The sequence below is a fragment of the Hyla sarda genome, chromosome 3 (genome assembly GCF_029499605.1).
Source record: "Hyla sarda isolate aHylSar1 chromosome 3, aHylSar1.hap1, whole genome shotgun sequence".
NCBI lineage: Eukaryota > Metazoa > Chordata > Amphibia > Anura > Hylidae > Hyla > Hyla sarda.
The window spans coordinates 137,522,950-137,667,128 of NC_079191.1; the positions used below are offsets into that span (position 1 = coordinate 137,522,950).

The window sequence follows — 144,179 nt, forward strand, 5'->3', positions numbered from 1 at the left end:
TGGAATGCTTGGAAAGAGCCATGCTGTCTTCTTCACTTGCCAAACTCAAAAACTGTTGCTACTCCCAAAAGGGATCATTATTGAAACACTTGAAAAAATCCATGCCTCCTTCACTTGCAAGACTCTAAACAGGTTGCTACTGCCAAAAAAAAGGTATACTTTTGGCAAAACTTGGAAAAAGCCATACCATCTTCTTCACTTTTGAGACTTCACTGTTGCTCGTCACAAAAAGGGATACCTTTTGGAACGCTTGAAAAAACCACTGTGTTTTTTTTAACACCGGCAGGAATCTATCAACAACCATGGATTCTTTATGCAGCTTTATTTAGTGTTAACAATCCTAAAAAAATCTGCTACCTCATTTAAGAAGCTGTTAGTTACCATGGGTTTCCACATGTCACCATGACTGAGCCTTGAAACCACTTTAAAAATACCTGAATAAATTCCTAGCAGTGTTGTACAGGGCTTTAGATCTCTTAGGCAGTATTATATACCTATTTAAGTTCTTTTTTTTTATTGCCAGTTCGCAACTAACTAGTTCATCCAGAACAGGACATTTAGCGACAGTTCAGAGAGCCTGGCAAATCTAATTTTCAAAAGTTTGCTTATCTCTAATGGTTATATTCTTAGACATCATATAAATATTAAATAATACATCATCTTAATAATGCTTTTGTTACGATGCTGGATGTGGATCCACTGACCTAAGTGGCTGATGACACAGGCCGTATCGGAGAGCGGAGTCTAAGGTGCCGCTGGTCTTCACCAGAGCCCCCTGCAAGGCAGGATCGATTTGCTGCAGCAGGCGACACCCAGGTCACTACCCCTGATACAGCTCGACCACACAGGTAGCTGGGCGAGGCGAAGTACAGTACGATGAGGCAGAGGCATAGTCTGATTAAGAAGGTCAAGGCAGGTGGCAAAGGTGCGTAGTCAAATAATGTAGCGGAAGGGTCAGAACACAGGCACGGCAAACAGACAGTATGGAACGCTTAATCTTAGGCAAAAGGCACTGAAGATCCGGCAGGAAAGAGTGGGAGGTGCAGGGACTTATAGAATAGTGTCAGGTGTTTCACATAATTATGGGCGTACTGGCCCTTTAAATTTCAGAGCTCTGGGGGCGCACGTGCCCTAGGAGATGGGGACTCGCATGCCGGAGCTGAGAGGCAGAGGAGCGTGGTAAGTGACGGGCTGGGATTTGCATGCGGGCGCGTCCCGCAATGCAAATCCTAGCCCCGCCGGCAGCAGGGGAGGAGGGGACAGTGTGCTCACGGCCAGGGGAAGTGGCCGGAGCAGCTTTACTTTTAGGAGAAAATTATATTCCACTGTTCACACTTACATGTGCATGGTATACTTGTGCATATAGGAGAAAGGGGAAATAATATGTACAGACAAAGTCAGTCACTCCAGGCCAGCTCTATTACTTACCACTTAGGAAATTATATATATTTTAATAAAGATGTTTCAGATGTTCAGCAGAGTTACAGTGTGTCGTTCCACTGCATGAAACATGATGTGTGAAAGAAACTGTCCATATATATATATATATATATATATATATATATATATATATATACAGCAACAGAAGAATGCAGCAGCACACTGCCAGCAGCATGAATATGCAGTTAAAACATGGAGAGCTATACAGCTATGGTGTAATAGATGCAAATGTGAAACTATGAAATAGTGAGGCACTTAGCTCGCAAATTTGTCTCCGCCGGCGGTCAAATAGGTTGGACCGTCCCACCACGATAAGGTGGCCTTCTTGGGACGGACCCTACACTGTGAATATGCCTCTGTGTGAACAGTTCAGTAAGCATGGCAGGGTCTGGAACATCCAAGACACCTTATATACACACCTGATAGAGGTGGGTGGGGTGCAAGGCCAACATGGAGGTAGCCACTCCCCCGTATGTGCAATACAGACAAAGAATAAGTCAGCCAGCACTTTAGTTGACACCAAACTATTATATGGACCTGACCTACAGGTGCACGCTACTAGGCTAGATATACAGCAACAGAAGAATGCAGCAGCACACTGCCAGCACAAAGATATAGGTGCAACATGAATATGCAGTTAAAACATGGAGAGCTATACAGCTATGGTGTAATAGATGCAAATGTGAAACTATGAAATAGTGAGGCACTTAGCTCGCAAATTTGTCTCCGCCGGCGGTCAAATAGCTTGGACCGTCCCACCGCGATAAGGTGGCCTCCTTGGGACGGACCCTATACTGTGAATATGCCTCTGTGTGAACAGTTCAGTAAGCATGGCAGGGTCTGGAACATCCAAGACACCTTATATACACACCTGATAGAGGTGGGTGGGGTGCAAGGCCAACATGGAGGCAGCCACTCCCCCGTATGTGCAATACAAACAAAGAATAAGTCAGCCAGCACTCTAGTTGATACCAAACTATTATATGGACCTGGCCTACAGGTGCACGCTACTAGGCTAGATATACAGCAACAGAAGAATGCAGCATGCATGCACCTGTAGCGTGCACCTGTAGGCCAGGTCCATATAATAGTTTGGTATCAACTAAAGTGCTGGCTGACTTATTCTTTGTCTGTATTGCACATACGGGGGAGTGGCTACCTCCATGTTGGCCTTGCACCCCACCCACCTCTATCAGGTGTGTATATAAGGTGTCTTGGATGTTCCAGATATATATATATATATATATATATATATATATATATGGTACAGACCAAAAGTTTGGAAACACCTTCTCATTCAGGGTTTTCTTTATTTTCATGACTATGAAAATTGTAGATTCACACTGAAGGCATCAAAACTATGAATTAACACATGTGGAATTATATGCATAACAAAAAAGTGTGAAACAACTGAAAATATGTCATATTCTAGGTTCTTCAAAGTAGCCACCTTTTGATTTGATTACTGCTTTGCACACTCATTCTCTTGATGAGCTTCACAAGGTAGTCACCTGAAATGGTCTTCCAACAGTCTTGAAGGAGTTCCTAGAGATGCTTAGCACTTGTTGGCCCTTTGGCCTTCACTCTGCGGTCCAGCTCACCCCAAACCATCTCGATTGGGTTCAGGTCTGGTGACTGTGGAGGCCAGGTCATCTGGCACAGCACCCCATCACTCTCCTTCTTGGTCAAATAGCCCTTACATAGCCTGGAGGTGTGTTTGGGGTCATTGTCCTGTTGAAAAATAAATGATGGTCCAACTAAACGCAAACCGGATGGAATAGCATGCCGCTGCAAGATGCTGTGGTAGACATGCTGGTTCAGTATGCCTTCAATTTTGTATAAATCCCCAACAGTGTCACCAGAAAAGCACCCCCACACCATCACATCTCCTCCTCCACACCAGCACACCTGTGAAGTGAAAACCATTTCAGGTGACTACCTCTTGAAGCTCAACAAGAGAATGCCAAGAGTGTGCAAAGCAGTAATCAAAGCAGGTGGCTACTTTGAAAAACCTAGAATGACATATTTTCAGTTGTTTCACACTTTTTTGTTCTGTATATAATTCCACATGTGTTAATTCATAGTTTTGATGCCTTCAGTGTGAATCTACAATTTTCATAGACATGAAAATAAAGGAAACTCTGAATGAGAAGGTGTGTCCAAACTTTTGGTCTGTACTATATATATATATATATATATATGTTACGCCGAGCGCTCCGGGTCCCCGTTCCTCCCCGGAGCGCTCGCCTCATCTTCGTTGTTGCAGCGCCCCGGTCAGATCCACTGACCGGGTGCGCTGCGGTCCCGCCTTCAGCCGGGGTGCGATTCGCGATGCGGATAGCGCCCGCTCGCGATGCGCACCCCGGTCCCCGTACCTGACTCGCTCTCCCTCGGTCCTGTCCCGGCGCGCGCGGCCCCGCTCCCTAGGGCGCGCGCGCGCCGGGTCTCTGCGATTTAAAGGGCCAGTGCACCAATGATGGTGCCTGGCCCAATCTTCCCAATTAGCTTAATTAGTTTCCACCTGTGCACTCCCTACTTATACCTCACTTCCCCTGCACTCCCTGGCCGGATCTTGTTGCACTTGTGCCTAGTGAAAGCATTCCTTGTCTGTTCCTAGTCCGTGTTCCTGACCTCCTGCCGTTGCCCCTGACTACGATCCTTGCCGCCTGCCCCCGACCTTCTGCTACGTCCGACCTTGCTTCTGCCTACTCCATTGTACCGCGCCTATCTTCAGCATCTTCAGCAGCCAGAGAGGTGAGCCGTTGCTAGTGGATACGACCTGGTCACTACCGCCGCAGCAAGACCATCCCGCTTTGCGGCGGGCTCTGGTGAAAACCTGTAGTGGCTTAGAACCGGTCCACTAGCGCGGTCCTCCCCATCCCTCTCTGGCACAGAGGATCCACTACCTGCCAGCCGGCATCGTGACAGTAGATCCGGCCATGGATCCCGCTGAGGTTCCCCTGCCAGTTGTCTCTGATATCGCCCGACAGATCGCCCATCTAACCCACCAGCTGTCGGAAGTGTCCACCATTTTGCACCAACATCCCCTGCCAGTTGCCTCTGATATCGCCCGACAGGTCGCCCTTCTAACCCACCAGCTGTCGGAAGTGCGCCAACATTCGCAACTTCTTCAGCAATCATCTCCTCCGCCAGCTCCTGCACCTCCTCCGCAGCGAGTGGCCACTCCTAGCCTCTGCCTGTCCTTGCCGGACAAATTTGATGGGGACTCTAAGTATTGCCGTGGCTTTCTTTCGCAATGTTCCCAGCACTTGGAGATGATGTCGGACCAGTTTCCTACTGAAAGGTCTAAGGTGGCTTTCGTGTTCTGCCTTCTGTCTGGAAAAGCCCTGTCATGGGCCGCACCGCTCTGGGACCGCAATGACCCCGTCACTGCCTCTGTACACTCCTTCTTCTCGGAAATTCGAAGTGTCTTTGAGGAACCTGCCCGAGCTTCTTCAGCCGAGATTGCCCTGCTGAACCTGGCCCAGGGTGTTTCTTCCGTTGGCGAGTACGCCATTCAGTTCCGTGCTCTTGCTTACGAGTTGTCCTGGAATAGTGAGGTTCTCTGCGCGACCTTTAAAAAAGGCCTATCCAGCAACATTAAAGATGTTCTGGCCGCACGAGAGACTCCTGCTGACCTACATGAACTCATTCATCTAGCCACTCGCATTGACATGCGTTCTTCCGGATGGCGTCTGGAGCTCCGCCTGGATATGGACTTTGTTCGCACGAGGCGTTTTTTCTCTCCGGCTCCTCTCTCCTCTGGTCCTCTGCAATCTGTTCCTGTGCTTCCCGCCGCGGAGGCTATGCAAGTTGACCGGTCTTGCTTGACACCTCAAGAGAGGACACGACGCCGCATGGAGAATCTTTGCCTGTACTATGCCGGTACCGAACACTTCCTGAAGGATTGTCCTATCCGTCCTCCCTGCCTGGAAAGACGCACGCTGACTCCGCACAAAGGTGACACAGTTCTTGATGTCAACTCTGCTTCTCCACGCCTTACTGTGCCTGTGCGGATATCTGCCTCTACCTTCTCCTTTTCTACTATGCTCTTCTTGGATTCCGGATCTGCAGGAAAATTTTTTTTGGCCTCTCTCATCAACAGGTTCTACGTTCCTGTGACCAGTCTCGCCAGACCCCTCTACATCTATTGTTTTTTCAATAAAAGATTGGACTGTCTCGTACATTTCCACACAGAACCCCTCCTAATTTGCATTGGACCTAATCTCGGAAAAATTGAGTTTTTTTTCTTCAGGTTCTTTGGCCCCAAGAAGAGGGGGAGACCCAAGGGGGGGGTACTGTTACGCCGAGCGCTCCGGGTCCCCGTTCCTCCCCGGAGCGCTCGCCTCATCTTCGTTGTTGCAGCGCCCCGGTCAGATCCACTGACCGGGTGCGCTGCGGTCCCGCCTTCAGCCGGGGTGCGATTCGCGATGCGGATAGCGCCCGCTCGCGATGCGCACCCCGGTCCCCGTACCTGACTCGCTCTCCCTCGGTCCTGTCCCGGCGCGCGCGGCCCCGCTCCCTAGGGCGCGCGCGCGCCGGGTCTCTGCGATTTAAAGGGCCAGTGCACCAATGATGGTGCCTGGCCCAATCTTCCCAATTAGCTTAATTAGTTTCCACCTGTGCACTCCCTACTTATACCTCACTTCCCCTGCACTCCCTGGCCGGATCTTGTTGCACTTGTGCCTAGTGAAAGCATTCCTTGTCTGTTCCTAGTCCGTGTTCCTGACCTCCTGCCGTTGCCCCTGACTACGATCCTTGCCGCCTGCCCCCGACCTTCTGCTACGTCCGACCTTGCTTCTGCCTACTCCATTGTACCGCGCCTATCTTCAGCATCTTCAGCAGCCAGAGAGGTGAGCCGTTGCTAGTGGATACGACCTGGTCACTACCGCCGCAGCAAGACCATCCCGCTTTGCGGCGGGCTCTGGTGAAAACCTGTAGTGGCTTAGAACCGGTCCACTAGCGCGGTCCTCCCCATCCCTCTCTGGCACAGAGGATCCACTACCTGCCAGCCGGCATCGTGACAATATATATATATATATATATATATATATTACATCCAGTCCAACCATTTGACATCACAGAATTACATCACTTGTTTTTGTCATCAAAAAGTGCAAAGGTAGGCCAGGAGTATTTATCCAAGCGCCCCAAATATCTTTATAATCAGCATCATCCTTACTGTTTTTTCATACATTACATTTTTTCCTTATTTTAAAAACCCGGTGTTAAACACTTTGGGGGAGATTCATCCAAACGTGTGCATAGAAAAAGTCGACTAGCAACCAATCAGATCGCTTCTTTCATTTTTTAAAAGGTCTCTGAAAAATAAAAGAAACTACTACTATTACTATTAGTAGCATCTATAGATGTTACAGCACTGTAAGCAAGTAGCTGTTGAACATAGACAAAAAAATAAGATGAGGGTAAAAGGGAAGAAAAACAAAACAACGTAGTCTCAAGGTGATAACAGGTGCTCAACCCCAAGTGCAATTGTGCACTCATACAATGGGGTAGAGGACCCGCACCTATGGACAAAAGTGGGGTTTCAATCCTGTGGTAAATATATACAATGATATTAGCTAATCCTCAAAACTGATGTAAAAATGAGACATTAGCCAGTATATCCTTATATGAAGGACACCTGAGCCCGCACACTACGCCAAGGTTTCTCATGTGATGCGGGACCTAACCACTAACCTTTTTTGCCTGGCCAGATGCATAGAACCAGGAACCAGATATACAGCAGCCTAAGGTCCAACTTGCAGACTGCTCCCCAGTCGCCTCCAGTGTGAACTCAGCACACATACAATGAGAGGGGGGAGACAGGTTACAAGCCCCACCCTTGCTGGTTTATATATAGCAGGCCTCACATGTGAAACCCCCAACGCTACCCAATAAGATAAAAGGGTGCATTGGTAAAAGCCTTAAAAGACGCTTGCCGGCTTATATTTGCATGGACATGGCTATAGCAGGAAACTCAACCCCAAGTGCAATTGTGCACCTTCGCTGGGGTGGAGGCCCTGCACTTGTCAACCGTTGCTAAGGGCGATGTCCCCAGCGAAAATTGCATACAATGGAGAATGCCTGCAGACGGTCACAAGTACCACAATCACATCCTGACACCTGATAAACGTGTATATGGATGCAAACAACATGACTAACTTTAAACAGAAAAACAAAACAACATAGTCTCAAGGTGATAACAGGTGCTCAACCCCAAGTGCAATTGTGCACTCATACAATGGGGAAGAAAGAATAAGGCCTTAGATTGGTCTTAGTATTTCAGAAACTGCTGATCAACTGGGGTTTTCTTGCATAACCATCTCTAGGTAAAAACTGTGAATATGGCCCAAAAAAAGAGAAGAAAATCCAGTGAGTGGAAGTTGTGTGGATGAAAATGCCTTGCTGATGTCAGAGAAGAATGAGAAACCAGGTTAAAGATGACAAAAAAGCAACAGTAACAGACATAACCACTCATTACAACCAAGGTATGCAGAATAACATCTCTGAATCCACAACATATCAAACCTTAAAGCATATGACTAGAGATAAGCGAACTTTAGAAAAATTTGATTCGGCCGATTTGCCGAATTTTTTGAAAAAATCTGGTTCGATCAGAATTTATTTGCGGCGAATCTATATTAAAAATGGCTATTTCTAGCCTACATACAGCCTCTATAGGGGTATAGAACACTCTGCTTTGTTCAAACACGCATATGGAGTGTGCTGGGGTAGTGAAATAATACTGTTATTCAGAATAACATGCAGATTACAGGCAACACTTTTAGAATCACTGCCGCAGAGCGGCACAATATAGAGCCTGGAGGTGGCATCAGTATGAGAAGACCATATAGTGGCTGAATGACACAGCATGGAGGTGTTGGCAGCATGAGGAGACCATATAGCGGCTGAATGGCACAGTTTGGATGTGGCTGAAGCATGAGGAGACCATATAGTGGCTGAATGACACAGCGTGGAGGTGTTGGCAGCATGAGGAGACCATATAGTTGCTGAATGACACAGACTGGGGCTGGCAGCTAGTAGTGATGGTAGCTAGTAGTGATAAACGGCATTGCCCTTATTCAAATTTGCGATATTTCACGAATATATAGATGAATATTCGTCCTATATTCGCAAATTTCGCTTATTCGTTATATTCGCATATTCGCGTATTCAAGGAAAAAACAGTGAGGGGTGGGCAACTTTACTATTGGTTGCTATGGATGTTGTTGATAACCTCTGACAAGTGTATTTGAATCATTCTAATTGGCCCACAAGTGAAAAGAAGGAATATGCGAATATTCACATATGCGAATATGCGCATATGCGAAAAAAAGTGAATATTCGTAATTTCGAATATATAGCGAATATATTCGCAATATTCACGAATATGCAATATTTACAATTAAAATTTGAAATGCGAATATTTGCGCCCAACACTAGTAAACAATGAAGGAGATGAGGCTCTTAATCATTCAGCTATGCGGTAAGGGTGGTTAAAGTTGGTACGATCAGATATTGGTGGCCTGTCCTGATGACAGACTATCAATATTACATTGCCAGAAAACAAACCAAGGCGATCAGCACAGCCTTCCTCCAGAATCTGTGTAACCAAAATTATCTTGGTGCACGTGAAAATCCCCTCCAGATCCTAAGGTGTTCACATATGATAGGCAACACAACACAAATTCTCCAGCTCCTTGAATAAGATGACAAGTTTTATTCTCTTCCACCTAAAAAGGTCAGCACACCAATGCGTTTCTAACAATACACTGTCTGTATTTATGGACAATAGTTTTTTTGTACAAAGTTGTTTGAAAACCAAAAAGGACATACCCTATTAGACCCTTATTTATATTGGACGATACCTATCCCCAGAGGTCTTGTAACGCACCATAGAGGTTATACCAGTATATTGCATATCGAATGCAATATGGTCCTGGAAATATATTGGTAACATCTATGGTGCGTTCAAGACGTGTAGGAATAGGTATTGTCCAATAGAATTACAGTTCTTATGCGGTCCGAGTTTTTTGGCCTTAAAACAAATTTGATTGTTTTTGCCCATGAATAAGGACAGTGTATAGACCGAAACACGTCTGTGTACTGAATTTTTTAAGGAAATTTGAAGAAAGTTTAGCATCTTATTGTAGAAGGAGCTGGAGGGTTTTTATTTTGTTTTATTCCTTTAACACAATCTAAGGAAGATTCTAATATGTATATATATATATATATATATATATATATATATATATATATATATATATGTGTGTGTGTGTGTGTGTGTGTGTGTGTGTGTGTGTGTGTGTGCTTTTTTAAAATATCAACTTCTATATTAATCTCCTGCTTTGGAGTTATACAAGGGAAAAGCACCAGGCCAATATATCTATTTTTAACATCCCTTGGGATGTAAGTCCTGTTCAAAAGTTCCTTTAAAGGGGTACTCCGGCGCTAAAACATTTTATCCCCTATCCAAAGGATAAGATGCCTGATCGTGGGGGTCCCGCCACTGGGGACCCCCGTTATCTTGCACGCAGCACCCCGTTTTAGTCAGTCCCCAGTCGCTCCGGGTCTGAATACTGGCGATCACGGGGGCCGGAGCATTGTGACAGCTGTGGGACAGCTGTCATGCCCCCTCCCATAGGCTTGCATTGAGGGGGCTGAGCGTGACATCACACAGGGGAGGGGGCTTGCAATCACAATGCCTTGGCCCCCGTGATCGCCAGTAATCAGACCCGGAGCGAACATGCTCCGGGGACTGATTATAACAGGGTGCTGTATGCAAGATCACGGGGGTCCCCAGCGGAGGTAATGCCATGATCAGGCATCTTATCCTTTGGTTAGGGGATAAGATGTCTTAGTGCCGGAGTACCCCTTTAAGACATAAATTAGTATTATTAGTATAGAGCATTAAACACCGCAGCCCTCCAATCAGTGAGTTACCAACATCAGCCATCTCCGCCCCCATCTAATGTCTATGGTCTTTTAAAAACTGATAAATAATGAAAAAAAATTATAATAAAAATAAATAATGCTTCTATGTGTTACTCACTAGGTCATGCAGATGCTTGACATGTCTTTTTTATGTGTCTAGCTTTGTATTTGGCTCACAATTCCCTCTGTTCTGCTGCTTATTCATTCTGACATCCACTGCTCAGGAAGGGGCATGTGTGTCCAAGGCAAGCACTGAGCTCGTCCTCACTCTCCATGCATCGACTTCCACCCGGAGTCAGCTGTGCTGTACTGGGTCTCCTTCTCCAATCATTGCAGGCTGCTCTGTAACCCTCTCCTCTCTGTTTTCATGCTGCAGTCTACCTAGTTAGTGACCTAACTACCTAATGGGGGGGGAATCTATCTTACCTTACCCAACCCACATATCTACCCACTCTACTGTGTGAGACACAAGGGGGTTATTACTGTTTGTAGTGCTATAGGTCAATGGTTCTCAACCTTTTTCGCGAAGAGGTGGCAGCAGGCAAGCCTGCAAGTCGTGGCGGTGTCACCAACTCCTCTGCAGAGCCACGCATTCCATGCTTGGCAGCCGTCAGCAGGTTTACCCAATGCGCAGTGTAACTGATATACCTGCCCTGACCATGCTTTGCAGACCAGGTATCAGTGGTCAGATGGACCCTTGCCCCAACACTGGGGGGGCGGACTCATGGGAGGTGATCACGGTCGTCCTCCTGTGGTTCTGGCCACTCCAGGAGTAGCAGAACTGCTGGGTCCTCCCGGAGGCGACGGAAATATCGCCGGGATTCTAGGAGCAGGGAGTGATCCTACAGATCCCGCTCATCCCGCTGGTGATCGCCCTCTTCCTCCCGGGACAGTTCTAGTGGCTCCAGGGGTTCTAGTGGCTCCAGTTGGTATGGGGCTTGCTGAGTGACATTTGATGCCCCTGATTGAGTGATCCGTGGCGGCTGCCACATGGGCTGGACACGGTAAGGCATGGGCTGAGTGGTGTGCTTTGATAGCTGGAAGGGAGGTGGCAGTGGACTATTTGGCAGGTGGCAATGGACTATTTGCTTTCTTTAAAAGGGTCTCAGGTTTCTTCCATAGTTTACCGACGGCTTTTGTCCGGCGTTAGCTTTTATTTTAAGCTTTTTGGTTGGAAAGATGTTACTAAGCGCTTCTTGATCCAGCAGGCTTTGAAAGGCTGGCAGTGCACTCATGTGCAGCGGGAAACTCATCGGCCAGTTTCTTTTTCCCTGTTAGGCCTGCATTTAGATGCAACGGAACGGGGCTGTTCTTCTGTTTTTGAATTGCGTTTGTATTCTGCCGCTTTTTGTGTTATGTTTTTTGGCGCTTTGAGAATTGGGGAGTTAGTTCATGCCTCTAAGAGCAGGATGGGTAGTTTGTTGTGGGAGGATGTGGCGTGCTCCAACGGTGTTCTGCAGCTGCGTGTTAGGCGTTCTAAGACGGACCAGGTGGGGCATGGGTGCGTGTTTTAGGGGTTGGTGGGGTTACCTGCCCTGTGCGGACAGTTTTGGAATTTTTGGCAGTTAGGAAGTCTGGTGCACATTTTTTTGCGCATGCTGATGGGTTGCCCCTAACCCATTTTCAATATCAAGTTGTGTTTAACCCCTTAAGGACCCGGGGTTTTTCCGTTTTTGCATTTTCGTTTTTTCCTCCTTACCTTTAAAAAATCATAACTCTTTCAATTTTGCACCTAAAAATCCATATGATGGCTTTTTTTATGCCAATTCCACTTTGTAATGATATCAGTCATTTTACCCAAAAATCAACGGCGAAACCAAAAAAAATAATCATTGTGAGACAATTTTTTTTTTTTAAAAAGCAATTTTTTGTAAATTTGCGGGGCTTCCATTTCTACGCAGTACATTTTTCAATAAAAATGACAGCTTCTCTTTATTATGTAGGTTCATACGATTAAAATGATACCCTACTTATATAGGTTGGATTTTGTCGTACTTCTGGAAAAAATCATAACTACATGCAGGAAAATGTATACGTTTAAAATTGTCATCTTCTGACCCCTATAACTTTTAAATTTTTTCGCGTATGGGGCGGTATGAGGGCTCATTTTTTGCGCCATGATCTGAAGTTTTTAGCGTTACCATTGTTGCATTGATAGGACTTATTAATCGTTTGATCATTTTTTCATGATATAAAAAGTGACCAAAAATGCACTATTTTGGACTTTGGAATTTTTTTGCGCGTAGGCCATTGACCGTGCGGTTTAACTAACAATATATTTTTATAATTCGGACATTTTTACATGCGGCGATACCACATATGTTTATTTTTATTTTTATTTACACTTTTTTCTATGGGAAAAGGGGGGTGATTCAAACTTTTATTAGGGGAGGTGTTAAATGATCTTTTTTCACTTTTTCTTTGCACTGTTATAGCTCCCATAGGGGGCTATAACACTGCATACACTGATCTTTTTTTTTAACCCCTTAAGGACACAGGGCATATCCATATGCCCCCGTTTCCAAGTCCTTAAGGACACAGGGCGTATGGATACGCCCTGCGCATTTCCGGCCCCAGCCGCTAGCTGGAGGGGAGCCGGTGCCGGATGCCTGCTGAAATCATTCAGCAGGCATCCCGGCATATTGCCCAGGGGGGTCATTATGTCCCCCCATGTCGGCGATGGCTGCAGATCGCTGGACAATTCAGTCCAGCGATCTGCAGCGGATTCCGGGTCAATCGGGTCTCCAGTGACCCGGTGACCCGGAATTACTGGCTGATCGGGGCCATCAGAGACAGCCATAACCAGCAGGGGTGAGGTGGCACTGGTGCCACCTCACGATCGCCCTGATTCGTCGGCCGGATTCCCGGCCGGCCAATCAGGGCGCCTGCTGCGGGTGTCACTCCCGCAACCCGCTCTGCCCCTCTTCCTGAGGACATGAGCGGGAAGAAGACCCCGGGAGCTGGGGACCCCGATCCCCGGCGTCCCTGTTGGGATCGGGGCCCCAGGAGCAGTGGTGGCGGCGAGGGACTGACCTGCACGGCGGCGGCGTGGATCTGCAGTTGGAGGTGAGTGACAGCCTCCTGCTGTTGCTTAGCAACAGCTCCCAGCATGCAAAAAGGGCGTGCTGGGAGCTGTAGCTATGCAACAGCAGGAGGCAGACCACCACAACTCCCAGCATTCCCTTATGGGCATGCTGGGACTTATAGTTTTGCAACAGCTGGAGGAACATTTTTTCTATGGAAAAGTGTACCTTCAGCTGTTGTATAACTACAACTCCCAGCTTGCACAATAAGCTAAAGTGCATGCTGGGAGTTGTAGTGGTGCATCTGCTGGTTGCATAACTACAACTCCCAGCATGCCCGTTGGCTGTCGGTGACTGCTGAGAGTTATAGTTTTGCAACAGCTGAAGGCACACTGAGTTAAGTAGCAAACCAGTGTGTCTCCAGCTGTTGCATAACTACAATCCCCAGCATCCCCAGCCAAAGTAATATGCCTCCGGCTGTTGCATAGCTACAAGACCCAGCATGCCCTTCCGCTGTTACCAAACTCAGTGTTTCACAACCAGTGTGCCTCCAGCTGTTGCAAAACTACAACTCCCAGCATGCACTGATAGACCGTACATGCTGGGAGTTGTAGTTTTGCAACAGCTGGATGTTTCTCCCCCCCCCCCCCAATGTGAATGTACAGGGTACACTCACATGGGCGTAGGTTTACAGTAAGTATCCGGCTGCAAGTTTGAGCTGCAGCAAATTTTCTGCCGCAGCTCAAACTGCCAGCGAGAAACTACTGTGAACCCCCGCCCGTGCGACTGTACCCTAAAAACACTACACTACACTAACAAAAAATAAAATAAAAAGTAAAAAACACTACATATACACATACCCCTACACAGCCCCCCTCCCCAATAAAAATGAAAAATGTCTGGTACGCCACTGTTTCCAAAACGGAGCCTCCAGCGGTTGCAAAACTACAACTCCCAGCATGCACTGATAGACCGTACATGCTGGGAGTTGTAGTTTTGCAACAGCTGGATGTTTCTCCCCCCCCCCCCCCCCCCCAATGTGAATGTACAGGGTACACTCACATGGGCGGAGGTTTACAGTAAGTATCCGGCTGCAAGTTTGAGCTGCAGCAAATTTTCTGCCGCAGCTCAAGCTGCCAGAGAGAAACTACTTTGAACCCCCGTCCGTGCGACTGTACGCTAAAAACACTACACTACACTACACTATACTAACACAAAATAAAATAAAAGTAAAAAACACTACATATACACATACCCCTACACAGCCCCCCTCCCCAATAAAAATGAAAAACATCTGGTACGCCACTGTTTCCAAAACGGAGCCTCCAACTGTTGCAAAACAACTACTCCCAGTATTGCCAGATAGCCACTAACTGTCTAGGCATGCTGGGAGTTTTACAACAGCTGGAGGCACCCTGTTTGGGAATCACTGGCGTAGAATACCCCTATGTCCACCCCTATGCAAGTCCCTAATTTAGGCCTCAAATGCGCATGGCGCTCTCACTTTGGAGCCCTGCCGTATTTCAAGGCAACAGTTTACGGCCACATATGGGGTATCGCCGTACTCGGGAGAAATTGTGTTACAAATTTTGGGGGGTATTTTCTGCTATTACCCTTTTAAAAAATGTTAATTTTAGCGAAAACAAGCATTTTAGGTAAAAATATATATATATATATATATTTTTACATATACAAAAGTCGTGAAACACCTGTGGGGTATAAAGGTTCACATTACCCCTTGTTACGTTCCCTGAGGGGTCTAGTTTCCGAAATAGTATGCTATGTGTTGTTTTTTTTTTTTTTTTTGCTGTTCTGGCACCATAGGGGCTTCCTAAATGCGGCATGTGCCCAGAGCAAAATTTGCTTTAAAAAAGCCAAATGTGACTCCTTCTCTTCTGAGACATGTAGTGCCCCAGCAGAGCAATTTTCACCCCCATACGGAGTGTTTTCTGAATCGGGAGAAATTGAGCTTCAAATTTTGGGGGGTATTTTCTGCTATTACCCTTTTTAAAAATGTAAAGTTTTTGGGAAACCAAAAAAGGGCTTCCTAAAGGTGACATGCCCCCCAAAAACCATTTGTCGCTCCTTCCCTTCTGAGCCCTCTACTGCGCCCGCTGAAAAATTAACATAGACATATGAGGTATGTGCTTACTCGAGAGAAATTGGGTTTCAAATGCAAGTAAAAATTTTCTCCTTTTTACCCCTTGCAAAAATCCAAAAAGATTTTAAATTTTCTCCTTCACTTTGCTGCTATTCCTGTGAAACACCTGAAGGGTTAATACACTTACTGAATGTCATTTTGAATACTTTGGGGGGTGTAGTTTTTATAATGGGGTCTTTTATGGGGTATTTCTAATATGAAGACCCTTCAAATCCACTTCAAAACTGAACTGGTCCCTGAAAAATAGTGAGTTTGAAAATTTTGTGAAAAATGTCAAAATTGCTGCTGAACTTTGAAGCCCTCTGGTGTCTTCCAAAAGTAAAAACTCATAAATGTTATGATGCAAACTTAAAGCAGACATATTGTATATGTGAACCCCCAAAAAATGTATTTTGAATATCCATTTTCCTTACAAGCAGAGAGCTTCAAAGTTAGAAAAATGCAAAATTTTCATTTTTTTCATCATATTTGGGGATTTTTCACCAAGAAAGGATGCAAGTTACCATAAAATGTTACCACTAAGTTAAAGTAGAATATGTCACGAAAAAACAATCTCGGAATCAGAATGATATCTAAAAGCATTCCAGAGTTATTCATGTTTAAAGTGACAGTGGTCAGATTTGCAAAAAACGCTCTGGTCCTTAAGGTGTAAAATGGCCTGGTTCTTCAGGGGTTAATGTAAGCTATTGTGACACCAGATGTGAGTGGTGGCACTGGGCAAGTGGGCACAGTATACGCTGTGAGCCTGACACACGCTGGCAGGCAGACAACTGCAATTAGATTACACAGGGGGGGAAAATATATTAAATCAGCAGTACCTACACTGTCCCTCCTCTCACTAAGAATGCAGCTTCAGAATGAAGCTAAAATAGAGTCTGTCCAGGAGGTGGGAGGGTCTGGGAGGGAGGGTCTGCTGCCGATTAGCTGGAATGTGTCTGCTGACTGTGAGGTACAGGGTTAAAGTTTACTCAATTATGACGAATAGGGGGTGGATCGAGCATTGCATATGTTCGCCCGCCGTGGCGAACACGAACAAGCTATATGTTCGCCGGCAAAATGTTCGGGGCATCTCTACACCCCAGTAGAAAGGACATTACATGAGGAGGTTTGTTACAATGTGTCACCCCAGTAGTAAGGTGATTTCATGAGGTGGAGGTTTGTTACAGTGTGTCACCGAAGTAGTAAGGAGATTATATGAGGAGGGGGTTTGTTACAGCGTGTCACCCCAGTAATAAGGATATTACATTAAGAGGAGGTTTGTTACAGTGTGTCACCCCAGTAGTAAGGAGATTACATGAAGGGGAGGTTTGTTACAGTGTGTTGTGGTGTCCCAGTACAGGTACATTGTGTCAAGGTATTTTAGGCCCTGTCAGATTGAGACCTCCAGTGTCCTGGGGGCTCCCCTGCAGGGACTCAACCATTTCTAATGTGTATTTGCACTGTTATAACTTAGCAATCCGTTATTAGGTGTCTGTAGCTTTAAGTAGGTTACCTAGCAACCTCACGCTTAGTCAGGGTATGTGAGAGTGGAGGACTGAGGGCTAGACTAAACTTTTGTGTAAGGTATTATATTATGTTATTACTTGTATGTAACTTTATTGTAAATCCTAAAGGGGATACAGACAACTCTATGATCCACAGCTGCCTGGCCAATGGGCTTTAGTTTAGCCTTTCCTTATAAGGGGTGGCAATTCTTGTGTGTAAGAGAGTAGGAGAGGAGAGGAGGAGAGGAGTTGAGAAGAGTGGTGTGGAGTTTAGAGTACAGAGTGGAGGTCTGAGCAAGTTCAGAGGAGGTGAAGCTCCAGAATAGCAGAGAGAATCCGGAGAGGAGTGAGAGCAAAGATGAGAGAGAGATAAGAAAAGCATGAAGTAACCCCAACTAATATCAAGCCTTTACTTCAGCCTTGATCAGAGAATTCCTAAAGGACAATTCATTATTTTCCAGCGAAAAGCCACAAATCTACCGACACTTCAGTGAGTGACTTTAATCTCAAGCCTAATATAGCGCAGACCTAAAACTCCTAGTTCGGCCGTAAGAGCCAAGCATATATGCAATATCAAGTCCAGGCACTGCAAGCTGTGTGGTCCTCTAGAGACTGTCTGTTAAACTTTGGGAGACTTTGGTTGAGCGCTGTGGAGATTGTACCACCTATCTTCAAGTTAGTAAAGCCTCCGTTAAACTGCAACCTAGTGTGGAGTCAATTCTTTCCTTGCTAGCCTGTGGGGAGACGGAGTTCTCCGGACCTGTAGTAACCCGGGAGATACCAAGACTACAGTGGCATCACGTGACATTAAGGGTTAATACCATCCGACCCTGGGTTCATAACCACCCCAAGAACCAAGTAGCTAACCCCAGCGTAGTGGTGGTCGCGGGTTTCACTCGTGGTTACCACAGTGTCACCCCAGTAGTAAGGAGATTACATGAGGAGGAGGTTTGTTACAGTGTGTCACCCAGGTAGTAAGGTGATTACGTGAGGAGGAGGTTTGTTATAGTGTGTCACCCCAGTAGTAAGGAGATTACATGAGGAGGGGGTTTGTTACAGCGTGTCACCACAGTAGTAAGGAGATTATATGAGGAGGGGTTTGTTACAGTGTGTCAACACAGTAGTAAGGTGATTACATGAGGAGGGATTTGTTACAGTGTGTCACCACAGTAGTAAGGAGATTACATGAGGAGGAGGTTTTTACTGTGTCATCCCAGTAGTAAGGAGATTACATGAGGAGGAGGTTTGTTACAGAGTGTCAGCCCAGTAGTAAGGAGATTACACGAGGAGTAGGTTTGCTACAGCGTGTCACCCCAGTAGTAAGGAGATTACATGAGGAGGAGGTTTGTTACAGCGTGTCCCCCTGTAGTAAGGAGATTACATGAGGAGGATGTTTGTTACAGCGTGTCACCCCAGTAGTAAGGAGATTACATGATGAGAAGGTTTGTTACAGTGTGTCACCCCAGTAGTAAGGAGATTACATAAGGAGGAGGTTTGTTACAGTGTGTCACCCCAGTAGTAAGGAGATTACATAAGGAGGAGGTTTGTTACAGTGTGTCACCCCAGTAGTAAGGAGATTACATGAGGAGGAGGTTTGTTAAAGCGGTGCTGTTGACCATAGCAACCAGTCAGATTGCTTCTTTCTTTTTCAATGGCCTTTTTATTTTTAAATGAAAGAAACGATCTGATTGGTTGCTATGGGCAACTGCTCCACTACTCCTCTACACAGGTTTTGATAAATCTCCTCTGGTGTTTTTTTCATAAAATCTTGGCATTTTTCTTCCCAATTTTTCACAAAAAAATCCTTGAATCACATGATAAAAGGATCACATGACTTGTATTGAGAAAAAAAAAAAAAACAAGCCCCAAAGAAACAAAATGCCTTTAAAACGCCTGTGTCTCTAGGGGGTCATTTATGAACACATGCAACTTTGGGTTCTTTTTATTTTTTTCGTCTGTGTGGCACACTAGTGTACGCCAGGCGCGGCTGATCCTCCTTTATCAGGGGGTCTGAGCTTTTTGATAAACATAGGGGAAAAAAGAAAATGCCAAAGAAGCAAAAGGCCTATAAAAGTACACAATGGGGAGATTTATGAAGACCTGTGCTGAAGAAAAGTTGGCCAGTTGCCCATAGCAACCAATTAGATTGCCACAAAAAAAAATTTGCCACAAAGAGAGAATCTTAAGAGAAAAAAAAGGAGGGGCAGCTCCAAAAAGCTCCAAAAAAAGCTTGAATCAAAAATTGCATCTGTTCCTAGGCTAAGGCTAGGATTCAACACAAGTTATGTGTGGCGTTTTTTCGAAATCCACATTGCTTTATTTTTGGCTTTATTTCTGTCCAGCAAAACTACAACTCCCAGCATGCCCTGACAGCCTTCGACTGTCCAGGCATGCTGGGAGTTGTAGTTTTGCAGCAGCTGGAGAGCCATTGGGATCCCTGATACCGCATGAACAATCTTGGCCCGTGCTGCTGATCCTTAAAAGAGTAGTCTAGTGAAAAATAACTTATCCCCTATCCTAGGGGATAAGTTATAGATCGTAGGGTGTCCGAGCGGTAGGACCCCCCGTGATCTCCGGCACGGGGCCCCGGCAGTTTGCTGGAAGCTGACATCCAACCCCCACAGGAGGCTGCTGCAGGCACACCCCCTCCATTTATCTTTAAGGGGTACATGGAGGGGCGTGTCGGCCGGAACTGGTGGTAGGCACGCCCCCTTCCGGCAGACTGCCGGGGCCCAGTTCAAGAGATTGCAGGAGGTCCCAGTGCTCGGACCCCCAGTGATCTATAACTTATCCCCTATCCTTTGGATAGGGGATAAGTTATTTTTCACCAGACAACTCCTTTAACCTCTTCAGGACACAGGGCGTATGGATACGCCCTGCATACCGAGTCCTTAAAGACACAGGGTGTATCCATAAGCCCTTGGGAAATCCGGTCCCCACCGCTAGCTGGTTGGGGACCGGAGCCGGATGCCTGCTGAAATCGTTCAGCAGGCATCGCGGCATATCGCCCAGGGGGGTCATTATGTCCCCCCATGTCGGCGATGGCAGCAGATCACTGGACAATTCAGCCCAGCGATCTGCGGCGGATTTTGTGACCCGGTATTACAGGCTGTTCGGGGCTGTCTCTGATGACCCCGAACATCCATAGCCAGCAGGGGTGAGGTGTCACTGGTGCCACCTCACGATCTCCCTGATTCGTTGGCCGGTTTACCGGCCGACCAATCAGGGCACCTGCTGCGGGTGTCACCCCCGCAACCCGCTTCGCCCTTCTTCCGGAGGACATGAGAGGGTGCGGGAAGAGGACCCCGGCAACTGGGAACCCCGATCCCCGGCGTCCCTGTTGGGATCGGGGCCCCAGGAGCGGCTACGGCAGCGAGGGACTGACCTGAAGCGACGTGGATCAGCAGTTGAAGCTGAGTGACAGCCTGCTGTTGCTTAGCAGCAGCTCCCAGCATGCAAAAAGGCCATGTTGGGAGCTGTAGTTATGCAACAGCAGGAGGCAGACCACCAAAACTCCCAGCATTCCCTTATGGGCATGCGGGGATGCGGGGAATAGTTTTGCAACAGCTGGAGGCACATTTTTTCTTTGGATATAACTACAACTCCCAGCTTGCACAAACAGCTAAAGTGCATGCTGTGAGTTGTAGTAGTGCATCTGCTGGTTGCATAACTACAACTCCCAGCATGTCAGTTGTCTGTCGGTGACTGCTGAGAGTTGTAGTTTTGAAACAGCTGAAGGCACACTGGTTGTGAAACCCAGAGTTTTTTTTTTTTACCTAACTCAGTGTTTCACGACCGGTGTGCCTCCAGCTGTTGCAAACTACAACTCTCAGCATGCACCGTACATGCTGGGAGTTGTAGTTTTGCAACAGCTGGATGATCCCCCCCCCCCAATGTGAATGTAAAGGGTACACTCACATGGGCGGAGGTTTACAGTAAGTATCCGGCTGCAAGTTTGAGCTGCGGCAAATTTTCTGCCGCAGCTCAAACTGCCAGCGAGAAACTACTGTGAACCCCAGCCCGTGCAACTGTACCCTAAAAACACTACACTAACACAAAATAAAATAAAAAGTAAAAAACGCTACATACACACATACCCCCTACAAAGCTCCCCTCCCCAATAAAAATGAAAAACGTCTGGTATGCCACTGTTTCCAAAATGGAGCCTCCAGCTGTTGCAAAACAACTACTCCCAGTATTACCAGACAGTCACTGACTGACCAGGCATGCTGGGAGTTTTACAACAGCTGGAGGCACCCTGTTTGGGAATCACTGGCGTAGAATGCCCCTATGTCTACCCCTATGCAAGTCCCTAATTTAGGCCTCAAATGGGCATGGCGCTCTCACTTTGGAGCCCTGTCATATTTCAAGGCAACAGTTAAGGGCCACATATGGGGTATCGCCGTACTCAGGAGAAATTGTGTTACAAATTTTTGGGCTATTTTCTGCTTTTACCCTTTTTAAAAATGTAAAATTTTTGGGAAAACAAGCATTTTAGGTATAAAAAACATTTTTTTTTATTTTTTTTACATATGCAAAAGTCGTGAAACACCTGTGGGGTATAAAGGTTCACTTAAACCCTTGTTACGTTCCCCGAGGGGTCTAGTTTTCAAAATGGTATGCCATATGTTTTTTTTTTTTTTTCTGTTCTGGCACCATAGGGGCTTCCTAAATGTGGCATGCCCCCAGAGCAAAATTTGCTTCCAAAAAGCCAAATGTGACTACTCCTCTTCTAAGACCTGTAGTGCGCTAGCAGAGCACTTTTCACCCTCATATGGGGTGTTTTCTGAATCGGGAGAAATTGGGCTTCAATTTTTTGGGGGTATTTTCTGCTATTACCCTTTTTAGAAATGTGAAATTTTTGGGAAAAAAAGCATTTTAGGTAATTTTTTTTTCTTTTTACATTTGCAAAAGTCATGAAACACCTGTGGGGTATTAAGGCTCACTTTTTCCCATGTTACATTCCCCGAGGGGTCTAGTTTCCAAAATGGTATGCCATGTGTTTTTTTTTTTTTTTTGCTGTTTTGACACACTAGGGGCTTCCTAAAGGTGACATGCCCCCCAAAAACCATTTCAGAAAAATGTTCTCTCCAAAATCCCCTTGTCGCTCCTTCCCTTCTGAGCCCTCTACTGCGCCCGCCGAACACTTTACATATGACATATGAGGTATATGACATATGAGGTATGTGCTTACTCGAGAGAAATTGGGCTACAAATTCAAGTAAAATTTTTCTCCTTTTACCACTTGCAAAAATTCTAAAATAGAGTCTACAAGAACATGTGAGTGTAATAATGGGGTCATTTATGGGGTATTTCTAATATGAAGACCCTTCAAATCCACTTCAAAACTGAACTGGTCCCTGAAAAATATTGAGTTTGAAAATTTTGTGAAAAATTGGAAAATTGCTGCTGAACTTTGAAGCCCTCTGATGTCTTCCAAAAGTAAAAACTCATCAATTTTATGATGCAAACATAAAGTAGACATATTGTATATGTGAATTAAAAAAATGTATTTGTAATATACATTTTCCTTACAAGCAGAAAACTTCCAAAGTTAGGAAAATGCAAAATTTTCAAATTTTTCATAAAATTTTGCGATTTTTCACCAAGAAAGGATGCAAGTTACCACAAAAATGTACTACTATGTTAAAGTAAAATATGTCGCGAAAAAAACAACCTTGGAATCAGAATGATAACTAAAAGCATTCCAGAGTTATTAATGTTTAAAGTGACAGTGGTCAGATGTGCAAAAAACGCTCTGGTCCTTAAGGCCAAAATGGGCTTGGTCCTTAAGGGGTTAACTATCAGCAGGAGCCACAGCCACGTTAAATCAATGAGCAGCGCTGGCTGTCAGGACGTATGACAAGTGACATCATTCCTCTCCGCGGGGCACTGTCAGGGGTGTCCCTCGTCAGACGTCCCGGCAGCCAGTGCTGCTCATTGAACCTGCTAGAGGCACACTGATCTGTGTAAGAAACCTATGGGCCCAGGCTGCTGAGGACCCAAAATGACATTACATATACTGAGTGTCTGGTTAGGAGAAACAAATACATTGCACCCCATAGAGAGTAGCACCATTTTACAAAAAAATTGCAGAAACAGTCATGCACAATATGTTAAAAAGCTTTCTGGATTTCAGCCAATCAGAGAGCAGCACTGCCCAAATAGAACTCCCAGGAGCAGCAGCGTGTCACACATGTGATGTCATAACCACTGTCCACCAGAGAGCAGCACTGAGCAGAAATAACACAGCTCCTGCTCATTCTCCATCAGTGAGGGGCCGATGTTGGACACTGTAGGAACCCGGGAATGCATATTCATACACAGGATTGGTTAGTGTTGTTCCATGTACATTTCTATAATAAACATGTAAATAATCTTTCTTTTCTTTTGTTTTTCTCTCTTAGATGCAGTATTTCCAGGATGGGGAGTCCCATTTCCAGACTTACAGCAAGAAGTTGGATGAAGACATAACCCCTGGAATCACGCACATACACAGACACATTTGCCCAAATTATAGAGGTAACCTCCTTTAGTATGCCCAGAGGAAGGGCAATACAGTAGCCATGGATTCCCTACAGGTTTCCTCCCCTCTGGAGGTTTTTCCTGTCCTGAGTATTAGTTACTGTACGCTCTTTGTGAGTGATGAGAGGTTACAAAAAACCTTACACAAACATTGTAATAAATAATAAATAAAGTTTCCCCTTTTTTAACCTACCTTTGATTTGTTCGACTCATTTATTTTATTTCTGTGTGTGAGAAATAGTGTTAGCAAAATGTGGATGACATGAGTTTTCTTTTTTTTTTTTTCCTATTGTCCTGTGCGATCTGCATAGTTTGTTGTCGAGAGAGAGAGAGGCAGTTGATGCTGGGTGGTAAAGTTGCCAAGGCAACGAGGGCGGACTGGCCATCGGGGACACTGGGCATTTGCCTGGTGGGCCAGACCATCAGTGTCAGGATTGGGGATAAATGGTTGATTCCAGGGGGTTTGACCGCTGGGACCCAGCAATGTCGCGAGGCAATGTCGGCTAGTACTTGTGTCGTCGACCTCACTGAGAGAGATACATGGAGGGGGGCTGTCGGGCATGGCGTCATGCTGCAGCCAACATGCCTCCTGCACGGGAAGAGACACGGCAGAGCCGAGGCCCCATACAGGAGATTGTGGGGTTAAATATATATATACCCCTGCAGATCTCCTTTAGGAGCTCTTAAAGCAGCAACTGCTGGTCGAAGCCTACAACCGCTGCCCACAGATCTTAAAGCGGCAACTGGCAGCCGCAGGTCATAAAGCAGCAATCACTGGTCGTCATTAAGAAGGACGCCAGGGGTACTTTACAGACTACTGTATACCGTAAGGCCACTGCGACCAACTCTTTGTTGGAATGGCGTAGTTTTCACCCGGTACCATTAAAACGAGGCATCCCTAAAGGGCAATATTTGAGGATGAAGAGGAATTGTTCATCCCAAGCTGAGTTCATGAGCCAAGCTGCTGATTTGAGGCAGCGCTTTCAGGCCAGAGGTTACCCGGATTGGGTTCTACGAAAAGCATACCAAGAAACAAGGGAGGTAGACAGAGCTAGTCTGCTTGTACCCAAACCCCGGGATTTGAACTCAGATAATCTCATTAGATTGGTGGCTACCTATGATGGGGGAGCACAAGATGTTAGATGTATTCTCAGCAAACACTGGGAGATTTTGAGGATGGACCCTGACCTGAAGGACGTTTTTGGATTTTATCCTCAGATTTCTTTCAGAAAGGGCCGTAGTCTGAGAGACAGGCTTGTGAAAAGCCACTATGTGCCACCTCAGGCACAAGGTACTTGGTTGAATAGGCAGATTAAAGGGTGCTTCCGTTGCAGTGGATGCATTTCTTGTAAACATATTCAAGTGACTAAAACATTCTCTAGCACCAATACTGGGCAGATTTATTCCATACGTGACTTTATCAACTGCCGGAGTAAGGGCATTGTTTACAAAGCCACCTGTAGCTGTGGTATGGAATATGTTGGCAAGACAATCAGGGAGTTTAGGAGAAGAGTTGGCGAGCACTTGAGAGACATCATTAATTTGGCCGACAAGCCACTAGCTCGGCACATCAATGGCCAACATGGCGGGGACGCCCAAAACCTGAGATTTGTGGGGATAGAACTTGTTAGACCTCCCACCAGAGGAGGAGACTGGGATAGGTTTATCCTCCAAAAGGAAACCCGGTGGATTTTCTCCCTACAAACACAGTCTCCTGGTGGATTAAATGAGGCCTTGAGTTATGCCTGCTTTTTGGAGTAATCTCACTAGTAGCGCCCCCCTCCCCCCCCCCCTCTCTGTGAGGTCTATACCTCAGTTACATCTCTCCAACATGTTTTCACTTTTATTGATTTATTATTTTTTATTCTAAATTATCTGCTCTTTTCATACCCCCCCCCCCCCCTGTCATCATATGTAGCAACCATCCTTTCCCCTCCTAATTATGCGGTTGTCCCAGTGACACTCTGCACATACATATGGAGGTACTGAGGTCCTCTAACTAAGTTACTTATTCGCGATTCTATTCGCGATATGAGTTATCCGTTACTCCGCACCTTCTATATAAGGTCCACTTGTCCGTTATTCCCGGCTTAATACTTTGTTTCTACTAGTTGCTGACAGCGCTGCGCTCTCATCCTGAGCGCTGCCTAGCAACGAGCGACGCTCAGCGCCGAGAGACGCGTCACCGGAAGTTAGACGTCATGACCGGAAGTGACGCGCGGCGGCTAGTGTGCGCGCGTGATTTTCGCTTCAGACACACATAAATACAGCATGGGTGTCCGCGGCAGGTAAGCCAGGACACCGATCGGCTGAAGGCACTGCCCACCACTGTGGCAGTGCACCTAGGGATACCGCCACTGCGGCAGCGTTGGTAACCGTGAGTAGCCACCTGTGGGCAACATTGTCACCAGATTAATATAAGCATAAGTGTTAGCACCATTATTGCATAAACCGCATAGGTGCTCCAGCTACATGTGCGCTCACGGTTCCGCTTTTTCCCTACTATTTACAACTTTCTATTTTTGTAATTAGTTTAATTATTGATAATATTTATCCTTGTACTGTATCTTGCCTGGTTAACCCCTGATAAACCCACCGATGTGGTTGAAACGCGTCGGGTACACCGGAACAAGGGCTATTTTTTACTACTAGGGATTTCTAGGGTGTAGTCCAAGGGGTAGATCGGGGCAGGGGTCGCCCTTTCTAGGGCGAGTGCTCCGACGGTCCCTGTGGGAGCAGGGGTAGACCTCACCACATCTCCCTGACAGGGATTACTAGGGTGAACAATTATTTGTGTACCCTGCTCTTCTAGACCCTATCCCTCTATACAATACACACCTCATCTATATACGGTCTGTATTGCATATCACAGATCTGGTGTCCAATTACCATACTGGCTTAATTTTGTTGTGGGGCCTATGCTTTTAGAACATGTCTGATTAAAAGTTATATTTTAAGTGTGTACCCCCTGTGATTTCTTCTTCCGCCACCAGGGGCAGACAACAGAGGTGGTCTGCGGCTGCCATCATCCCATTTTTTTACACACTTAAGTCGGGCCAGATAGCCTGCCCCCACCGCCAGTGACAGATTAGTAGGCTGGTGACCACTGTCACTTTAAGAGGAGCAAAAGTTCAGCACGCAGGTACGTCTGCTCAAATGCTCCCTGACATCGGCTGATTGGAAGAGCGGAGCAGTAGAGGTGCTTGTTTCCTCAATGGCCTGCTTTTAGAAAGTAATATCTGCTGCTTGACCAAAGATGACCGAAACGCCCTCCCAGTGCCAGTGACTCTGAGCCGTCATGAGATGAGCCGGAAGATCACCAACAAGTTTGAGTAAATAGAGTAATATGAAACGCCAGATGCATGTGGTTTTTTTTTTCAACCTTTTATGGCATTTTTAGGCTCCTTAAAATAAATTGTTTACCACCAGCGTACCTCTTTAACACTAGTTATGATGGCTTATGCTTAGGCCATCAATATCAGTGAGTTGCAATACCAGGCACAGCCACTACTTAAAATACGGAGCTGTGTCTGGTAAACAATGAGCGGCATTGCCCATATTCGAATTTGCGATATTTCGCTAATATATAGACGAATTTTCGTCCTATATTCGCGAATTTCGCATATACGAATATTCGCATATGTGAATATTCGCATATTCGCGTATTCGAGGAATAAAACAGTGAGGGGGGCCAACTTCATTATTGGTTGCTAGGGATGTTGTTGATAGCCTCTGACAAGTGAATTTACATCACTCTAATTGGCCCACAAGTAAAAAGAATGAATATGCGAATATTTACATATGCGAATATGCGCATATTCGAATATGCGCATATGCGGAAAAAAGTGAATATTCATAATTTCGAATGTATAGCGAATATATTCGTAATATTCGGGAATTCGCGAATTAGCGATATTTGCGATAAAAATGTGAAATGAGAAAATTTGCAACCAACACTAGTAGCTAGTGCTACCATAAAAATGTTTAGGCCCAGGCCCAGCAACCATATATTGGCTGAATTACACAGCATGGAGGTGGCTGAAGAATGAGGAGACCGTATAGTGGCTGAATGACACAGCCTGGAGTTGACTGAAGCATGAGGAGACCATATAGTGTCTGAATGGCACAGTCTGGAGTTGGCAGAAGCATGAGGAGACCAGATAGTAACTGAATGACACAGCTTGGAGTTGGCTGAAGCATGAGGAGACCATATAGTGTCTGAATTGCACAGCTTGGAGTTGGCAGAAGCATGAGGAGGCCATTGAAATTTAAGAATTTGAAATTTAAATTGAGGATTTTGAAATTAAAATGATAACTCCCAAGTTTTAGTTTCCCAGGCCCCGGTGTATGGGTACAAGGGACCAAATATAAAAAGGAGCCACATGTCACATGGTGACACAATGACAGAGCCTGAATATGGCATCAGTATGAGGAGACCATATACTGTAGTGGCTGAATGACTGCCTGGAGTTTGTGGCAACATGAGGAGACCATATAGTGGCTGAATGACACAGCCTGAAGGTGGCTGAATCATGAGAACATATGGTGGCTGAATTGCACAGCTTGGAGGTGGCTGAAGCATGAGGAGACCATTGAAATTTAAGATTTTGAAATTGAAATTTAAGATTTTGAAATTGAAATTGAGGATTTTTAACTCCCAAGTTTTAATGTCCCAGGCCCCGGCGTGTGGGTACAAAGGACAAAATTTAACATGGAGTAACAAGGAGGCCATGCCAACTAAGGTTTAGTCTGAGGATGTCGGATGCCACTTGGGATGAAGTGGATGACCGAGTGAACCGATCAATCACAGCTGCTGGGTTTCTGGTCGAGACATGACTGCTAGCTGACATCGGGAGCTCAGACCTCTCGCTACGCTATGACTCCAGCTGCCACACGCCCCTACTCTGCTGTAATCTCTGCCTTTGCCTGATGAATTTAGGCCTCTGCCACTCCACTGTGCACGTCCTGGCACTACTCTGTCTGAAATACTTATTGCGTATATGAGGGGAGTACAATTATGCTCACTACACTTAAAACAGTATTTGTCTAGAGCAGCAGCATGTGTGTACTATTGGTTGTCATTTCACAGTATATAGGCCCTAGACAGATTAACAGGTACAAAATAGTACACTACTTAGACATTGGTATGTGGTATGCACTTATGAGGGCAGAAAAATGTGCTACAGTACACTTAAAAATACTTATTTTTACCTGTGTCCGCTGCCACCTTTTATATATTTTTCCATTTTTTTATACAAGAGTTTTCCTCAAGGCACTTGCTTAAAGTATCTATAACTATTTTATACATTTGTTTGTTAGGAGTCGCAATATATGATTGTGTTGTTTTGTAATTGTTATTAATATTTGAAAGAATTTGTGATTTAAATAATTATGTGTTTGCTGTCTTGTATTAGAAAACCGAATTGACACTTTTCATCTCTTAAGTGAAAAAGTAAGTCAGCACCCTTATCATCTGTTGAGCAGCGATTTAAAAAGTGAAATAGTTTAAAAAAAAAAACATTCCTTTTAAAAAAGTTTGGGGGGTTTGGTGTTCCCCAACAAAGGAGAAAAAAAAACGTATTTTTGTAAATCACCAGCAGTACACTGTCACTGTGTAATAAACCCAAAATTGCACTCTCTCACAGACTATCAGGAATGGACTGCTGGGTATGTATTACACTGTCTACGGACTAGTATAACCAGCAGACCATTTGTTGTGGAACAACGAGGGCAGAAAAATGCACTTCAGTACGCTTAAAAAGCGCATTGGAGTAAAACACCACCCAGTGATTATTTTTGCCTGGACTTTCACAGTATCTAGGCCCTTGACAGATTTACAGGTATAAAATAGTACACTACTTAGATGTATGTATGTGGTATGCACTTATGAGGGCAAAAAAAAATGCACTACAGTACGCTTAATAAACGTAATGGAGTAAAACACCAACCGGTGATTACTTTTGGCTGTCCTTTCACAGGATGTAGGCCCTTGACAGATTAACAGGTACAAAATAGTACACTACTTAGATGTAGGTATGTGGTATGCACTTATGAGGGCAGAAAAATGCACTACAGTACACTTAAAAAAGTATCTGAGTAAAAACACCAGCCGGTGAGTACTTTTGCCTGGACTTTCACAGTATCTAGGTCCTTGACAGATTAACAGATACAACATAGTACACTACTTAGATGTACCTATGTGACATGCACTTATGAGGGCAGAAAAATGCACTACAGTACGCTTACAAACTCTGTATTTTTGTAAAACACCAGCCGGTGATTTTTTTTGCCTGAACTTTCACAGTATCTAAGCCCTTAACAGATTAAGAGGTACAAAATAGTACACTACTTAGATGTACGAAGGTGGTATGCACTTATGAGGGCAGAAAAATGCGACACAGTACGTTTAAAAAAAAAAACATAATTTAGTATAACTTCAGCTGATGATTACTTTTGTCTGGACTTTCACAGTATCTAGGCCCTTGACAGATTAACAGGTACAAAATAGTACACTACTTAGATGTAGGTATGTGGTATGCACTTATAAGGGCAGAAAAATGTGGTACAGTACACTTAAAATGTTTTATATTTGCACAACACCAGGAGTACACAACAGTGCTGCAGCACAAAAAAGCTGTGTACTAAATACAAAATTGCACTCTGTCAAAGACTATTAGGAATGGACTGCTGGGTATTATACCGTCTACAGACTAGTATAACCAGCAGATGATTTGTTGTGGAACAAAGACACAGAATTACGTTGAAAAATGATCCCTGCCTCCTCTGCTAAGGTTTATGAAGTTGAGACAGCTTGTTGAAATGTATGAGGCAACACAGCTATCTGCCCCTCTCTGTAATACAGTGCTGAAGAAAGTAACTGGGAGGTTAACGGCTGCAGTAAAAATCACTGCTCTCTGTCCACCAGAACGCTGATGTGACTAAAATGTGAAACGCTCCCGGAATGAGCTTTTCGGTGTAACTCACACACACAGCGATGTCCATCCTATCTCTATGCAGTGTAATGAATGAGATGACACAATATACAAATAGAAATATATCCTTCTGACTTTATCCGAGAATCATCCTGCCCTATGAAAAGACTGTTATTAAGTGCAACTTTGTAGTTTCTATAAAAAATGCTGATCAATAAAATAATTCTCCTTTCCTGTGGTTCTATGGGAGTCTTGGGAATATATATATATATATATATATATATATATATATATATATAGCAACAGAAGAATGCAGCAGCACACTGCCAGCACAAGGATATAGGTGAAACATGAAAATGCAGTTAAAACATGGAAAGCAATACAGCTATGGTGTAATAGATGCAAATGTGAAACTATGAAATAGTGAGGCACTTAGCTCGCAAATTTGTCTCCGCCGGCGGTCAAATAGCTTGGACCGTCCCACCGCGATAAGGTGGCCTCATTGGGACGGACCCTACACTGTGAATATGCCTCTGTGTGAACAATTCAGTAAGCATGGCAGGGTCTGGAACATCCAAGACAACTTATATACACACCTGATAGAGGTGGGTGGGGTGCAAGGCCAACATGGAGGTAGCCACTCCCCCATATGTGCAATACAGACAAAGAATAAGTCAGCCAGCACTTTAGTTGATACCAAACTATTATATGGACCTGGCCTACAGGTGCACGCTACTAGGCTAGATATACAGCAACAGAAGAATGCAGCAGCACTGTATGTATAAATCTTATTATTTAGTTCAGAGTAACCATACTAATCCTTATATTTGAGGGGGAAAAAAATAACTAGAATATTTATTTTCATAGAGAGCTAAGCTAGTGGAAAAAGGTAATGGCATTACTTGTCTCTTCTTAGTGAACTAATTGGTAGCACTCTGAGGCTTTCTATCTATGGAATATTATGGTATTTTAATTCCCCTGCACTAGCCTATTGACAAATTGCAGTATAGTGTATATGCTAAAGAAAATGTATCATTCATTGTAGCTTGAAAGAGATTTCATGGTCAAGTAACTATTATAGAAAAGCTATCATTATTAATTTTAAGTGTACAATACATGTTTTTTCTCTAATGATAGTTTGATGATTATTTGTATTGGTGTAATAAATCACTAACACAAAGCAATATTAAGCATTGTTTTCCACCAGGGGTTATGTCTTTGGCAAGAGCATTGTAATTGATTCATTAATGCGACACGCGGCAAATCATAAAAAGTGTAACTGTCCTATGTAATCCACTTAATTATAATTCAGAGATAAAAGTTTGTATCATTGTACTGAAGGAGTTAAGTTCTGCCAACAAAGTACATTTCTTCAGTCTTGTTAAAGGGGTACTCTGCTAAAACATCTTATCCCCTATCTAAAGGTTGGGGGATATGGCTGATTTCACACTATAAGTTGCTCCGTTTTAAAGACCCGTTATAATGTCCCGTTAAGAAAACCCTTAAAAACTGCCTTTAAATGGCCATTGCAAAATCCTATTAAAGTCTATGGGATTTTTCGATTATCCGTTATCACGCGTTAAAGCCCATTTATCCCGTCATAAATAACGTCCGTTAAACATAATGGGCTATAGCGGCTGATAACGGAGAAGCATAAAATCCCATAGACTTTAATGGGATTTTGAAATGGCCGTTTAACGGCTGTTTTTAAGGGTTTTTAACAGGTTATTATAATGGGTCTTGAAAACGGAGCAACTTATGGTGTGAAAGCAGGCTAAGATGTTAGATTGCAGGGGTCTCGCCGCTGGGGACCCCCACAACCTCCGTTGCGGCACCCCTGTAATTCAGTGCTTGGAGCGAACTCTGCTCCGTGCCCGATGACTGGCCATGCCAACTGCCACGCCCCCTCCATTCACGTTTATGGGTGGAGGCGTGACAGCTATGTACTAGCTGTCATGTCCCTTCCCATAGACATGAATGGAGGAGCGTGACATCATAAATGAGGAAGCTGCAAGCTTCCGTGCTCTGGACGCCACCGCTGCTGCCCCGGAGATTGGGGGTGTCCCCAGCGACGGGACCTCCGCGATCTAACATTTTATCCCCTATCCTTTGGATAGGGGATAGGATGTTTAGGGCAGAGTACCCCTTTAATGCCACATGATGTATTATTCTTCCAAGGGTATATTTTAATTGTTAATTGGACCAAGGTTGGCATTATATTCCTTAAAATTCACCATTTGTATAGTGGAGGCAGAGGGTAAAGGGTTCTCTTCTCTACAGATTGTAACTTTTAAACTAAGTACTTTATTTTCATATTACAGTGGACTAAATACTTAAAGTATTGCACAGAAAACTTATCCTATATCCAAAGGATTGGGGATAAGTTTTATATCGCGAGAAGTCGGACTACTGGAACCCCATGATCTCCTGCATTGGAACCTGGCTCTTCCTGGGAACGGAGCATGTTCACCCCGGCCGACATGCCCCCTCCATGTATTTCTATGAGGGAGCCAGAGGTAGAAATAAGCAGAGATACATGGAGGGGGGGGGGGGGGTGGCCACTGTTTCATGCATAGGTTGACACGCTTCCCATGAAGAGCTGTGGTCCCGTGCTGAGATTGTGGGGGTTTCCAGAGGTTGCACCTCAGCGATCTAAAACTTATCCCCTATCCTTTGGGTACAAAGAAACTGCTTGAGGAACCATTGACTACCTTTATTTTTGGGGGGACAGGTTGAGCTAAAGTTTAGGGATTATTTAAAGACTTTTCATAGAGTGTTTGTTCTCCAGACTTTTTGTTACAAATTGGACCTCCTGCTTCCAGATAATATGAGCAGGGAAATTATAAAAAGGGAATATCTCTTTGAAGAATTTCTGCAACAATTGAGGGAAAAACTGACAAAGAAAAATCCCTCAACAAAAAATCCGGAACCAGGAGGTAAATCAGTGATAATATCCATTAATATCAAGGCTTAGATGGAAAGGATGTCACTGTAGGAGACCGTCTAGATGGTTTGAACGGAACACATAGTGCAAGAGGAGAGAAATTATTTGATATTTAGTTTTTAACCCTTACATACACCTACACATACATACACAATGTAAATAAGACCATACATACACCTTTAGGCACAGGAACAGGCACAGGAACAGATTGCAGTGGACTTGAGAAGAGAGGAGCCGGGGAGAGAAATCACCTGGTGCGAACAAGATCCTTCTCCTGTCGGAGCTCCTGGCGTCTTTCAGAGAAATGCATGTCAATGCGGGTGGCCAAATGGATAAGTTCAGACAGGTTAGCAGGAATTTCTCGTGCGGCCAGTACATCCTTGATGTTGCTGGATAAGCTTTTCTTGAAGGTCGCGCAGAGGGCCTCATTGTTCCAGGATAATTCAGAGGCGAGGGTACGAAACTGGATAGCCTATTCGCCTACGGAAGAACTTCCTTGGACTAGGTTCAGCAAGACAGTCTCGGCAGAGGAGGCCCGGGCTGGTTCCTCGAAGACACTACGAACTTCAGCGAAGAAGGACTGGACAGTGGCAGTGACAGGATCATTGCAGTCCCAGAGCGGTGTGGCCCATAACAAGGCCTTTCCAGACAGGAGACTAACCACGAAAGCCACCTTAGACCGTTCTGTGGGGAATTGGTCCGACATCATCTCCAAGTGTAGGGAACATTGAGACAGGAAACCACGGCATAGTTTAGAGTCCCCATCAAATTTGTCCGGCAGGGACAGGCGGAGGCTGGGAGCTGGCGGAGGAAATGGTTGCTGAAACTGTGGCAGAAGTTGTTGCAGCATGACGATCAGTTGGGTCAGCTGGCTGTTGTCCTTGTTGCGCTATCTGTTGAGATTGCTGGGCGACCACCGTGGTAAGGTCAGCGACAACTGGCAGCGGGACCTCAGCGGGATCCATGGCCGGATCTACTGTCAGGATCCGGATGGGTATACTGTGAGGATACTGGTGGTGGATCCTCTGTGTCAGTGGGGTGATGACGTGGGCCATACTAGGGAAGTCTAAGGGGTTGCTGGTTTTCACCAGAGCCCGCCGCAAAGCGGGATGGACTTGCAGCGGCAGGTAACCCCCAGGTCGTACCACCCGATAGCGACTCAACCCCAACTTATGGCTGAGACAGGCGCAGTACAAGGGATTAGGCAAGAGCAAGGTCGGACGTAGCAGAAGGTCAGGGCAGGCAGCACGGATCGTAGTCAGGGGCAACGGCAGAGGGTCTGGAACACTGGCTTGGAACATACACAAGAAACGCTTTCACTGGCACTGAGGCAACAAGATCCGGCAATGCTAGGAAGGGGAAGTGGGTTTTTATAACGAGGGCACAGGTGTGAGTACTGATTGGGCCAGGCGCCAATCAACTGGCCCTTTAAATCTCAGTGAGCTGGTACGCGCGCGCCCTAGGGGGCGGGGCCGCGGGCGCCGGGACTGAGCCGACGGAGGACGGGACAGGTGAGGGGATTGGGATGCGAGCCGCTAGCGGGCGCGTCCCGCTACGCGGGTCGCATCCCCGCCGGTGAGACTAATGCAGCGCTCCCGGTCAGTGGGTCTGACCGGGGCGCTGCATGGAGGTGAACGCCGGGAGCGCTCCAGGGAGGAGCAGGGACCCGAAGCGCTCGGCGCAACAGTCCTCCTATCCCGGCCTCCTATCCCGACATCCTATCTTGACCTCCTATCTCGACCTCCTTTCCCGTCCTCATATCTCGACCTCCTATCTCGACTTCCTATCTCGACCTCCTATCCCGTCCTCCTATCCCATCCTACTATCCCTTCCTCCTATCCCGACCTCCTATCCCGACCTCCTATCCTGACCTCCTATCCCGACCTCATATCCCGACCTCCTATCCCGACCTCCTATCCTGTCCTCATATCCTGTCCTCATATCCCATCCTCTTATCTCGACCTCCTATCTCGACCTCCTATTCCATCCTCCTATCCAGTCCATCTATCCCAACCTGCTATCCAGACCTCCTATCAGGACCTCCTATTCAGACCTCCTTACCTCATCCTCCTGTCCCCGTCCTTCTATTCCATCCTCCTATCTCGTCCTCCTATCCTGACCTCCTATCTTGACCTCCTATCCCGTCCTCATATACCGACCTCCTATCCCAACCTCCTATCCCGGCCCGCGGTACGGAAGTTATGTGGAAACATATATTTCCCATTGATTTGCATGGGACTTTAAACAAAAACCCCGACCCTCACAAATGGGAGTAGTTAAGGGTTAAATTAACTATCCTATATTTTAAGTGGACATATAAGTAACATGTGACCAAGTATTATCAAAATATCTCCAGCCGTTTGGAAGTTATGCGGTTACATATATTTCCCATTGACTTGTATTGAACTTTAAACATAAACCCCGCCCCTGGCAAATGGGGGTGAGTAAGGGTTGAATCCCCTATCCTATGTTTGTTGTTGACATATAAGTAACATGTTTGCCTAGTTTCATGTTGATATCTTTAGCCGTTTGGACGTGATGCTGTAAGATACACACATACATACATACACACGTTGAGTTTTATATATATATATATATATATATATATATATATATATATATATATATATATTCATATTTTTTTGTCTATACAAAGAAACATTATACACTTATTCCACAGTATTCTGTAACAATGTGCTCTAATTTTTCTCCATTATGTTTGCTCTGTTCTAACTCAACATTATACTTTGCATACACAGCTGGTCTGCATATAGAGAATTACCATTTTGGAAATTCTATGGGGTACATTTTATGAGAAACTAAATATTGCGACATAATAGAAATATTTTTGATTGATTTAACACAATTAATGTTTTCAATTGAAAATGTGTTACCATATTAAATTTGTAAGCCAAGAGTTTCTAATTTTGTAAATAACTGTAGAGATTAAGTTTATTGAAGTAATACAGAACCTCTTATTGCCCTATGTTGGTATAAAGACTACAGATTTAATGGTGCAAATGAGATTGTTTACATTTTAAAATGGATACAAAACATTATCTCTTATTTAAAGGGGTACTCTGCCCCTAGACATCTTATCCCCTATCCATACAGGGACTGTGGTATCATGACATCACGGCCCAGCTCTCTTGTTATGTCACGCCCCCTCCCATAGACTTGCAATGTGGGGGCGGGGCAATGAGGCCACAATACCCCGGCCCCTGTATCGCCCGTCATCAGCCACAGAGCAAATATAACTCCATGCTGCTGATCAGGAAAAAAAGAGCAAGTCCAGCTCACTACAAGAACCGCCTTGTCTCGGACACGTGTGGACCAACACGTAGAAAATAAGCAAAGGAGAAATAGGCGTACAGCACTCGGCATGCGGTAAAAACGACAGCTTTATTCTTCTTTAATAGGACACAAACACTGCGGCATGAACAATGGTGACGCGTTTCAGCGGAACATGTCAGCCTTAGTCATACAACGATACAACTGCTTCACTTCATTCCTATACCCGTTCAAGGCCACAGCCACACAGGTGAAAGAAATTCCACCAGTGGGCGCGGCCTCCCAGGTAAGAGAAGAGGAGTCAAGCATAGATGTAAATTCACATTGGTACAATGCACATTACACAAAATGTTGAAATAAAACATATATGTGAAAGGACTACAATACACGCATGTGCTTTTCACGCACAGGTAGGTTAGCGTTAGGTCCCGTGCCACTTGAGAAACCTTGGCGTTGGTGTGCGGGCTCTGGTGTGTCCTTCATATAAGGATACACTGGCAAATGTCTCAATTTTAACATCAGTGTTGAGGGATAGCCAATGTCATTGTATACATCTACCACAGTAGTGCACCTAAATTTCTGTATTGTAGTATTCTAATTGTTACATATCCACACCGTTTATCTGGTGTAGGATTCTATTGTGGCACTTGTAGTCCGCTGCAGGCATCCTCCATTGTATGCATTTTTATGCTGGGGATCGCCCCTAGCAACGGACTGCAAGGGCAGGATCTGCTCCCCCAGTATAAATGCACAACTGCATTTGGGGTTGAGCACCTCCAGTCATTTGAGACCATGTTTTTTGTTGTTGTTTATATATGTGAAAGGACCATTAAATATATATAGTGCATAAAAACATATGCGAAAAACTGTTATCAAGGGTGCGTGGTGTGCAGCAGCGACATAATAAAAATGTAAATTAATTAGTTTAAAAAATTGTCACTGCTGCACACCACGCAACCTTGATAACAGTTTTTTGCATATGTTTTTATGCACTATATTTATTTAATGGTCCTTTCACATATATGTTTTATTTCAACATTATGTGTAATGTGCATTGTACCAATGTGAATTTACATATATGCTTGACTCCTCTTCTCTGGCCTGGGAGACGGCGGCCACCGGTGGAATTTCTTTCACCTGTGTGGGTGTGGCCTTGAACGGGTATAAGAATGAAGGGAAGCAGTTGTATCGTTGTATGACTAAGGTGGACATGTTCTGCTGAAATGCGTCACCATTGTTCATGCCGCAGTGTTTGTGTCCTATTAAAGAAGAATAAAGCTGTCGTTTTTACTGCATGCCGAGTGCTGGATGCCTATTTCTCCTTTGTCCATGCTGCTGATATACTGGGGTGCTGCAGGAGAGATTGTGGGGGTCCCCAGCGGCAGGACCCCCCGCGATCAGACATCTTATCCCCTATCCTTTGGATAGGGGATAAGATGTCTAGGGGCGGAGTACCCCTTAAGCTTTTCTAGAATATAAAAGGGTACACAGAGACTCCCTGGACTCAATAGAGCTGTACTGGCCTTCCACAATCTGAAAGTATTTTTCAAAGCATTAGGATTTAACACATTTGTAACTACTCTACATATAACAAATTAACATTCATGTATGTACTAATAAATACATTCCCTATAGATAAAAAAAATATTATTAAAATAAATAAACTAACATTGCCTAGCTAAAATTTTTTATGTGTCTAGCACCTTTATTTATTTTTTTATTACACTTTTAATTTAGCTCACTAGTCTGAATTCCTCTCAAAGAGATGGGGCGTGGCCTCACTGTACAGGTCTCCGCCCCCTCCCTCAGTATGCTGTCTGCTCACATCTCCCCTAGCATTAGCAAAACTACAACTCCCAGCTTGTCCTCACTGACAGTAGCGGGACACAAGCTGACGGCGGGAGGATGTTTCCTCCAGCTGTGAGCCCTGCGCTCACAGCTGTCAATCAAGTAAGTGTGTCCATGACATAGGTGATGACGCATGGACACAGCATGACTAGTATGTGTACAAGCAGGCAGAGGGGGCAGTTGTTTGGTTTTGCATGCTTTACAACATATCACAAGTTTTTGTATCTGACGGTGTCCATTTAAGTGTATAACTTTTTATATGAGTTATTATGTGAGCATGGTATATCATTTTTATTTGAACACTGTATACCATTACCTTGTTATAGCATTATCCTTTGGGCCTTTGGGTCCTTGATATCAAGTTTTTACTCTACTTGTTCATCAGAAATAATGCACCAAACTCTGGAAGGCAGATTTTTTAGTTAAATTATGTACTCTTCAAAAAATTGGGGGCCAACTGCTGAGGGAGATGACTTTTAGGTTTTCATTGAAGTGGGAACTTCACAACTTCACATTTATGACTTCTATACATGAAACAAATGTATCAAAGTTACAGTATCATATATATATATATATATATATATATAAGTGGCTGAATGATATATAATCAATTTTAATCTGAAGTAATTATCTAATGTGTACAGTATTTGCTTTAGATGGTTTGCAGATATGTTTGCTTTTAGGTATGCTGGAGCCAACTTAGGAAACAATATGCAGCTTGGCAGGGTTCACACATCGAAAAATTTGCAGATGTATTTTATGATAACTTTTTTGTCTCTTTTCTGCCAATAACAAATGGAAATCTATGAGCAAAATAAAATAGTATATAGCAGCTGATAAGTACCAGGAGGCTTAAGATTTCTTTAAATAGAAATAATTTACAAACCTGTATAACTTTCTGACACCAGTTGATTTGAAACATTTTTTTTTCTCAAGAGTTCCTCTTTAATGTAGTCTTAGCATGCTTTGGACTACAGTGTTTTCATTTTAGCACTAGCATTTTTAATCACTTGTTTTTAGCATGGCGATGCTAAAAAAATAGTTCCCCTCTGATAATGTGTATAATACACATGTATACCATAGAGTACACGCTTGCTATATATTTTGTTTATTAAAGGGTTACTCCAGTTAAGAAACATAAAAATGCCCCAAAGCCACCACAATACCTGTTCTGTGTCCTCTGTTATCCATGTGGTTTTTGCAACTCCTTTGGCCCCTGATGTCTCCTAAATACTTTTTCCTTGTTTGCAGCACAGACTACAACTCCCAGAAGTCAGTGCAGCTCTGTGTAATGGCTGCCAACCAACTGCTTTCACTGTCTGTGTGCATGTTCACACTGCAACTCACACACTGTACATGTCTTTTCTTTAAGATTAAAATTCCCCCAGCAATAAATCATGCTTTGCTCTGAATAGCAGAAGTCAGTGATTAGATTTTCAGCTGAAAAACCGAAGCTATGTGCTCAGTTGTGACTGAGAATTTTCACCTCTCTTCTCTCACAGCTCACAATGTAGGGGAGGGGAAAGGGACGTGTGGTTGTACAGCCAGAGCTCTAGACCAAATAGAAATCAGACAGAAATCAGATGGTATTGTTTTGAAGGAAGGGAGCTAGGTTTAGTTCCCCGGAGTACCCCTTTAAAATCTCCTTACCACTTGTTTTCCAGAAAATGTTTAGCGCAGTACTGTCATTGAGTCCCTCATTTCCTCATAACAGTAAACATTGTCATAGCTATTCATTTAATTTGTTTTGTCCATATTGTTAAGCAGGGACATTTTCAAGGAGACATGCTTATTATTTCTTTGTTGTAAAAATCTTTTTGAATAACATAAAATAACCTCAACTTGAATGTTTTTGCTTTTGATCTGTGTAAGGACAGATGCAATTTCATAGTACACAGAGAGAGTTATTGCTGTCATAATTACTATCCTTTAAGGTAGACTTTCTACAGACTATTTTATCTCACTTCATTCACTAGTTTATTATCTGTCAGGCAAGCTGAAGGAAAGTTCAAGCCCCAACGAATCATTGTTCTTTCTGCTTTTCTTTGAAAATGTTTTTTTTAAAGATAATGTTATATCGTCTAAATGTAATGATATGATATTTCTTTGAATTGTGATTATTCCATCTGTGTTTTACTTGATTTTCTGTAGGGGTGAGTGTTCAGCAGAAAGTGACCAAATGTCAACATTCCACTTTGTAAAAAAAATGATCTGATTTTTTTCTTTCGTTCTGCTCTTGGTTTGTAGGTTGTTTTATTTATTTTTTATTCCTCTTGTAAACACAGTGGGGAAGTTTGTGCCTATTTTGCACATTTCTGGCACTGGGATCCACACAAAAGTTACATAATTTTAGCTAATTTCTAAGTTAAAGCTACTCTTTGATGTAAATTGTGACTCTAAATCTGTCAAAATATACTTCACTACAGTTGACCTTCAAACTGGCTTTTTGCATCCTGTTAAAAAAAAGTACTGTTTTTGTTAGGCATATTTACCATTCAAACAAGATACAAAAGGACGAAGACACAAAGTATGTTGGTTCCTTTTTCTTGTCCTGTTTAGGAGTGCGATCCAGATGGTAACACCACAGTTATGGCAACAAAAAGAAACAGGATCCACTTTTTTCTATGCGAGAACCTGTGGGGAGAAGAGATAAAAATAAATGTATGCAATTTTTTATTCATAAATGTGCCTAAATCCTTGTCCACCAGCAAGCCACATGACTTTCCTAAACTTCCTTAGATGGTTCAAATGCCTCAAATTTCAAAGGCAAATTGTTGATAAACTTTCTATAAGTAAAATCAATGAAACAATAAATTGCAAACACATTAGTAATAGCCCCAAATATCATAGTTTTGATACAGTTAGTGTTACTGTCACTTATATAAACTTTTGACATGTCATCCTGACCTATTTTTAATGGCCATTTTCCCCCTTATGTCAACCTCAAAAGCGTGTGTAAAATGTAATATCCTGTAAAATGTTATGCTGTATGAACCTGGTCTAAGGTAAAGCTCCAACATTATAACATGAAAACAAAAATACTGCAGTAAGATGTATAAATATAAAATGTGGCAGATCTAATTATGTGTTCCATTAAAGTGTATGGAAAAGTGGTTGTTGGTGCACACATTGTTAAAAATGGGCACTGTCTTTTAATTGTATGGTTTGATGTTTTGGTGCATTAGTTAAAATAAAAAAAATAAAAATTGGCACTGTCGTATTAAAAAAACTTTTATATGTTGTACATTGTGGCAATCCGTTAACCTTTCTAATATATGTCATATATTTGTATAGAAATCAGGAGGGGATTACAGAGCAGCCTGCAGTGATTGGATAAAGAGATCCAGCACAGCAGTCATGCAGAGTTAGGACATGCCCCCTCCAAAGTACAGGATGAAAAACTAACTGAGCAACAGAAAGAAGGTATTTGTGTGAGAAATATGGGTGCTATACACATATGAATTATATGTACATGAGCCGGATTATGCACTGAGTACAATATGCAGGTACTCTTTAAAAATTGGAAGTGATTCCATTGTTTGAATTTTTGCCTTTTTTTATACAATGTGTGTACTGACAGCAACTTAAACTTTATAAACTTTAATGAAACACATTAATACACAAAAATATAGCCATTTTTTTCCTTTTTCACTGCTATTTTTTATTTTGCAAAGTATGAACCCAGTATTATGGTGAAAACATGTCCATTAAATATTTAAATAAATTAGGGCTGCATTTTATACTGTGAGTGAACATACCCTAAGGGTGCATACACACACACACACACCGAATCTAACCATAAAAAGTTCCAAAATCTATGCATCTATCTAAACCTTATGAACTATGCACAGAAGACATGAAATTGAAGGAGTATTCCGGCATTTGAAAAATTCTTAGACATTGCTGAGGCTGTAGAAAAAAAAAAGTTATACTTAATTAACCTGGTCTACTGCAGCTCCCTTTTGGGGTCATTTGGTCCTCTAATGCTTCTGTCTTCTTCTTGATTCCCATACAAGAGTTAAGAGTAGGACTTGCCTGCTCAGCCAATCACTGGTTGCAGCTGTGGCCTTTATTGGTCAGTGATTGGCTAAGTGGGCAGGTCCTGCTCTAAACTGTAATGGCAGAAGCAGGAAGAAGAGAGAAGTATCAGGGGACTGTAATGAGCAAAACAGAGGCTATGGAGGATCAGCAGAGGATCATAGGTAAGTAAGAATAATTTTTCATTTCAAATTTTCTACAGCCATATGAATACCTGATTTTATTTAAATGTTGGAATACCCGTTTAAGTTCCCCCTATGCTGCAGAACTAGATGCTGATGTGTCATCAGTGTATTTTCTTTTTCTTATGCACTGTAAAATATTATTTGAACACTTTGCTTTCCACCTTATTTTGTGCCATGTTTAGGCCGTCAATGAACTATTAAGTCATTCAGTCAATAAACCTACCAATGTTAAAATTTTGCTTGAAGAGAACACACATTAAATAACATTTCTTTTAGTACATTGCCGAAGAGTTCAAACATTGATGTCCAATAATGGTTAAATGTGAGTGTATTTTAACACTTATGTATAAGAGTATAATAATACTCTGAACTATCAACTGTAGTAATATTTACAAGATCCTGGTCTTGTTTCTTGCACAGGCTCAAAGACCGTGGGGTTTACCAGAAGAAAACTTAAATTATGTATGGTCATTAGAGATTCAGACTAGTGTCAGGAATCAAAGTATAAGATATCAAAGACTTGCAATAAATCAGACCTATATCAAGGTTTTCTGTTGGAATCAATAACTTGCATGCATTTATGCTGGCCTTTGGATCTGTTGAAGCACGGTATACACTAGGAAAGTCAGTTATGGACTAGACTGGTATACTTAATTACATAAACAAGTATTCTGCTTAGAAGAACCACAGATCTTCATTATTCCTAATAAATAGTGTGAAAGTAATTTTGTGTTCTTGGTATTAAAAACAATGATTAGAGAAATATCACAGGATACAATTAAAGGAAAACTGGCATCAGTGTTACCCACACTAACTTGTTGGTACAGGTGTGTAGTGCGAGTTGACACTGATAACAACCATACTTACTTGATACTATCTTCTTCCAAATTTTCTATTCCAGAGCTGGCTTGGGCCATGGGTGGAGTCTCAGGACCTGCTGCTGGTCCCGCTGCAAGCAGGCCTGAGGAAAGAGCAGTAGTGACAGGAAGCTTCATCTATGCCCCAAGCCGACACCAAAATGGAAGCTATCGGGACAAAGGGACTATGGAACAGGATGAGGTAAGTATGGTTTTCGTCAGTGTCACCAGTACTACACACCTGTACCAACAAAGGGAGTAGGCTTAAATACATTAAAAATAACTCTGAAGTCAAAGAAAAAATGTAGCCAGCTCACTGCTGGTAGTGGATCAGTCCCCGGGCACTCGTTGTTACTTGTTAGGAAGCCAGGATAATGCCGAGCCGTTTCCTCGGTGTCGATAAATAATAAAAGGAAGGGTATCCATCTCCCATAGAAAAAATATTTGAAAAAATTAAAAGTCCAAAATGTATTGATCCATATTAACCCCTTAAGGACAGAGCCCATTTTCACCTCTTGGACGAAGCATTTTTTTGCATACCTGACCACTGTCACATGAAACATTAGTAACTCTGGAATGCTTTTACTTATCATTCTGATTCTGAGATAGTTTTTTCGTGACATAATCTACTTCAACATAGTGGTAAATTTTTGTGGTAACTTGCATCCTTTCTTGGTGAAAAATCCCCAAATTTGATGAAAAAATTAAAAATTTAGCATTCTTTTAACTTTGAAGCTCTCTGCTTGTAAGGAAAATGGATATTCCAAAGAATTTTTTGTCTATTTTATGTTTGCATCATAAAATTGACGAGTTTTTAACTTTTGGAAGACACCAGAGGGCTTCAAAGTTCAGCAGCAATTTTCCAAATTTGCACAAAATTTTCAAACTCACTATTTTTCAGGGACCAGTTCAGGTTTGAAGTGGATTTGAAGGGTCTTCATATTAGAAATACCCCATAAATGACCCCATTATAAAAACTGCACCCCCCAAAGTATTCAAAATGGCATTCAGTAAATGTTTTAACCCTTTAGGTGTTTCACAGGAAAAGCAGCAAAGTGAAGGAGAAAATTCAAAATCTTAATTTTTTACACTCGCATTTTCTTGTAGACCCAATTTTTGAATTTTTACAAGGGGTAAAAGGAGAAAATGTATACTTGTATGTGTAACCCAATTTCTCTCGAGTAAGCACATACCTCATATGTCTATGTAAACTGTTCGGCGGGTGCAGTAGAGGGCTCAGAAGCGAAGGAGCGACAAGGAGATTTTGGAGAGTACGTTTTTCTGAAATGGTTTTTGGGGGGCATGTCGCATTTAGGAAGCCCCTATGGTGCCAGAACAGCAAAAAAAACAAACACATGGCATACCATTTTGGAAACTAGACCCCTTGAGGAACATAACAAGGAATAAAGTGAGCCTTAATACCCCACAGGTGTTTCACGACTTTTGCATATATAAAAAAATAATAATAATTTTCACTAAAATGTTGGTTTTCACCCAAATTTCAAATTTTTTAAAGGGTTAATAGCAGAAAAGACCCCCCAAAATTTGGTACCCCATAAGAGGACCTGAAGTGCACTATGGGCGAACTACAATGCTGAGAAGAGAAGGAGTCATATTTGGCTTTTTGAGAGCAAATTTGGCTCGGGGGGCATGTTGCATTTAGGTAGCCCCTATGGTGCCAGGACATCAAAAAAAAAAAAACACATGGCATACCATTTTGGAAACTAGATCCCTCACAGAATGTAATGAGGGGTACACTGAGCATTTACCCCCCACTGGTGTCTGACAGATCTTTGGAACAGTGGGCTGTGCAAAATTTTTCATTTTCACGGACCACTGTTCCAAAGATCCATCAGACACCTGTGGGGTGTAAATTCTCACTGCACCCCTAATTACATTCCGTGAGGGGTGTAGTTTCCAAAATGGGGTCACATGTGGGTGTGTTTTTTTTTTTTGCGTTTGTCAGAACCGCTGTAACAGTCAGCCACCCCTGTGCAAATCACCTCAAATGTACATGGCGCACTCTCCCTTCTGGGCCTTGTTGTGCGCCCCCAGAGCACTTTGTGCCCACATCTCTGTACTCGTGAGAAATTGCGTTACAAATTTTGGGGGCATTTTTCCCTTTTACCTCTTGTGAAAATGAAAAGTATAGGGCAACACCAGCATGTTAGTGTAAAAATGTTTATTTTTTGACACTAACATGCTGGTGTAGACCCCAACTGTTCCTTTTCATAAGGGGTAAAAGGAGGGGGCGTAAAATTTGCGGGAGCGGAAAATTTGCCGCAGCTCAAATTTGAAGCGGGGAACTCACTGTAATCTGCCGCCAGTGTGAATGTAGCCTGTACATTCACATGGGAGGGGGGTCAAAACTAGAACTCCCAGCATGCACTGACAGACCATGCATGCCGGGAGTCGTAGTTTTGCAACAGCTGGAGGCACACTGGTTGGAAAACCTTGAGTTAGGTTCTATGACCTAATTCAGTATTTTCCATCCAGTGTGCCTCCAGCTGTGGCAAAACTACAACTCCCAGCATGTACTGATTGCGGAAGGGCATGCTGGGAGATGTAGTTATGCAATGGCTGGAGGCACAGAAGTACAACTCCCAGCATGCCAAGACAGCCTTATGCTGTTCCTGAATGCTGGGAGTTGTAGTTTTGCAAGATATAGAGGGGTTCAGGTTGTAAATCACTGTCCAGTGGTCTCAAAACTGTGGCCCTCCAGATGTTGCAAAACTACAACTTGCAGCATGCCCAGACAGCAAACTGCTGTCTGGGCCTGCTGAGAGTTGTAGTTTTGCAACATCTGGAGGGCTACAGTTTGAGATCACTTAGTGATCTACAACCTGAACCCCTCTAAATATTGCAAAACTACAAGTCCCAGCATGCCCACACATCAAACAGCTGTCTGGGCATGCTTGGAGTTGTAGTTTTGCAACATCTGGAGGGCCACGGTTTAGAGACCACTGTAAACTGTGGCCCTCCGGATGTTGCTAGGCAACAACTCACCTAGCAGGACCCGGATATATTGCTGCCGCCACCGCCGCACGTGGGGGAGGATCGCGCTCGGGGATCCGGGATCCAGGTAAGGGACCTTCGGCGCTGACCTTCCCTGGACAGTTCCCCCATTTTGCTCGGACACCGATAGGTGGGCAAAGCGGGGGAACCGAACTTTAACCCCCCCATCCCCGGTCTGCTATCGGTCGGTCGCTCGGCCGACCAATAGCAGGGATAGAAGGGGTGGCACCCCTGCCACCAAACTCCTAACCCTTCATGGGGATCGAGGGTCTCTTATTTTCCGGGTCACCGGGTCACCAGTGACCCGTATGACCCGGAATCGCGCAGATCACAGGTCAGAATTGATCTGCGATTTGCACCCATCGCGGTCATGGGGGGGGTCTCAGGACCCCCCTCGGCGATGTGCCGGGATGCCTACTGTTAGATAACAGCAGTCATCCCGGCCCGATCACCGCTACCGGTGATGCGGTGCTCCCGGGAACCCCGCGACATACATGTACGTCGCCGCGCGCCAAGTGACACTTCGCAGCGCCGTACATGTACATCGCTCATCGTGAAGGGGTTAAAATCATTAAAGAAAAACACCCAGTGAAGGTAAAACCCCTACGCCGACGCATTACGGACCAGTGGGTCTAACTAAGGACTTTTGGACTTTTAATTTTTTTCAAATATTTTTTCTTTGGGAGCTGGATACTCTTTCTTTAATTATAAAAAAGCACTACTTGTGGCTTAAAGTAAGTCAATTCAAAAGTAGTCCAACAAATTGGAAATCATATTAAACAGATTGCATACAAAAGATATCAGGTGAATAGGTGTGGAACCCTTTTTTTTTTTATACCTCCTGAAACCCTTTCAAAAGAATTTATTAAGGTCTGTGCTAGGGTGATGATTTAGCACCCCAGATTTACAAACATTTACACTTGCTTGCTAGGGGCAGCCTCAAATACATCTGGATTAATCTAGAGGCATGCACCTAAATCCAGTGTGACTATACACTGGAAGGGATTTATTTACGCCTGCCGTGTGAAACACCAATCTAAATAAATTATTTTCTTTGTGAAACCATTTAGTTCAAAGCCCTGATAGAAGACTTGAAATAAACCAGAGCACAGGATTTCTTCCTTAGCCTTGGGGAGGGGACATAAGTATCGGCCCCTGGCCCTTGTAGTGCCTTCTTAATCAGAGGGTTAATGAATGTTGGCAGTCGTAGTCTTTCTGATGTGTTCTTTTTGTGTGATTTAGTTCATTCAACTGGCTTATATACAAAAAAAAAAAAAAATCTGCAAGCAGCCTTTCTCCTCAACAGCAGGCACTATATCAAGAGAACAGCTCTGCCATTGATCCTAGTGCTAGTCAAGACAGTATAATGAACTTTCTTGCGAAACATAGTTCTATACACTGTTCCTCTCTACCTATTCTGCATTCTTCTGTAGAATATGACAGTACCTAGTCTTAGGTTGCGATTAATATGCTCCTATAGAAGCTGAGGAGAATTCATACAGAAATACATGCTGTATTGATTGAACCTGAAAACTTTATATTGAAAAAAGTGTGAATTTCTATATATTAACCAGATAGTGATATTGTGGGCTTCACATTACAAAATGATTTACCTGGTGCAAGCTTTACAGATATCTATTAGATCATGAAAAGCAGAAAACCAGTGGTAAGCAAAGCAATACAAAATGCACACCAAATATACTTTCATTGTTAAAAAAAAGCATGTTAAAAAGACCTCGTAAAAAAGTGTTGAGAGAGGCAAAATGTGTAATTTTTTACATGGGTACCAACTTTTCAGGGATATATTTGTTTGTTTTATATCTGATGTTACAGTGTACTTATAAATACACATTGGTATATGATTTGTACTTATTCCCAGTATTTAGAACATTGGGCAGACTAGGTGGGCTAAATGGTTCCTATTTGCTGACACATTCTATGGTTCTATGAGTCCTTTTGTCAAATTGCGTATTTGCTAAGGCAGGATTCAAGAAAACTTTGCCTTATCATGAATTGCCCTTTTGTGTGTGTAAGCAAATGGGTTATTCAGGCCTTTAAAATTCATGGCTAAAGATGAGCAAATTTTTTTAGAAAAATTTGATTCGACCGATTCGCCAAATTTTCCGAAAATTTTGGTTTGGTCTGAATTTATTTGTGTCAAATCGCTATTAAAAATGGCTATTTCTGGCCTACAGAGAGCCTCAATAGGGGTGTAGAACACTTTGCCTTGCTGTAACACGCATGAGGTGTGTCCTGGGTTAGTGAAATAATACTGTTATTCAGTATGATATGCAGATCAGAGGTGTCACTAATAGAATCACTGTCGCAGAGCAGCACAATGACAGAGCCTGGAGGTGGCATCAGTATGGAGAGACCATATAGTGGTCGAATGACAGTGTGGAGGTGGCGGTAGCATGAGAAGACCACATAGTGGCTGAATGTTACAGCATGGAGTAGGTGGCAGCATATAGTTGCTGAATGACACAGCCTGGAGTTTGCAGCAGCATGAGGAGAACATATAGTGGCTGAATGACACAGCACGGAGGTGGCGAAAGCATGAGGAGAACATATGGTGTCAAAATTGAAGAGAAGATTTTTTATGTAATTTTTTTTAAATTTAATTTTGAGTACCCATTTTGGTGAGCATCGAGCTGGCGGTCCTCCGCCATGGCAGATACCACCTGTTCCAGACCCTTCCTCACAGCACCCCTGACTGTGATAATGCGAATGTTTCATTTAATCAGTTATGGTTTATTGTTATCGCTCCAAGCTGTTTCAGGGGATTCTTGTGTTAATTCCACAGGTAATATATATCAAGGAGTGACTGGAAGTGCAGGAACAGTGTTGGCGCTTGGATGATAAATTGCAGGAGAGCCACAGGTAAAATAACCAGGTAGGTTTATTCGGTAGTGATGCAACGCATTTCGCTGCACATGCGCAGCTTCATCAGGCATGTCAGGTAGGGCCATCACAAAGGTTAAATAGCCATAGTGATTAACCCTTCACAACACTCAAAATACAATAAAAAAAAATTTTACAAAGACATATATTATATAATACAAAAAAATAAGATAAAAAAGATCAAAAAATCAAATATGTTCAGAAAAATAAATATGGAATTGAAAAATGCTCTGTTAACAGACAAATCCGCATTAATGTGAATAGACCATACAAACTGAATTGTAAGAATGCAAACAAAGGCAAACCCACAATCAGCCAAATGAATGGTCAAATATTATTGAATAAAGCCTTATTCACATTGTGTGAGTGCACGAGAATGGTACTATATTTTGTTTTCGGACAAAGCTCCATGTATCGCATCAATGTAGATACATATCAATAAATAAATATTTTCCTTTCATGATAGAGTATTTTCTATAGGTCAGGATTAGACATGAGCGAATCGAAGTTAACGAACCCGAATTCGTTACGAATTTCATGAAAAATTCGATTTGCAACAAATACGAATATCGCCGCGATTCTATCGCACGAATTGCTTCATTAAACTCCATTTTAAAGCGTTCCAGGCTATTGGAGACCTAAGATGGCAGACCCACATGTGAGTACATGGGGCAGGGGATTATGGGAGGGCGGGAAACAGCGGCGGGAATGAAGGTAGGCGGGCTGACCCTGAATCACATGTGAGATGCAGCCTATCAGTGTTCACTGACCCCTGTGATGTAACAGCCCTATATAATCAGCGGCCATCTTCCCTCTGGTAATTTCTCCTATGCACGAGATAGGGAAAGGAAGTGACTGCACGCCTGTGAGCTGATCGCATACAACGGCGTTATATAGCATATATGCAGCGTTGACATCAGCATTAGGGAAAGACACAGGGCACAGTGTTGCTGCAGTTCTGACCGAGAATGATTCTAGCAAAACCTCGTATTCTCCTTACTCAATATAGTAGGCATAGAGGTGCTGCATAGCAGTCACCTGCATCATAGATCTCACTGCTGTTTTACCTGTATGGAGCATTTAATCTACTCTTTTTTCAGCCCAGTTGAGTTTTTTCTGTTGCTCCACAAATCTCATTCTCACAATTGTGTGACAAAGTGCAATTTAGGGTTTAATCCCTGTAAAAAAAAAAATTCTGTGGTGCTGCCCAGTTGGGTCCTGCTGCTGTTCAGAAATAAGTCATATTAGTGTGGACTTTAGTGCCTTTTTACCATTCTTCACCTGTTACTCTGTCTCTGTACTAAATTCAGTGTTATATCACACGTTATACACCTGCCGGTGTATTAAAGAAAAAAAAACTTTTTCCTGCGTACAAATACGCTTTTTCAGTGGCCTTATCATTGCAAAGGGCAAACATGCAAGCAAATAGCGTACCATATACTACCTTTTTTTCTGTCTCTGTGCTAAATTCAGTGTTATACCTCACGTTATACACCTGCCGGTGTATGAAAGAAAAAAAAAGTTTTGCCTGCGTGCAAATACACTTAACAGTGGCCTTATCATTGCAAAGGGCCTACATACAAGCAAATAGCGTACCATATACCACCTTTTTTTCTGTCTCTGTGCTAAATTCAGTGTTATATCACATGTTATACGCCTGCCGGTGTATTAAAGAAAAAGAAAAGTTTTTCCTGCATACAAATACGCTTAACAGTGGCCTTATCATTGCAAAGGGCCTAAATACAAGCAAGTAGCGTACCATATACTACCTTTTTTCCTGTCTCTGTGCTAAATTCAGTGTTATACCACACGTTATACACCTGCCGGTGTATGAAAGAAAAAAAAAAGTTTTTCCAGAGTACAAATATGCTTTTTCAGTGGCCTTATCATTGCAAAGGGCCTACATACAAGCAAATAGCATACCATATACTACCTTTTTTTCTTTCTCTGTGCTAAATTCAATGTTATACCACACATTATACACCTGCCGGTGTATTAAAGAAAAAACTTTTTTTTCCTGCATACAAATACGCTTAACAGTGCTCTCATCATTGCAAAGGGCATACATGCAACAAAGGAGTGTACTATTTAGTAACTGTTATTCTGTCTAGGGCCTATAAACTTTGAAAGGACAGCCGAGAGTAATTGCATGCTGCTGTTCTATACCCTCATAAATGCACTAAATATGTCAGGCAGGGAAGTGCCAGGACGTGCATAGAGAAGGGGCAGAGGCCTACATACGTCAGGCAGAGTTGGCAGCAGACTTGGGGCGAGTGGCAGCAGGAGTTGTAGCAATAGGCCTGAGCTCCCGTTAACACCCAGCGGTCGTGTCGTTGACCCATCTCTCTTCGTCAATTGGTTTGCACACTCATCCCCATCATCACAAGCGACATCTGACAACCCCAGTAAAGAGTCGGTGGGTTCCTCAGACACAACCCTCAGTTGGCATGGCCCGGGAGCAGTCCCCATAATCCCATTGCCTTTGTCCTATGCTGTTCCCTCTCCCAAAGAAGTATCTCATGCTTTGGGTTCAGCTCCACTATTTAGTGAGGACGATGTAATAGAGGACAGTCAGTAGCTAAGAATGTGAGGAGACATGCGTTGCTTGCTCCGCAAGGTGGGCAAGTAGTGATGCGGAGAGTGACGTGGGAGGCGGTGTTTCAATTGTTCAGGGTCCTGAGGCACACACTGTTGTGCAACACGAGGAGGACATCAGTGACGTGCACACATCTTTTGATGACGATGAAGCCGATCGCAATTGGAAGGCAGGTGCAGAAACCGGGGCTTCATCATCATCAGGAGAAGAGATTTGCTCTTTGTCTATGAGACAGCAAAGCGGTAGCACGATTGGCAATCAGCGTGGTGGTGGCAGTAGTGGAAATTCAGGAGCCAAACGTGCCAGGGGGAGACCACCTGCTTCGCGGCAAGCTACCATTCAGGGAGGAAGTGGAACAGGGGTTCCTGGAGACGGCGCCAATAAAAGTGAAATAGTGCAGACTGCGGCTGGGAAAATCAGCTACTCTGCGGTGTGGTTGTTCTTCATAAAGGACATTAGCGTAGTCACATGCAAAATCTGTGGGCAGAAAGTGAAGCGTGGCCAGGGTCCCAATCTCCGCACCACGGCCCTGCGTCAACACATGATTCGCCACCATAAAGCGGCCTGGGATAACCGTGGCTCCGATGTAGTGGTCCAGCCTGCCGCATCACCCAGTGTCATCCAGCCAAGGCTCCACCACCTCATCTGAAGGGAGCATTGTGTCAAACCCTCCTTCTTGCGCTCCTGCTTCTTCCGCTCGTAGTCAGCCATTCCGCCAACAATCGATCGGCGAAGCCATGTCCAAGAGACAACAGTATGCGCCCACTCATCCAATGGCGCAGAAGTTGAATGTGCTCCTGTCCAAGTTGCTGGTGTTGCAGTCCCTCCCTTTCCAACTGGTGGACTCTACAGCTTTCAGGGAATTGATGGCTTGTGCCAAGCCGAGGTGGAGAGTCCCAAGCCGTCATTTCTTTGTGAAGAAGGCAGTACCAGCCCTGCATAAGTTTGTACAAGAGAAGGTGGGCCAGTCCTTGAGCCTGTCGGTGTGTTCAAAAGTGCACGGCAGCACCGACGTGTGGAGCTGTAACTACGGACAGGGACAGTACATGTCTTTTACGGCCCACTGGGTAAATGTTGTTCCTGCACAGCCACAACAGCAACTTGGACAGGTCACACCGCTTCCTCCTCCACGCTCTCGGTCCCAGGCAGTTGGTTCTTTTACAGTGTGCGCCTCCTCCTCCCCGTGTCCTCGGCCTCCACTGCACGTCCAAATCTTGGTGGCCCTTCATCGTACCACGTATATAGGGCACAGCGGTGTCAAGCCGTCCTTCACATGGTTTGCCTTGGCGAACGGAGTCACACAGGGGAGGAACTGCTAAAGTTCATTAGAGAAGAAATCCGAGTATGGCTTACTCCACGAAATCTGGAAATGGGAACCATGGTGACCGACAATAGGAAGAACATTGTGGCCGCGCTGCGACAAGGAAGTGTGAACCATTCGCCCTGCATGGCACACGTGTTGAATCTGGTTGTCAAGAAGTTCATCAAGTCTTCACCCCATTTGCAAGACGTCCTTACAATGGCAAGGAAACTGTGCATGCACTTCAGCCACTCGTACACCGCCAAGCACACTTTGCTTGAGCTGCAGCGTCAGAACGGTATCCCACAACATAGTCTCATTTGTGACGTTGCCACACGTTGGAATTCCACCCTCCATATATGCGAACAAAGAAAAGCCATCACAGATTTTTTGATGATACAAGCAGATAGGAGTACTCCCCTGTGTAACTTCAATGTGAATGAGTGCAGTTCTTACGTTACACCTGTCGTTTGCTGAGGCCCTTTGAGGAAGCCACATTTTTTGTTAGTCGCTCGAATTACGCCATGAACGACGTAATTCCACTCCTACATTTACTCCAAAAATGATTGAAAACATGGCTGGTCAAGGCAATGGAGACGTCGCGCCTACATCAGAAGGCTACATGAGTCCTGTGGGGGATGAACTGGAGGAGGATGATGAGGGGCAGAGCGGAGCACAGTTTATGGTGGATGAGATGGCCAGTGTTTCTGGTCATTGGTCAGGAGAGGAGGAGCAGGAGCAGCCAGAGGAGCTGGAGGGTTATTACGAGGGAGGCGAGACAGAGGACCCAGACACACCGTAGCAGTATGCAGTGGAGATGGAGGCAGGTAGTCCCAGCGAGTCACTGTCACAAATGGCACGATCCATGCTGAGTTGCTTGCGTAGTGACCCCCGAATTGTCAAAATTTGTCATTGCGATGACTTCTGGATCTCCACCTTATTAGACCCTCGCTACCGGCCCAGAACGGGGGCCTTTTTTACACCCACTGAGAGGGAGGACAAACTGACCTACTTCAGGGAGCTTCTACGTAGTCGGTTGGCCGATGCCTATCGGCCACATGGTCCATCCACTCGTAGGTCTGACTCGGGGGGCCCTCTGCGCTCACCTTCCACTGCCACGGCTGCTGGGGAGGGGAGGGGTGGCAGGAGCAGTACCGGCTCAATCAGCAGCAGCCAGAGTCTACAGTCACTGATGAGTAGCTTCCTTCAGCCGCATTGTGAAGCTATTCATCAGCAGCAGGTGGACATGGAGCAGGACCTGAACCAGCAGGTGGTGGCTTATCTCGACATGACCCTGCCAACAACCGTTGAAGATCCGCTGAACTTCTGGGCAGCCAAACTCGATTTATGGCCGCAACTAGCGGAGTTTGCCCTGGAAAAGCTGTCCTGCCCGGCCAGTAGTGTGCCATCAGAGCGGGTGTTTAGTGCGGCCGGGGCCATAGTCACCCCAAGGCGAACTCGTCTGTCCACTAAAAATGTGGAGAGACTGACGTTTGTCAAGATGAATCAGGGATATATCAGCCAGGATTTCCAGCCACCAATGACAGGTCTGAGTAGATTGACCATGCTCCTACAACAAAATTTTCTCTATTGTGGTTGGTTATGAAACCCTTTGGGGCAGACCGGGGCATTGTACGGCCCGCTTTCCACATACGGTCCTTTGATTGGCTCTGACCGGCCCGCGCTGATTGGGGGACAACTATGCTGCCTAATCTGGGGGACAACTATGCTCCTAATCTGGGGGACATCTATGCTGCCTAATCTGGGGGACATCTATGCTGCCTAATCTGGGTGACATCTATGATGCCTAATCTGGGGGACAACTATGCTCCTTATCTAGGGGACAACTATGCTCCTAATCTGGGGGACAACTATGCTCCTAATCTGGGGGACAACTAAACTCCTAATCTGGTGGACATCTATGCTGCTTAATCTGGGGGACATCTATGCTGCCTAATCTGGGGGACAAGTATGCTCCTAATCTGGGGGACAACTATGCTCCTAAACTGGGGGACAAATATGCTCCTAATCTGGCGGACATCTATGCTGCCTCCTTTGGGGGACAAGTATGCTCCTAATCTGGGGGACAGCTATGCTGCCTAATCTGGGGGACATCTATGCTGCCTAATCTGGGTGACATATATGCTACCTAATCTGGGGGACAACAGTCTGTTCCATGCTGGGAGTAGTAGTACTACATAAAATTTAAAAAAAATGTATTTTAAAAAAAAGTGAAACACACACTTTATTAAAAAATAATAAAAATTGGGTTATAAAATATATACATTGCGTTTAATAAAAAAATTTCCATCACTGCTGCATCCTTTTTTTTTTGGTACCCAAGAAATTTTGGGTACCAAAAAAAATACGCCAAGGTGCAATTTCCACACAAATAAAAAAAAATGCCGGAAAAAAACGCAAGAAAAAACACAAGAAAAAACGCATGATGACGTAACTTGCACTGGCGATTTTTCAGGCGTTTTTTTAATCCCTCAAAACGCAGTGCAAAAAAACAAGTGGAGACTTAGCCTTACGCTGATACTCATGTCATCAGATAGATTGTTTGATGTTCCATCCCGGAAGCCTCATTCAAGTCTGTATGACTTATATATTTATGCACATGATGTGGTATTGATCAGATTGACTAATTCAAATTTCAATAAACGTTTGTAAAAGAGCGTTTGTGAAAAATAATTAATTTAGATACTTGTTGTGCGTACATTAAAGTTTAAACAAAAGAAGAAAAACCAAATGCTTACATGCAAATCATTCACAGCAGACACTGTATACATCTCCATGCTTTTCGACTGTTAGAGATTAGAGAATATTTAAAGGGGTACTCTGGTGGAAAACTTTTTTTTTTTTTTTTAAATCAACTGGTCCCAGAAAGTTAAAGAGATTTGTAAATGACTTCTATTAAAGAGAGCACTGTGGACAAGACAAACAAAGAAATTCAAAATGTATAGAATTTTCTCTGTAGCATACAGGGGCTAAAAGTACTGGAAGGGTAAAGATTTCTTAATAGAAGTCATTTACAAATCTGTTTAACTTTCTGATACCAGTTGATTTAATTAAAAAAAAGTTTTCCACTGGAGTACCCCTTTAACACTACAAATATGTATATTTTTTTGTCTACATAAAGTTAAACTTCTTTTCAAGTCAAATCTGAGCATTATCTAAAATGCTTGAAAGTGAATTACTACCTTTTTGTGCTATTTCTTAACCCAGCCAATTTAGGACCCAGCCAATTTACACTGTAGGACCCGGCCATTTTTTGCACATCTGACCACTTTCACTTTAAAGGGGTACTCCGGCACTTAGACACCTTATCCCCTATCCAAAGCTGTCACGTCCCCTCCCATAGGCTTGCATTGAGGGGGCGGAGCGTGACATCACACAGGGCGGAGCCTTGACATCACAACGCTCCAGTCCCGTGATCGACAGTAATCAGACCCGGTGCGAAAACGCTTCGGGGACTGATTATAAACGGGATGCGGCGTTCAAGATCATGGGGGTCAGCAGCGGCTGGACCCCCGCGATCAGGCATCTTATCCCCTATCCTTTGGATAGGGGATAAGATGTCTAATCACCGGAGTACCCCTTTAAGCATTAATAACTCTGGGATGCTTTCACCTTTCATTCGGATTCTAAGATTGTTTTTTCGTGACATATTCTACTTTATGTTAGTGGTAAAATTTTGTCGATACTTAAAATTTTCAAATTTTATGAAAAAATTGAAAATTTTGCATTTTTTTTTACTTTGAAGCTCTCTGCTTATAAGGAAAATTTATATTCCAAATAAATTATATATTGATTCACATATACAATATGTCTACTTTATGTTTGCATCATAAAGTTGACATGTTTTTACTTTTAATATGTAGGGGAGATAAAAGACAGACAGATGCGGCGCTGATGGTAGGTAGATAGGTAGATAAGAGCCTGCTCACCTTTGTTGGTTGCACTAATGTCAGGCGCAATGCTGATTGAGAGCCTTGAGCAGGTATTTTTCTGTAGGTGCACCGGGAGCAGCTGGCCGTCGGTCCCGTCAGAGACGGTTGGTGCAATCCTGTAGTGTGTATAGGATGTAGGGATCCCGGCAAGGGTCTCGTATTCTTTCCGTGGGTGACAATTTTGGCGCTGCAGCGCTACACCAGCGGAGTGAAATTAGCAGTCGGAGATAGTGCAGAGGATGGTGATCACTTTTCATTAAATAGTCATAAAAAGGATCAGTTTCGGATGGACAACGCTTTTCGGAGAGGCTCCCTCCTTCGTCAGGTCCGCATTACCCTGTGGACCTGACGAAGGAGGGAGCCCCTTCGAAACGCTCTGTCCATTAGAAAACGATCCTTTTTATGACTTTTTAATAAAAAGTGATAACCATCCTCTGCACTATCTCCGACTGCTAATTTCACTCCGCCGGTGTAGCGCTGCAGCGCCGAAATTGTCACCCACGGGAAGAATATGAGACCCTTGCCGGATCTTCAAAGTAAAGCAGCAATTTTCCAATTTTTCACAACATTTTCAAAATCGAAATTTTTCCTGGACCAGTTCAGTTTTGAATATTTGAAGGGCCTTCATATTAGAAATACCCCATAAATGACCCCATTATAAAAAATTGCACCCCTCAAAATATTCAAAATGACATTCAGAAGGTTTGTTAACCCTTTAGGTGTTTCACAGGAATAGCAGAAAATTGAAGGAGAAAATTCAAAATCTAAATTTTTTCTTGTAGACCCAGTTTTTTTATTTTTACAAGGGGTAAAAAGAGAGAAATCTTCCTAAAATGTGTAACCCAATTTCTCTCGAGTAAGGAAATACCTCATATGTGTATGTCAAGTGTTTGGCGAGTGCGCTAGAGGGCTCAGAATGGAAGGAGCGACAGTGGGATTTTGGAGAGTGAGTTTTTCTGAAATGGTTCTTGGGGGCATGTCACATTTAAGAAGCCCCTATAGAACCAGAACCCCAAAGAAAAAGCCCATGGCATACTATTTTGGAAACGTAACAAGGCGTACAGTGAGGCTTAACACCTCACAGGTGTTTGACGACTTTTCATTAAAGTTGGATGTGTAAATATTTTTTTTTTCACTAAAATGCTAGGTTTCCCCCAAATTTTAAATTTTTACAAGGGGTATTAGGAGAAAATGACCCCCAAAATTTGTAACCCCATTTCTGCTGAGTATTGAAATACCTCATGTGTGGACGTCAAGTGCTCTGCTGGCATACTACAATGCTCAGAAGAGGAGCACCATTGAGCTTTTGGAAAGAAATTTTTTTGGAATGGAAGTCAGGGGCCATGTGCGTTTACAAAGCCCCCCGTGGTGCCAGAACAGTGGACCCCCCCCCCACATGTGACCGCATTTTGGAAACTACACCCCTCACAGAATTTAATAAGGGGTGCAGTGAGTATTTACACCCCACTGGCATTTTACAAATCTTTGGAACAGTAGACTGTGCAAATGAAAAATTTAATTTTTCATTTTCACGGACAACTTTTCCAAAAATCTGTCAGACACCTCTGGGGCATAAATGCTCACTGTACCCCTTATTACATTACGCGAGGGTTATAGTTTCCAAAATAGGGTCACATGTGGGGGGTCCATTGTTCTGGCACTATTGGGGCATTGTAAACACACGTGACCTTCAATTACGGATGAATTTTCTCTTCAAAAGCCCAATGGCGCTCCCTCTCTGCTGAGCATTGTAGTGCACCTGCAGAGCACTTTACATCCACATATGGGGTATGTTCTTACTCTGAAGAAATGGGGTTACAAATTTTGGGGGGCTTTTTTCCTATTTTCCCTTGTGAAAATGAAAAATTTTGGGTAACACCAGCATTTTAGTGAAAATTTTTATTTTTTTTATTTTTTATCCAACTTTTCACTAAACACCTGTGGGGTGTTAAGGCTCACTATACCTCTTGTTATATTCCAAAAGGGGTGTAGCTTCCAAAATGGGGTCGCATGGGGGTATACATTTTTTGGCATTTATGTCAGAACCGCTGTAATATCGGCCACCCCTGTGCAAATCACCAATTTAGGCCTCAAATATACATGGTGCGCTCTCACTCCTGAGCCTTGTTGTGCGTCCGCAGAGCATTTTACGCCCACATATGGGGTATTTCTGTACTCAGGAGAAATTGTGTTACAAATTTTTGGGGTCTTTTTTTCCTTTTACCGTTTGTGAAAATAAAAAGTAAGGGGCAACAACAGCATGTTAGTGCAATTCTTTTTTTTTTTTTTACACTAACAGGCTGGTGTAGCCCCCAACTTTTCTTTTTCATAAAAGGAGAAAAAGCCCCCCAAAATTTCTACATCAGTTATTCCCAAACAGGGTGCCTCCAGTTGTTGCCAAACTCCCAGCATGCCTGGACAGTCAGTGGCTGTCCGGAAATGCTGGGAGTTGTTGTTTTGCAACAGCTGGAGGCTCCGTTTTGAAAACACTACCGTACAATACTTTTTCATCTTTATTGGGGGGGGGGGGCAGTGTAAGGGGGTGTATATGTAGTGTTTTACCCTTTATTATGTGTTAGTGTAGTGTTGTGTTTTTAGGGTACATTCCCACTGGTGGGTTTACAGTGAGTTTCCCGCTAGGAGTTTGCGCTGCGGCAAAAAATTTGCAGCAGCTCAAACTTCAAGCAGGAAACATACTGTTAACTTGCCCGTGTGAATGTACCCTGTACTTTCACATGGGGAAGGGGTAAACCTCCAGCTGTTTCAAAACTACAACTCCCATGCTGGGAGTTGTACTTTTGCAACAGCTGGAGGCACACTGGTTGGAAAACCTTCAGTTAGGTTCTGTTACTGTTCTGTATTTTCCAATCAGTGTGCCTCCAGCTGTTGCAAAACTACAACTCCCAGCAAGTACTGATCGCCGAAGGGCATGCTGGGAGATGTAGTTATGCAACAGCTAGAGGTTGGCAACTACAACTCCCAGCATGCCGAGACAGCTGTTTGCTGTTTGGACATGCTGGGATTTGCAGTTTTGCAACATCTGGAGGGCTACAGTTTAGAGACCACTGCACAGTGATCTCCAAACTGTGACCCTCCAGATGTTGCAAAACTACAAATCCCAGCATGCCCAGACAGCAAACTGCTGTGTGGGCATGCTAGGAGTTGTAGTTTTGCAAGATCTAGAGGGCCACAGTTTAGAGACCACTGCACAGTGATCTCCAAACTGTAGCCCTCCAGCTGTTGCAAAACTACAAATCCCAGCATGCTCAAACAGCTGTCTGGGCATGCTGGAAGTTGTACTTTTGCAACATCTGGAGGGCTACAGTTTAGAGACCACTGTATATTGGTCTCAAACTGTAGCCCTCCAGATGTTGCTAGGCCACTCACCGGCTTCTGTAGGATCCAGGGAGCCGCATCGCCGTCCTCTGCTGCTGCCGATCTCCGCTCCGATCATCGCTTCCGCCATCGCCGATGGGTAAGTGGTTCTCCGGCGTCGGTCCCTGTCGGTTTCCCCATTCTGCCCCGCCTATTGTTGGTGGACAGAAAGGGGGAAACCGAAAGTTAACCCCCCCCCCCCCGCCCTTGATCTTGTTACGCCGAGCGCTCCGGGTCCCTGCTCCTCCCCGGAGCGCTCACGGCGTCTCTCTCCCTGCAGCGCCCCGGTCAGTCCCGCTGACCGGGAGCGCTGCACTGACATGGCCGTCGGGGATGCGATTCGCACAGCGGGACGCGCCCGCTCGCGAATCGCATCCCAAGTCACTTACCCGTCCCGGTCCCCTGCTGTCATGTGCTGGCGCGCGCGGCTCCGCTCTCTAGGGCGCGCGCGCGCCAGCTCTCTGAGACTTACAGGGACAGTGCACCAATGATTGGTGCCTGGCCCAATTAGCTTAATTGGCTTCCACCTGCTCCCTGGCTATATCACATCACTTCCCCTGCACTCCCTTGCCGGATCTTGTTGCCTTGTGCCAGTGAAAGCGTTTAGTGTTGTCCTAAGCCTGTGTTACCTGAACTCTTGCTGTCCATCTTGACTACGAACCTTGCCGCCTGCCCCGACCTTCTGCTACGTCTGACCTGGCCTCTGCCTAGTCCTTCTGTCCCACGCCTTCTCAGCAGTCAGCGAGGTTGAGCCGTTGCTAGTGGATACGACCTGGTTGCTACTGCCGCAGCAAGACCATCCCGCTTTGCGGCGGGCTCTGGTGAACACCAGTAGCCTCTTAGAACCGGTCCACCAGCACGGTCCACGCCAATCCCTCGCTGACACAGAGGATCCACAACCTGTAAGCCGAATCGTGACAGATCTGCTATTGGTCGTCGCATCTAGACAACCAATAGCAGGGATAGGAGGGATGGCACCCCTGCCACCTCACTCCTATCCCTTCAGGGGGATCGTGGGTGTCTTTGACAACCCCAATCCCCCTTGTTTTCTTGGTTACCGGGTCACCATAGACCCGTATGACCTGGAATAGCCGCAAATCGCCAGTGTGAATTCTGATGACCCCCCTGCGGGGTGCCTGCTTATCGATATCAAGGACGTATGGGTGCATCAAGGGTCCTTAAGACCCATGGTGTTGTGGCGTAGCGGTACCTCATGGGTCCTGTAGGGGTTAATAGTTTGGCTATTTTACGGCCAAACTATTTAGACACAAGGCCATCACACCCATATGGACATCATATTCCAAACCTTGGAATTGTGTGTAGTAGGGTAGTACTTTGTTCACTGGGCCACAGTCATGCTGGAACAGGAATGGGCCAAACCAAAACTGTTGTCACAAAGATGGAAACATACAACTGTCCAGTTGCAGCATTACCTATCATTCATTTTAACATAATATCTAATTCAAAACCAAAATATATATATTTGTGTGTTGAAACTGAACAAAAAATGCAATTCTGCAAATTTGTAGAGTTTTATTACATTTCTAATGCTGTTAAACTGACGTGTTTTTTCTGTAGTTCTGTTTATTCTGAAATAGTGTTCCTCAACCAGCTACAATAGCCAGTAAGGTGCATTGATCTGTTCCACCCACAAAGCATATTTAAGTGGCACCTATATATGCCTATAGGGCCTGTGAAAACAGTATTGAATATAACAGCTTTCCACAAACACCTTCAGTGCTCATTGTGCTGTCATATACACCTTCAGTGCTCAAAAAGCATGCTGATTAGTTACACGTATTTAGCCTATAGTGTTAATACAAGTCTGTTGCATTGTGCTGTCAGTACTCATTGTGCTGTCATCTCTGGCATGCAAAAGAATGTTCCTCTGACACATATATGGCCTGTTAACACAGTTTTGTTGAATTTCATATTTTTACGTAAACACACTTTATATATTTCTAGTTGTGTACATGCAAATACATGACTGTATTTTTTTAATTTTGGTTTTATTCAACTTGCCTTATATGTACCTTGTTGTAAGATATACGCAGTTCAAAGCATTAAAACTTAAGGTTGACATGTAGGTTGGTGAAAAATCACCCAACAGAGATAAAACAATCCTTTAAAAAAATATCTGGTAAAGCAATTGTCCATTCTAGAAGGTCTGTTTTCTCATCTCAGTCTTTGCTTCCCTCCCCCTACTGCTACGCAGAAGGATAGCACTAGCCACGAGTAGGAGTTGGGTCACTGTCAGCCTTTGGAGCGTGTTGTTGAAATGGGGAAAAGGGCTGCAATGGCCGAGCATTGGACTTTTGGCACGCTTGGAAAAATCCATGCTGTCTTCTTCACTTGCTGGACTAACTACCTGTTATTCCCAAAAAAGGGAAAATTTTTGGCATGCTCGGAGAAAAACACGTTTTTTCCCCATGCCTCTGTGTGCATATTAACACTGACAGGCACATACCAACAATCATGTGATTTTCAGTGGTTGTCTTGGACAACGGGAGAGACCAATAAATATTAAAACGTGATAATGTGAGTTTTTTTTCAACTTGAGAGACCACACTACCCAAAAAAGTGGCATATTTTTAACCCCTTAATGCATATGGACGTTTATGAACATCCATAAGCGTCTCCTGAGGTATGACGCCCGCTCAGCAGGTGAGCACGCATCATACCCGGTGGGTCCCAGTTGCTATAAGCAACCAGGACCCTTGGCTAATGCCGGACAACGCCGATCGGGCTGATGTCCGGCATTAACTCCTTAGACGCGGCCATCAAAGTTGATCACAGAGTCTAAAGTGAAAGCAAAAGCTTCCCAGCAGCTCCCGGGCTGATCTGGACCATCGCGATCAGCTAGGACGCAGCAGAAGGGTGCCTTACCTGCCTCCTGTGCGTCCAAACGGCGATTTATTGCTCCAAGCCTGAAATCCAGGCTTGAGCAATCAACCACCGATAACACTGATCCCTGCCATTGAATGCAATGGAAGTGATCAGTGCATTGAATCAATGGGGGCTATAAAATTGCAAAAAAAAGTGAAAAAACGTTAATAAAGATCATTTAACCCTTTCACTAATAAAAGTTTGAATCACCCCCTTTCCCCAATAAAAAAAACTGTGTAAATAAAAAAAAAAAACATATGTGGTATCACCACGTGCGTAAATATCCAAACTATAAAAATAAATCTTTAATTAAACCGCACGGTCAATCGCGTACATGCAAACAAAATTCCAAAGTCCAAAATAGTGTATTTTTGGTCACTTTTTATGCCATAAAAAAAGGAATAATAAGTGATAAAAAGTCCGATCAAAACAAAAATGGTACTGATAAAAACTTCAGATCACGGCGCAAAAAATTAGCCCTCATACCGGCCCATACATGGAGAAATAAAAAAGTTATAGGGATCAGAATAGAGCAATTTTAAACGTATAAATTTTCCTGTATGTAGTTATGATTTTTTTCAGAAGTAATACAAAATCAAACCTATATAAGTAGGGTATCATTTTAACCATATGGACCTACAGAATAAAGATAATGTGTAATTTTTACCGAAAAATTTACTGCGTAGAAATGGAAGCCCCCAATTTGTCGCACAATTATTATTTTTTCCATTTCACCGTAGATTTTGGGGTAAAATGACTGATGTCATTACAAAGTAGAATTAGTGGCGCACAAAATAAGCCCTCATATGGATTTTTAGGTGCAAAATTGAAAGTGTTATTATTTTTGGAAGGCGATGAGGAAAAAACAAAAATGCAAAAATTTAAAAACCCTCCGTCCTTAAGGGGTTAATGAAACTTTTGTTACATACATTTCGGTAAGTGCTTTGAGTCACGGTTTTTAATCGATTTAGATTTCCCTGTGACAAATATATATATATATTTATCCATATGCGCAAACAATTTGAGTAGGAAAAATAGCAGTTATACTAAACTGGGGTAAAATATTAGTTCTCCGAGAAAATAATGAATTCACTGGAGAGCTTTTAATATAATTTCAGAGTAACGTCGATAAAATCTGATTGCTTTAATGTAGTAATAACAGCAACATTTCTGTTCTTCTTACAACCAGGCATTTTTTTTCTGCTGGTATTTCTCCTCATGTTTACAGATTTAACAGCATTTTTAGACAATAGTAGGCTGCTCTTTGAATGTTTTGCTTTGTTATTAAGTAAATTGCAGAAATAATCCTTAGCAAATGTTCACTGTTAACCTGTTTTCTACAGTTTTCTGTTTCTTTGGTTCCTTGTTGGTCACGAAAAAAGAATATTGCGGGTATATAGACAGACAGATCCCGGCACCCTAATTGTCAGCAAGAGGAGGTGCTGTACTGTAACAATTGGGGGAGCAGATGCTAATAGCAGATGTGTACCATATAAACATGCAGATAGAAAATGATGCCAGCTCTCACCCGTCTGTGATGAAAAATCGTGGTGTCTTTTATTAAGAAGTTCACGCAGTACAGTCCGGTTTGCAGGGAGAGGGAAAAATATAGCTCAGTCGAGCTTGTGTGCCATTTCACGGGTTCTCCCGCTTGGTCATGCCTTACAAAAATAGAATATAATTGCTTTGGATTGCTCCTCTTGTGATCTCGGGAGGCTCAAAATGTGGGAGCAATGGTTGTCAGGTATACAATACCTAGTATGACTAAGATATCATTAATACTCTTAAAGAGGATCTGAAACTTAATGGGACACCTTCTAACATCATATCCTTACCATCCCTGAAGGCAGAAACGTCTCCCGGGGATAGTAAGGAAGAAGATTTTACTATATATAATGCCTTGGCACACATTATATATACAATCTACTAACAGGTTCCCTTTAATATGAATCTATCTTCTTCAATTTTCATCTATGTGACAAACTACTTTATTTCTGGACATGGTTATAGCAAGGTTCCTTGTAACAAGGCCATTTTGGGTCTTATACATTTGGGTCTTAACAAGCTATCTCGATGAACCTATAGTAACTTGACAGGGCGAATGCATTGGAACGAATCTCGCTACCGATTTAGCCAGTCAGGAACCAACTAAGCATAAACTCTATAGGACCAGTCAAAAAGTTGCAAAATTGTAGTCAGGGACTTGGACACGGTGATATTAAACAGCAAAAATTCCAAAAGAAAATGGATAGCTTTTGTGCCCTGAATAAACTTGATGAAACAATGGACATCATCATCCTTCCTCCACTGTAGCTGTGCCTGATTTAGATCCATTTTCTTTTGGAACTTTTGCTGTTGTATTTGCAGGGAAGGGAGGACCTGACCGGAGGATCGAGGCTGCACATAGACTATCCTTTTCCACACGTTATATGGTGTTGTGCCCTGAGCGCAACATCTTGTGGTAAGTGTAAATTTTTACATTTTGCCAAAGAAACCTTTTAGTACCGCACTAGGGGCGCTGTGTCTTTTTTCTTGTTTATCTTACAGTGATATTTAAGGGTTTTACTTTTTTTTCTTAGTAACAAAACAAATACATTCTTATAAATCCTGCTTGCCCAGCACTAACTATACAAATTACTCCCCGGTCTATAAATGTGGCTTACTACCAGCCACCTAGCAAACTTGGCAAAACATGTGTTACTCATACAGGTAACAAAATCTTCATTTTGAGGCTACAAACATCTGGATTTAAATTCACATCAATGGTACAGCTTTCAGACTGCCTCTCAATCCAGTGATGAGCTGTCTTTAGCACCTGTGCTGATCTAGGCTAGTCTGCATGGATAAAAGGCCCCACTACCAAACCTGCCAAAAAAAAACTACCAAAAGTTTTGCCGGGATTTATCTATTTTTGGATTTTCCATACCTTACTAAGCTTTCTCTATGTGCTTCCTGAACCTGGTATCCGCATACGACTGGTACCTTGGGGAAATATAGCAATCTACAATGACCATTACTGTTACTGCCTCACACCAATCTAGTAAACCAAGAGTAAACCAAGATTTTGTTGGAAAATGTTATTGCAATATAGGCTATGTAAGAATGTTGTTCCATTTCTATCTTGGATCAAATTAAGTGGCATTTTCCATTTTATTACTCCTGAGTAGAGATGAGCGAATTTTTGTAAAATTTCGATTCGGCCGATTCGGCAAATTTTCCTAAAAAATTTAGTTCGGTCCGAATTTATTTGTGGCGAATCATTATTAAAAACGGCTATTTCTGGGCTACAGAAAGCCTCAATAGGGGTATAGAACACTTTGCTTTGTCATAACATGCATAGGGTTGCTGTGTTAGTGAAATAATACTGTTATTCTGTAGTGATAAGCAGCAGGCCATATTCGAATTTGCAAAATTTGTAAATATAGTGATGATTATTCATCCTATGTTCGCAAAATTCGCATATTTGCTATGTTCATTCACTTTTTTTTCCCACACGAAAAATCAAATTGAAAATTTGCATAAAAATTTGCATGTGAAAAAAATAATAAATAAATAAAAAACAGACCCATGTGATAGACCACTATTCGCATGGAAAATTTGCATGTGAAAAAAAAACAAAAAAAATTAATATTCGTCATTACGAATATATAGCACTATATTCTAAATATTTGCGAAATCGCAAAGTGCCGATATTCGCGATAAAAATTAGCATTACGAATATTCGTGTTCAACACTATTATTCAGTATGACATGGAGATTACAGGCATCACTATTAGAAACACTGCCGCAGAACATCTGGATGTAGCACCAGGATTGGGAGACCATATGGCGTCAGAATTGAAGAGATGAAAGAGGTTTTTTTTTTATGTAATTTTTATTTAATTTAATCAGTTGCTGTCAAAGGACCTGAGACGGCAACCGTTATTTGCTAATAGCTGACATGCGGCGATTGCCGTGGCCGGCTATTAACCCTTTAAATCACCGCTGTCAAAATCAAAGAGACATTTAAACCATCCCTGGTGGTCCAGTGGGGTGGATCGCCCACCCTGCAGCGCAATCGCGCGGGAGGGGGGTGGGGGGGTCTGGCGATCCACTGCTGAGGTAGCCTGATGGCTTACCTCTCCTTCCGTGCTGGCTGCTGCGCTGTGAATGATAAAACCTGGCAGGAGCAGGCTTTATCAATCGAACGCAGAGCACACAGATCAATGTGGTGATATGAAACCACATTGATCTGTATGAGGAATCTGACGATTCCTCCTAAAAGGACTAGAAGTGTGAAAAAAGTTAAATAAAAAGTTAAAAAAAACACCCATTTAAATAACCCCCCTTTTCCCAAATTCCATATAAAAATATGTAACCATAATAAAAATAAACATATGTGGTATCTCCGTGTGCATAAATGTCCGAACTATAAAAAATATATTGTTAATTAAACCATGCTGGAAAAAAGAAAAAAGGAAAAACGCTCGGTCCTTAAGGGGGTTAATTTGAATCTATTTTAACTTTTTTAAATCCTTTTTTGAGAACCCATTGAGCTGGCAGTCCGCCGCGAGGCGAGCTACCACCTGTTCCACCTGGTCCAGCCCCTGCCTCTCAGCTCCCCCCCCCCCCGTCTGTGAAACTGCGAATGTTTCATTTAATAATTTATTGTTCATTGCTATTGCTCCAATCTGTTTCATTGGATTATTTTGGTAATTCCACAGGTAATATATGAAGATGACCATATGGCCGCGCAATTGAAAAGAATGAAGAGATTTTTTAAAATTTTTATTGAAGATTTTGATTAGGTTCATAAGTTTAATGTTCCGGGTGCCTGAAGCAATTACTTTGAACTAATACTGTATGACCACAACACCCAATATAACAAGGAGTCACATGGCAGCACAACACATAACAAAGAGTCCTTTTGGATGAAACAGTCTGGAGCTGGCATCAGCATGAGGAGAACATGTGGTGGCAGCATGAGACAGCGTGGAGGTGGCATCAGCAGCATCAGGAGTCCTAAAGGTGACCTGGTGACACAGTGGGGTGGTGGGTGGCAATACCAGTACCCGACCAAGGTGGGTAAAAAAAGGAGAACTTGGCAACAGATGTGTGGCATCAGGCGGATGGCAGGATCAGAATAGTAGCTAGGCAGGAAGGCAGAAGAAAGCGGTCTCTTTTCTAAAAGTAAATATTGAGGATTCACATTACATAAAACTTAATGTTTAATAATATTCTTAGGATAAAAAATATGTACCCAATTTTTTTTTTTAATCAAACAAAAGGAAAGGTGTGCAAAAAACACCATGAGCCACCTACACCACCAATTATTGATGTGATGCAAAGACCTCTAAAGGGTGGAAGGAAACAATGTATGTTTCATTGTAATCAGTGGGGGTAAAAACTTCCCCTGTAAGGCCCTATTCTCACATTATTAATTCCCTTCTTGGCAAGTGTTACTCACCCTAAAAAGGATGGCCTCACATAGTAATCTCTCCCTATTTCCACCTGAAAACACTGCCATTTCCCAGGGTTTTTAGGTGGAAATAGGGAGAGGTTCCTGTGTGGGGCCGCCTTTTTTAAGACGGGTAACACTTTCCTCAAAAAGGTGGAAGGGATCAATGTATTTTCCATTGTACCAGGTAGGGATAAAATATTCCCCTGTAAGGCCCTACCCTTTATATCACATCAATACTTTGTGGTGTAGGTGGCACATGGTGTTTTTTGCACACCTTTCCTTTTGTTTGATTTAAAAAAAATATAATTGGGTACATTTATTTTATCCTAAGAAAACTTAAGTTTTAGCTAATGCATATCCTCAATACTTACATGTGGTCTGATGTGGAGGAATGTCTGTAACTGGGGAGCAGCACCTTGTTTTGCACTATCCATAGTTGTCAAGTGTTGGTTTGGCACCATGATCAATGTACTCTGATGCATTGGGCATTGGTGGGTGGAAATTCTGGCTGATCCATGCCTGATTCATCTTCACAAATGTCAGTCTCTCCACATTTTTCATGGACAGACAAGTTCTCCTTGGGGTTACTATGGCCCCCGCCACTCTAAACACCCACCCTGATGGCACACTACTGGTCAGGCAGGACAGCATTTCAAGGACAAACTCTTCTAGTTGTGGCCACAAATAAAGTTTGGCTGCCCAGAAGTCCAGCGGATCTTCAAGGTATGTTGGCATGGTCATGGCAAGGAATGCAACCACCTCCTTCTCCAGGTCTACATGCTGCTGATGAGTTACTTCACTATGCAGGTGAAGAAAGCTACTCATCAGCGACTGTATATTCAGGCTGCTGCTGATGGAGCTGGCACTGCTCCTGCCGCCACCACCCTTCCCCAGCAGCCATGGCAGTGGAAGGTGAGCACAGAGGGCCCCTGAGTCAGACCTGTGAGAGGATGGAGGATGGAGCTACTCACTTCCTCCATCTCCACTGCATACTGCCATGATGTGTCTGGATCCTCTGTCTAGCTTTCCTCATAACCCTCTAGCTCCTATAGCTGCTCCTGCTCCTCCTCTCCTGTCAGATGACTAGAAAAACCACCCATCTCGTGATGCCTAAACTGTGCTCCACTGTGCCCCTCCCCCTCGTCCTCCTCCAGTTCAGCCCCAACAGGGATCATTGTTGCAGCGAGATGTAGGCGCCACACTTCCTTACCATCCATTGTTTCCAACACGTGTTGTAGTAAATGAAACGTCGTTCATCCCATAATCCTGGCAACAGACTAATGTGGTTTCCTCAAAGAGCCTGAGCAAACGACAGGTGTCACATATGAGCTTTCACTGGTTGACAATGAAGTTACACAGGGGAGTTCCCCTATCCGCTTGCATCATCAAGAAATCGGTTTGTATAGTCGGTCCAACATACGGAGGGTGAAATTCCAACATGTGGAAACATCACAAATCAGACTATGTTGGGGATACCGTTCTGACGCTGCAGCTAAAGGAGGGTGTGCTTTGCGGTGTATGAGTGGCTGAAGTGCATGCAAAGTTTCCTTCTCATTGTTAGGATGTCTTGCAGATGGGGGGAACACTTCAGGATCGGCTTGACAACCAGATTGAACACGTGTGCCATGTAGGGCGCATGTCTCAGGCTTCCTTGTCGCAACGCAGACAAGATGTTCTTCCTGTTGTCGGTCACCATGGTTCCCATTTCCAGTTTTCATGGAGTAAACCATGATCTGATTTCTTTATGAATGACTTTTAGCAGTTCCTCCCCTGTGTGACTCTGTTCTCCAAGGCAAACCATGTGAAGAACAGCGTGACACCGCCGTGCTCTGCACACGTGGTATGCTGGAGGGGCAGTGAGACTTGTCCCTGCAGTGGAGGCTGAGGACACGTTGGAGGATGAGTCACACACTGTCACAGGACCAACGGTCTGAGAGCATAGAGGCTGAAGCGACGTGACCTGTCCAAGTTGCTGTTGTAGCTGTTCAGGAACCACATTTACCCAGTGGGCCGTAAAGGATATGTATTGTCCCTTACCGCAGTTACAGCTCCACACATCGGCGCTGACGTAACTTTGATACACCCCTTGACAGGCTCAAGCACTGGCCCACCCTTTGGCTGGTACTGCCTTCTTTGCAAAGAAATGATGGCTTGGGTCTCTCCACCTCGGCTCGGCACAAGCCATCAGTTCTCTGAAAGGTGCAGAGTCCACCACTTGAAAAGGGTAGGACTGCAGCACCAGCAACTTGGACAGGAGCACATTCAGCATCTGCGCCGTTGGATGAGTGGGCGCATACTGTTGTCTCTTGGACATGGCTTCGCCGATGGATTGCTGGCAGAATGACTGACTCGAATTAGGAGGAGCAGGAGCATCTGGAATGACAGAAGATGGGTATAACATTCAGCTCCCTTCGACTGAGGTTGTAGAGCTTTGGCTGGCTGAAAGAGGGAGCGGCGTGCCACTCCGTGATGCAGCAGACTGGGCCACCACATCCGAGCCACAGTTCTCCCAAGCTGCTGTATGGTGATGCTGCATATGTTGATGCAAGGCCGTGGTTCCAACATTGGGACCCTGGCCATGCTTCACCTTCTGCAAACACAGAAGGTGTTGCATGTGGCCATGTTTGCCGCCTCCGGATGCTTGATGAAAAACTGTCACACCGCCGAGTAGCTGATTTTCCCACCAACAGTCTGACTGCTACTGCCCTGACTCTAGGAACCCCTGCTCCTCTACCTCCTTGGAAGGTAGGCTGCCGCGAAGCAGGTGGTCTACCCTGGGCACATTTGGTTCCAGACTTTCCACTTCTGCCACCATGCTGACTGCCAACCATGCTACCACCTTGTTGGCTCAGCTGCTGCCTCACGGGCAACCTGCAACCCTATGCTACTGATGATGATGAAGCCTCTTCTGCACCCGGCTCCCAAGTGCGATCGGCTTCATCATCATCGAGTTGTGTTTGTATGTCACTGATGTCCTCCTCAGGTTCCTCAACACGGTCCTCACTAAATAGTGGAGCTGAACCCAGAGCATAAGATACTTCTTTAGGGAAGGGAACAGCATAGGACAGAGGCAATGGGAGGACAGAGACTGCTCCCAGGCCATGCCAACTGAGGGTTTTGTCTGAGGAACCCACCGAAGGTTGACTGGGGGTGTCAGATGTCACTTGTGATGAAGTGGATGACCGTGTTAACCAATCAATGACGGCAGATGGGTTGCTGGTCGAGACTCGACCGCTAACTGATACCGGGAGCTCGGGTCTCTCGCTGCGACTCCTGTTTCCACTGTCAATCAGACCTCTGCCTGATGAATTTAGGCCACTCTTCTGTGGACATCCTGGCACTTCTCTGCCTGACAAACATAGTCCGTATATGAGGGAGTACAATACGCCCCACTACGTTTAAAACAGTATTTTTCTACAACACAAGCAGGTTTGTACTTTTGCCTGTCTGGCCTTTCACAGTATCTAGTGTATATTTTTTGGACTTCTAGGACTACTACTCCCATCATGGACAGACTCTGTCTATGATGGGAGTTATAGTCCAGGGGCTGAGGGGAAGATCGCAGCAGGTCATTCTCAATAGACACCCTGCGATCCGCACTGTACAAGCCGGCGGCACATGCGGCTTCACTGTGCTCCCCTACGGCTCCATATACTGTATACAGTTTTCACTATTAATAATCCCCGCCGCTGGCAGATGGCTGCTCTGATTGTTGAATAGCTATTCCCCGTCTGTATACAGTATTGCTTGACTAAATCCCCCGCCAGGAGCCCTGAATAGCCTGCAAGGAGGAGCCGTTCAGGGCTCCCGGCAGAGTTTTTTAAACTACTACTTTGACCCTCAAATGTATGCCCCCATGCATATTTATAATAATTCATTGACCCCAGTGTGTTTATAATAATTCATTGGCCCCAGTGTGCTTATCCTTATTCCCCCCCAGTGTCCTTATCACCCCCGCTGCCTGCTCCTCATGTACTAGCACAATCAGCACACTGCCAGGACATGTCGGATTCATTCATTCATTCATTTACCGCCGCCAGTTCCCGACATGTCCTGCTGTGGCCCTGCTCCAAGAACATGAGGAGCAGGCTGATACTGCGAGCTCAGACCTCTCGCTGCTACTCCTGCTGCCACTCGCCCCTGGTCTGCTGCGACCTCTGCCTGACGAATTTAGGCCTCTGCCACTCCTCTGTGCATGTGCTGGCACTTCTCTGCCTGTCATACTTAGTGCGTATATGAGAAGAGTACAGGAGGATAGGATAGGAGGATGGGATAGGAGGTCAGGATAGGATGTCTAGATAGGACAGTTTGATAGGAGGTCGGGATAGGAGGAGGGGATAGGAGGTCGAGATAGAAGGATGGGATAGGAGTTCAGGATAGGAGGATGGGATAGGAGGTTGGGATAGGATGTCGAGATAGGAGGTTGGGATAGGAGGTCAGGATAGGAACTCGAAATAGGAGGACGGGATAGGAGGACGGTATAGGAGGTCGGGAGAGGAGATCGAGATAGGACGACAGGATATGAGGTCAGGATAGGGGCTTTGGATAGGAGGTTGGGATAAGTGGTCTGGAAAATATTTCAGGATAGGAGGTCGAGATAGGAGGTCGAGATATGAGGACGGGATAGGAGGATGGGATAGGAGGACGGGATAGGAGATCATGATAGGAGGTCGGATAGGAGGTTGGGAAAGGAGGATGGGATAGGAGGACGGGATAGGAGGATGGGATAGGAGTTCAGGATAGGAGGATGGGATAGGAGGTTGGGATAGGATGTCGAGATAGGAGGTTGGGATAGGAGGTCAGGATAGGAACTCGAAATAGGAGGACGGGATAGGAGGACGGTATAGGAGGTCGGGAGAGGAGATCGAGATAGGACGACGGGATAGTAGGTCAGGATAGGGGCTTTGGATAGGAGGTTGGGATAAGTGGTCTGGAAAATATTTCAGGATAGGAGGTCGAGATAGGAGGTCGAGATATGAGGATGGGATAGGAGGATGGGATAGGAGGACGGGATAGGAGATCATGATAGGAGGTCGGATAGGAGGTTGGGAAAGGAGGATGGGATAGGAGGACGGGATAGGAGGATGGGATAGGAGGTCTGGATAGGAGGTCGGAATTGGAGGTCGGGATAGGAGGTCGAGATAGGAGGTCAAGATAGGAGGACGGGATAGGAGGACGGGATAGGAGGTTGGGATAGGAGGTCGGGATAGGAGGACGGGATATGGGGTTGGGATATGACAAACAATATATGAGGTCAAAAGCTTCCTCCTGTGTATGTTCCAGCATCACGTCCAAACGGCTGAAGATATTTTGATAAAACTTGGTACACATGTTACTTATATGTCAACAAAAAACATAGGATAGATAAATTAACCCTTACTCACCCCCATTTGCGAGGGTCAGGGTATTTGTTTAAAGTCCTATGCAAGTCTATGAGAAATGTATGTTCCAGCATAACTTCCAAGTCGCTGGAGATATTTTGATGAAACTTAGTACATATGTTGTTTTCATGTCATGTAAAAATATATGATAGTTAAATTAACCCTAACCTACCCCTTTATGTGAAAGATGGGGTCCCATGCAAGTAATGTCTTAAGTCCCATGCAAGTATATAGGACTTCCAGTACCTTACTCCAAGCTCTGCTCTGCAAGTCGATGAGTTCATCATTCTGGCCACAATCCTCCCGCATACCACACCCCATTCCGCAAAGCCACAACCACCATTTATTCCACAGCCTTTTATTTTCTACCCTTTTTGTGCATTGGTCTGGCCTGCAAGTCATGACCACTTCCACAAAACCACACCTCCTTCTATTTTCGCCCTATAATCTCTTCAACACAACTCAACCACACCTGAGGATGACATATGATGACAGGATAAGAGTGCGGGAGATGAGGACAGGATGTGAGGTCAGGATATGAGGACAAGATACCATGACAAGATATGATGACGGCATATGAGTACGGGATATAAGGTTGGAATATAAGGACGGGATATGAGAAAAGGGATATGAGGTCGGGATATGAGGATGGAATGTGAGGACGGGATATGATGACAGGATATGATGACATTATATGAGGTCGCAATCTGAGTACGGGATATAAAGTTGGAATATGAGGACAGGATATATGGTTGTTATATGAGGACAGGATATGAGAAAAGGGATATGAGGTCGGGACATGAGGAAGGAATGTGAGGACGGGATATGAGGATGGGATATGAGTTTGGGATATGAGGTGGGGAGTGGGGATATGAGGACAGGATATGAGGAAAGGGATATGAGGTCGGGATATGAGGATGGGATATGAGGACAGAATATGAGGTCGGATATGAGGTCGGGAGATGAGGACAGGATATAAGGATGGGATATGAGGACAAGTACTTCCTCAAATGTTGCTCCCCCCCACCCCCCAAGGATTAGGTAGGAAAAACCAGGCAATGCCGGGTACTTAGCTAGATAATGATAAAAATTATTATACCAACCACTGTGTGCAAAAGCATTTTAAAAAAGGACCGGGGGAAGATAGAAATTGGATATAGTACCGATGTGCTAAAAGGAAAGATGTCCCACACCTGACATTAAAATGGGGGCTTCTTATGATTCTTAACCATCTGTTACAGTACATACAGTTTACTTGCCCCATCTCTTTTCCATTATCTTCGTGCTAATTCCTCACACACTTGTTTGAAAATTTTACATACACCATTCAATTATAAGCCACACAAAAAAATAAATAAAAATAAATAAAACATGGCCAAGTCCACTGAAACTAAAAATTGTATATAAGGTCTTAGGTTAGTTTACACTCAGATATACACTCGCAAAAAATGCTGCAGATTCACCATGGACTCCACCATACATATTGATAGAATGAAATGCATGGCTCTTCTGCAAGATAAGGAGAAAAATATGGGTACAAATATGTGGATTCACAGTATGTACCTGTTTTTGCACAAATTATGTAGAGGGGGTTTCAAAATCCCCTTCCAGTTCAAAATCCACAGCACAAATCCATGCCTATTCCACCACATGTGAACACTACCTTACAGTTTATGTTATCTCTGACATCTTTAAAACTTCTAATCTTTTAAACTTTTACCTATTGACAGTTAGCAGTACATTTATGCTTTTGTTTTGTGTTATAAACTTCAAAAATGCTTCACTGGTTTAAAAAAAAACTATTCTCAAATGACATCAATTTTACTTTCTATCTCATCATTTGTTGAGACATTAATTTAGTTAGATGTGTTGTCACTGAAGAATTATATTCATCATGAACAATAAAAGTATTTGCGTTTCCTTTCATTTTTCTTACAGCTTATTGCTATGTGTTCTTTCCTGTTCCCTTGTGCATCTTCATACTTGTCATTATACTGTATAGTTTTCTATTTAGACAAATTCACACAGCTATAGTGTTAGATAGTGCTAGATAGTTCTTCACTTCATCTTTATTGCCTGTCCTTCGGGTTCTTTGTATAAATTCATTAACTTAGAGTTGATTTAGTGATACTTTTCAAATATGCAAATCTAAACTTAAGCTATAGGACACAGCATTTGTTTTCATTAACTAATTTGTTTTAAAAAGATATAAGCTAATTGCTGATTGGTTGTTATGGGATCAGTACAGATTGGAATGAGTATGGTAAGTTAATAGCTCTTTTGTTTAAAACACTCAATGTATGTATGTATGCACATAAGTATTCTTGTTCCAGCATCACTTCCAAACGGTTGGGGATATTTCAATGAAGCTTGGTACACAAGTTACTCATATGTCAACTAAAAATTTAGTAGCGTTAAATCAACCCTAACCCACCACACTTTGCAAGAGTGAGGGGGTTTGTCTGAAAGGGGTACTCCAGTGGGGAAAAAAAATTCTAATCAACTGGTACCAAAAAGTTAAACAGATTACTTCTATTTAAAAATCTGAATACTTCCTGGAACCAGTTGATTAGAAAAAATAGTTTTCCACCGAAGTACCCCTTTAAAAACCCCTTAAAGACCAATCGTTTTTCAGTTTTTGCACTTTAGTTTTTTCCTCCTTAAATTTTAAAAATCATAACCCTTTCAATTTTGCACCTAAAAATCCATATGATGGTTTTTGTGTGTGCCACCAATTATACTTTGTAATTACATCAGTGATTTTACCCAAAAATCTATGGCAAAACGGAACTAAAAATCATTGTACGACAAAATTGAAGAAATTACACAATTTTGTAACTTTTGGGGGCTTCCATTTCTAAACAGTACATTTTTCAGTAAAAATTACACATTCTCTTTATTCTGTAGGTCCATATGATTAAAATGATACCCTATTTATATAGGTTTGATTTTGTCAAACTACTGGAAAAAAAATCATAACTACATGCATGAAAATTTATACGTTTAAAATTGTCATCTTCTGACCCCTAAAACTTTTTTCTTTTTCCACGAAAGGAGCAGTATGGGGCAAATTTTTTGTGCAGTAATCTGAAGTTTTTACTGGTACCATTTTTGCTTTGATCGGACTTTTTTTATTCTTTTTTTTTTATGTATAAAAAGCGACCAAAAATATATAATTTTGGACTTTGGTCCCGCTGTCCTCTCAGCAGTTCGGGACGCCCCGATTTCACAGCGGCGGTCCCGAACAGCTCTGCTAAGCTAGCCGGTATGGATTTCTCCTGTTTTAGATGCCACAATCAACTTTGATCTAAAGGGTTTGTGTCTAAAGGGTTAGTACCAGACATCAACCTGATCAGTGATGTCCAGTATTAGGCGCGTGTCCTGGTTGCTGATAGCAACTGGGTCCCTGCAGATACAGAAGCTGAGCGCGCTTCACAGATCGGGAGCTGGCCACGGACCTAAATATGCTTTCGTGGTCGTTAAGAGGTTAAGTCTATAGAACGTTCAGTACATCTCCTGATCATTTCCCTTTTGGGCTTCAGAGATTTCCTGGAAGTTTTAAACATTTTGACAACTGTCTGGCAGGCAGGTGAAGAGAATAGTTAGTGTGGGGGATAGGATATGACGTTGGGAAAGGAGGATAGAATATGAGGTCAAGATATGAGGACACCATATGAGATCAGAATTTGAGGGTGGGATAGGAGATCGGGACATGAGGATGGTATATGAGGTCAGGATAGGAGGTCAAGATATGAATACAGAATTTGAGGATAGGATATGAAGATGGGATATGAGGATGGGATATAAGGAAAGAATATGAAGACTGGATAGGAGGTTGAGATGTGAGGTCAAAAGATGAGGATGGGATATGAGGATGAGATATAAGGATGAAAGAGTCATTGTTGCTTTTCTCTTTCTCACAAGTTTTAGGTAGAAAGACCAGCAACGCTGGTCTAAATAATAAACTAGCATATGAATTATCTGCATCAATATGATGTAATACATGGTAAGATAATTTGTTGGATGCCCAAGCAACTGCAGGGACAGAGCAGGCTGATAATTAGTTTCTTGCACGTATAGATTTTATATGTATCCAACTAACTTTCCAGGTATACCACATCTTGTACTATATATTTCTCTGGTATACAGCTGTATAAATAAAAGGACTAGTAGTAAATTAATTTCACTCTGCATGTCTGTCAGATGTATGCATCATGGGGAGTCCCAGATGTATAAGTTTGACATATACCTTTTATGGATACTACTTTGTGGCATGTCATATATAGGGTCTCATAAAAAAAACAAAAAATGTATACCATGCAGCAGGGGTGTTGCTAGGTGGGGGCTAAGGAAGCTTTAGCCCTGGGTCTCAGGCCCATAGCCCCGGGTCTTTGGCTACCAATGTAGTTTTTTAAATTATTGCCATCGCCGTTTTAAGACAGTGGTGGCTCCTGGGAAGTGATATGATGTTCCTGGTGCCTGTCAGCTCTGCTTTTCTCCAGCACTACGCACATAGTCGCGGTCGCAGAAGAATTCAGCATTTCAGGCTCAGATAGGCGTGGAGAGCAGGAGAACAGCCTCTCCTCATGGCAGATAGACTGTAGAGTACATAAAAATTGAGCGCTCCACAGACCTGCTCTTTCTCACCTGCGCCACAGTAACCCCCACACACCTTCTCCACCCCCACCTCTGGACATCTCCCTGTCATTGACATTGGTCTGTTACCTCCTTAGCCTGCTAACATTAACAAAACTACAACTAAAAGCATGCCCTGACAGTGAGGACATGCTGGAGGCTGTAGTTTTGCAACAGCTGGGGAGTCATAGGTTGGGGATTGCTGTATCTTAACAAAGCAGTCACCAACCTGTGACTTTCTAGCATGAGCAAAACTACAACCCCCAGCATGCCCTGAGAGTGAGGATATGCTGGGGATTGTGGTTCTGAAACAGCTGGGGAGTCAAAGGTGCCATGAATGTACGGTGCCGTGTGCAAATTCACTTGCTGCAGTGTACATTTACGGTGCATATCCCTAAGGGGTTAAAAAAGAAAAAAATGTTCATCTTAGAAAATATAGGAGGAGATTTATCATTGCTTTTAGATCATTTTTTTTTGTCTATGTTTAGGCGCAGTTCAGGCGCAAGCAGCATATTTTGAGACTTTTATGCCTTTTAATAGAGAATGATGATGAAGAAGTGATCCTGTTGCAGCGCTCACCAGTGCGGCAGAAAGGGATGTCAGAAGCCGATGATAAATAAAGGTATTATTTATTCGAAACATAAAGGGACTACGCGTTGCGAACGCGTAGTCCCTTTATGTTTCGAATAAATTATGCCTTTATTTATCATCGGCTTCTGACATCCCTTTCTGCCGCACGGGTGAGCGCCGCAACAGGATCACTTCTTCATCATCATTGAAAATTCCACGTAGACCGTCCTGCGAGACGGGAGGATCCAGGCAGCACACCGTGATCTCCGACCCACACCAGTTGGGACCCTGAAGCAGCTGTAGATGTTATGCTCTAAGCATAACATCATCAGGTGAGCACATTCTATTGTGATTACCTTACCCCCTTGTTGGTTGGGATTAACGGCACAGACACGGGCGCATTGTCCGTTTTTGTTTTTCATATTCCACTGTGTTTTAATATAGCCAGTTTTACTCTTTTTGCCTACCCGTAGAACTTTTTCTTTTTGACCATGCAGTCACTATTTTGTGCGCAAAGGTACTTTTTTAGGCGCAAAGCTACCCCACCTAAAAGTAGGCATGAGAATAATTTCTACATTCCACATTTCAACCTTTAACCTCTTGTGGACAACAGAATCCAACTCCCCTTCTTGACATGCACTCAGGAGCTGCCACCAGGACCCATCTCTAACGCCAGACATCACCAATCACGGTGATGCCCAGCTTAAACCCCTTAGACACCGCAATCAAATTTGATTGTAGTGTCTAAAATGCAAGTAAAAATGTCCGGGCAGCTCTGTGAAATTAAAAGCACCTAACCTGCCAAATTCAGGACCCAGGAGAGTGTCTTCTTCCCCTACAAGTGTCTAGAAAAAGTGTATATGGTAGAGCTTTTCCCACCACAGCAGAGCTGCACAAAATTCATCATCCTGCTGCACCTTCTTGATAAATAAGATGCACGCTAGTCAAACTCACCACCCAAATAAATGTGGGAAAATAGCTCTACCATAGACACTCTTTGATAAATCTGGGCATTAAGGTTTATTATCTCAGGCAGTGAATGGGGTAAGCTAAAAAAAAAAAAAGCCAAAATTTGATATTTATGATCACATTACACCCCAGAAAAAATGCTATAAAAAGTGATCAAAAAGCCAGAACTGCTCAAGAGTGGTACAATTGAAAATTACAGCTCATGGCACAAAGAATAAACCCTAACACAGCTCGAAATAAAAGTTATCTAAGTTTGGTATCATTGGAATCGTACTCACCCACAGAACAAAGTTAGCATGTTAGTTTACTGTATTGTCAAGGAAAAATGTATTGCCCCACAAAAAGTCAAAAAAATGAAGTTATGGCTGTCAGAACATTGTTACATAACAAAGAGACAAAAAGGATTTTGTTGTGAAAAGGAAAAAACATAAAATGCAATATGAATTGGGTATCGCCATAATTGTACAAACCCACAGAATAAAGAGAACATCATTTTTAACCGCACAGTGAACACCATAAAAAAAATGTAAAAGTTAAATTTTATACAATATTTTGGAATTTTTCAACAAAAAAACCTGCCTGTAGCATTAAAAATTTACCACTAATATCAATTTCAAAATGTCACAAAAAACTTTCTCAGAATTGCATCACTCAGAAAAAGCATTTCAGAACTGTTTCTAGAAAATGAAGTATTTCTCACAGAAAAGGATTGCAATAACACATGTTTTTGCTATACACATGTTTATTCCCTTTGTGTGTATTGGAACTTGTCTCTACATGCAGCGCTCCGGTTGGCACTGCTGACCGCGAGCGCTGCTCCCGTGTCTCCGGAGGGGACGCGATCCGAGGCACAGGACGTGCCCGCTCTCGGATCACGCCCCATGTCACTCACCATCCCCGTCCTCCTTCTGTCCCGTCCCAGCGCACGCGGCCCCGCTCTCTAGGGCGCGCGCCGGCTCCCTGAAATTTAAAGGGCCAGTGCACCACTAATTGGTGCCTGGCCCAATCAGAGCAATCACCTCCCTACACTATATTAACCCACTTCCCCTTCCTGTCCCTGCCGGATCTTGTTGCCTTGTGCCAGTGAAAGCGTTCCCGTGTGTCCTTTGCCTGTGTATCCAGACCCTTGCCGTTGCCCCTGACTACGAACCGTTGCTGCCTGCCCTGACCTTCTGCTACGTCTGACCTTGCCTTTTTCCTAGTCCTTCTGTACCGTGCCTGAATCAGCAGTCAGTGAGGTTGAGTCGCTATTGGGTGGAACGACCTGGGGGTTACCTGCCGCTGCAAGTCCATCCCGCTTTGCGGCGGGCTCTGGTGAAAACCAGTAACCCCTTAGGTTCCGTTCCCCTGGTACAGCCCACGCCATCACCTCACTGACATAGAGGATCCACTACCTTTGTCTAACCCGCATACCACTCCGGATCCTGACAGAACTAAAACAAAAAGGGAGGAAAAAACTAATTGGACATAATGTCACACCAAACTCCAAAAATGGGCTGGAGAAAATTATTGGCACCTTTTCAAAATTGTGGAAAAATAAGATTGCTTTAAGAGATCTAGATTTGCCTTTGTCCGCAGTACACAACATTATCAAGAAGTTTTCAACCCATGGCACTGAAGCTAATTTCCCTGGGCGTGGACAGAAGAGAAAAATTGTTTAAAGGTGTCAATGCAGGATAGTCCGGATGGTGGATAAGCAGCCCCAAACAAGTTCCAAAGATATTCAAGCTGTCCTGCAGGCTCAGGGAGCATCAGTGTCAGCGCAAACTATCCGTTGACATTTAACTGAAATGAAACACTATGGCAGGAGACCCAGGAGGACCCCACTGCTGACACAGAGACATAAAAAGCAAGACTATATTTTGCCAAAATGAACTTGAGTAAGCTAAAATCCTTCTGAAAAACCTTTTGTGGACAGATGAGACCAAGATAGAGCTTTTTGGTAAAACACATCATTCTACTGTTTACCGAAAACAGAATGAGTGAAATATGGTGGAGGTTCAATGATGTTTTGGAGTTGTTTTGCTGCCTCTGGCACTGGGTGCCTTGAATGTGTGCAAGGCATCATGACATCTGAGGATTACCAATGGATTTTGGTACTGTACAGCCCAGTGTCAGAAAGCTTGGTTTGCGTCGGAGATTTTGGGTCTTCCAGCAGGACAATGACCCCAAACATATGTCAAAAAGCATCCAGAAATGGATGGCAACAAAGTGCTGGAGAGTTCTGAAGTGGCCAGCAATGAATCCAGATCTAAATCCCATTGAACACCTGTGGAGAGATCTTACAGTTGCTGTTGGCAAATGGCGCCCTTCCAATAAGAGCGACCTGGATCAGTTTGCAAAGGAAGAGTGGTCCAACATTCCGTCTGAGAGGTGTAAGAAGCTCAGGGGTCAAGTCCTTGGAAAACAAGTCTGGGAACTCATCCATGATTTTCAGGCAAGGGCTGGTCCTGCAGGACTCCTGCTAGTGGGAACAGTGTTCCTGCTGTGGAAAAAGTGCAGGAACGCAGTTCCCACATGTTCCTGCAGGACTTTGGCCCTGAAGAAGCTTATTGCTGGTTACAGGAAGTGACTGATTTCAGTTATTTTTTCCAAAGGGTGTGCAACCAAATATTAAGTTAAGGGTGACAATAATTTTGTCCAGCCCATTTTTGGAGTTTGGTGTGACATTATGTCTGATTTGCTTTTTTCTCCTCCCTTTTTTGGTCTAGTTCCAATACACACAAAGGGAATAAACATGTGTATTGCAAAACATGTGTTACTGCAATCCTTTTCTGTGAGAAATACCTCATTTTCTAGAAAAATTTTAGGGGTGCCAACATTACCATTTATGGTACAGTATATGGTGGTAATGGTGGTGGTTGTCAGTCTGTCAGTAAACTCGGGTGACAGGCTGGCAACATTATTGCTCTTAGAGTTATTCCCAAAATTTTAAATGATCCCCTATCCACATGATAGGGGATAGCAAGGTAATCGGTGAGGTCTGCCTGCTGGGACACCCACCGATCATCAGAATGGAGGATTCATTTCCCTGCTAATGCTTCATGCATTCTCTTAGGGGTCTGCCTGAGGGTGTGGTTAGGGTGTGTCTGAGGGTGTGATTAGGGGGCATGGCTGAGCTATGTGCCCTAGCCCCAGGTCTTTTGGAGACCTAGCAACGCCCCTGCCATGCAGTATAATGGGATCCAACATAGCCAAATTTTGTGAAAGTCTGGGTTTTTCAATCCAGCAAACCCTGAGGCATACATGCTGGATGGAAGACAGACTGACACACTTTTGTCATTGGGCAAATGGGAAACTATGGTTCTATTTAAAGGGGTACTCTGCTCCCCAACATCCGGAACATTTAGTTCTGAATGCTGGGAGTGGGCTTCCTTGGTCGCCCTGCCCCCTTGTCATGCCCGCCCCCATGACATCACTCCCCACCCCCTCAATGCAAGTCTATGGGAAGGGGCATGACGGCCATCACAAGGGGCAGGGCATGAAATCACAAGGGGCGGTGCGACCACAAAATTACGCACTTAACGTTGGTAACTAAATGTTCATACTGGGGAGCAGAGTGCTCGTTTAAGACATGCACCCAGACCTGTCCTGATGTTTTCATTAAAACTGATTTGGATGGACACTGCTTAATACAGTGTAAAACCTGCATGAAACATAGAACCCTGTTCTGTGGCCCAGAGAATACCCACACTGGATCTTAAAGATTAAAAGGCTTCTCTATTATGACTATGGAAGTGCAGCACTATTCCATAACTCATATAGATGCTGTACTACGTATGTAAAAATGCATCCATTGCTCCTTTAGCAGACCTCCCTCATATTAAATCCTGGTTAGCAGAAGAAGGGGGGAGGGACTCATGATGTAACGATGATCCGGCCCCTGTACTGCACGTCATTAAGTGCAGAGCGAACTCGCTCTGTGCAGTAATGACAGCGGGGTGCCGCAGCTGAGATCCCGGGGGTCCCCAGCAGCGGGACCATGGCAATCTGACATCTTATCCTCTTTCCTTTGGATAGGGGATAAGATGTCTAGGCGCGGAGTACCCCTTTATGTATGCTTGTATGCTTGTAAAGAACGGAAGCAAATCTGGGCCTGAACTATTTTTAGGGGGGGGGGGCGGCTATTTATAACTTACTGAACCTAAATCTGTGTGAAATGAGAAATTAGGGAGTCAGTCAGATACAAGTCTGAAAGTTTGGCCTACTAAGTGCAGTCTGGGAGACATAGAAGTGTTTAGTTGAAGAATCTAGAAGTGGATTTAAAGTTAGATTCAAAACCCCACCAAGAATTATAGGACCCTCAGCAAACAGTTTGAGGTTATCCAAGACCCTCAAGAGCCAATGTATGATACCAAAGTTTACCCTAGAGAGATGGGAATCTTAGGGTACGTTCACACTGCGGAATCTCTGCTCGCGAGCAGAGATTCCGTCTGGCAGCAGCTGCTAATAATACTTTGGCGGTAGGGCCGCGAGGCACTGAGCCGTCACCACTGACTGCTGTGCAGTGCTCACGGAATCTGCGCAAAGAATGAACATGTTCTTTCTTTGCGCGAAACAATTTCAGCTGCCGAATTGTCTGATGCTGAAATTCGGCAGTTCACACTCCCGCCCGTGGAATTCCGCAGGAATTCCATTGTGTGAACGTACCCTTAAAAATACAAATATGACATTAGTTTTAAATGTTATTTAAATAGGTAAATGCATCAAACTGACAAACATGAACTGACACCAATCCACTTTGGATTTTCAGCAGCTTAGGCTCCTGGAGTCTAGACAGGTGAGAGATCACCAAGTCATCTCATTAGGGAAAATACAGTGATGAGACTTGACCACTTCTCTCTGCAAAGCCAGAGCATTCATGTAAAATGTAGGCAGCAAAAGAAAATTACTTTAGTATGGAAAGACACATGGGATGAAAAAACCATGCCTGCCACATCGTCTAAAACAGGTAAGCACAAGGCACACACAAGAACCTCTACATTATTCTCTAAAATTTGCTGATAGTACATAGTGAGATTTGAACCCAAGGCCCAAGCGCTGCAAGTCAGCAGTGCTAACCTCTGAGCCACCATGCTACCCTTACCATACATCTAAGGTTGCACGGTTGCTAAAATGGACAGAGATGTCAGCAGAGCTTACCAGAAGAATTAGGCATGTACACATGCCTCAAATATTTGGTATTGTTGCAGCCGCAGCTGTAGCAGTGCCCAGAAAAATTGCGGCAGCATAAACAGTGCAGCACCAGAGGCCAGAAAAATTAGGCATGTACACATGGCTGAAAAATAAGAACAAGTGCATATCCAAGAGTCCAGAAGACTCTATAATGCAGGACGGAGAAACAGACAAAGAAATTATTTTCTAAATAAAATTTTTCATCAAATAAAGAAACAGAGTTCATCCCTCTCTGTATTTTATTTTTGAAAATTTAAGTTTAAAAATCATACGCAACAAGCGTTCCTTGGTGGAATGGTTAGTACTCTGGAAAATTCAAGTTTAAATTATCAGAAAGTCCAGAAGACTCTATGATGCAGGACGGTGAAAATCACAGAGAAATCCTTTTCAAAATAAAATTTTTCATCAAATCAAGATGAAAGCAGCGGCCAGAAAAATTGCAGCAGCAGAAAAAGTGCAGCACCAGAGGCCAGAAAAATTAGGCATGTACACATGGCTGAAATATAAGAACAAGCACATATACAAGAGTCCAGAAGACTCTATAATGCAGGATGGAGAAACACCCAAAGACATTATTTTCTAAATAAAATTTTTCATCAAATAAAGAAACATAGTTCTTCCCTCTCTGTATTTTACTTTTGAAAATGTAAGTTAAAAAATCACACGCGACAAGCGTTCCTTTGTGTAATGGTTAGTACTATTGAAAATCTCGGCCGAGGATGTTATGGAAGAGGATGGAGTAGGAGGAGTAGAGGAGGTGGCAGCAGGCCTATCTGCAAGTCATGGCGGTGTCACCAACTCCTCTGCAGAGCCACGCATTCCATGCTTGGCAGCCGTCACCAGGTTTACCCAATGCGCAGTGTAGGTGATATACCTGCCCTGACCATGCTTTGCAGACCAGGTATCAGTGGTCAGATGGACCCTTGCCCCCCTGGTCAGATGGACTATGCCAGGCATGCCATAATTTCCTTTTGCACACAGGAGTAAAGGTTGGGGATTGCCTTTTGTGCAAAAAAAATTTGTCCGGGTACCTTCCACTGTGGTGTCCCAATGGTTACAAATTTTTTTAAACGCCTCAGACTCCACCAGCTTGTATGGTAAAAGCTGGCGGGCTAGCAGTTCCGACAAGCCAGCTGTCAGATGCCGGGCTAGGGGGTGACTTTGAGAAATTGTCTTCTTGAGCTCAAACATCTCCTTGACAGACACCTGATTGTGGGCAGATGAGCAGGAACTGCTCAAGGCGAGAGACGGAGAGGCGGATGGTTGAAAGGGGGCAAAGAGGGCAGCAGTGGTTGACTTGGCTGAAGATGCTGGACCAGGAGGAGGATGGCGGCTTTGACTTTGTGTGCTGCTTGTACTGACGTGTTGATCCCATAGGCGTTTGTGATGTGACATCATGTGCCTTCGCAAAGCAGTTGTGCCTAGGTGGGTGTTGGACTTCCCACGACTCAGTTTCTTCTGGCACAGGTTGCAAATTGCCTCGCTGTTGTCAGAGGCAGACACACAAAAAATTGCCACACTGCTGAGCTCTGCGATGACGGCATTCTGGTGGTGGCAACAGCATGCGTTGATTGGCGTCCCGTCTGGCTGACCCCAGGTGCCGATGCATGCTGTCTGACTGTGCCACTAGCTCCTTGCGATGACCTCCCCCTGCTTCAAACTTGTCTCCTTCTCCTCTCTTTCTCCCCATCTGAACTTCCCCCCTCTTCTTTTCTTCTAGCGGGCACCCACGTGGCATCCACTGACACATCGTCATCATCAACACCTTCACCGCTATCTGACAGCTCAAGAAAGGAAGCAGCAGCGGGTACAACATCATCATCACACCGTACGTCCATGTGTGTAATGCTGCCTGACTGAGACATATCCCTGTTAACTACATCCTCTGGCAATAATGGTTGCGCATCACTCATGTCTTCAAACTGATGTGTAAATAACTCCTCTGACTGATCAAGTAAAGCTGCTATGGTGCTAGTGTTGGTGGTGGCGGCAGGCGGGCAAGTGGTAGCATGAGAGGTGCCCGAAGCTAAGCTAGAGGAGGAGAAGGACAGTTCATCAAGGTTCCAAGCGGAAGCTGTAGTAGATTGGGTGTCTTGTGATAGCCAGTCAACTAAGTCCTCAGAACTTTGGGGGTTCAGGGTATGTGGCCTCTGAACACTGGCCATTCAAGGGGCAAAGGGAATCCCAGCACCACGACGGCCTCTGCGGGGTTGCCTTCCTCTGCCTGTCCTTTTTTTGTTTAAATTTGCACAAGTGTCACACCTAATGTGATTTGCACTAAGGTGACACAATTTGCCCTGCAGGCAAGAAAAATGGCAATTGTGACGTGAACTAACAGTGACGACTGATTTTATTTAACAGACAAAAAAGGTATTTTTTTATTTGCACAACTGTCACACCTAATGTGATTTGCACTAGGGTGACACAATTTGCCCTGCAGGCAAAAAAAATGGCAACTGTGATGTGAACTGACAGTGACAAATGATTTTATTTAACAGCCAAAAAAGGTTTTTGTTTTTTTTAATTTGCACAACTGTCACACCTAATGTGATTTGCACTAGTGTGACAATGAGCAAAAAAACTTCCCAGCGGAGATCCCCTTTTATGCAGTGGTCCCCAACCAGGGTGCCTCCAGCTGTTGCAAAACACACAGACTGATATATTTCAGCCATTTGAATACTGTAGTAGTTAGTTGCTTTAAAGAAAAAAAGCTTGCCAGCAGAGTTCCCCTTTCATTCAGTGGTCCCCAACCAGGGTGCCTCCAGCTGTTGCAAAACACACGGACTGATATATTTCAGCCCTTTGAATACTGTAGTAGTTATTTGCTTTAAAGAAAAAAAGCTTGCCAGCAGAGTTCCCCTTTTATGCAGTGGTCCCCAACCAGGGTGCCTCTAGCTGTTGCAAAACACACGGACTGATATATTTCAGCCCTTTGAATACTGTAGTAGTTAGTTGCTTTAACCCCTTAAGGACCCATGACGTATGCATACGTCATCACACCCTGGGTCTTTTCCTGGTCTCCGACGCTCACCCGGGGGAGATCGGAAGCGGATCCCTGCTGAAATCCTTCAGTAGAGATCCAGGGCAAACGCCGAGGGGGGCCAGGTAGGCCCCCCATGTCGGAGATCGTCGCAAATCGCGAGGGAAATCGCCCCTGCGATCTGCGGCGATACCGGGCTGATCGGGTCTCTGGGACCCGACCGCCCAGTAATTTTGCATGATCCCGGTTGTCACAGACAGCCAGGACCATGCTGGAGGCTAGGAGCGAGATGGCAAGCCTGCCACCTCCTCCTATCCCCTGTGATCCATCAGTTAGCTAACCGACCAATCGCAGGGGGGGGGGGGGCGGTTACTTCCGGAGGACGTGGCGGGGGACTGGGGAGTGCTGGGACCCGTCCCCGGTACTTACCTCGTCCCTGAAGACCCGGATCCAGGCGATGAAGACAGCGGCGGGGACAGGTGAGTGGATCTTCAGCCGCGGTCGGGCCCTTTACAGCAATGCACGTCGCCGTAAAGTGACATGCATTGCTGTATTGGGACCCTGTATACTACAACTCCCAGCATGCCCAGACAGCCCTTGGCGTCTGAGCATGCTGGGAGTTGCAGTTTTGCAACATCTGGAGGTCTGTAGTTTTGGGACCACTGTGCCCTTCCAGATGTTGCAAAACTACACATCCTCAGCATGCCCTTACTGTCCATCTGGCCCTTCAGATGTTGCAGAACTACAACTCCCAGCATGCCTGGACAGTTTTGGCAAACTGGGAGTTGTAGTTTTGCAACATCTGGAAGGGCACAGATTGGGAACCACTGTATTAGTGGTCTGCGAACTGTAGTCCTCCAGATGTTGCAAAACTACAACTCCAAGCATGCTGGGAGTTGTAGTTCGGCAACATCTGGCTCTAAAGATGTTGCCGAACTACTACTTCCAGCATGCCTGAGAATGTTTGGGAGTTGTGGTTGTGCAACAACTGGAGGCACACTGGTTGGGAAACATTGTCTGTTTCCTAACTCAGTGTTACCCAACCCGTGTGCCTCCAGCTGTTGCAAAACTATAACTACCAGCATGCACTGATAGACTGTACATGCTGGGAGTTGTAGTTTTACAACAGCTGGAGATTCCCCCCCTGTGAATGTACAGGGTACATTCACATGGGCAGGGGCTTACAGTGAGTATCAGGCTGCAAGTTTGCGATGCAGCAAATTTTGCGCGGCAGCTCAAACTCGCAGCGGGAAACTCGCTGTAATTCCCCACCCGTGTGACTGTACTCTAAAAACACTACACTACACTACACTAACACAAAATAAAATAAAAAGTAAAAAACACTACATATACACATATCCCTACACAGTCCCCTCCCCTCCCCAATAAAAATGAAAAAAGTCTGGTACGCCACTGTTTTCAAAATGGAGCCTCCAGCTGTTGCAAAAAAAAAAGCAACTTCCAGTATTGCCGGACAGCCGTTGACTGTCCAAGCATGCTGAGAGTTTTGCAATACCCCTATGTCCACCCCTATGCAAATCCCTAATTCAGGCCTCAAATGCACATGGCGCTCTCACTTTGGAGCCCTGTCGTATTTCAAGGCAACAGTTTAGGGCCACATATGGGGTATCTCCGTACTCGGGAGAAATTGCCTAACAAATTTTGGGGGGCTTTTTCTCCTTTCACCCCTTATGAAAAGGTGAAGTTGGGGTCTACACCAGCATGGTAGTGTAAAAAAATAAATTTTTTACACTAACATGCTGGTGTTGCCCTATACTTTTCATTTTCACAAGAGGTAAAAGGGAAAAAAGCCCCCCAAAATTTGTAATGCAATTTCTCCCAACTACGGAGATAACCCATATGTGGGCGTAAAGTGCTCTAGGGGCGCACAACAAGGCCCAGAAGGGAGAGTGCACCATGTACATTTGAGGTTATTTGCACAGGGGTGGCTGATTGTTACAGCGGTTTTGACAAACGCAAAAAAAAAAAAAAAAACACATGTGACCCCATTTCGGAAACTACACCCCTCACGGAATGTAATGAGGGGTGCAGTGAGAATTTACACCCCACTGGTGTCTGACAGATCTTTGGAACAGTGGGCTGTGCAAATAAAAAATGTTGTACAGCCCACTGTTCCAAAGATCTGACAGACACCAGTGGGTGGTAAATGCTCACTGTAGTTTCCGAAATGGTATGCCATGTGGGGGTTATTTTGCTGTCCTGGCACCATAGGGGCTTGCTAAATGCAACATGCCCCCCGAGCAAAATTTGCTCTCAAAAAGCCAAATATGACTCCTTCTCTTCTGAGGATTGTAGTTCGCCCGTAGTGTGCTTCAGGTCAACTTTTGGGGTACCTCCATACTCAGAAGAGATGGGGTTACAAATTTTTGGGGGTATTTTCTGCTATAAACCCTTGCAAAAATGTTAAATTTGGGGGGGAAACACACATTTTAGTGAAAACATTTTTTTTTTTTTTTACGTATGCAAAAGTCGTGAAACCCCTGTGGGGTATTAAGGCTCACTTTATTCCTTGTTACGTTCCTCAAGGGGTATAGTTTCCAAAATGGTAGGCCATGTGGGTATTTTTTGCTGTCCTGGCACCATAGGGGCTTCCTAAATGCGACATGCCCCCGAGCAAAATTTGCTCTCAAAAAGCCAAATATGACTCCTTCTCTTCTGAGCATTGTAGTTTGCCCGTAGTGCACTTCAGGTCAACTTATGGGGTACCTCCATACTCAGAAGAGATGGGGTTAATAATTTTGGGGGTTATTTTCTGGTATTAACCCTTGCAAAAATGTGAAATTTGGGGGAAACACACATTTTAGTGAAATATTTTTTGACATTTTTTTACATATGCAAAAGTCGTGAAACACCTGTGGGGTATTAAGGCTTTAAGGCTCACTTTATTCCTTGTTACGTTCCTCAAGGGGTCTAGTTTTCAAAATGGTATGCCATGTGTTTTTTTTCCTCTGTTCTGGCACCATAGGGGCTTCCTAAATGCAACATGCCCCCCAAAAACCATTTCAGAAAAAAGTACTCTCCAAAATCCCCTTGTCTCTCCTTCGCTTCTGAGCCCTCTACTGCACTTGCCGAACACTTTACATAGACATATAAGGTATGTGCTTACTCGAGAGAAATTGGGCTACAAATATAAGTACCGTATTTATCGGCGTATAACATGCACTTTTTAGGCAAAAATTATTAGCCTAAAGTCTATGTGCGTGTTATACGCCGATACACCCCCAGGAAAGGCAGGGGGAGAGAGGCCGTCGTTGCCCGCTTCTCTCCCCCTGCCTTTCCTGGGCTCTAGAGCCCTGCTGCCGGCCCTTCTCTCCCCCTGGCTATCGGCGCCGCTGCCCGTTCTGTCCCCCTGACTATCGGTGCCGGCGCCCCATTACCGGCGCCGATAGCCAGGGGGAGAGAAGCGGCGCCGACAGCCAGGGGGAGAGAAGGGGCAGCGGCACCCATTGCCGGTGCCGCTGCCCCGTTGCCTCCCCCATCCTAGGTGGCATAATTACCTGTTGCCGGGGTCGGGTCCGTGCTGCTTCAGGCCTCCGGCGTGCGTCCCCTGCGTCGTTGCTATGCGCTGCATGGCGCGGCGCATGACGTCAGTGCGCCGCGCCGTACAGTGCATAGCAACGACGCAGGGGACGCACGCCGGAGGTCTGAAGCAGCGCGGACCCGACCCCGGCAAAAGGTAATTATGCCACCGGGCATAACGGGGGGAGGCAACGGGGCAGCGGTGCCGTCAATGGGTGCCGCTGCCCCTTCTCTCCGCCTGGCTGTCGGCGTCGCTTCTCTCCCCCTGGCTATCGGCACCGGCAATGGGGCGCCGGCACCGATAGTCAGAGGGACAGAACGGGCAGCGGCGCCGATAGCCAGGGGGAGAGAATGGCCGGCAGCAGGGCTCTAGACCCCAGGAAAGGCAGGGGGAGAGAAGCGGGCAGCGACGGCCTCTCTCCCCCTGCCTTTCCTGGGGGTGTATCAGGGTATACACGCGCACACACGCACCCTCATTTTACCATGGATATTTGGGTAAAAAACTTTTTTTACCCAAATATCCTTGGTAAAATGAGGGTGCGTGTTATAGGCCGGTGCGTGGTATACCCCGATAAATACTGTATACATTTTCTCCTTTTACCCCTTGTAAAAATTAAAAAATTGGGTCTACAAGAACATGCGATTGTGAATTTTCTCCTTCACTTTGCTGCTATTCCTGTGAAACACCTAAAGGGTTAAAATGCTGACTGAATGTCATTTTGAATACTTTGGGGGGTGCAGTTTTTATAATGGGGTCATTTGTAGGGTATTTCTAAGATGAAGACCCTTCAAATCCACTGCAAACCTGAACTGGTCCCTGAAAAATTGTGATTTTGGAAATTATGTGAAAAATTGGAAAATTGCTGCTGAACTTTGAAGCCCTCTGGTGTCTTCCAAAAGCAAAAACTTGTCAATTTTATGATGCAAACATAAAGTGGACATATTGTCTATGTGAATAAAAAAATTATTTGGAATATCCGTTTTCCTTACAAGCAGAGAGCTTCAAAGTTAGAAAAATACAACATTTTCACATTTTTCATCACATTTTGGGATTTTTCACCAAGAAAGGATGCAAGTTACCAAAAAATGTTACCACTATGTTAAAGTAGAATATGTCACGAAAAAACAATCTCAGAATCAGAATGATAACTAAAAGCATTCCAGAGTTATTAATGTTTAAAATGACAGTGGTCAGATGTGCAAAAAATGGCAGGGTCCTAAGGTGTAAAATGGCTGGGTCCTTAACCCCTTAAGGACTCAGCCCATTTTGGCCTTAAGGACTCAGACAATTTAATTTTTACGTTTTCATTTTTTCCTCCTCGCCTTCTAAAAATCATAACTCTTTTATATTTTCATCCACAGACTAGTATGAGGGCTTGTTTTTTGCGCGACCAGTTGTCCTTTGTAATGACATCACTCATTATATCATAAAATGTATGGCGCAACCAAAAAATTATTATTTTTGTGGGGAAATTAAAACGAAAAACGCAATTTTGCTAATTTTGGAAGGTTTTGTTTTCACGCCGTACAATTTCTGGTAAAAATTACATGTGTTCTTTATTCTGAGGGTCAATACGATTAAAATGATACCCATTATTATATACTTTTATATTATTGTTGCGCTTAAAAAAAATCACAAACTTTTTAACCAAATTAGTACGTTTATAATCCCTTTATTTTGATGACCTATAACTTTTTTATTTTTCCGTATAAGCGGCGGTATGGGGGCTCATTTTTTGCGCCATGATCTGTACTTTTTTTTGATACCACATTTGTATATAAAAAACTTTTAATACATTTTTTATAATTTTTTTTTTAATAAAATGTATTAAAAAAGTAGGAATTTTGGACTTTTAAAAATTTTTTTCGTTCACGCCGTTCACCGTACGGGATCATTAACATTTTATTTTAATAGTTCGGACATTTACGCACGCGGCGATACCAAATATGTCTATAAAAAATGTTTTTTACGCTTTTTGGGGGTAAAATAGGAAAAAACGGACGTTTTACTTTTTTATTGGGGGAGGGGATTTTTCACTTTTTTTTTACTTTTACTTTTTCATTTTTTTACATTTTTTTTTACACTTGAATAGTCCCCATAGGGGACTATTCATAGCAATACCATGATTGCTAATACTGATCTGTTCTATGTATAGGACATAGAACAGATCAGTATTATCGGTCATCTTCTGCTCTGGTCTGCTCGATCACAGACCAGAGCAGGAGACGCCGGGAGCCGCACGGAGGAAGGTGAGGGGACCTCCGTGCGGCGTTATGAATGATCGAATCCCCGCAGCAGCGCTGCGGGCGATCCGATCGTTCATTTTAATCGCGAACTGCCGCAGATGCCGGGATCTGTATTGATCCCGGCACCTGAGGGGTTAATGGCGGACGCCCGCGAGATCGCGGGCGTCGGCCATTGCCGGCGGGTCCCTGGCTGCGATCAGCAGCCGGGATCAGCCGCGCATGACACGGGCATCGCTCCGATGCCCGCGGTTATGCTTAGGACGTAAATGTACGTCCTGGTGCGTTAAGTACCACCTCACCAGGACGTACATTTACGTCCTGCGTCCTTAAAGGGTTAAGGGGTTAAAGAAAAAAAGCTTGCCAGCAGAGTTCCCCTTTTAAGCAGTGGTCCCCAACCAGGGTGCCTACAGCTGTTGCAAAACACACGGACTGATATCTTTCAGCCCTTTGAATACTGTAGTAGTTAGTTGCGTGAAGGAACTTAAGTTTGATTCTGGAGTACCCCTTTTAACCAGCGGTTCCCTCCCAACCAGGACTGATATCTTTCAGCCCTAAAAAGGGCTTTTTTGGGTGCTGTCCTTAAAGCAGATGTTACACTAGTGCTTTAGGAGTAAACTGGACCCTGAATACACCACCTAGCAGCAACCTAGCTATCGCTTTCCCTATTACAGCAGGAGCAGCTTCTCTGACCCTCCACTTCCTAAGCCTGCAGCATGCTGAATGAGGCTAAAATGGTGTCCGTGCAAGAGGTAGGAGGGTCTGGAAGGGAGGGACTGATGCTAATTGGCTCTAATGTGTCTGCTGACTCTGACTCACAGGGTCAAAGTTTACTGCAATGTTAAAGTATAGGGGGCAGATCAAACTTCACATATGTTCGCCCGGCGATGCGAACACGAACATGCAAAATTCGCCGGGAACTGTTCGTCGGCGAACAATTCGCGACATCTCTATTTGCTGATTCTGCATTATATAAGAAAAAAAGTGTGTTCTTCTTTAAAACTGTAAACTGCCTTTAAGAAATAAGATGATGATGTGATGTATAATTTATGCTTTTGTTTTGGTTTTGTTCTAATGGTGAGCTAATACTGTATGTCTGTCTCTGTGCATAAATAATAACGTCGGAGTAATGCTTTTCTGATCCTCATTCCTGTCTCTTCCTCCTCTGTCTTTCATGCTTCAATCTGCCTCTTAACATTAAAATAAGTGGCAGAAAAGCCAGATTTAGACACAGGTGAACAAAGACCTTAGAGAATGATTGCACGGAACATTTTTTTATCCTGTTAAATCAAATGCTTTTTTTTTTTTTTTTATTAAAGACAAACGGGAGTGGGAAATTAATAAAATGTGATAGACTTGGATTATAGGGATGAAATCTAGAGTACACCGTCATCTAAGATGAACGCATTAGCTGTAATAAGGGCAGGTTTGATTGCTTGGCTCTAAAAAAAAACACTAATCTGAGTTTCATAACTGACATATTTAGCAGAAAGCATAGAAAGAATTAAGATTCAGCAATCCTGACCTATTTAAACTAAGCTACTATTCAGAACAGCAGCTGTGTATTTATCATTGTGTATTTGTACTTAGCTTGATTAAGTATACTGATTGCTTTTAGATATAGTTTGCATTCTCTTACATAAATGTATACATAATACCCACATTTGGAGCTGATCTGTAATTTACTAAAATATAAATTTAAAGGGAAACATCATACAAAGAAAATTGTGGCATCTATTGAACTGAGCAACAACACTCAATTATTGTATTTAAATCTGCAGATCCCACGCAATCTAAATTTAAATATACTGAGCAAAAATAAAAAAATAACAGAGAAGTCTGTCTGAAAAAACATTTCTTCTTTATGGAATATAAAAACATAAATGTCTCCAAGACATATCTAATATTAATATACTGTACAATATACATATTTTCTACAGGATGACTTACCATCTGTTCACGGAACTAAAAATAGTCACATTATGTTAACCTGAGATTTACCCTGTAGATTCCAGAAATTAACCGTTTAGGCTGCCTTGGTGGAAGAGGTTTATCAGCCTTGCTTTTGCAAAGCAGAAATCAATGCATCACACAGGGATACACGTAGCATTTACTGAGTTCTATTAATATTGTGAGTCTGGCTATAGAGGTTACAATAAAGAACTCTAGCTTGCAAGCTTAAGCATAATGCAAAAACAAGTTAGTGAAGCGGTAAGGTTTGGATTACACACTATAACAGACCATTCGAGGAGCCAGAAATACGTGCACTAAAAATATGTTGTAAAGGAAAGTAAAATAAGCATGGATACAGTAACTATGTATACAAGAACAAACTAAAACAGAATACTACTACAATAATGTGCTTAATACACATGATTAACTTGCTAAAATGCATTGTTATCTGAAGCTCACCATGCTGTTATTAAAAGAAATACATTCCTAGAATGTCAGCTCTTTGGCACAGGCAACTGTCAATTCTAATGTTTTCTAGAACTATAACATTTTTTATGAGATTACATTGTTTAGGTTCCACACCATTACCCCTACATTGTTTTTTGTTTTGTTTTGATACATAAATTAGTTTATTACTACACATGACAATACATCTTAGAAATGCCTAGTAAAAAAGAAAAAAAAAAAAATCCTAGGCAGAAGGGATTTTTCAGTTTTAAACTTAACCCCTTAACGACCACGGATGTAAATGTACGTCCTGGCACGGTGGTACTTAGTCCACCAGGACGTACATCTACATCCTGTGTATGACCACGAGCATCGGATTGGTGCTCACGTCATACACTGCTGATAGCAGCCAGGGACCAGCTGGTAACGGCCGACATCCGTGATCGCGCGGATGTCCACCATTAATCCCCACAGATGCCGTGATCAGTACAGATCACGGCATCTGTGGCAATGCGCATGTTAAAATAGATGATCGGATCGCCCGTAGCACTGCCACCGGGATCCGATCATCTGTATTGGCTTCCGGAGGTCCCCTCACCTGTCTCTGTCCGTCTCCTGTACGTCTTCTGCTCTGGTCTGAAATCGAGGATGTGGTATCAATAAAAAGTTCAGGTGGTGGCGCAAAAAAAGGAGCCCTCATACCGCCGCTTATATGAAAAAAATGAAAAAAGTTATAGGTGATCAAAATAGGGAAAGTTTGAGATTTTTTTTTAAGCGGTAGAAAAATATCTAGCCATGTGTATCATTTTAATTGTATTGACCCACAGAATAAAGAACACATGTCATTTTTACTGTAAAGTTTACAGTGTGAAAACGAAACCCTCCAAAGTGTGCAAAATTGTGGTTTTCATTTTAATTTCCTCCCTTAAAAAAATAATAATTTTGGTTTGCCGTACATTTTTTGGCAAAATTAGAGTTTTCATTACAAAGTACAGTTGGTCACGCAAAAAACAAGCCCTTATATGGGTCTGTAGAGGGAAATATAAAAGAGTTATGGATTTTAGAAGGCGAAGAGGAAAAAACAAAAACGCTAAAATAAAATTGGCCTGGTCCTTAAGGTCAAAATGGTCTTGGTTCTTCAGGGGTTAAAGGGGTCTTCCAGTACCCAATAAATTATCCTATATCTCTCATTACCCCTGGGACCCCCTGCATTCTCTCAAATGGGGACTTAATTTTCTGAACAGAATGAAGCGGGGAGACAAGCATGCACACTGCTGATCTACTCAGCGTTTATGGAGCTGTGAGAGAGAGAGACAAGTATAGGCAGAGTATAGGGTAGATTTATTCAGTGCAATGTTTACATATGCTGGCCTTATGTAAAATGCTGCCCGTGTTCTCTGCATTGGAATTACTAAGAGGCACATGTCTCAGTAAATCCAGATGATTTGAGGCTGCCTGTATGCCAAGTGCTGAAATCTAAGCCAGCTCAAAGCATTCATGGACTTCTACAACAATTTTTTCTGTAAATTTGGCATACATGGCAAGCCACACTTCCTTCATGCAAAACCAAGCCCCCTCTACCATAAATCCACTCATTGAGCAACTTTCAGCTGCTTTGCTCTCAGTGCAGAGTATAATAAATGCCCCCCATTGTGTCTATAGACATATAGTTGATGGGCTCTGAAAAACCCCAAAGTTTCAAACAAGCATAATAAAGCTACATTTCTGCATTCTTATAACAGGCACATGTCCCAGCCCGAAATATAGTGACTCAAACTTACAGCATCATAAAGGGGTATGTTACTTTCTATTTGGGACGTTTAACCCACAGTCAAAATGGGATTTGAGGCAATAAATAGTAGACTTGTCTGAAATTGTCCTATTCGGTCTTACACTAAAATATTTGCTAACGACAAGAAAATTCTTTTGTCCTCTTTAGTGTGTACATGTACTTTTAGGACAATTTTAATAACCTTCCTTCATAGTTTAGTTACATAAACCTTCAGGGTACACAGTGATTATTGATCCATTGGCTTTGCAAGGTGCAATAGAAGTAGAAAGGTCTATTTTGTTAGTAGTATTATAGATATTTTCACATGGAACGGCTGTCCAGAACGTAGGTGATAAGAGATTAGAGGGAAGCCTTGATTTTCCTTTCAGGCATAGTATGGACACTCTGGAGGAAATTGATGCTCAGGATGCATCCACAGTCCAGAATTTCCCCCTCTATACAAGCCTTGCACTCACTTCCATTCTTCCATCTAGATCTTTCTGCTGCTAGAGAATGAATTCCTATAACAATAGACATTGGACAATAGTTTGAGAAGAAATTGGACACCTAAAGGCCAAGACTTTATGACTTCTAGGGTAAGCACTAAGGAGTAATTTTTGAAAAAATGAACTGGTTGACAAATTTATTAGAAATTACATAGGTTATCGCATGGAGGGAAGTTGTCCAAAACAATATTGACCATTAAACGGATGAAACAACAGATGCCAGAAATTTATTTTCTTTGTTTTAAGTGGATTTACCCCTGTAAGACTAAATGTGGTCAAAGAGGAAGTTCTTTTCTGTTTGAATTTCTTATCTGTTTCACCACAGTTCTCTCTGCTGACACCTCTGTCCATGTCAGGAACAGTCCAGAGCAGGAGCAAATCCCCAGCTCTGGACAGTTCCTGAAACGGACAGAGGTGTCAGCAGTGAGCACTGTGGCCAGACAGAAAAAAAAATTCAAAAAGAAAAGAACTTCCTCTGTAGCATACAGCAGCTGATAAGCACTGGAAGGATTAAGATTTTTAAATAGAAGCAATTTACAAATCTGTTTAACTTTCTGGCAACAGTTGATTTAAAATTTATTTTCCACCAGAGTACCCCTTTAAATATACAGATTTTTACATTTAAATATTTTTTAAAATGAAAGTTTTTTTTTTCCCTAAAAGGAATGTAAAGGAGCAAGTTTATTGATTTGTTAATCCTTCCAGCAGAACAGAATGACTGCAAACACATAATAAGCACTTTCTTGTAAATTCTAAAAGCTTCTTTCTATTTCCACTTTGCATTATAACTCTATAAAGCTAGACCAAGAGTGGAAATATGAAAGTAGTTAGTACTGTATGCTTTTTAATAAACTCCATGAATAATTAAGTGCTTGCGTTAGAGATATTCTGTAATAGCCAGGATGAGATGCCATTACTGACAGTTACTTCTAATGTCTTAGATGAACTGTACCATAAGTGAACCTTAAATACTCTCCATGTCTTGTAACATGCACTTGGTTCTTAAAGTGATGCAGTAACTTGAGTACTCTGAATTCTAATATTATTGTCTGCTGCTCTTCACTGCTGTAGTGTAATGTGATGTAAGTAGCTTTAAAAGTGACATGAAAATAAGCAGACGCCAGATACCCTCTATTAGTATTTATTGTGTCAAATGTTAAACAATACATTTATTGCTGTTCTGATGACTGTGGCAGACGTGACAAAATAAGAACTAACATTTACTACCAATCTTTTGTCACAATAGTATTTGTAAATGCCACTCACAGAGAAATATTTCTTTTTAGTATTGTCATTCTAGAAAATAGCTTGTATTAGCGAAGATAACATAAAACAAATTTGCTACAAATAAAAACATTTTAAGAGTCCTCTGATAATATTTGCATCATCCGCAGTGTCTTCTGTAAGTGAGAGGCGCAACATTCATTTATGGTATGGTAACACATTAATAAAGAAAGAATTATTCATCAAAATGTATTCGAGACCTACAGTGTGCAAGTTATATTAGACTATAATAAAAAAATATATATTAATCTCCGTAAGTCTTTAATAATATGGACAGACTTGGTTATCTTAGCAGTTGTTTACTTTTTTTCTTTTAAGATTTCTGTTTATTTTTTTCCCCACATTCTGAGATCCTATTTTTTTTAAGTACCGTATTTATCGGCGTATAACACACACTTTTTAGGCTAAAATTTTTACCCTAAAGTCTATGTGCGTGTTATACGCCGATACACCCCCAGGAAAGGCAGGGGGAGAGAGGCCGTCGCTGCCCGCTTCTCTCCCCCTGCCTTTCCTGGGGTCTAGAGCGCTGCTGCCGGCCCTTCTCTCCCCCTGGCTATCGGCCCGTTCTGTCCCCCTGACTATCGGTGCCGGCGCCCCATTGCCGGCGCTGATAGCCAGGGGGAGAGAAGCGGCGCCGACAGCCAGGGGGAGAGAAAGGGCAGCGGCACCCATTGCCGGCGCCGCTGCCCCGTTGCCTCCCCCCATCCCCGGTGGCATAATTACCTGGGTCGGGTCCACGCTGCTCCAGGCCTCCGGCGTGCGTCCCTGGCGTCGTTGCTATGCGCTGCACGGCGCGGCGCATGACGTCAGTCAGGGGGACAGAACGGGCAGTGGCGCCAATAGCCAGGGGGAGAGAAGGGCCGGCAGCAGGGCTCTAGACCCCAGGAAAGGCAGGGGGAGAGAAGCGGGCAGCAACGGTCTCTCTCCCCCTGCCTTTCCTGGGGGTGTATCGGGATATACACGCGCACACACGCACCCTCATTTTTACCATGGATATTTGGGTAAAAAACTTTTTTTACCCAAATATCCTTGGTAAAATGAGGGTGCGTGTTATAGGTCGGTGTGTGGTATACCCCGATAAATACGGTATAACATGGCATGAGAGAGAGACAAGAATGGTAATTGGGAACTGCTGTACCTATCATATGTAGCAGCCAGGTTTCAGGAAGTGCATATCTCATCTATGGAAAGCTGGATGAGATATGGGAAAATCCATAGGCCATAGCTCTGAGTAACTTTTGGTAAGTCTTATTTTTGGGTGTGGATTTTTATGGAATGAAAGCCAGAATTAGTAGTGTGGATTTTTATTCTGCTTCCTGGGCCACCAGGTTTTCGGACAACCCAGTCCAGCACAGGTGCTGTAGTCAGCTAGTCATTGGGCAATAGCAATAGCTAAGTCAGTCTGGCTAGAGGGGCTGGGAGGAACCTGACTCTCAGATAGAAGTTTTGGAGAACTTTGTAAGTTGTGTGCCAGTTGTGTGATGGTACACATTTGAAATTTGCTTTGTTGTGTAGCCAGAAGTAAACTACCTGTATAGTAAGGGCTCTTAACCCATCCTCTTTGTCCAGCTACCGCCCAATCTCGCTTCTCCCCTTTGCCTTAAAACCCCTTGAACAACATGTCTACCCTTTCCTGAGGCCCCTACCCAGGGGTCAAGTCGAGGAAAAAAAAGTGTGGGAACTCACCCAAGATTGCTAATACAACTGCTCCACTTTTCCTCTGCACATGTCTTTATATATTTCACCCCTATGTTTTTAAGGGGTTATCATTCTTATAATACACTGTAACAAAAAACTCCTTATGTCCCTATCATCATGATAACACACTGTAAGAAACCTCCTCATGTAATCTCCTTAGAACTGGGGTGACACACTGTAACAAACCTCCTCCTCATGTAATTACCTTACTACTGTGGTGACACACAGTAACAAACCTCCTTTCATATAATTACCTTACTGTGGTGACACACTGTAACAAACCTCCTCCTCATGTAATTACCTTACTACTGGGGTGACACACTGCAACAAACCTCCTTCCATGTAATTACCTTACTGGGGTGACATGTGACCTCTCCTCCAGCTCAGCCCTGCCTCCTCCACAGCATCACACAGGTCCTTCAACCACGATCTCTCCTCTCCTCCACAGCTAAGCTCCGCCCCTAACATGTGATGTGACATCATCACAGGTCCTGCATCTCCAGCATCTAGCAGTCCGGGCCGGGGGAGGAGATGGAGGGAGGGTAAGAATAATTCAGAGGTCGGTCCTGCAGGACTAATGTAACTAATGTAACTAATGTAGCGTTCTTCCTCTGGAAAAAGCAAAAGAACGCCGTTCCTGTGCGTTCCTGCAGAACTCGAGCCCTTCCCCTACTCTTCTCTGTCTATACTTTAGGCCTAGGACTGACTATCGAATACCATGGGTTCAAGTAGCACTTCAATGCAGAGGACGCTCAAATCTACATCTCTGGTCCAGATGCCACCTTCCTCCTATCCAAAATGTCAGATTGTCTATCAGCCATATCTTCCTTTTCCTTCTCTTGCTTTCTCAAACTCAACATGGAGAAAAAGGAATTAATCCTTTTCCCCCCATCTTTCATCCCCCACAGGCAATGGCTACACTCTCTCCCCAGTCCCACAAGTCTGATGCCTTGGGGCTACCTTCGACTCCATGCTGTGTTCAAACAGCATACCCAGACCCTCACCACATCCTGCAACCTTCACCTCAAAACCCTTTCCCAAATCTGCTCATTGCTCAAATTTGACTTTGACTTAACTAAACCATTGGAACAAGCCTTCATCTCCCGCCTGGACTACTGCAACATGCTCCTATGTGACTTTCCATCAAACATACTTGCTCCACCCCAATCCATCCTGCTGTCCAACTAATCCACCTCTTACCTTGCTTATCTTGCTTATCTTACCCATGGCCCAACAAATTAAGTTAAAACAATTTACCATGATATACAAGGCCATCCACAACCTGTCCCCTCCATACATCTCTGACCTGATCTCTCAATACCCCCTTCAAGTCATCTCTGATCCTCTCAACACTTCTGTCTGTGCTATCCCTGTGTGCACACCTTGCATAACCATCTTCAAGACTTCTCCCATACCTCCTCTATACACTGGAACTTGCCACCTCAGCACATCTAGCTTTCACCCACAATCAAGTTCTTTAAAAGCAACTTGAAGAGTCATCTCCGCAAGAAAGCCTATGACCTACAATAACCCCACTGCCATTGCACTCGGAATGGCTACTTCCCTAACTTCTTACTGATGAGAAGCTGCCCCCTTCACCTACTGTTTCCCCTCCCCTGTAGATTATGTGCCCTATCGGCATGGCCCTCTCTCCCTCTATATACCGTATATACTCGAGTATAAGCCGACCCGAGTATAAGCCGAGACCCCTAATTTCAACCCAAAATCCCAGGAAAAGTTATTGACTCGAGTATAAGCCTAGAGTGGGAAATACCTCATCCCCCCCTGTCATCATCCAGACCCGTCATTAACATCCTCATCATCATCCCCTTGTCATCATCCCACACATCCCCCCTTCATCATCCCCTTATCATCCCGCACATCCCCCCTTCATCATCCCCTTATCATCCCGCACATCCCCCCCTTCATCATCCCCTTATCATCCCACACATCCCCCCTTCATCATCCCTTTGTAATCATCCCACACCCCCCCCCCTTCATCATCCCCACACCCCCCCTTCATCATCCTCTTCTCATCATTCGCCCTCAGTGGTCTTCAACCTGCGGACCTCCAGAGGTTTCAAAACTACAACTCCCAGCAAGCCCGGGCAGCCATCGGCTGTCCGGGCTTGCTGGGAGTTGTAGTTTTGAAACCTCCGGAGGTCCGCAGGTTGAAGACCACTGCGGCCTTCAACATCATCCAGCCCCCTCTCACCCCCTTTAGTTCTGAGTACTCACCTCCGCTCGGCGCTGGTCCGGTCCTGCAGGGCTGTCCGGTGAGGAGGTGGTCCGGTGAGGAGGTGGTCCGGGCTGCTATCTTCACCGGGGGCGCCTCTTCTCCGCGCTTCCGGCCCGTAATAGAGGCGTTGCCTTGACAATGACGCAGAAGTACGTTGGCAATGAACACACCTCTGCGTCGTTGTCACGGCAACGTGACTATTCTGAGGCCGGGCCCGAAGCGCTTAGAAGAGGCCTCCCCGGTGAAGATAGCAGCCCGGAACCAGTATCCCAACGGACCACTTCCTCACCGGACAGTCCTGCAGGACCGGACCAGCGCCGAGCGGAGGTGAGTACTCAGAACTAAAGGGGGTGAGAGGGGGCTGGATGATGTTGAAGGCCGCAGTGGTCTTCAACCTGCGGACCTCCGGAGGTTTCAAAACTACAACTCCCAGCAAGCCCGGACAGCCGATGGCTGCCCGGGCTTGCTGGGAGTTGTAGTTTTGAAACCTCTGGAGGTCCGCAGGTTGAAGACCACTGCGGGTGGGGGAGTTCACTCGAGTATAAGCCGAGGGGGGTGTTTTCAGCACGAAAAATCGTGCTGAAAAACTCGGCTTATACTCGAGTATATACGGTAAGTTTGAAATGTGTCGCGATCACAGGACCTGTGTTTGTGTATTTTAACCCTTATTAAATGTAAAGTACTCTGGAACCAAGGGTAATATACACCATGTTCCAAATTATTATGCAAATTATATTTATCTAAATAATTGATGTAAATAACAGTCAGAAAAATTCTCATGTTATCAACTATTAAGAGTACAATTCAAATTTTATTGAACAAATGATAACAGTATTTTTTTAAACATAAAAAACTTATAATGCACTGTTCCAAATTTACACACAATAGTTTTCAAAACACTTTATACGATGTAAAGAACGGAAAATTGTCATTTGTTGTGTTTGCAGCATATTTACTGAAATCAAAAGCTATTTCAATCAAACTTTTAACAACATTTTAACTTTTTTAACATTTTAATAGGTCACGTTACATTTTAACATAGGACCCCTTATTTGATAGCAGCTTCACAAGTCTTGCATCCATTGAACATGTGAGTTTTTGGACAGTTTCTGCTTGAATTTGTTTGCAATATGTCAGAATAGCCTCCCAGAGCTGCTGTTTGGATGTAAACTGCCTCCCACCCTCATAGATCTTTTGCTTGAGGATGCTCCAAAGGTTCTCAATAGGATTGAGGTCAGGGGACGGTGGAGGCCACACTATGACTTTCCCTCCTTTTAACCCTATAGCAACCATTGATGCAGAGGTATTCTTTGCAGTATGAGATGGTGCATTGTCATGCATGAAGTTGATTTTATTACGGAAAGCATAGTTCTTCGTTTTTTACCAGGGAAGAAAGTGGTCAGTCAGAAACTCCACATAATTTGCAGAGGTCATCTTTACACCTTCGGGGACCCTAAAGGGACTGACCAGCTCTCTTCCCATAATTCTGGCCCAAAACATGACTCCACCACCGCCTTGCTGACGTTGCAGCCTTGTTGGAACAGGGTGGCCGTCCACTAACCATCCACTATTCCATCCATCTGGACCATCCAGGTTTGCATGGCACTATTCAGTGAACAGGACTTATTTTGAAAATTAGTCTTCATGTATTTTTCTGCACAGTTGTAAGACTTTGGAGGACTTTACACCTTGATGTCCGTGGGACTCCAAAGGCACCAGCAGCTTCAAAAATCTGTTTGCTGCTATGTAATTGCAAAATGTTAAAAATGTTGCAGTATCTTGTAATACCTTTTTTTTATTGGACTAAAAGAATAAAAAAGGTATTTCAAGATACTGTAACATTTTTTTATTTTTTATCTTCATCACTGGACTAATACGGCTACTCAAATTTACTGCTATGTAATTGTATTTTAGCAGCTGCTCTCTTGATCTGATGCATGGATCTGGCAGAAATCTTTCTCAATGTGCTTTTATCTGCACAAACCCGTCTGTGCCCTGATTCAGCAACAAATCTCTTAATAGTGCGATGATCACGCTTAAGTTTTCATGAAATATCTAATGTTTTCATACCTTGTCCAAGGAATTGAACTATTTCACTCTTTTCAGCAGCAAGAGATCCTTTTTCTTCCCCATATTGCTTGAAAATGGTGCTCTGCTTAATAATGTGGAACACCCACATTTAGTAGTTTTTCCTTAAATTCAGCTCACCTGGCAACCTAATTATCACAGGTGTCCGAGATTGTTTTCAGTGATCAAAAGAGCCCTAAGACACAATGCCATCCATGAGTTAAACTAAAGAACAAAATATTTAATCTTTGTGACTAGAGATGAGCAAACTTTTCAAAAGTTTGATTCAGCCGATTCACTGAATTTTTTGAAAAAATTTGTTTTGATCCTAATTTATTTGTGGCAAATCTAAAAACCGCTATTTCTGGCCTACAGAGAGCCTCAATAGGGGTATAGAACACTTTGCTGTGTTCTAACACGCATATGGTTATTCAGAATAACATGCAGATTACCGACATCGCTTTTAGAATCACACACACACAATGACAGAGCCTGGAGGTGGCATCAGTATGAGGAGACCATATTATGGCTGAATGACACAGCATGGAGGGGTTGGCAGCATGAGGAGACCATATAGTGGCTGAATGACACAGCGTGGATGTATTGGCAGCATGAGGAGACCATATAGTGGCTGAATGACACAGCGTGGAGGTGTTGGCAGCATGAGGAGACCATATAGTGGATGAATGACACAGCGTGGAGGTGGTGGCAGCATGAGGAGACCATATAGTGTATGACTGGCACAGCCCGTAATTGGCGGAAGATGAGGAGACAGTATGGCCTTACAATCTCTAATAATAAAAGATAATTTTGAAATTGCAATTGAAGATGTATTGTACCTAGTGCTACCATAAACATATAAAGGTAATGTCCTAGGCTCAGCAGCATCACTAAACCATGTAGTTGCTATATGACACATACAGGAGCAGGCAGCAGCATGAGTACACAAGAGGGATTCACAACCCCTAACATTAAAAGGTGAATGTTGAAATCTCTATTGAAGATGCATGTTAGCTAGTGCTACCATCCAAAAATGTAAGGCCCAAACCCAGAAGCATCAGTAAGTCAAGTAATTCCTGAAAGACACTGGAGCAGTCCAGAGCAGGCATTAGCAGTACATCAGAGGTTTTCATAACCCCTTACATTGAAAGATCAATGTTGAAATCTGAATTAAGCATTTATGTTAGATGCTACAGTAAAATGTATTGAATTAATATCCCAGTCCCAGCAGCATCCAAAAATGATATATTGACTGAATGACACAGCCTGGAGGTGGGGAAAGCATAAGGAGCCCATATAGTGTCTGAATGGTACACCCTGAAGGTGGCTGAAGGATGATGAGACCATATAGTGGCTGAATAACCCAACATGAAGGTGTTGGCAGCATGAGGAGACCATATAGTGGCTAAATGGCACAGCCAGAAGTTGGCAGCAGCATGAGTAGACACTAGGCCTTCACAATACCTAAGATTAAAAGATGAATTCGGAAATTTAAATCGAAGATTTTGGATAGCTAGTGCTACCTACCATAACAATTTTTTTTATTCCCAGGCCTAGCAGCAGTGTCAATAAACCATATATTGCCTGAATGACACAGCCTGGAGTTGGCTAAAGGATGAGGAGACTCCAGGGCTTCACAATCCCCAAGAAAAAACACAAGAATTTTTGAAATTTAAAATGAAGATTTTGGAAAGATAGTGTTACCTACCATAACAAAATTTATATTGCCAGACCCAGGCCCAGCAGCGATATCAGTAAACCATATATTGCCTGAATGACACAGCCTGGAGTTGGCTGAAGCATGAGTACATACCAGGGCTTAACAATCCCCCCAAAATAATTTTTGAAATTTAAAATGAAGATTTTGGATAGTTAGTGCTACCTAATATAACAAAAATGTTATTCCCAGGCCCAGCAGCAGTATCAGTAAACCATATATTCCCTGAATGACAGCCTGGAGTTGGCTGAAGCATGAGGAGACCCCAGGGCTTCACAAAAATTGTCAGAATAACACCTGACATTCAAAATAATAAAATGATAGATACATTCTCTGAAGAAAAGGCTCCTTCTTTAGATGACAATATGAGTATTGTGTATTCCAGTGACATTAGCTCATTGGAGGAACAGGAAAACATGGTACAACTTAATTCTACAACTGAAGAACCACAACAAAGGATGAACGACTTAAAGCCTACTGGAACTGAGGAACTTCAAAATGGTAAATCTACCACTTGGGATAGTCAGTCAATTCCAACAGCTGGTGGTCAGTATCCACAGATCCCAGTTTCTGCTAGTCCTTGGCAATCTTCATTTTATTACTGGTCTGGTATCAAAATGGCAATAATTCTTGGAGAGTATATATATTGCCTGAATGACACAACCTGGAGTTGGCAGAAGCATAAGGAGACAAAATAGTGGCTGAATGAAACAGCCAAAAGATGGCAGCAGCATCAGGAGACTTAAAAGTGACCCGGTGACAGAGTGGTGTGGTGGGTGGCAATGCCAGTACCCAGTGATGAAGGTGGCTGGAATGTTTATAACTGGGGAGCAGTGCCTTAAATCTGTTTGGCACAATCCATATTTGTGCAGTGTTGGTGTAGCACCATGGTCAATCCACTCTGATGCATCTGGCATTGGTGGGTGGAAATTCTGGCTGATCAATGATCCTGATTCATCTTCACAAAGGTCAGTCTCTCCACATTTTTTCGTGGACAGACGAGTTCTCCTTGGGGTGACTATGGCCCCCGCCGCACTAAACACCCACTCTGATGCCACACTACTGGCCGGGCAGGACAGCTTTTGCAGGGCAAACTCTGCAAGTTGCGGCCACAAATCAAGTTTGGCTGCCCAGAAGTCCAGTGGATCTTCAAGGTGTGTTGGCATGGGCATGTCAAGGTATGCCACCACCTGCTGGTTCAAGTCCTGCTCCAGGTCTACCTGCTGAGATGTTGTTTCACTATGCGGGTGAAGAAAGGTACTCATCAGCGACTGTAGGCTGCTGCTGATGGAGCTGGTACTGCTGCTGCCACCCCACTCCTCCCCAGCAGCCATGGCAGTGGAAGGTGAGCGCAGAGGGCCCCCCGAGTAAGACCTGCTAGTGGATGGACGATGGTGCCAATAGGCATCAGCCAACTGACTACGTAGGATCTCTCTGTAGTAGTTCAGTTTGTCCTCCCTCTCAGTGGGTGTAAAAAATGCAGCCATTTTGTGCCGGTAGCGAGGGTCCAATAAGTTGGAGACCCAGAAGTCATCCCACTGCCGAATGGTAACAATTCGGCTGTCACTACGCAAGCAAGTGAGCATGCATTGTGCCATTTGTGCAAGTGACTCAGAGGGACTTTTTTTTGCGCATATGCTAAATTTATGCGCATATTCACGAATATTGAGCCCTCCCTTCTTCAATGGTATAGGGAACAATGACTAGTGCATTAACTCTGTGATTTTGTGCCCATTGAAACCAATAGGCCCATTGTGGTCTATGGGGATCTCACAGCATGTGAAATAGTGAGCTAAGCAGGACTATCTTGGCAGCACAGTGGGATGGGAGACCACCATGGATTTAAGTCCTGGGGTGGGACAGAGGGTTACAGTGTTGTGGTTAATCTTTACGTTTCTGAGTTGCCCCTAGCAACCCATCAGATTACTTCCTTCATTTTGCAGAGGCCTTTTAAAAAATGAAGGAAGCAATCTGATTGGTTGCTATGGGCAACTCAGAAACTTTTCCAGGAAAGTAAAGTTTAACCACAACACTGTAATACTCTGTCTCACCCTGGGACTTGAACCCATGGTGGTCTCCCATTCCACTGTGCTGCCAAGACTGTCCTGCTTAGCTTACTGTTTTACATGCCATGAGATGACATTTTTATTATATCAACTGGCTCCAGAAAGTTAAACAGATTTGTAAATTACTTCTATTAAAAAATCGTAATCCTTTCAATACTTATCAGCTGCTGAAGTTGAGTTGTTTTCTGTCTGGCAACAGTGCTCTCTGCTGACATCTCTGCTTGTCTCGGGAACTGCACAGAGTAGAAGAGGTTTGCTATGGGAATTTGCTTTTAAACTGGGCGGTTCCCGTGTCATCAGAGAGCACTTAGACAGAAAAGAATAACTCAACTTCAGCAGCTCATAAGTACTGAAAGGATTAAGATTTTTTAATAGAAGTAATTTACAAATCTGTTTAACTTTCTGGAGCCCGTTTATATGTATCTTTTTTCCTGGATAACCACTTTAATTATTAGGGGGACAGATAGGGCAATCTGTCATAAAGATCGGGATTATCAAAAAGTGCATTGAGTTCAGCTTATCACTGATCGATAGGTTGGAGGACTGTTTAAACTAGGCATTGGGGGAAATTACAATATAGGAGGGGAACCATGTTTTGAAACCATGGGGGGAAGTGGCAGGATGGGTTAGAACAGTTAATACGGATTGGAAAGGAGAAATGAATAAAAATATTAGGAGGGGAACCAGTTTTGAAACCATGGGGAAAGTGGCAGGATGGGTTAGAACAGTTAATACGGATTGGAAAGGAAAAATGAATAAAAATATTAGGAGGGGAACCAGTTTTGAAACCATGGGGGGAAGTGGCAGGATGGGTTAGAACAGTTAATACGGATTGGAAAGGAAAAATGAATAAAAAATATTAGGTGTATGTACACTTATGCCAGAAGCCTCACTATCTTTAACCCCTTAAGGACACAGCCCGTTTTGGCCTTTAGGCCCAAGTTAATTTTATTATAGCATTTTCGTTTTTTCCCCCTTGCCTTCTAAAAATCATAACTCTTTTATATTTTGATTCACAGACCTCTATGGGGGCTCATTTTTTCAATGACCAATTGCCCTTTGTAATGACATCACTCATTTTACCATAAAATCTATGGCACAACAAAAAAAATTGTGTGGTGAAATTGAAAAGAAAACTACAATTTAGCAAGTTTTGGAAGGTTTCATTTTCACACTTTATGGTAAAATTCAATGTTTCTTAATTCTATGGGTCAATACAATTAAAATGATACCCATGGTTAAATGCTTTGCTATTATTGTACTGCTTTAAAAAAAAAAAAAAAAAAAAAACTTTTTTAACAAAATTATGTTTAAAATCACTCTATTTTGACCACCTATAGCTTTACTCTGGACAGGCGCATTAAACTACCTTCAGCCCAGCCTGGAAATAGAGCCTTTATGTGAAGCAGTGGTGTGTTATCCCACATACTTGGTCACCTGACACCAGGGTCATAAGCGGAAACAGAGCAGAGTGTTGCTCTTGGCATCATTACATGGTATTTTGGCCTTATTAGCCACTTATTATAATATCCATTGAATGTATTTTACATAACAAATAAACAGTGACCAAACAGACAAAAAAATAAATAAGGAACACCACCCCGCTGAACAAGAAAGTCATTCCGAAACAGACATCGAAGTGGGCATTCTCATGGTGTCTAGGTGTGCTGCTGTAACCATAGTCTCTGGTACTTATATGCAGTTTTCAGGGACTTGTGCAGTGCCCCATGCCCCCTAGATTATCTTTAATATTCATTACCCCTCCACCAGACTTCTGAACACATTTTTCTCATTTTTTTTTCTGTTGCTGTTTTGTTTTATTGCCTTTTAACAAAATGTGCTATTGTGTTATTTTGTGTGTTATAATAAATAAAGATTTGAATATTTTCTCTGCTGCAACATTATTGTTGATTGTAGGTTGTTGTTCTGTATCAATCCCTAGTCAGACTTCATATAGAATATTGTGTTCAATTTTGGGCACTTGTATCTAAGAAGGATATGGCTGAATTGGAGTGGGTAATACAGTTGAGGTAAATAAAGGAATTGGTGGATTAGAGTACCAAGAGAGCAGGGGCGTAGCTAGAAATCACAGGGCCCTGATGCGAAAAGTTGTCCTGGGCCCCCCTATCCCTCAATGACACGCTTCCCCAATCCCTGACAAACTCCTTAGCCAGCCTCGACCACACAAATATAATAATGAATGACAGGCAGGGCCGTACTGGGGCCAAAAATAAGCCCAGGCATTTTAAAATAAGCAGCCCATTTTTATCGTGGGGGTCCGACTGCTTAGACCCCCACCAATCACCTTGGTTCAAGTGGCTCTCCAGCTGCAATAAAGCTACAACTCCCATTGTGTCTGGAGATCCTCAGGCATTATGGAAGTTGTTGTTTTGCAATAGCTGGAGAGCCACAGATTGGATCATACAGAACACACAGTGATATCAGTGACCTGAGTGACATCTTCTCTGTTGTCTTCTCTTTCTCATCTTGTCCGAGCACCAGGTCTTCATCATTGATTCCTCAGCTTGTAAGCAGATCCTCATTCTCTATATAAAGACATTAATCATTATAACCCTGCCAAATACTGGGTCCCCTGAATATAATATTGCCAAACACAGTACCTCCTGAATATAATACCGCTACCACTGTACCCTCTAAATATATTATTGCTACACTGTGCCCCCTGAATATAATACTGCCACCCACTGTACCCTCTAAATATATTATTGTTACACACTGTACCCCCTGAATATAATACTGCCACCACTGTACCCTCTAAATATATTATTGCTACACACTGTACCCCCTGAATATAATACTGCCACCACTGTACCCTCTAAATATATTATTGTTACACTCTGTACCCCCTGAATATACTGCCACCCACTGTACCCTCAAAATATATTATTGCTACACACTGTACCCCCTGAATGTAATACTGCCACCCACTGTTCCCATAATAATACTGTCACACAGTGTTTCTTCTTAGTCCGGCTGAATCCCACCCCTGCACTGTCCTCCTCCAGGCTTCTCAGCCCGCTAAGTCTTTACCTAAGACCATCCTCAGTCTCCTTCTCATCACCTCATACACCACCACCCAGCCCCCCCATTCACCATCCTCAGTCTCCTCATCATAGACTTTTCATTGTGACTTTTGCGTTAAAAGATTTTTCAAAAAGAATATATTAAGACTACATTCACACCATGTTTTGTACATACGGGTGCCGAGTCCGGCGGGGGGAGGGGCAAACCGGGCGCCCCGTGACTCCATTTACTTTAATGATCCGACTGGAGTCAAACGGTGACTCCGGTCGGCTCAGTTTTGACCCTTATGCGGTTTTGGACCGGACCTAAAACCGTAGTATACTATGGTTTTAGGTCCGGTCCAAAACCGCATACAGGTCAAAACTGAGCTGACCGGAGTCATCGTTTGACTCCGATCAGATCATTAAAGTAAATGAAGTCACGGGCTGATCCGGCTGGGGTACGGGAGCGCCCGGTTTGCCCCTCCCCCGCCAGACTTGGCACGCGTATGTACAAAACATGGTGTGAATGTAGTCTTAATATATTCTTTTTGAAAAACCTTTTAACGCAAAAGTCACAATGAAAAGTCTATAAACAGCATCTGAGACAAACTATGCGACAAATGTACACCACAAAACCAGGGTAAAACCAATGATAAATTCCTCCTTGGTATATAGCTTAGTGAGGGACATTTGCCCTAAGATCCAGCAATTACAGATAATGGAGATTTCTTGTCTCATCTTTCTTTAGCATAGGTAGGAAATATGCAGCGGTATGCAAGTTATTCTACTGTTAAATGTGTATTGTCTCTACATGCAGTAGTTTACTACTGTTCAATAAAATAATTTTAGAGAGATTTGATAAAATTATCCTTTCTGTGGTTTGCATCCCTTAAATAAGTCACACATTGAAATAATGTATTATGGAAATATACTTAATTGTTTCCTCAATGCTTTTATTAATGAGTTAATTCATCATAAGCCCGGTAATAATAGGAATATTTTAGGAAACCTTTAATAATCACTTGACCCCTAATCAATATGAAGAAAGTAGAATGGAGGTTTTCCCTGAAGATATAATTAAATTGGCTCAAAATTGCATTAAGTTAAAAAAAAAAAAAAGAAAGAAAAAACGTGCATATTTCATTATACATACCCCATGAGATGACTTGTGATAAAACACATACATTACAATATAGAACATCATTATAAAATAAGGGGATATAGTTCAACCAGAAAAAAGGATCATAATAATTCTCATAAAAAATTATTTTACACCCCCGATTTATAATTATTGATGCTTGCGTCCAATAGCCTGAAATCTCCAACTTGGTTCCATATTACTATTATTGATTTTACATTTACAGTGGCAACAGACATTTTTAACAGGACATAAATGTAAAAAGGCACATATATGGAAGGAAAAATAACCAGAAACAGGGTTGAAGAATTGGCGGGTCATTAACCGAGTCATTAGAGGTCAATAAGTATAAATAGTGATAGCATATTGTACATGTAATGGTCAAGAATGCACTGAATATTTAAAGTATATAGCTAAAAAGTACAACATCGCCATAAGCACTGGTGAAAGAAAAAAAATGGCTTTTACATGGTGCTCCTTTTGTCTTCATGCAAATTAATTGATTCATATTTGTCAAACTACACTGTAGATAGCCTATGAAACTACCAAAGATAACGTCAATAGTAAATAAGCAGTAACTTGTCAAAAGGAATCTGTATATCATAATAAAAGTTACTAGGAACAGAGGACAAATTGCTACATAAATAAGGTTCGGGAGCGGATATAAAATCTAGTGTTGCTCACGAATATTCGAAATTCGAATATTCGTCGCGAATATCTCATATTCGTGAATTCACGAATATTCGCGAATATTCGTGAATTCACAAATACGAATATTCGTTTTTTTGTTTGTTTTTTAACCACAGAGCACATTGTAGTGATCTCCTTCGATGGATACATGCAATACTTGTTTCATTAGAGACCCTGAGGTGAGATCCTGATTCCTGAGGTGATTATTTGGTTTATGCGAATATTCGCAATGCGAATATTTGCCATTAGAATATTTGTGAATATTTTCTACGCCCTTCTGATGCTTGTCAGCCAATAAGAGTTCTGCAAACACAGTTGTCAGAGGTTAGCAACCTCCCCAGCAACCAATAGAAAGTTGCCCGCCCGATCGTTATATAAGATCACTCCCAACATGTTGGATTATATAGTAGTATATAGTTTAGGTCAGTGTTTCTCAACCAGAGGTGCCTCCAGCTGTTGCAAAACTACAACTCCCAGCATGTTGGACTACGAAATACCGCAAATTCGAATATTGCATATGCCGCTCATCACTATAAGTAGTATATGTCAGTGTTTCCCAACCAGGGGTGCCTCCAGCTGTTGCAAGACTACAACTCCCAGTAGGCTGGACTATATAGTAGTGGATAGCTCAGGTCAGTGTTTCACAACCAGAGTGCCTCCAGCTGTTGCAAAACTACAACTCCTAGCATGTTGGACTACGAAATACCGCAAATTTGAATATTGCATATGCCGCTCATCACTATACAGTAGTATATGTCAGTGTTTCCCAACAAGGGGTGCCTCCAGCTATTGCAAAACTACAACTCCCAGTAGGGTGGATTATATAGTAGTGGATCGCTCAGGTCAGTGTTTCACAACCAGAGTGCCTCCAGCTGTTGCAAAACTACAACTCCCAGCATGCCCGGACTGCCCTTGGCAAATTTTTTTGAGGGCCACCTGCGCTCACTAATTTATTTACCACCGCTGCGCAGAAGTCCACGACAATGGCAAAACTCACGGAACGCAGCCCTGTGATGTCAGGCCTAAATTATTAATTATGCTAAACAGCATGGCTGGTATTTTTTTTTTTATAAGAAAGGTGGCGACCCTACCTATACACCTGTGTTTCCCAACCAGGGTGCCTCCAGATGTCAAGCTGTCCAGGCATGCTGGGAGTTGTAGTTTTGCAACAGCTGGAGAAACACTGTTTGGGAAACACTGCTATCTGATCTTATATCATAATTTTAAAGGGGTACTCCGGTGAAAACCTTTTTTTCTTTCAAATCAACTGGTGCCAGAAAGTTAAACAGATTTGTTAAATACTTCTATTAAAAAAATCTTAATCCTTCCTGTGCTTGTTAGCTGCATGAATACTACAGAAGAAATTCTGATGACATCATGCCCACAGTGCTCTCTGCTGACATCTCTGTCCATTTTAGCAAATATAAAGCAAGGGCAGCATGGTGGCTCAGTGATTAGCACTGTTACCTTGCAGCACTGGGGTCGTGGGTTCAAAATGCTGCATGCGGTTGCCGCCCCCTCCCACCGCCGTATGCGGGAACCGTACTTGTAAAACGCAGTGTGAACCCAGTTTATCCTCACTCTTGCTTAAATTACTTCCAACCATATTGCTGCTGGCTTCAGGAAATAATTTGCATACAGGAGGAGGTATAAGAGGAGAACTACAACTCCCAGCATGACATGTCTTTTATTATGTGATATCAGAGAACATTACAGGAGGAGGTATAAGAGAACTACAACTCCCAGCATGTCCGGACTGTTATTATGTGATATCAGAGGATATTACAGGAGGAGGTATAAGAGAACTACAACTCCCAGTATGTCCGGACTGTTATTAGTGATATCAGAGGATATTACAGGAGGAGGTATAAGAGAACTACAACTCCCAGCATGTCCGCGAGTGGCAATTGTTTTCGCGATTATTTTCGCATTGCGAAAATTCGCAATGTTAAAAAAACGGCACGAATATAACGAATATGCGCATTTCACGAATATAGGACAAATATTCATCCTCATATTCGCGAAATATCGCAAATTCGAATATGGCATATGCCGCTCATCACTAATAAAATCATTCTGAGTGAAAATCTTTTTTAAAGAGTACCTGTTTTAGAAAGGCCACTCTATTATTTAGACACGGACTTTGTTAAATTTCCATCATAGACTGTACATACTATCCACCTTCTTTGAAATGACCACTGCTTTAGAACAATGACCATCCTCCTGAAAATGTACTAGAAATCTGGGTCAATTTGTGCCAAGTACTGCCTTACATGACTTGTGCATTACTTATTATGTGTTTTAGACACTTTTTAGCTGGGTCCAACAAAAGGTGCATGGCCTTGGTAAATGAGTGTTTCTCAAGTGCGGTCCTCAAGACCCCCCCAAAAGATTGTGTTTTCAGAATTTCCTTAGTCTTTCACAGGTGATATAATTGTGGTGATGCCTAAATTTACTGACCATAATTATATCATCTGTGAAAGACTAGGGAAATCCAGAAAACATGACCTGTTCGGGAAGTCTTGAGGACCTCGCTTGAGAAAAACACTGACTTAAATGCTTTAAAGAGTGTGCATAATTCTGGTTTGAAGTATGCCAAGTAATAGTTGTAATGTTGGATCTGGTTCTGTCAGAAGAGTTAATTTCTCCTGAGGCTGATGCATTCTGTGTTGCTGTAACAACACTCGGGGGAATCAGGGGACTTGGCAGACAGGCGAATTATACCTTAGCATCCATTCCCTTCTCAGGTGAGATGTCTATCTATCAATCTAAATGTATAGATTCAGCAGCACACCCAAAGATATTCGGTGCAAAATAGCAGAGCTTTATTGGCCCATGTTCACAGTGCAACGGTTTCGACGGTATCACACCGCCTTTATCAAGCATGGTATACAAGTGCTCAAGGGTGATATTATATAGGGTGTAACATCTCATCAGACAATTTACCAATAAACAGAACAATATACATACAATATAAAATGTGCCAATATCATGTACATCCATCGTATAAGATAACATAGAATAAAATCCTAGTTCAGTGCAATATGATACAATAATGTGTGTATCACGATCATCATTCATCAGAGTGTAAAATACAATGCATTAATTAAGTCTGTGTGTAACAGTGCTAATTTAAAACAACATTGCTATGGGGACGGAACCACGCTCACCTTCACATGTATATCCGTCATCTCAGCGTTCTCTTCCGTATTGTGAGTCATGTGACTCACCTCTAGGAAAAGTTACTGAGTTGCCCATAGCAACCAATCAGATGGCTTCTTTCATTTTTGAAAAGGTATCTGAGAGATGAAAGAAGCGATCTGATTTGTTGCTATGGGCAACTCAGCAACTTTTTCTCTGGTCAGGTTTTGATAAATCTCTCCCTACGTATCTGTATGTGTGCCAAAACATAAAAAATGAAAAGCTGTGTGTGAATGGCTATATGTGCATATAAACAAATAGTAAAAAATGCATTGATAACCGCAAAGTGTGTATATTGCATAAAGGTGTAAAAATAGTTAAAATGTGATAAGCCTAATAAAAGGCTGTATGTGATACATGAATAAAATGATTAACAATCACAGTATAGACATGAATAAACTTAATGTGAAAAAATATATAGTGAAGAATAATAAAAAATAAAAGATAATAAAAAATATAGAAAAATATTGAATCTGTGTTAAGTATACGTGAATGTGAATATGTACCCAACTATGTGTATATCCACACGGGATATAGTTCTATGTGTGGTGTCATAAATGAAGTATGCAAGTTATTCTAGTGTGATAGGTGTCATGTGTGTATGTGTTAGGAGTTAGTAGTTAGGAGTAGCCGTATTAGTCCAGTGATACAGAAAGCAAAATCATTGGTAGTTGCAGTATCTTGTAATACCTTTTTTATTGGACTAACAAGATTTTGTAGAGACAAGCTTTCGGGATTCCTCCCTTTTCATTTTGGCTTCAAATGTCTTAGCCAAAATTATAGTTTTTTATGACTCCAAGAACAGAGGACTTAATGTGGATTTAAGCTTCTTATCCCATTATCAAAATTTCCTATAACCTTTGCTAAACTGTCTTCCCTCTCCCTGCTCTAACACCATCACACCCCTGCTCCCCCTCCCCTGTCTAAGTCTTATCTTCAGTCTATGGTTCTGTAGTAAAATTGTCCTTTCTCCTCTGTCCAGCGTAACCACCATTCTCACCTCTGCTTTCCAGCCCCCCCGCCCCCCCCAGGGCCGGACTGGCCTATCGGGATACCGGGAAGATTCCCGGTAGGCCGCTTCCCCCATGGGCCGGCCAGCAGTGCTGTGTAAGTAACTTGGGGCCTGTGTAGGAGCTGGAGGCAGAAAAAGCTCTCTGCCTCCGGCTGTTTACATAATTTTGCACAAGTCGGTCTGCTCGCCAGAGGCCCCTCCCCCAGATGACGAGCAGTGTGGCTTCCTTAGTTACAGTGGCCGCGTAATGACAGGGCTGGCGTCACTGCGCAGGCCTGCCACTGAGGAGGGCAGGAAAATCACTTGCTGCTTGAAAGGCTGTTATTGCGTGTGGGGCTGGCCGGGTGACTGGTGCTTCAGTGCGATAATCTCCCCTCCCCTGGCCTGCCGGCTTGCTTCTGATAACACGTGCGCAGGACCCCAGTCACAAACCTTTGTTATTGATGGCGCTCCTGGGACAGCTGAACTCTCCTGTGAGGTCGCGTGGGGGAGTCAGGCCCGGGCACTGAAGATATCTTCACTCTGTAAGTGCCCTTGTATGTAAGGGAAGGGGGGCAGTGTTTGCAATATATATATATATATATATATATATATATATATATATATATATATATTTATTTATACACACACCAGTGTTTTCCAGAGTGCCTCCAGCTGCAAAACTACAGTTAGCCATGCTGAGAGTTGTAGTTTTACAACAGCTGGAGGCACCCTGGATGGGAAATGCTGATGTGTGTGTGTGTGTGTGTGTGTGTGTGTAAATATACACATACATGTACATACTGTGTGTATATATATATATATATATATATATATATATATATATATATATATATACATACACAGTGTGTGTGTGTGGAGATATATATGTGTATGTATGTATGTATATATTTACACACATCAGCATTTCCCAACCAGGGTGCCTCCAACTGTTGTAAGGGCATGCTGGGAGTTGTAGTTTTACAACAGCTGGAGGGACCCTGGTTGGGAAATTCTGATGTGTGTGCGTGTGTAAATATACACATACATACACATATATATCTCTACACACACACACACGGTGTATATATATATGTAATAACCCCCCATTCATGGAGAATATATATATATATATATATATATATATATATATGTAGTTTCTCAAAGAAATTCAGCACTTCTTTACCACTCTGTTCTTCCTAGCAGATATTCACAACAATGGCGCAGCATTCCAATGCAAAGAAATGAGCATTTATTTTCTCATGTCACACAAAAACAGCAACGTTTCAGCTCCTCAATGGAGCCGTTTTCAAGCATGATTGAAAAAGGCTCCATTGAGGAGCTGAAACATTTCTGTTTTTCGTGTGACATGAGAAAATAAATTCACGTTTTTTGCACTGGAATGCTGCGCCATTGTTGTGAATATATATATATATATATATATATATATATATATATATATATATTTTGTATGGTGGTATTGTTCTGTTCTGGTATGGCGGTAATATTCATTTATTGTATGGGGTATTGTTCTGTTCTGGTATGGCGGTTTTATTCAGTCATTGTATGGCGGTATTGTTCTGTTCTGGTATGGCGGTAATATTCATTTATTGTATGGGGTATTGTTCTGTTCTGGTATGGCGGTAATATTCATTTATTGTATGGGGTATTCTGTTCTGGTATGGCGGTAATATTCATTTATTGTATGGAATATTCTGTTCTGGTATGGCGGTTTTATTCATTCATTGTATGGCGGTATTGTTCTGGCATGGCGGTGTTATTCATTTATTGTATGGGGTATTGTTCTGTTCTGGTATGTCGGTAATATTCATTTATTGTATGGGGTATTGTTCTGTTCTGGTATGGCGGTAATATTCATTTATTGTATGGGGTATTGTTCTGTTCTGGTATGGCGGTAATATTCATTTATTGTATGGGGTATTCTGTTCTGGTATGGCGGTAATATTCATTTATTGTATGGAATATTCTGTTCTGGTATGACGGTTTTATTCATTCATTGTATGGCGGTATTGTTCTGGTATGGCGGTGTTATCCAGTCATTGTATGGCAGTATTATTCTGTTCTGGTATGGCGGTGTTATTCAATCATTGTATGGCGGTATTGTTCTGTTCTGGCATGCTGTTGTTTTTCAGTCATGTATAGTGGTATTGTTTTTTTCTGGTATAAGTGTTATTCAACCATTGTATGGAGTGTTGTTCACAAAAAATAGCAAATTTTTGGTATCTTTTTAAACCATAAAAAAATGTATTAAAAGCGATCAAAAAGTTTGAACAAAACAAAACGTGGTACCAATAAAAATATCAGATCACGGCACAAAAAATGAGCCCTCATACCGCCCCGTACCCATAAAATTAAAAAGGTTATCGGGGTCAGAAGATGACAATTTTAAACGTATAAATTTTCCTGCATGTAGTTATGATTTTTTTCAGAAGTACGACAAAATCAAACCTATATAAATAGGGTATCATTTTAACCATATGGACCTACAGAATAAAGATAACATGTCATTTTTTACCGAAAAATGCACTGCGTAGAAACGGAAGTCCCTAAAAGTTACAAAATTGCATTTTTTTTTCAATTTTAACGCACAATGATTTTTTTTCCCGTTTCGCCATAAATTTCTGGGTAAAATAACTGATGTCATTACAAAGTAGAATTGGTGGCACAAAAATAAGCCATTGTATGGATTTTTAGGTGCAAAATTGAAAGAATTATGATTTTTTTAAAGATAAGGAGGAAAAAACGAAAGTGCAAAAACAGAAAAACACTTGGTCCTTAAGGGGATAAGAGTAATAAATGGGTCCATTCCTTCTGTCATTTACATTGTGGCTGCAGCCATTGACAAGTGGGGCTGATATGCAGTAATTTCCAGGGCTGGTTTTTATCCCCAGTCCGGCCCTGCCCCCCCCCCCCCCCTCACCCTTATCTGTATTTATCATCCTATAGCTATACAATTTATGGCCCAACTTAATGTCCATTCTCCACATATGTTGTTTTAACCCCTGCATATTTTGTGAGATAGAACGTGTGTTTTCTTCTTGTGAGCTCAGAAATGCTTATGACTTGACAAAGGGAGGAATCCCGAAAGCTTGTCTCTACAAAATCTTGTTAGTCCAATAAAAAAGGTATTACAAGATACTGCAACTACAGATGATTTTGCTTTATATATATATATATATATATATATATATATATATATATATATATATATATATATATATATATATCTCTCAAATCATAACATGGTTAAATTCCGTGTGAGTGTTCATGATCCGTCCCCAAGACAATTGATGCTTCAAATTCTAGAATATAACAAATGCTTCATGTTCTAGAATATAGAAGAAAAGAAAAAGACAGTGTAAATATTAAATGAATAATGTAGTAATATATCACTATATTAAAAACCTGATATCTGTTATGCATTATATATTGGAGCAGTTACAGTAAAAACCACATTTAGACCAGGAGGGTGGAGAGTGTCTAACTCATAAATCCAATATAGTTCCCTCTTTTTCAAACCACTATCCCTTTCACCTCCTCGTTTAGATATTGGAACATGATCTATTATGGTGAAACAGAATTCATGTTTTGTGTGTCCTGCCTCAACAAAATGTTTGGACACTGGCAAATCCAGTCTGCCTTTCCTAATGGAATACCAGTGTTGGTTGAGGTGGGTACGGAAATCAAGTGTTGTTTCACCAATATAGAAATGTTGGCAGAGACAGTGCATAAATAACAAATGTACAGGTTAAAAAATACTTCAATTTATATTCTCTATGTGTCCTGGGATGAACAAACACATCACTTTTGTTCATCCTTGGACAAATCACACATGAGCTACATGGATATGAGCCTTTTCGATTGACAGCACTTTTTTGCCTACCACTTAACTCTGGAGACACTTCTGTTTTCATCAACTTGTCTCTCAGACTCGGGGGCTTCCTATAGTACCTGGAACTCTGGGATTCCAGATGGCAATTCCTAAGGACCGACCAGTGCTTGTGAATACTTCTAGCAATTTTGTCAGATTTGTGGCTATAGGTGAATTCAAATGCTATCCTTAAAGTGGTAGTCACATTTTTCTATCTATGTATTAAATCTGTATGGTCCGTAGCTAGGACCTTTCTTTTACTCTCCTGGAGAAGGCCACGGGGGTAGCCTCTCCGTGCAAAGTTCTCAGTCATTCCATCCAGTGCTGGCTCCACTTTCTCTTCCATACCCACCACACGGCGGACCCTCATCATCTGACTCAATGGGAGGGATCAAACCATGGGGCGGTGATAGTGGCTGTCAAACCTCAACATGGAATTGCTGTCTGTAGGTTTTACATACAAATTTGTCGTAAGGTGGTCTCCTTCTATGTATACCGTAGTATCCAGAAATTCAAATTAAAAAGAAGTCATCTATGTACTGCCACCACCCCAGCACATGGCAGAAGTCGTGGCTCACATAGACAAACTTTTCTTCCAGGGCTGCCATGAACACAATGGCATACGTAGGTGCCACATTTGTGCCCATGGCAGTCCGGGATAGCTGTAAATAAAATTTGTCATTAAACATAAAGTACTTTTGTCTCAGTACAATTTCCAAGAAGGTTAGAATAAATGTACATTTCTCTGGAGAAATATCCATCTCAATGGCTCTCCGTACAGCATCAAGACCTGACTCACATGGTATGGACGTGTACAGTGATGTTACATCTAGAGATGCCACAATAGTATTTTCAGGGATTTTGATTGACTCGATCGGTTTCAAAAAGTCTGCCATATCTCTAATACTCCATTTCTTTATGTATTACCAAGATTCACAAATCACTTATGGACCCTCCAGGTAGACCTATTGTCTCCGGGAGGGGTCGATTACTAGTCAAATTTCAATTTTTTTTGATAAAATTTTAAGACCTTATGCTGTTAGCTCTAAATCATACATTAGAGATATGGCAGACTTTTTGAAACAGATCAAGTCAATCAAAATCCCTGAAAATACTGTTTTGGCATCTTTAGATGTAATATCACTGTACACGTACGGAGAGCCATTGAGATGGATTTTTCTCCAGAGAAATGAAATTTTACTGAGACAAAACTACTTTATGTTTTATGACAAATTTTATTTTCAGCTATGGGCACAAATGGGGCACCTATGTATGCCAATGTGTTCATGGCGGCCCTGGAAGAGATGTTTGTCTATGTGAGCCACCACTTCAGCCATGTGCTGGGGTGGTGGCGTTAAATAGACAACATATTTTTAATATGGACAGGTACTGAAACACAATTACATAATTTCTTTCACATTTTAAATCAAGTGAATGAATGTATCCGGTTTACTTTAACTTCATCTTTTATTTCAGTACAATTTCTGGATACTATGGTATACATATAAGGAGACCACCTTACGACAGATATGTATGTAAAACCTACAGACAGCAATTCCATGTTGTTGAGGTTTTACAGCCAGCATTGGTCCCTCCCATCGAGTCAGATGATGAGACTCCGCTGTGTTGTGGGTATGGAAGAGAAATTGGAGCCAGCACTGGATGGAATGATTAAGAACTTTGCACAGAGAGGCTACCCCTGTGGCCTTCTCCAGGAGAGTAAAAGAAAGATCCTAGCTATGGACCATACAGATTTAATACATGGACAGAAAAATGTGACTACCACTTTTAGGATAGCATTTGTATCCACCTATAGCCACAAATCTGACAAAATTGCTATGAGTATTCATAAGCACTGGTCGGTCCTTATGAATTGCCATCTGGAGATCCCAGAGTTCCAGGTACCCCCTTATGTCCTATAGGAAGCCCCTGAGTCTGAAAGACAAGTTGATGAAAACCAACGTGTCTCCAGAGTTAAGTGGTAGGCAAAACTAGCTGACTGTCAAAAACCAACATCAACTAATCCCTCATGAGTGCCAGGGTGGACTAAACAATAATTCCAAAACCCTTTGGAGGGCTAACCCTCCTCGGGGACTAGTACCCTTCTCAAGGTCTCATTAAAAGCACTCTTTTATTGGTATGCTTTAAAACCATATATTAGTGAATGGATTTAAACAGTGATTGAAACTTTCAGAGACTCTCTATGGTGTAGGATAATAGAGACGTATCTGAAATGTAAAGGGTCAGTACGCCCGTAATTACTGTTCACACCTGACACTAGCTTATAAAGTCCCTGCACCTCCCACACTTCCCTGCCGGATCTTCAGTGCCCCTAGCCTGAGATAAAGCATTCCCTATAGCCTGTTAGCCTTACCCGTGTATCCAGACCTTCCGTTATTAGACTCTGAACCTTTGCCGCCTGCCTTGACCTTCTGCTATGTTTGACTACACCACTGTCTTGTCCTTCGGTCCCTCGCCTTGCCCAGCTACCTGTGGGGTCGAGCCGTGTCGGGGTAGCAACCTGAGTGTCACCTGCCGCAGCAAGCCCATCCTGCCTTGCGGCAGGCTCTGGTGAAAACCAGCGGCATCTTAGACTCCGCTCCCCGATACGGTCAGTGTCATCAGCCACTCAGGTTAGAGGATCCACATCCAGCTTCGTTACAACTAATTTATGTATTGCCCGTTTGAGCAGTGACGATCCCTGACCCTGCCCCACAGTCTGATGCCGTTCTCGGCTTCAGAGTCGGTGATGTGCATGCGCAATCACCGGCACTGATCACATGACTTTGGGCCGGGCTAGAGGTGAGTCAAATGACACACAATACGGAAGAGAACACCAAGATGGCGGATATACATGTGAAGGTGAGCGCGGATCCGTCCCCATAGCAATGTTGTTTTTAATTAGCACTGTTACACACAGACAGCTGGCACTTAATTAATGCACTGTATTTTACACTGATGATCGGGATACGCACATTATTGTATCATATTGCACTGAACTTGCACTTTTTTCTATGTTATTTTATACGATGGGTGTACATATTATTGGCACATTTTAATGGATTTTTTGTATGTTGTTCTGTATATTGGTTAATTGTCTGATGAGATGTTACACCCTATATAATGTTACCCTTGAGCGCTTGTATACCATGCTTGATAAAGACAGTGTGATACCGTCAAAATGTTGCACTGTGAACATGGGCCAATAAAGCTCTGCTATTTTACACCGGATATCTTTGGGTGTGCTGCTCAATCTATACATTTGGAATCTACGTATGCGGTCTGCGACTGGGACTGCGTGTCTTGCTGCCTGAACCCCTCTCCTTGAGGATACCTTCACGATTGTGCTGCCTACCCTGTTGTTTTTTATCTATCTACTGTACAACCCCCAACCCATGATTAGCAACAGCTGGGGGCACCCTGTTCCTAAATTACAACTACCATCATCTTGGAAGTTGTAGTTTAGCAACAGCCAGGGAAGCTCGCTTATTTCCCACCGCCTGGCCGCATGACTACAACTCCCAGCATGTCCTCCCTGTAAAGGCATGCTTGGAGTTGTAGTTGTAAGGTGCGGGTAGGTGACAAGCACTCCGCTCCACTCACCGGCCGGAAACCATGAATAAAATACTACGGCACTGTAATTTCATATTTCTCTCCTGAAGCTATGATTGGCCGAGACCCCGAGGGGTCTCTGCCAATTACAGCTTCAGGAGGGAAATATGAAACTTTAGTGCCGTAGTTTCATATTTATAGTAGCTGGCCTGGGAGTGGAGAGCTTGTCACCTGCCCACACCTCACAACTACAACTCCCAGCATGTCCTTACTGTAAGGGCATGCTGGGATTTGTAGTCATGCAATGCAGGTGACAAGCGCTCCGCTTCCCGGCAGGCTATCATAAATATGAAACAACGGCACTTTTGTTTCATATTTCCCTCCTGAAGCTGTGATTGGCCGAGACCCCTCGACCAATCACAGCTCCGGGCAGGGAATATGAAATTACAATGTTGTAGTATTATATTTATGGTTCCCGGCTGGCTGGCTCCGCTCCCCACTGCCAATCGCATCTATCACCCACTGCCCCTCGCATATACCACCCGCCGCCCGCAGTATGCCACCACGTCGCCCCCCCATATACCACCAGCTGCCCGCATACACCACCTGCCCCGCATATACCACTCGCTGCCCGGCAGTATTTAACACCCGCCAGCTAGCAAGACTACAACTCCCAGCATGTCCTCACTGTAAAGGCATGCTGGGAGTTGTAGTCTTACAACAGCGGGTGGTATATGCGGGCAGACAGTGATCGATGCGGGCAGCCAGCAGCTGTTAGATGCAGCCGGGACTTTACACTGATTTTTGTAAGCCAAGTTTTTTTTGGTGTAGATTTGTGACTTTATAACCTACTTGCGACTTTTTTGCAACTTTTTAACAAAAGTCGCAGTTAGTAAATCCCTGCCTACAGCTAAGCAAAACACAGATTTCATGTAAAACAGCTGGATTGTGAGCAATCGTGCAGGCCGGCGTACAACTAAAAGTGGCACAAAAGTCGCACATTCAACTTTTTTTGCGCCAAATATACACCAAAAACCCAGTGTAAATCCCTTGATGAATTCCTCGTACATGTTTGACTGCTGCTTAGTTCAAACAAGGGACATGGGATGCCCTTTCTTATGATCTGTGGGGATATTAAAGGGGTACTACGCTGAAAACATCTTACCCCCTAGCCAAAGGATAGGGGAATTGAAGTTAGATTTCGGGGATTTTGCCTCTGGGGATGAGATCTTCTCTGCGGCATTCCTGTCATTTGGTGTGAGGAGCGAACTCCGCTCAGTGCCCGATGACTGGCAATGCAACCCACCACGCCCCCTAGATTCACATCTATGGGTGGAGGCGTGACGGCTATGTACTATCACGTCACGCCCACTCCCATAGACATGAATGGAGGGGGCGTGGCGTGACATAGGGGTCGTGTTCCAGAAGCCGCCGCTGCCGGCCTGTAGATCACGGGGGTTCTCAGCGGCAGGACCCCGCGATCCAACATCTTATCCCCTATACTTTGGATAGGGGATAAAATATTTTCAGTGGAGTACCCCTTTAAGGAGGTTCTGCCTATACATGGCTAGACTTTTCTGGAACATCTGAAAGGTGGTAGGATAGATAAAGATTTGGGGAATTTGGAGGCCATATTCCTTGAACAATTTCAGAACTATATTTACGTGTTAAATGGTAGATAATTTGCAATTGGGGAGCGTTGTTGACATGAAGGGATATTCATGGTCATCAAAAAAGTTTTCGTATGGGAAATTTGTTAAAGTAACATCCATATGAATGTTATACCTCCAACAATAAATCGGCTTTTAGAAAGATGACACAATTAGTTCACTCCAAAATATATACACCAATAAACAGAACCAATTATGTAAAATATTGAGTTTATTGAACATATATCAAAAAATCTCACATACATTTAAAAACAAAGGCACTGGAGTGACAGGTACAGAAAAGTGGAGTGGGAGTGGGTAGCAGCTATACATGGATTACAGTGCAAAGAATGGTAAACAAGCAAATAGCAGCAAAATCTCCAAGGAAATATCCAGGGATCAGTGATATAGCCACAAATTACAATAGGACAATATAAGAGATATACATGCTTAACCCCTTAACGACGCAGGACATAAATGCATGTCCTGGTGAGCTGGTACTTAACGCACCAGGACGTACATTTACGTCCTATAGATAACCGCAAAGCATTGGAGCGATGCTTGCGTCATGTGCGGCACGTCCCGGCTGCTGATAGCAGCCAGCGACCCGTCCGCCATTAACCCCTCAGATGCCTTGATCAATACACATCACGGCATCTGCAGCATCACTGTACTTTAAATGGATGATCGGATCGCCCGCAGCGCTACCGTGGCGATCAGATCATCCAGCATGGCAGCCGGAGGTCCCCTCACCTGCCTCCGCTGCCTTCCATGGGTCTTCTTCTCTGGTCTGCGATCGAGCAGACCAGAGCAGAAGATGACCAATAATACTGATCAGTGCTATGTCCTATGCATAGCACTGAACAGTAGTAGCAATCGAATGATTGCTATAAATAGTCCCCTATGGGGACTATTAAAGTGTAGTAATAAAAGTAAAAAAAGTAAAAAATAAAAGTGAAAAAAATTAGAGAAACCCCCTCCCCCAATAAAAACGTAAATTGTCCCATTTTCCCTATTTCTACCCCAAAAAGTGTAAAAAAAAATATTTTATATACATATTTGTTATCGCCGCATGTGTAAATATCCCAACTATTAGACTATAATGTTAATGATACCGCATGGTGAACATAAAAAAAAAAGTCCAAAATAGCTACTTTTTTATAACATTTTATTTAAAAAAAATTGAATACAAAAAGTATTAAAAGTTTTATATAAGCAAATATGGTAGCAATAAAAAGTAAAGATCATGGTGCAAAAAATGAACCCTCATACCACAGCTTATACGGAAAAATGAAAAAGTTATAGTTCTTCAAAATAGGGGAATTTTAAACATACTAATTTGGTTAAACAGTTTGTGATTTTTTTTTAAGCACAACAGTAATAGAAAAGTATATTATCATGGGTATCATTTTAATTGTATTGACCGAAAGAATAAAGAACACATGTCACTTTTACCGTAAATTGTACGGCGTGAAAAATGAAACCTTCCAAAATTTGCAAAATAGCGGTTTTCTTTTTAATTTCCCCACACAAATAGTATTTTTTTTGTTGTGCCATACATTTTATGGTAAAGTGAGTGATGGCATTACAACGGAAAACTGGTCGTGCAAAAAACAAGCCCTCATACTACTCTGTGGATGAAAATATAAAAGAGTTATGATTTTTTGAAGGAGAGGAGGAAAAAACTAAAACGTAAAAATAAAATTGTCTGAGTCCTTAAGGGGTTAAATGAACAGTGGACTGACAGCTATAGACATAAGAAAAACAAGCTAAAAACATACAAACATCCTTTCATGTGTACTGCCAACCTGCCAGCTCCAACCCCAACATACATTTCGCTTTGTGCTTCATTAGGGGGCATGTCTAAAACCACCATCCGGGTGGGTATATATGCCAAAAGTCAGCCAATCACAGATAATACCCATAGAGTGACACAGTACACACCCAATCAAAAAGGTTTTGGCATGGGAAATATGTTAACGTAACATCCATATGAATGTCAAGACCAAAGTTTCAAAGCAGAAAATTGCCTTTTCTGATCTGCCTACTTACCAAAGTGCATCCTGGTACTATCTGTTTCCAATGCACATGATCCTGTCATTCATAAAATGTAAGAAACTTTTCAGGCTGTGCTTCTACAGTGTGACCAGCTTCTCTATAACAGCATCAATGGTGTTTCTCTATTGCTTTGATGACAGCCCTGCTCACAGCGAAGCTGGTCAGCCAATTGGTAATCAGGGATGCCGAACAATCAGTCTCAGTACCAGCTACCCATGCCTTTTGATGGAAGGAATTTTACACAGGTGAATGTGGATCATAGTCTGCTTGATCTTCTTAGCCATGTAAGTATTTTTTTTTTTTTTTTTTTTGCTGTATTGGATTGCTATGCTTCTGATTTATTGTTTGTAACTCAGATTTCCCTTTCTGCTTTGGGATTTTGGACTAGATGTACTCTCCTGGGCTTAGACCCTTGGGCTTGATTCTGACCACCCTTCTGATTTGGAACTTGACAAAACATCATTGTACTGTCCCTGTTTTGCTGACATGGAGCCTACCATCTTCTCTATTCCTTTACCTTTTTCCTTTAGTCAGGAAAGACTATCACCATATTGGGGGCTGTAATTTAGGATAGATCATCCAAGTAGGCAGGTACATAGGTTGTGGGTGGAGTTAAGGGCCGCAAATCATTACCCCAGTTCTAAAACATAATGTAAAAGACAATACTTTTATTCAGTCAGGCCATGTTTGTTACGCCGAGCGCTCCGGGTCCCCGCTCCTCCCCGGAGCGCTCGCTACACTCTCCTCACTGCAGCGCCCCGGTCGGTTCCACGGACCCGGGGCGCTGCGATACTGCCTCCGGCCGGGATGCGATTCGCGATGCGGGTAGCGCCCGCTCGCGATACGCACCCCGGCTCCCGTACCTGACTCGCTCTCCGTCAGTTCTGTCCCGGCGCGCGCGGCCCCGCTCCCTAGGGCGCGCGCGCGCCGGGTCTTTGCGATTTAAAGGGCCACTGCGCCGCTGATTGGCGCAGTGGTTCCAATTAGTGGTTACACCTGTGCACTTCCCTATATCACCTCACTTCCCCTTCACTCCCTCGCCGGATCTTGTTGCCATCGTGCCAGTGAAAGCGTTTCTTTGTGTGTTCCTAGCCTGTGTTCCAGACCTCCTGCCGTTGCCCCCGACTACGATCCTTGCTGCCTGCCCCGACCTTCTGCTACGTCCGACCTTGCTTCTGTCTACTCCCTTGTACCGCGCCTATCTTCAGCAGCCAGAGAGGTTGAGCCGTTGCTAGGGGATACGACCTGGTCACTACCGCCGCAGCAAGACCATCCCGCTTTGCTGCGGGCTCTGGTGAAAACCAGTAGTGACTTAGAACCGATCCACTAGCACGGTCCACGCCAATCCCTCTCTGGCACAGAGGATCCACTACCTGCCAGCCGGCATCGTGACAGTAGATCCGGCCATGGATCCCGCTGAAGTTCCTCTGCCAGTTGTCGCTGACCTCACCACGGTGGTCGCCCAGCAGTCACAACAGATAGCGCAACAAGGCCAACAGCTGTCTCAACTGACTGTTATGCTACAACAGTTACTACCACAGCTCCAGCAATCATCTCCTCCGCCAGCTCCTGCACCTCCTCCGCAGCGAGTGGCCGCTTCTGGACTACGACTATCCTTGCCGGATAAATTTGATGGGGACTCTAAGTTTTGCCGTGGCTTTCTTTCCCAATGTTCATTACACTTGGAGATGATGTCGGACCAGTTCCCCACTGAAAGGTCTAAGGTGGCTTTCGTAGTCAGCCTGCTGTCTGGAAAAGCCCTGGCTTGGGCCACACCGCTCTGGGACCGCAATGACCCCGTCACTGCCTCTGTACACTCCTTCTTCTCGGAAATTCGAAGTGTCTTTGAGGAACCTGCCCGAGCCTCTTCTGCTGAGACTGCCCTGTTGAACCTGGTCCAGGGTAATTCTTCCGTTGGCGAGTATGCCGTACAATTCCGTACTCTTGCTTCAGAATTATCCTGGAATAATGAGGCACTCTGCGCGACCTTTAAAAAAGGCCTATCCAGCAACATTAAAGATGTTCTGGCCGCACGAGAAATCCCTGCTAATCTACATGAACTCATTCACCTAGCCACTCGCATTGACATGCGTTTTTCCGAAAGGCGTCAGGAGCTCCGCCAGGATATGGACTCTGTTCGCACGAGGCGTTTCTTCTCCCCGGCTCCTCTCTCCTCTGGTCCCCTGCAATCTGTTCCTGTGCCTCCCGCCGTGGAGGCTATGCAGGTCGACCGGTCTCGCCTGACACCTCAAGAGAGGACACGACGCCGCATGGAGAATCTCTGCCTGTACTGTGCTAGTACCGAACACTTCCTGAAGGATTGTCCTATCCGTCCTCCCCGCCTGGAAAGACGTACGCTGACTCCGCACAAAAGTGAGACAGTCCTTGATGTCTACTCTGCTTCTCCACGTCTTACTGTGCCTGTGCGGATGTCTGCCTCTGCCTTCTCCTTCTCTGCTGTGGCCTTCTTGGACTCTGGATCTGCAGGAAATTTTATTTTGGCCTCTCTCGTCAACAGGTTCAACATCCCGGTGACCAGTCTCGCCAGACCCCTCTACATCAATTGTGTAAACAATGAAAGATTGGACTGTACTATACGTTTCCGCACGGAGCCCCTTCTAATGTGCATCGGATCTCATCACGAGAGGATTGAACTTTTGGTCCTCCCCAATTGCACTTCTGAAATTCTCCTTGGACTTCCCTGGCTTCAACTCCATTCCCCAACCCTGGATTGGTCCACTGGGGAGATCAAGAGTTGGGGGCCCTCTTGTTCCAAGGACTGCCTAAAACCGGTTCCCAGTAACCCTTGCCGTGACTCTGTGGTTCCTCCTGTAACCGGTCTCCCTAAGGCCTATATGGACTTTGCGGACGTTTTTTGCAAAAAACAAGCTGAGACTCTACCTCCTCACAGGCCTTATGATTGTCCTATTGACCTCCTCCCGGGCACTACTCCTCCCCGGGGCAGAATCTATCCTCTGTCCGTCCCAGAGACTCTTGCCATGTCTGAATACGTCCAGGAAAATTTAAAAAAGGGCTTTATCCGTAAATCCTCCTCTCCTGCCGGAGCCGGATTTTTCTTTGTGTCCAAAAAAGATGGCTCTCTACGTCCTTGCATCGACTACCGCGGTCTTAATAAAATCACGGTTAAGAACCGCTACCCCCTACCCCTCATCTCTGAACTCTTTGATCGTCTCCAAGGTGCCCATATTTTTACCAAACTGGACTTAAGAGGTGCTTATAATCTCATCCGCATCAGAGAGGGGGATGAATGGAAAACGGCATTTAACACCAGAGATGGACACTTTGAGTATCTGGTCATGCCCTTTGGCCTGTGCAACGCCCCTGCCGTCTTCCAAGACTTTGTTAATGAAATTTTTCGTGATCTCCTATACTCCTGTGTTGTTGTATATCTGGACGATATCCTGATTTTTTCTGCCAATCTAGAAGAACACCGCCAGCATGTCCGTATGGTTCTTCAGAGACTTCGTGACAATCAACTCTATGCCAAAATAGAGAAATGTCTGTTTGAATGCCAATCTCTTCCTTTTCTAGGATACTTGGTCTCTGGCCAGGGACTACAAATGGACCCAGATAAACTCTCTGCCGTCTTAGATTGGCCACGCCCCTCCGGACTCCGTGCCATCCAACGTTTTTTGGGGTTCGCCAATTATTACAGGCAATTTATTCCACATTTTTCTACCATTGTGGCTCCTATTGTGGCTTTAACCAAAAAAAATGCCGATCCCAAGTCTTGGCCTCCTCAAGCGGAAGACGCCTTTAAACGACTCAAGTCTGCCTTTTCTTCGGCTCCCGTGCTCTCCAGACCTGACCCATCTAAACCCTTCCTATTGGAGGTTGATGCCTCCTCAGTGGGAGCTGGAGCTGTCCTTCTACAAAAAAACTCTTCCGGGCATGCTGTTACTTGTGGTTTTTTTTCTAGGACCTTCTCTCCGGCGGAGAGGAACTACTCCATCGGGGATCGAGAGCTTCTAGCCATTAAATTAGCACTTGAGGAATGGAGGCATCTGCTGGAAGGATCTAGATTTCCAATTATTATTTACACCGATCACAAGAACCTCTCCTACCTCCAGTCTGCCCAACGGCTGAATCCTCGTCAGGCCAGGTGGTCTCTGTTCTTTGCCCGATTTAATTTTGAAATTCACTTTCGGCCTGCTGATAAGAACATTAGGGCCGATGCTCTCTCTCGTTCCTCAGATGCTTCTGAAATTGAACTCTCTCCTCAACACATCATTCCTCCTGACTGCCTGATTTCCACTTCTCCAGCCTCCATCAGGCAAACTCCTCCAGGAAAGACCTTTGTTTCTCCACGCCAACGCCTCGGAATCCTCAAATGGGGTCACTCCTCCCATCTCGCAGGTCATGCGGGCATCAAGAAATCTCTGCAACTCATCTCTCGCTTCTATTGGTGGCCGACTCTAGAGACTGATGTGGTGGACTTTGTGCGAGCCTGCACTATCTGTGCCCGGGATAAGACTCCTCGCCAGAAGCCCGCTGGTTTTCTTCATCCTCTGCCTGTCCCCGAACAACCTTGGTCTCTGATTGGTATGGATTTTATTACTGACTTACCCCCATCCCATGGCAACACTGTTATTTGGGTGGTCGTTGATCGATTCTCCAAAATGGCACATTTCATCCCTCTTCCTGGTCTCCCTTCAGCGCCTCAGTTGGCTAAACAATTTTTTGTACACATTTTTCGTCTTCACGGGTTGCCTACGCAGATCGTCTCGGATAGAGGCGTCCAATTTGTGTCTAAATTCTGGAGGGCTCTCTGTAAACAACTCAAGATTAAATTAAATTTTTCTTCTGCATACCATCCTCAATCCAATGGACAAGTGGAAAGAATTAACCAGGTCTTGGGTGACTATTTACGACATTTTGTTTCCTCCCGCCAGGATGACTGGGCAGATCTTCTACCTTGGGCCGAATTCTCGTATAATTTCAGAATCTCTGAATCTTCCTCCAAATCCCCGTTTTTCGTGGTGTACGGCCGTCACCCTCTTCCCCCCCTCCCTACCCCCTTGCCCTCTGGTCTGCCCGCTGTGGATGAAATTTCTCGTGATCTTTCCATCATATGGAGAGAGACCCAAAATTCTCTCTTACAGGCTTCTTCACGCATGAAGAGATTCGCGGATAAGAAAAGAAGAGCTCCTCCCATTTTTTCCCCTGGAGACAAGGTATGGCTCTCCGCTAAATATGTCCGCTTCCGTGTCCCTAGCTATAAGTTGGGACCACGCTATCTTGGTCCTTTCAAGATTTTGCGCCAGATTAATCCTGTCTCTTACAAACTTCTTCTTCCTCCTTCTCTTCGTATTCCTAATGCCTTTCACGTTTCTCTTCTTAAACCACTTATCATTAACCGTTTCTCTCCCAAATCTGTTCCCCCCACTCCTGTCTCCGGCTCCTCGGACATCTTCTCCGTCAAAGAAATTTTAGCATCGAAAAAGGTCAGAGGGAAAACCTTCTTTTTAGTGGATTGGGAGGGTTGTGGTCCAGAAGAGAGGTCCTGGGAACCTGAGGACAATATCCTGGACAAAAGTCTGATCCTCAGGTTCTCAGGCTCCAAGAAGAGGGGGAGACCCAAGGGGGGGGGTACTGTTACGCCGAGCGCTCCGGGTCCCCGCTCCTCCCCGGAGCGCTCGCTACACTCTCCTCACTGCAGCGCCCCGGTCGGTTCCACGGACCCGGGGCGCTGCGATACTGCCTCCGGCCGGGATGCGATTCGCGATGCGGGTAGCGCCCGCTCGCGATACGCACCCCGGCTCCCGTACCTGACTCGCTCTCCGTCAGTTCTGTCCCGGCGCGCGCGGCCCCGCTCCCTAGGGCGCGCGCGCGCCGGGTCTTTGCGATTTAAAGGGCCACTGCGCCGCTGATTGGCGCAGTGGTTCCAATTAGTGGTTACACCTGTGCACTTCCCTATATCACCTCACTTCCCCTTCACTCCCTCGCCGGATCTTGTTGCCATCGTGCCAGTGAAAGCGTTTCTTTGTGTGTTCCTAGCCTGTGTTCCAGACCTCCTGCCGTTGCCCCCGACTACGATCCTTGCTGCCTGCCCCGACCTTCTGCTACGTCCGACCTTGCTTCTGTCTACTCCCTTGTACCGCGCCTATCTTCAGCAGCCAGAGAGGTTGAGCCGTTGCTAGGGGATACGACCTGGTCACTACCGCCGCAGCAAGACCATCCCGCTTTGCGGCGGGCTCTGGTTAAAACCAGTAGTGACTTAGAACCGATCCACTAGCACGGTCCACGCCAATCCCTCTCTGGCACAGAGGATCCACTACCTGCCAGCCGGCATCGTGACAATGTTCTTTCACTACTCTTGGGTCAGTTATTATGCTCATTTTCTCCTTCTATGCACTTTTGGTGGTAGGCAAGGATTAACAGAGGTACTCTGAATCGTCTGTAGCTACACAGTCTCAGACACAGCAAGTATAGGCGTGCTCCTTGCTTTCATAGACAGCATTAATTTATTCAGCAATTTGTGCTACAGTAGATTGTCTGTTGGATCAAACCAATCAGTATCGTGTTTGCTCCTCTTACACATCAATGAGACTTGAATGCCCATGGCCCTGTATGAAGAGCTGTCTGACCCGTGAAAAGGCTGCTCTGAGTTAGAGCACATGTGACTGTTCTGGCATGGAGGTTTTTCAGTAAGCAGTTATGTGAAATGTTGGCATGAATATGAGCTCGCTGATAGGTAGGGTCCAAACAATACCAATATCAACAATAACAATACCAATTCAAGCCTGACAGCGATCAGGGATTACAAAGTAAAACTAGCTTGTTATTGTTTATACAAATTATTAAAAAATATGGGAAAGTTCTTTTTTTATTTTTTTTTATTATTTTTTTAAGGTCTGGTTATAAAAATATATTCACATGCCAAAAAAGTCTTCAGATGTCTGTATGTCTAAAAAGCTTCTCTCAACACTCCCAAAACCTACTGAAAGGTACATTTGTGAGCCCATTTGAGTGCTGACAAGCTATGTACAGGGCTGCATATTATTATTTTTTTAGTCAGTTGTTTAGAAATGTTTAGATGACTGTGCTTTTCAATACAGCTGAGGCAAATGTATCGCAAGTTATATTGGTCAGAAGTGGCTAATAAACACGTTATAGGCAATATCATGTGAATCTAGCCTATTAGGACCTGGAGTCATGTAAAAAAAAAAAAAAAAAAATATATATATATATATATATATATATATATATATATATATATACACTCATATATATCTATTGATCTATCTGCAAGAATGCAAAAAAAAAAAAAAAAAAAGCCTCCATACTCCCATCATAAAACAGAAGTAAATATTTGCAGCTTCCATTTGTAGACTGTTTGACCAATAGTGCATATGATTATTTTCTATGGATGTTTTTCAGACAGTTTTTCTATGAATATAATGCATTTTACACAGGCCTTCTCGTTTTATGAAATCTCTTTGCATGGTGTAGATTGCACATAAACATTTATAGCAGCTTAGATTATTTTTTGTCTGCATAATTTAATATTACCTACAATCAACTCTTTAAAATGCGGAGATGGATTATTTTATGCCATCCCTTGGTTTTATAGAATGTGTTCCTATAAAACCATGCATTTAATATTCAATGGTTTACTGTAAATCCTTAACACAGAGGAGTTGTGCACTGCAAGGGGAAGGCAAACACTTCTGGGGTGCATTATTATGATGGCTTATGCTAATTAAATTGAAGCATCACTGCTTAATTTATACATTATCAGCAAGTGCAAGGGGACAAACCTCTTTCTTAAGTCAAGCTTTATCTTGTTAAGAGGATTTACCTCACTATTTCCTGTAATAAAGAGCTATTTTTTATAAACTATACTGGGAAAGCAATGCACAGTCCCACACAGCATTCCTGCTAGTTGCCATGGAAGTCTGGATCTCAACTCTAAGCTCAATATATTGGCTGCAATTAGGTTAATTAGAACATTATCTCAAAGTACACAGCTATTGTATGAAAACATTCTTATTAGATGGACTGCCTACACTACAATAAAACAATTCTTAAAACTATTATACTTTCTAATTACAAATCATATTTCTTCCTCTCCGGGATGATCTAGATAGGGATGTTAATTATATATTTAAGGGAGTGCTCCGGTGTCTTGCTCCTGAAGAGTAAATCTTAGCGGTAACATTTTAATCATTCGTTTTACAGTAACTTTTAAGAAACTTCCTTTCTATAGGAAGTTAAAATAAATCAATGCTGAATTGTTGCTGAATGTTTTATTGTGAAAGACTGTTACGGAGAGGAGTACCATTTATCTCCTGAGTTGGGAACATATAATTTTCTCCAGCTTGCATTATTCTGTTTACTGCCGGAAATGTTCTCTATTAAATAATTATGGGATACAACGGTTTGCTGTTTACGTCTTTAGTGAGTGTACAAAAGGTAATGCTTTTTTTTTTTTTTTTTTTTTTTTTTTTTTACAACAAAATGAAGCCAAGTTTTTAAGTCAGTGAACCACAAACATGTAATTTATCTCCATTAGACTTAATAAAAGTACAGATTTTCAGAGTCTAATGGCACCTTTAGTTGTGAAAGTTGTATGCCAATGGGGACCAATTGGCGGCTTTAGGCACTTAATCTCAAAATATTTGCTGCCTTTATAAATAGAATAGTTCACCTCTTACTGTATAAAATTAATTCAGTGAATTATTGTGATTCCAAAACAATGCCCCCCTGAATAATAAAAGACAGAGGTACTGCAAAACAAAACTGTCAAGATTTATAAATACCCTGATTACAGCAATTGACCTCATCTGGGATGTTACCAAAAATGATCACATCACTGTAAAAGGGGGGAACCTCCCCCCAGTAATAGAGATCACCAAATATGGCAACACCATTGAGATAGCTTTTGGCTGTTTTTTTATATACCTGCCTATTTTGGGCATACTTGTACAATTATATACGTATGCTGGCATGAAGAAGTAGACCGGCATATTTTAAATAAATTAAATGAATACAACATAAAATAAAGTTTGTATCTGTGAATAAATATCGAAATAAGTACACACGACATACATGTTTATAAATGAATAACCCATAAAAAATGGACACACATTTAAATCTCTCACCAAAAACTAGTTTTGCCTAGAGATTAGACCAGCTATCTCCTCATTCAAGTCTAAATTACCTGACAGTTTTTGACTTTTTTTGTGGCTTTGTGGCTTTGCCTTTGGATAAGGGATAATATTTTTTTCAAAGGAGTATCCCTTTAAGTCAGCAATTACAGGATAACAGGGCAGTCAACAACCCAGAAGTCAGTAATAGCAGTGCAGAATAAACAGATACAGGGGAGACAGGAGCATGTGAAAAGCACAGAGGCTTTAGAATTTAAAGACATGCTAACAACCCAGGGTAGGCTACTGACAAAGCAATGAGTAAAATTAGCACGTCCCCTTTAAATATCCCAAACATCTGATGTAATCTGGATGATGTCTTGAGAGACCCATAAGATGCTGACGAATTTTATGTATGAATGACAGTTCAGTGTCTGCAACCTTCATAACTTGTGTTCAGCGTACCTTTCCCAAAATCCCATTGGCAAACACTTCCTGAAAATAAGATAAACTTTTTGAAAAGGCAAATTTGAAGCACTATTCCATCAATACCAGGTGACAAGCAATTACTGAGATCAATATTTTGTGATCTAAATATTTTAGTTGGTACAAACAAGACCCTGCTACTTATGATGTATCATACGGTTTGCAGCCTATAATAAAAATATCTATAGCATATATTGGTAACATAATCATTAGAGATGAGCTAATCGAAGAAGATGAACCCGAATTTGTTACGAATTTCATGATTTATTCGATTCGCAACGAATGCGAACATCGCCACGATTCTATCATGCAAATCGCTTCATTAAACACCATTTAACAGTGTTCCAGGCTCCAGGACACCTAAAATGGTGAATCCACATGTCAGTACATGGGGCAGGGGATGCTGGGAGGGAAAGGCGGGAAGGAAGGTAGGCGTGATGACCCTGAATCACATGCGGGATGCAGCCTATCAGCATTCATTGACCCCTGTCATGTCACAGCTGTTATGATTCGGCAGGCTGGAGGTGGATCCTCGGTGTCAGAGAGGGATTGGCGTGGACCGTACCGGTGGACCGGTTCTAAGTTGCTACTGGTATTCACCAGAGCCCGCCGCAAAGCGGGATGGTCTTGCTGCGCCGGTAGCAACCAGGTCGTATCCACCGGTAACGGCTCAACCTCTCTGACTGCTGAGACAGGCTCGGTACAAAAGGACAAGGCAAGAGCAAGGTCGGACGTAGCAGAAGGTCAGGGCAGGCAGCAAGGGTCGTAGTCAGGGGCAACAGCAGAAGGTCTGGAACACAGGCTTGGGACATACACAAAACGCTTTCTCTGGCACAAGGCAACAAGATCCGGCAATGCTGGGAAGGGGAAGTGAGGTTATATGAGCAGGGAGCAGGTGGAAGCTAATTAGACTGATTGGGCCAGGCACCAATCATTGGTGCACTGGCCCTTTAAATCTTAGAGAGCTGGCGCGCGCGCGCCCTAGAGAGCGGAGCCGCGCGCGCCAGAACGTGACAGCCGGGGACCGGGACAGGTAAGTGGCTTGGGATGCGATTCGCGAGCGGGCGCGTCCCGCTATGCGAATCGCATCCCCGAAGTCAGTGTCAGTGCAGCGCTCCCGGTCAGCGGGTCTGACCGGGGCGATGCAGAGAGGAGAACGCCGCAAGCGCTCCGGGGAGGAGCAGGGACCTGGAGCGCTTGGCGTAACAACAGCCCTATATAATCAGCAGCCATTTCATGCCATACACTGTAGAGGGATAGGAGGTACTACGTGTGTCTGTGTGTTACACAGACACGCTGAATTGATCATATCGTAGTGTTCCACTGCTAGTCACATCAGCGTTGTGGACAGAGGGAAGTGCAGTGCTTGTTCTCACTGAGAAGGATTTTTATGCCAGCCATTAACCTCCCAGTCACTTTATTCAGCATTTTATCAGAGAGGGGCAGATAGCTTTTCGTTGCCCCAAATATATCAACAAGCTGCCTTAACTTTATGAACCTTCTCACAGGAGGCAGGAGTGATTTTTCAGCTCAATTCTGTTTTTTTTTCCCCACAAGAAATCATCTGCTGCTTATACTAGTCTGTAGACAGTATAATAACCAGCAGTTCATGACATTCTTGACAGAGAGCAATTTTGGGTTTAATACCCATTTTTCTTTTTTGTGTGGTGCTGCACTGTTTTGTCCTGCTGCTGTGCAAAAATAGGTTTTTTCAGCTGACTGTAGTGCATTTTTCTGCCCTCATATGTGCATACCACATACCTACATCAAAGCAGTCTACTATTTTGTACCTGTCAATCTTTCAAGGGCCTAAATACTGTGAAAGTCCAAGCAACAGTACTTACTGGCTGGTGTTTTACAAAAATACAGAGTTTACAAAAATACAGAGTTTTGTAGCACATTTTCCTGCCCTCATCAGTGCATACCGCATACGTACATCTAAGTAGTGTACCATTTTGTACCTGTTAATCTGTCAAGGGCCTACATACTGTGAAAGTCCAAGCAAGAGTAATCACCAGCTGGTGTTTTACGAAAATACGCTTTCCAAGTGTACTGTAGCGCATTTTTTTGCCCTCATACGTGCATACCAAATACCTGCATCTAAGTAATGTACCATGTTGTACCTGTTAATCTGTCAAGGGCCTACATACTGTGAAAGTTCAAGCAACAGTACTCACCGTCTGATGTTTTAAAAAAATACTGAGTTTTTAGGCGTATTGTAGCACATTATTTTGCCCTTATACGTGCATACCACATACCTACATCTAAGTAGTTTATCATTTTGTACCTGTTAATTTGTCAAGGGCCTACATACTGTGAAAGTCCAAGCAACAGTATTCAAGGCTGGTGTTTTACAAAAATACAGAGTTTTTTGGTGTATTATAGCACATTTTCTGCCCTCATCGGTGCATACCGCATACCTACATCTAAGCAGTGTACTCTTTTGTTCCTGTTAATTTGTCCCAATGTTGGCACCACGGCCCTCCGTCAAAACATGCTTCGCCACCATAAAGCAGCCTGTGAGAACCGTGGCAACTATGTAGTGGTCCAGCCTGCTGCATCACCCAGTGGCCAGCCGTTCCCTCCTTCAGCAAGACAAGGCTCCACCACCTCAGCCGAAGGGAGTTGTGTGTCATACCCTCCTTCTGTCACTCCAGTTGCTCCTGCTTCTCCCACCTTTAGTCAGCCATTCCGCCAACAATCCATCCACAAAGCCATGTCCAAGAGACAACAGTATGTGCCCACTCATCCAACGGTGCAGTAGCTGAATGTGCTCCTGTCTAAGTTGCTGGTGCTGCAGTCCCTCCCTTTTCAAGTGGTGGACTCTGCACCATTCAGAGAACTGATGGCTTGTGCCGAGCTGAGGTGGAGAGTACCAAGTCGTCCTTTCTTTGCAAAGAAGGCAGTACCAACCCTACACAATTTTGTGGAAGAGAAGGTTGGCTAGTTCTTGAGGCTGTCGGTGTGTACCAAAGTGCACTGCAGCGCTAACGTCTGGAGCTGTAATTACGGTCAGGTACAATACATGTCCTTTACGGCTCACTGGGTTAATGTGGTTCCTTGACAGCCACAACCCCAACTTAGACATGTCACGCCGCTTCCTTCTCCACACTTTCAGCCCTTTAGTCCTGTGACAGTGTGCGACTCCGCCTCCTCCTCCACCGTGTCCTCAGCCTTCACTGCCCAAACAAGTCTCAGTGGCCCTTTAGCATACCATGTGTGCAGGGCACGGCAGTGTCACACTGTTCTTCACATGGTTTGCCTTGGCGAAAAGAGTCACACATGGGAAGAACTGCTAAGAGGCATTTGTAAAGAAATTGGAGCATGGCTTACTCCACGAAAACTGGAAATGGGAACCATGGTGACCAACAACAGGAAGAACATCGTGTCTGCACTGCGACAAGGAAGGGTGACCCATGCGCCCGGCATGGCACACGTGTTAAATCTGGTTGTCAAGCAGTTCCTGAAGTGTTCCCCCCATTTGCAAGACATCCTAAGAATGGGAAGGAAACTTTGCATGCACTTCCGCCGCTCGTACCCTGCAAAGCACACCCTCCTTGAGCTGCTGCGTCAGAATGGTATCCCCCAACATTGTCTGATTTGTGACGTTGCCACATGATGGAATTCCACCCTGCATATGTTGGACCGCATGCCTTTTTTACACCCACTGAGAGGGAGGACACTGATAGGGAGATACTACGTAGTCAGTTGGCTGTGATGCCTATCGGCGCCATCGTCCAACCACTAGCAGGTCTTACTCGGGGGGCCCTCTGCACTCACCTTTCACTGCCATGGCTGCTGGGAAGGGGTGGGGTGGCAGGAGCAGTGCCAGCTCCATCAGCAGCAGCCTGAGTCTACAATCGCTGATGAGTACCTTTCTTCACCCGTATAGTGAAGCAACTCATCATCAGCAGGTAGACATGACGTAGGATCTGCACCAGTATGTGGTGGCATACCTTGACATGCCCATGCCAACACACCTTGAAGATCCGCTGGACTTCTGGGCAGCCAAA

The 144,179-nt window shown here is 43.6% G+C and overlaps 1 long non-coding RNA gene across 1 annotated transcript; it reads right to left on the reverse strand.

Moving 5' to 3' along the window:
* Positions 1 to 41,095: 41,095 nt before the first annotated feature.
* LOC130360642 (uncharacterized) lies at positions 41,096 to 118,440 on the reverse strand. Its single transcript, XR_008890742.1, has 3 exons — positions 118,398 to 118,440; positions 112,823 to 112,919; positions 41,096 to 41,219 (listed from the first exon to the last, which is right to left on the reverse strand). It is a non-coding gene; the product is annotated as an uncharacterized LOC130360642 (long non-coding RNA).
* Positions 118,441 to 144,179: the final 25,739 nt, after the last annotated feature.